The 144,179-nt window shown below is 36.4% G+C and overlaps 1 pseudogene; it reads right to left on the bottom strand.

The window, feature by feature from the left end:
- Positions 1-31,247: 31,247 nt before the first annotated feature.
- Positions 31,248-121,364, bottom strand: LOC131402504 (small ribosomal subunit protein uS19-like; annotated as a pseudogene).
- Positions 121,365-144,179: the final 22,815 nt, after the last annotated feature.

The raw sequence follows: 144,179 nt of genomic DNA, 5'->3' as shown, positions 1-144,179 counted from the left end.
TGCTCACCACCAATAGTCTAATTTGTATCCCTCACCGTACATGTGCCCCTTACTCCTTTCATCCTCCCCTCCTCTTTCCCTCTGGTAACCACTGATCTGTTCTCCTTATCTGTGTGTTTGTTTATCTTCCACATGAGGGAAATCATACGGTGTCGTGCCCTGTCTAGCTTATTTCACTTAGCATAATACCTTTAAGGTCCACCTGCGTTGTTGCAAATGGCACAATTTTCTCTTTTTTATGGCTGAGTAGTATTCCTGTGTGTGTGTGTGTGTGTGTGTGTGTGTGTGTGTGTGTATATAGCAAATCTTCTTTATCCACTCATTCATGGATGGGCACTTGAGTTGCTTCCATGTCTTGGCTATTATGAATAATGCTGCAATGAACATAGGGATGTACACACAGATCTCTTTGAATTGTTTGTTTCATGTTCTTTGGATAAATACCCAGAAGTGAGCTAGCAGGATTCCACTAGTATTTCTATTTTTAATTTTTTGATAAATCTCCATACTGTTTTCCACAGCGGCTACACCAGTTTGCATTCCCACCAGCAGGGTATGAGGGTTCCCATTTCTCCACATCCTCTCCAACACTTGTTATTTCTTGTCTTGGTAATTATAGCCATTCTGACAGGTGTGAGGTAGTATCTCATTGGAGTTTTGATTTACATTTCCTTAATAATCGGTGATGTTGAACATCTTTTCATGTGTCTGTTGGCCAACCATATATCTTCTTTGGAAAAATGTCTGTTCATATTCTTTGCCCATTTTTTGATTGGACTGTTTTTTTGTTGTTGAGTTGTGTAAGTTCTTTATATATTTTGGAAATTAACCCTTTGTTGGATATATGATTGGCAGACATTTTCTCCCAGTTGGTGGGTTGTCTTTCATTTTTTTCATGGTTTCCTTTGCCTTGCAAAAGATTTTTAGTCTGATGTAGTCCGATTTGTTTATTTTTTCTTTTGTTTCCCTTGCCTGAGTAGACATGGTATTTGAAAAAATACCACTAAGGCCAATATCAAAGAGTGGACTGCCTATATTTTCTTCTAGGAGTTTTATTGTTTCAGGTCTTACATTCAAGTCTTTAATCCATTTTCAGTTAATTTTTGTGTATGGTGTAAGATAATGGTCTACCTTCTTTCTTTTGCTTTTCTACATACTTTCTCTCTAGAGAAAACCTCATGCAAGGTCATATTGCAACAGTGTTCATAGCCACATTATTCATAAAAAGAAAAAATAGTAAACAATATAAATTTCTATCAATGTGTATGTTGAGGAATATTCTTGCAACTCAGTATGTTATGGAAATTAAAAATGAATGAAACGGGGCTGGCTCCGTTCATTAACCATTAAGCCGTAGTGGTTAAGTGCCCACGCTCCGCTGCTGGCAGCCCAGGTTCGATCCCGGGTGTGCACTGATGCACCATTTGTCAGGCCATGCTGTGGCAGCGTCCCATATAAAGTAGAGGAAGATGAGCACAGATGTTAGCCCAGGGCCAATCTTCCTCAGCAAAAAAGAGGAGGATTGGCATGGATGTTAGCTCAGGGCTGATCTTCCTCACCAAAAAAAAAAAAAAAAATGAATGACGTAAGGCTACATTTATCCTCTTAAAAATATATATATATTATTAAATGAAAAGAAAAACCAAGTTAGGATGTTATTTATGAAATGTTCATATATATAATGTTTGAAAATCCATAAATATGTAATAAAGTATTAGAAAAAAGTTAAGCAATAATAAAAAATGAAGTCGTGTGATATCTTTTGATACTCAGAACACTTAAATTTTAATGAAGTCAATGCATCAGTTGGTTCCTTTATGGATTGAGCTTTTTTGTCGTCTTGAAATTATCCTTGCCAACCACCAGATCGTAGATATGACGCCAATATTTTCTTCTGAAAGTTTTTAAAGGTTTGCTTTTTGCGTTAAAGTTTTTTTATCCTAGCTAGAATTGATCTTTGTTCCTGGTGTAATTAAAATCTAAATTGATTTGTTTCTATAAGGTTAGTCAATTGTCCCAGAACCATTTGCTGTATTCTTTCTCCACTGATGTGCATGCTCCATCTGTCATGGATCAGGGCTCCATATACTCACAGCCTGTTTTGGAGCTCTCTATTTTGTTACATGGCTCTATTTTTATTTATCTCTACCCTAATACTACTCTGTCTTTATTCTCCTAGATTTATAGTAAGTTTATATAGGATAAGGAAAGTTTCTCCAACTTTTTCAAAAATATCTTGGCCCTTCTTGGCACTTAGATCTTATGTATAAATATCAAGATTAGTTTCTGAAAGTTTGTGAATCTTATGATCCCTAAAATGGCATATCCTTCGTTTATTCAGATTTTCTTTTATATCTTTAAATATCTTTCTATAATTTTCTCCATATACACATTGCCATTTTTTGTTAAGTTTATTCCTAGATGCTTATTCATACCTTACTTGGGAATATGTAAATCTTTTTATCAAAGTACCAGGCAAACAGTACATACTCAAAAACTGTTAACTGCTATTATTAATGTGTTTTTTATTATATTCTCTATTAGTTTTTCTTGTTGTATAGGGATGCTTTTGAGCCTTTGCATGTTGATTTTTTATGTAAGAAAACTTGCTTCACTTTCTTATTAGTTCCAATGCTCTTTCTGGGGATTTTCTTGGATTTGCTTCTGGTTTAACATATTTTATCACTTTATGGATATACTCTTCAATTTCTAGTTTCCTAAGAGATATATCTTCAGTAAATGTTAAATCATTCAAATGTTTTTCCTGTATATTTTTCTTTAATGTACAGTCACAAGTCACCTAACAATGGGATGCATTCCGAGAAATGTGTCCTCAGGCAATTTCATCGTTGTGTGAACATCATAGAGTGTCCTCACACAAACCTAGATGGTACAACCTACTACACACCTAGACCATATGGTACTATTATAATGGGACTACCATTGTATATGTGGTCCATCATGGACCGAAACGTCATTATGCCACACGTGACTGTACTAGTATTATTCCATCTCTAGTTGGGTTTCCCACGATGCAGATTCTGAGATGGAAATTAACATGTAGGAAGATGATCAGGAATCAAGCCTTGGGATCATCATCTACGGAAGGAAAGGGAAAGAGGCAGGATGGGGCAGAGCGAGAAGTTAGTCTGTAATGAAATCTCAAGGGAAACATCAGCCAACACTACAAGAGGCTCCACAGCTGAGGTGGGATGGTATGTCAGACTTTTCTTAAATTGGCGAGAGGGGGCCATGGCCTTAACTTCCTTCGTGGACCAGTCATTTAATGCAAATTGTTTAGGAAAAGGAGCTTAACCTCGGACAAGGTGACTCTCTTCATCCACTCATTTCTTGGAAATGACCAGTAGCTGAGGGCTATCTGCTAGGAAATAGCATTCCCAGGCATAGGAAAATAGTCCTCAAGTCCAAAAAGAGTATCTAGTGGTACATCACACTATCAACTAAATATACACTGCGATAATAGATTTTGTGGTGTTGAACTTCCTTGGATTACTGGGATAAACCATATTTGATCATAATATGATTTTTTAAACGTATACACTGATAAATTCAGTTTGCCAATATTTTATACTTTTTTATAAGCACTGCTGAGTTTTATTTGCTAATATTTTATTTCATATCTTTAGTCTTATGTTCATTAGTGATATTGGTCTATTTTTTTATTAATTTATTCATGGACTATTTATTGAGGGATTACTATGTGACATATACTGTTGGAGTGTTTAGGATATAATTTTTGGAGCATAATTTTTTATTCTCTTTTCACAGAAGCTAGGTATTAATTCGATTTGTTGAACAGCCACAACATACTTAAAGTCTCTATCAAAATATTATAGAAAATTGTTTTTATCCAGGGAAAATTATTTTTTCTTTTTTTTTTTTGTGAGGAAGATCAGCCCTGAGCTAACATCTGCTGCCAATCTTCCTCTTTTTGCTGAGGAATATTAGCCCTGAGCTAACACCCATGCCCATTTTCTTCTATTTTGTATGTGGGACGCTGCCACACCATGGCTTGAGGAGCAGTGCATAGGTCCGCACTCCGGATCCAAATCAGTGAACCCCAACCCGCTGAAGGGGAGCACATAAACTTACCCACTACACCACTGGGCAGGCCCCTTGTTTTGTCTTCTTAGCATGATATTAAATGCACTTTAAAATTTTATTCTCAGGTTCACATTTGGTGGAAGATTTCTGTTGTTATTACTAATACCGCACATGCTCTCCCTCTCCCTCTTCCCCACTCTCTTTCTCCCTGTGCATCACCCCACTTTGGCTCTTTTAAAGATGCCTGTAGCTGGCCCTATCTGTCAAGAATATGGGTCTACTCCCAGTGTGTTAAGGGACATGGCAGAGTCAGTCAAGGTACTTTGACTGGGCTCTCGGAAATCAATTTACAAACTTGGAGGCAGTTTTCTCCGGCCACATCTTGTGAGCAGGTGCCACATCTTAATCTCTATTTTCAACCAATGAAATATTTTATTTGAAAATCATTTCTAATGCACTTTACTGATAGGAGCTAAACTTCCAGCTTCCACTGCGCATCTACTAACCCAGAGGCCAGCAGGCCCACAAAATCAGCTCTGTTCACCATGGTGCACATTCTGCTCCGTGGAGATACGTGCCTTATATTTGAGCATAGCTATAACTCTGTATTTGTTTTTATTATGTTATCTTCCATTAACATTTACATTTAAGCACTAACTCACTTTACCACCTTGTCCTAAAATATCTGGGAGGCATGTTAAAAGATAAATAGGGGCCGGCCTGGTTGCATAGTGGTTAAGTTCATGCGCTCCACTTCTGCAGCCTGGGGTTTGCCAGTTTGGATCCCGGGTTTGTTGTGTTTGGACCTACACAACACTCGCCATGCTGTGGTGGCATCCCACATACAAAATTTGGGGAAGATTGGCACAGATGTTAGCTCAGGGCCAATCTTCCTCACCAAAAAGTAAAAACGATAAATAATGTAGTACTGCCTTGATCTTCAGTGAAACAAATAATAGTATCTATATTATTTATACAGATTATTATCTGTATTATTATCTAATATATTATCTATATACTTATATAGATTATATATATTCTATATTATATATCTATAATAGTATCTATATAATAGTATCTATAAGCAGACATAAAATTATTTAGATAGAGAAAGGAAGAATACATAGGAATCTAATAAATCAAATAGTAGGTGGATCTAACAGCTATTTCTCTCTCTCTGCAGTTTGGGAATGCAACTCCTTTTCATAAACACATGGAACAATTAGATAAATGTTTTAGGCACTGTTAAATAGTACCTTATTTAAGCCTCAAAACAACCCTATGATGTACATGCCATTATTCTATCATTTTAGAGATAAAGAAACCAAAACACAGAGAAGTTAAGTAATATCTTTAAAAGACACACAATTGGTAAGTGGTAAAGCAAGGATTCAAACCTAGGTATCTAACTTCAGAACCAAACTCTTCATCATGAGACACCTGAGGAAAAGCAGCTGGAGATGCCCAATCAGCAAATCACCATGTTCTACAAATGAAGACATAAGAGTTATATTACTGATGATAATTACACTGTTGGAACAAATGAGGTTACTCAAGGTGGCGGATAGCAAGAGAAGGAACTGAAGTCAGGATTTGGAGAACAGCAGGTTTAAGTAGAGGTTAGAGACCAAGAAGCCAGCGCAGGAGATAAAGAATCAACCCAGAAGTAGGAGGAGACCAAGAGATGTGTCTTCCAATAATCCAAGGTATTCTGCATATAATACAAAATTTTTTTTAAATTTTTTGTTTATTGCAGTAACATTGGTTTATAACATTGTATAAATTTCAGGTGTACATCTTTATACTTCTATTTCTGCATAGATTACATCATGTTCACCACCCAAATACTAATTACAACCCATCACCACACACTTGTGCTGAATTATCCCTTTCGCCCTCCTCCCTCCCCCCTTCCCCTCTGGTAACCACCAATTCAATCTCTGTCTCTGTGTGTTTGTTTATTGTTGTTATTATCTACTACTTAATGAAGGAAATCATACGGTATTTGACCTTCTCCCTCTGACTTATTTCACTTTGCATTATACCCTCAATGTCCATCCATGTTGTCACAAATGGCTGGATTTCATCGTTTCTTATGGCTGAGTAGTATTCCATTGTGTTTGTTTTGGGTTAGGGTTATATGTTGTGTCTAAAATTCTCTGTTAGACTAAACAGAGATAATTTCCATAATAAAATTCTACAAAAATAAAGTGCAAATCGAATAGACCAGATGATTCTAGCAAAGTTTAGAAAGTAGTATTTTTCAAGTATCATTTAGAATTAATTAAATTGGCTCAGATTTCACTTCACAAAAAAATTCAAATGAGTTAAATATCTTGAGATGAAAAGTACATTCATAGAAAAAAGACCTTATCCTAATTTTCCTGGTATGTCATGACCCATACATTCAGCTTTTAGTAAATTATAATATATTAGAACAAGATTTAATCACAACCTTTACTGATCTGGATCAGCATTTAGTTTAGATTCTTAGAGTGATACTGTTTATATTATTTGAAAAAACATATTTGAATTAGATTCTCAAACACTATTTGTGCTAATTCTTTTTAATACACTGATTGTAGACAGAGATACAGAGCTTTCTCAGCCTCACCCTCACATAGCACAGTATGACTTTCCTGCAGAGCACTCATCAGTATTTATGATTAAACCACTACATTTGGTGATGAATTGATAGATCCTTGGCTTCCACATTAATCAGTCAACTCCAGGAGAGCAAAGTCTGCCTCCGTTTTCACTCACCTTTGTAATCCTAGGCATATCACAATGTCTGCATCATAGGAAGAACTCAATCACTATTTTTGAATAAATAAATCATTATGGATAGAGAACTTTCAATGTTGTATTTCAAAGCTGCTTGGGGAAAAATGCGGCTGCTGTTGAACGATGCATCTTTTTCTCCCTCTTGCCATAGTTAACTTAGATGACGCCCAAAATAAAATTCAAAAAAACCAATATCAGACATACTTTTATGAAGGAAAATTCCTAAGATGTCTACAGAATGCTAAAACAACTAAGTGAAAATCAAAAAGTGCATTTATCTGGTTACTCGAATAATCAATCTAATTTTTAGCAATTGACTTGAGTAAATCATTCAAACAGCTGAACTAATCATTTTGACATATCATCTCCACCTTGAAAAGGAATCTTCAATAGAACTTCTGAACTTACTGCTGATTCCCAAGTAAAGTTAGTGATTTATACACAGAAATAAATTAAACATCTTCTTTGATTCCCTCGCAAACCTGCTGGTTCTCCTCTTCCCCGGCTCAGTTAAAAACTTCCTCCTCTTTCCAGTCATTCAAGCTGGAATCCAAAAATATTCTCCTTCATTCCCCACATATAATTAGTTACCAAATCCTCTCAGTCACACCTTTCCAAAGTCTCTCTCCTGTGTCAATTTATTCTTATTCCCACTACCCTAGTTCACACCATCATCTCTTCTCACCTAGACAATTCAATAGCTTGCCCCTATTCCTAATTCTAGAGAAAAGATTACTTGGGTTAAAAATTCAGAAATCTGGGTTCTATCATTTCCTGTGCTATCAACTGATAATGAGCCTCTTTTATCATGTATTAAATACGGGGATTGTGTTCTCTGAAAATTCCCCTAAAGTCATGTAATTTTTCCCCAGCTAAATCCTCCCTTCACATTTCCTCCAATTACATTCTCAGAACATAGATCAAACATCAACTTCCTACTCAAATCCTTCCACAGGAACTCAATGTTGATAGAAAAAGGTTCAAATTACTTAGAATGGAATTCAACTCTACCCAGCATCTGAACCCAACTCACCTTCCCGTCGTTTTCTGCCACATTTACCTTCTAAATTGATGCAGTCCAGAAATTCCTGATTTGTTGGTTTCCCAAATTTGCCCTATACATTCCTACTTCCATATGTTAACCCCTCTGAGAAACCCTCCTGGATAATACCATCTGTCAGTATCTTTCCCATCCTTCAAGAGCCATGCCAAATGCCATTTCCTCCAGCATTCCTGATTCCTGGCCACACTTAGACTCTCCCTCCCCTTTGTATCCATCAAGATTTGTTTAGACATTTATTTACTTCTCTTCTCATTTTGTTTAGTCTTATTAACCAAATTTTTAGTTTAGACAAGATCTAATTATTTCCTATTTCTCACAACACTTACTGCTTTACAATGAAAATAATCAATGGAAAAATACTTATAAATATTTCAACTCCTAATCTATTTCCCTCCTCCTCCTTTTTCTCTATTTTTTCATTCCCTATTACCTCTAATTTTAAATTAAAAAATACTTTATCTTTTTAAAATGAAAGTTATTTCTGTAGTGCTTGCTTAAATATATTATTTCCTCGGTATACTGTGCATGCAAAAAAAGTGCTAAAATCACATAGGCTAAGATCATTGATGAATTTTCAATGAATTAGTGAGATTCTTTTGTGTTATTGTAAATTATAATAATAGCTCAATAGTTTTCACAGATATATATTTGCCAAAATCTACTCTTTGATTTTTTTTGGCGAGGAAGTTTTGCCCTGAGCTAACATCCATGCCAATACTCCTCTATTTTGGATGTGGGTCACCACCATGGCATGGCTGATGAGTGGAGCAGGTCCACGACCGGGATCCAAACCCATGAACTCATGAACCTGGACCACTTAAGCAGAGCATGCGGAACTTGAACCACTCGGCCACAGGGCAGGCCCCGCCAAAATCTTCTCTTGATGAATATTTGGATAGTTTCTAGTTGAGAGACATTATGAACAACGCTGTTATGTGCCTTCTTGTATGTATATTTTGCAGCATTCATTTCTCTTTGGGAAATATCTAGGAGTAGAACTGCTGGATGATAAGGCAAGTTGGTGCTAAACTTTAGTAAATACCGTCAGATAGTTTTACAAAGTGGTTATACCAATTTATAGTCCTTCAAGTAGTAATCAAGACTCCCACTTGCTTTACACTCCTGCCAAAACTATGCAGTGTCAATATTTTAGATTTTAGCTATTCACGTGCCAGGTTTTGCATTTGACACCCAAGAGATGGCCCCTAGATTGCCTGACACTGATAGCCAATGGGGCTTGCACTCATGAGTTATAAAAGACTGTAGCTAACAAAGAAGCAGTTCTTAACTAGTGCTCACATGAGCACTCACCTAAATCATCTGGCCAGGGCTCAGCACAGAGGGAGTAGGCAAAAACACCCATCTCTCAGTCCTTGCCTGAAAGGGATTTGACTGGATACTTTACAAACTGCTGCCTGAGCTTGCAGCTTCTAATTAACGTGTTGGTACTTCCACTGCCTTCTCCCTCCGGCTCACTCCAAGGATAAAATCAGGTCACCAACATCTCTCTGGAAGGAGCTTGTACACATGCCTGGAGCCCTAGCTTTTGTGGCTGCCACCACATAAAACATTTTTGCACCAATGTCCTGCTGTACTACCTTTGTCATTCTGGTTCTGGATTCTCCACTTTGTTCCGTTAGGCTGTATTTAGATGAATCCCATACCGTCTTCATGAAAGTGTCTTTACTAAATGTTTTGATATGTTCTTATTTTCAAGATTTTCTTGGTTATACCTGGTCCAAGAATTCTTGATCCACATAAAATTAAAAATCAGCTTGAAATTTTCACACACAAAACATCGTGGTTCAATGTTAATTAAGATTGCACTGAATCTATAGATTCACCAGAGAATAATGGACATCTTTACAATATTGAGTCTTTATAAAACTAGCTATAATTTTTAAATCTCTAGATCAAAGGAAATGAAATAAATTAGCTGAGCAGAAAGAAGTAACAAGGAAGGATGAATTTGAGACAAGAAAAAAGAGAAATAAACAGTGTTAAACATTTCAAGATGAAAAAGTTATTATCAAAAGAGCAAGAAGTTGTATCCTCTATATCACCTGAATCAACTGATATAATATCGGGTTAGATAATTTAGCTAAGTCAGCAATTAGTTTGTCCTTCATTATCGTAAAGAGATGAATTAACTAGAAGAAATCTGGAGATAAAAAATTGGTAAAATGCAACAAAATTACTCATAAAAAGAAAGGAAGTACATTAAGTGTATACAAACTCATTTAAAATGATATCAATTTGAAGGACAAAGCACCTAAAATGCTTACATATTGAAATGTATTAGAGATTAAGGAAAAGAGCTTTTATTTCAGGCTAGTTCACTGATTGGCTAAGAAGATCATTTGAAATTGAATAAATACGTGGTCAATGTGTTTTAAACTTGCTGATAAAGAATCATTTTGATCTAAGTGATCTTCCCAAGCAAAATGGCAGAAAACCAATACCTAAATCAGTTAAAATTAAAAATGTTTAATGCAACAAGGATTTTATGGGTATAATCTTATTCTCAGTATCAATACTTTCTCTGCATCTTTTTCTCATGCAAAGCCTTCCAACTGAAACGATTGTGATAAAAGCTTGAATTTAATGATATCTATAATAGCTCCATTTTTAGTGAAGCATATGGCATAATTAAAATATATCTAAACTCAAAGCTCTAAGAAGTGAATTGTCTCATTAATGAAATGCCTAAGTGGCCAGGAAGAGAACAAAACAGTCCATCAGAGCACAAGTATAAAATAAATATTACTGAGGATACACTTTCTCCTAATGAAGTAGCTTTTCGGTATCTTCGATGTGTCAACGGAAGATGACTTTCTGGTTTCAACAGACAATTAGTCATAATATTTTGCAGATATCCCATATGTTAGAGAGAGCAATGTTTATAAAAGTTATAAAGCTAAAAATGTTCCAAAAATGAGAGGAAAGTTATATTTTCTACTTATACAAATATATTTTTTTAAGAATATATATGACAAGAACAAATAAAAATAAATATGGTAATAGAACCCAAGGATTTTCAGTAGTCTTTCTAGAAGGGTGCTTTTAAAAATCTATCATGGAACTTATGAAAGTAATGATAAAAATTTCCATGTGGAAACCTGAGGAAAGAAAAAAAACTCCCTCAATCTGAATGTTGATTCAATACAAAGCATTATATGGAACAAAAGACCCCAAATAGTCAAAGCAATCCTGAGAAAAAAGAACAAAGCTGGAGGCATCACACTCCTTGATTTCAAAGCATACTACAAAGCTATAGCAATCAAAACAGCATGACACTGGCACAGAAACAGACACACAGATCAATGGAACAGAATGGAGATCCCGGAAATAAACCCACACATCTATGGACAGCTAATTTTTGACAAGGGAGCCAAGAACATACAATGGAGAAAGGAAAGTCTCTCCAATAAATGGTGTTGGGAAAACTGGACAGCCACATGCAAAAGAATGAAAGTAGACCATTATCTTACTCCCTACGCAAAAATTAACTCAAAATGGTTTAAAGGCTTGAATGTAAGATCTGAAACCATAAAACTCCTATAAGGAAACACACGCAGTACGCTCTTCGCCATCGGTCTTAGCAGGATCTTTTTGAATACCATGTGTCATCAGGCAAGGGAAACAAAAGAAAAAATAAACAAATGGGACTACATCAGACTAGAGAGCTTCTGCTACACAAAGGAAACCAGGAACAAAATGGAAAGATAACCCAACAACTGGGAGAAAATATTTGAAAATCATATATCCAACAAGAGATTAATCTACAAAATATATAAAGAACTCATATAACTCAACAATAACAAAAAACTCAATTAAAAAAATGGACAGAGGATCTGAACAGATATTTTTCCAAAGAAGATAGACAGATGGCCAACAGGTATGTGAAAAGATGTTCAACATCTCTAATTATTAGAGAAATTCAAATCAAAATCACAATAAGATATCACCTCACGCCCATCATAACGGCTATTACTAAAAAGACAAGAAATAACAAGTGTTGGAGAGGATATGGAGAAAAGGGAACCCTCATACACTGTTGGTGGGAGTGCAAACTGGTGCAACCTCTATGGAAAACAGTATGGAGATTCCTCAAAAAATTAAAAATGGAAATACCAGTGGGATCTAGCTATTCCCCTTTGGATATTTATCCAAAGAACATGAAAACACTGATTCAAAATGATATAAGCACCCGTATGTTCATTGCATCATTATTCACAATAGCCAAGACTTGGAAACAACCTAAGTGCCCATTGACAGATGAACGGAAAAGAAAATGTGGTATATATATATGACTGAAAACTACTAGCCATAAAAAAAAGATAAAATCTTGCCATTTACAACAATATGGATGGACCTTGAGGGTATTATGCTAAGTGAAATTAAGTCATATGGAGAAAGCCAAATACCATATGAGTTCCTTCATATGTGAAAGATAAAACAACAACAACAAACATACAAATAGACACAGAGAATAGGTTGGTGGTTACCAGAGGGGAAGGGGGTGAGGGGGAGGGCGAAAGGGGTAAAAACCCACATAGGTATGGTGATGTATGGCAACTAGATTTTTGGTGATGAACACAATGTAGTCCATCCAGAAGTCAAAATATAATGATGCACACCTGAAATTTATATAACGTTATCAATCAATGTTACTCAATAAAAAAATAATTAAAAAATATATTAAATACAATTTTTATGTGAATGATTTCTAGACGCTCAAAGGACCAAAATCTTTGTCACAGCCTCCAATAATTATTGTTCCAATATCATCTCATGTCCCTCTCACACTTTCTCACTACAGTGTGAAAACACTGGTCCCTTTTCCATTTCTTAACTCCTCAAGTTATAGTCTGGCCTCAGAGTCTCTCGACCCACCTAATATGTTTTGGCCTCAGGATTTTTGCACATGCTTTTCCTTTACTTAGAAGGTAATTCCTCTGCACTCTCAATCCAGCTAAGTCCTGTCTATTTGGCTGGTCTCAGAAAATACCACTTAAATACCACTTGCTCAGTGATATCCCCAAATCTGTATTCAATCCCCAGTTGATCTCCTTTAAAATTCCCTTCTTTTTTTATCTTAACAAATACTATAATATACAATGATGTATTTATTTTTATTGTTTCTCTCAGTAGTCAAGCAAAAAAAATATTCAAAAAAAGGCAACTAGAATTACCAAGAGATGGAGAAAATAGAAAAAAATATGCAGATTTTCACTTGGGATGATAACCATTGAGAGGAAACAGGAGGCAATAAAATTGAGATTGGTGGGAAAAGATGAACAGAAATTTCTCTGCAAAATTCTATAAATGGATAAAGTGAGTTTACCTGTTTCTACAGCACCATAAGCCCATGTACTTCTCTTGTAGAATCACAACTACTCAAGATATGGATAACTGGAAAACATTTAAATGTTTAAAAAGTAACTTCATGGCTAATTTCAGATATATTTTAACTTTAACATTAGTTTCAAAATGTTCTGTGCCTTTCATGAGACTCCAAATACCTTTTTTAAAGACAAGATATGGGATTGAATCAATCACTAATCTCACACAGTGTAGAAATAGGAATGGTTTTGACCTCTTTGTTTAGAGAAATAAAATTCTAGCAGAGATTTGCTTCTTTTTGCTTTCATATATTTACTTTATATTCTAATTACCAGAAACTTACAGCATATATAGGGATAAAGAACAAAATGCTCCTGGTTTGCAAAATACAAAATACCAAAACTTAGAAAAAGAATAAAATGTAAAAAATTCTACTTGTGTGTAATGATCATTGTTTTCTTGAAGTACAAAGAAATCAAAACAGATAAATATTCCACTGAAACACAAAATAAAGCATGCATTTTAAATATGAAAGACATGAGATAGAATAATCATAAAACATTCAGTATAATGAGTCAAGATGTTTTAATATGCATAAACGTTAGGAAAAAAATCCCGCATCTTCAAAATTATTGGATGCTAAACAATTGCATTGTCTTTTAAACAACCAAGAAATTGTGATAAGGGAGACATTTTGGAGAAATCTGCTCTATTTCCCTAAAATGTACATGTGGCATTTCCTATATAGCTAAACTTTCTTGGACCAGTTTTAATAGGTGTAGTGGATTTACCATTCTGATTTTCAGAAACACTAAGTCATGATTAGAATAAGAGGGAGGAAGCTAAAATAGAAACGCCAGAGAATGAAGAAAGTCCCCATCTTCAGTCCAAGCACAATAGATTCTTAATATATGCTTATAATAATAATTTCTGAGATCTTTATACCATAAAATATTGCTGTTCAGTGCAGTAGGGTGTAAGATAATAAGGACCGTACAGGTAAGGATGGGTAGAGAAGAGAGAAATGTCATATTGATAGGCAGATGCTGGGCACCAAACAGGGACATTCACGGGCTAGGTGGCAGTTCTCACAGTGCAAATGATTTAATTTTTTGCCTAAACAAAATTTCAGAGGTCTTCATCAACTGTAAAAACTACCAAATTAGTGAAACAAGGCAACACAATTGACTTAAATGCATATCTAAAATCCTAAAAAGTTTTTGGTTCTTGTACTTCCCACAGTTACCCATAATTGCAATGACACTGCATATTGAGGACTCCAAATTTCCTTGTCCTGCATTACCAAACTTCCTTGTCCTGCACTAACAGAAAGGGCCCCCACCCTCTGATTATTAGTCGAGTGCTCACTAAGTTATCATGAACCAAGTCCAACGTGTGTGAATTCCTTCTGGCCACTGCCTTGGCTGATAGTCTTCCACTGACCTATTCGAAAAGAAATAGAGATGATTTAAGAACCACAGAGAAGGAACTGATTATCCCAAATTAATTCTTTAGCATTCCTGATTTTCTGTCTGAAATTTAGCAGTTAAAACTTAGTCTATATTAACTACATTGTAAATTTTTCAAGGAAGAAATAACACTTTGTCAATCGTGTATACATTCATGTGAATAGAAGATCAAATAAATGGCTTGTTAACAAGTAGAGGGAAAAAATTAAGTTCATGGATTCCTAGGAATGGACAAAGGAGGGGTTTTTGAAGGCTGGGAAGTTATGGAAGTTAATCTTCAGCTACCTCACAAATTTGTGAATCCATTATCAAATATTCAGCAAAGAAAACCAGAAGGAAAAAAATTGACTCTGCATTTGAGATTTATTTTTTGTTTGTGTTTGTAGTGGGGCTGGTTGAGAGACATTTTCCCGATAGGCTAGAAAGTTCGCCCTTCCTCTTCAGGTAGCTGAGAGATCAAAGAAACTTCAAAGAAAAGAGGGAAAAATGAAGGGGCTGTTGAAATCTCACAGCAACATTAGAACTGGAGGTGCTGCTTCCAGGGGTCTGTGGCACCCAAGGCTATCCTGTGCTGAGCCAAGATTAAGAATTCGTCACAACTCAAGATTCCATTTTCAGGTAACCGAGACTGAAAAAGACCTGTGACTTCACATTCTGCGATGTGAGCAGCCATTTCCAGCGACACGGCCAGTGCTCAGGATCTGAATGAAATCAAACTAGCTAAGAAAACTGAGTTCAGTAATTTAATACCAAAAGCTCCACAGCTTTCTTTTTCCTCTGGATTGCTAAAAGATTCGCTGGGGAATTTAAATCATCGCATTCATCTCTTCTCTTCCAAAGTTCACATTTTCAATCTAGAGCCTTGCTGCTCAGTGTGTTCCACAGACCAGCAGCTCCGCTATCTCCTGGAACTTGTTAGAAAAGCACGATGCTGGGTCCCACGCCAGACCTGCCACATCTGACTACAGTGCGTTAGGTTTGCATGAATTCAAGTTTGAAACATTAATCTAAAATCTGCTTCTTTGAGAAGTAAACCAAGTCTATGGGCGCTTCCCTAGGAGAACATAAACCACTGATTATTTGTGCACGGTACGCTGGCATAATCGAATTCGATCTTAATGACGTGTTTACTGAGCCTTCAAAATTTTGTTTCTATTGATTCTTATTTTAAGTGAAAGGAGAAAAAGTAATCCAACATTCTCTTTGGATAGTACTGAATGCTAATTATCCTCCTTCTCTGTCTTTCTTCTCTTTCTTGAACTCCCTTCTAACAATTACCGAAATTTGAGCACTCAAACACAATCTAGCCAATGACTAGGGAAGTATTTACATATTAAATTCCTTACCAATATATGAAATATTTTGTAATTATAAATATCATTATAAAATGTACAGCTAATGTCACTAATATTCAAAATATTAAGGTATGTATAAGGAAGAATTTTGAATGTGAGATTTGTCTTAACTCGAACATACTATCGTCAGCTTGCGTTTCCACATAAACTCTTCCCACAAGACAAATTAAACACAACCAAAGCTAAAAGTAAGCAAGGAGGAGTTTTCGTTACACGAAAAATTCCTTTTTTACCTATGTTCTCTTTTTTGATTAATGGCATCTGCACCCGCACAAATTATTCTGGATAATAACGAACTCATGTCAAGTTCTTTCTGTCATCCACATCTAATCTGTCAGTTCTTCTTCCTTTCCATTCCTTCTTCCAGTACCCAAATCAGATCCATATCACATCTCAAATGAATCATGGTAATAGCTTACTAACTGGGTCTTTATATCTTTACTCTCTACCTTCTCCCAAATTAATTCCATGATATCAACCATTAAAGTAAAGTTCAAATTAGATCTTGGTCCTCAAAAACTTTTACCATATTCTATTGCTTATAGGATAAAGTTTAAACTCCTTACCCTAGTGTTTAAGGCTTTCGCAATTACACATTTGCAAACTCATCTAGCACCACTGTTTCCACGTACCCTGGAAAATAGCAGCCACTTCGAACTTCTTAACACCTTTCAATGTTCAAGTATATTTTCACTCCTGCACTTCTGTGACTTTAATTATCCCGTTCTCTCAAACTGTACTTTCTTTTTCCCTTCACTCTTTATCTATCTTTTAGCATTTGCCCATTGTATCAACGTTGAGCTTCATGGCAATGCCCTTAGCCCTTATTTATTTTCTTCTGTTTTTCATTGATTTTTTCTTTCCCCTATATTCCCCATTTATGTTAAAGGTCATTATTTTTGGACAATCTTATCCAGTCAACTGTAAGGTCCTTGAGAAAAGTGTTTTTAGATAAATCTCTTTGCTAAATAAGATGTAACACAATCACAGCCATTCAAAATATTTGTTGAATTGAATATTCATTTTGTTATAACAGAAAAAATTAAATAATTATACTATAATTAGTATATGAAAATTAAAGAATTATAACATACTATAATTAGTATATTAAAAAGTCTTGGAGATACAGATTTATGGTTGAATCTACTAAGTTTAATTTGACATAGGTTTTGCACTTTTTAAAATTATTCTCTGTTGCATAGGGACAGTTCTACGTGATTAGAATTATGAGAAAGATATTTAAAATATCCAAATGTGATTTCTACTGGCAAAGTAATATTGATTTCTTTTGATGTGAGACATCAAATCTTTTGATGTGAGATTGTCAGATAATTTATTTTTCTAACCCATGTAAGTCCCAGAAATCATACAACTGCAATAGAAGGAAATTGCCACTAGAATATAAGCCGCAGAAAGTCATTTCTGTTCGCTAATGTATTCCAATCATCTACAGTGCCTGACATAAGAGTAGGTACTCTGTAGATATTTGTTATGTGAATCAATGACTGAATAGATGAATGAATTAGAGGGACTGAATTAGAGGGAATGAATTTTGGGACTATTGAATCAAGAAGAATAAAATCAATTTCAGATACTAACAACATATCCATAAAGTAACATATATATGATATTAAAGGAAAATGACAGAGAAAATGGTAGAAAGATTTGTACTGGACTTCTTTCTGATATGCTTTTATATTCTTTACTTGTATGAAATCACAACAGGAAATTGATTTGTATTTGAAAGAGGTATTCACATTCTCCTAGCCTCAGAGGATCAATGGAATGAATTAGGAGGTCCCAGAGACTGTAGGCAATTCCTTAATTCTTCAGCAGTTGTTAGTGATGACCCAGTACAAATGCACTTAGCACAACCATCCAAAGTCAATTAGTCACCCCAACTCTCCACAAATTTGTAGACATTAATTCAAAGTTTGTGGGCAAAAAAATAAGTCATCATTTTAGTAAAGTAAGTCTTTCAAGTCAAAGTGTTTTTTTTGCTACTATTCTGTTTTCTCTTATTTCATTTTCCTACATGTGTTAAGATAGAATTTATGGGATTGCTTTTCCGATGATATGATTGTATTTTTATGTTTTCATAAATAAAACAAAAGAAGTCAAATTTGATGTTTTTGGTTTTTTTAAAAATTTCAAATGGGACATTACTGGTATATAAGGAATCTACTGATTCTTTTATATTTACTTTATATTTAACTGTTATTCTATGTATCCTAACAACAACAATAATAATAATGAACAACATCACCAGCACTCACACTGTGCCAGCCTCATGCTAAGTGTTTGAGGTCTGTAATCCCATTTTACTCTTTCAAAATAGGGGACAGGCACAAGTAGCACCTCTATTTTAACCTATATAAAATAAGACAGTGAAGTTGAACTACTGTCCAATGCTAAACAATTGCCCAAGGAGCAAACGGCCCAGCTGGATGTCAGACCTCAAAGACACAGCCATCACTATACACGCTACATGTCTTCTTTTAGTTTTCCTGATGATTCTGTTGCCCCAAAATACACAGATAATTTGTCTGTAAATAATGAAAATGTTGCCTCTGTTTTAGAATATCTGTAGCTTTTAATTTGTGCTAAATGAACCAGCCAATTAAACAAATTAAGATTAACATGAATCATGATGCAGATTTTGAATCTGAGATATATATTGTATACAGTTCTATTGGGTCAAGGCAAAAATTCTAGTCTTTTATTTTGAGCTAGAAATGATAATTATATTCAAGCAAATTTCACTAGGGATAGTTAAATATATTTTGATGTAGATCTGATTTGATTTTGATTTGATTTTGATTTAGATATGAAGGATCTGATTAATAGATTTCCTGGTAATGATCCATTCTTGCATTCATGAAATAAACCCCACTGGCCATGATGGATTAAGTTCTTTAAATACAGCTGGATATCATTTGCTGGTAATTTACCTGCCATTTTTGCATCTATATTCATTATTGAGATTGATAATTTCTTTCTACGCTCTTTGTTAGGTTTGGTTATCAGCATTACAGGGTAGCTTTTCTTCTTTTTCGGTGTTCTAGAAACATTGAAATAGGCTGAAAATTATCTGTTCCTTGAGGATTTGAAAAAAGTATCTTATAAAATAACCCAGATCCACTCTTTTAGGGGATAGGGCAACATTCCCACTTATTTCATACTTCTCAGGTTTTCTATAATGACTTTAGTCAACTTTGATAATTTCCTGATGATTCATCTATTTCACAGAAAGACCCTTGAAATTAATTAATAAGATTTTTACAGAATATACTTATTTTAATATTTCTTCTCTATCTACTTTTATACACTTTTTCTGGGGCTGCCCAAAAATATTTTGAACATCCGTCCCACAGTCTGATAGTTCTCCACAAGTGAATCTCACCTTCCAAAAAACAAACAAATAAATACAACCTCTCCCTTGCTTCATATCCGTGTCAGTACAGTGCCGATGCTAGATTTCAGCTCTGCCAGTCAAGGTACCGACAGGATTCTTGTGTTTAGAAGTTAGTTGCATGATAATCCAGGCTAGGCATGGAAACCCCATCTTACTAGATGCTGCAGATTGAATCTTTGCGTCCTCTCCCCACCCAAATTGTGCTCTAACTCCCCGGTGTGGTTGTATTTGGAGACAAAGCCTCTAAGGAAATAATCAGGGTTAAATGAGGTTATAATGGTGAGACCCCAATCTGATAGGATTAGTGTCCTTATAAGAAGAGACATCAGAGTGCTCCCTAGCCCCCTCCCAGCACAAAAAAGAGGAGGCCATTTGAACACACAGGGAGAAAGCATCCATCTCTGCAAGCAAGGAAGAGATCTTCACCAGAAACTGAACATGCTTACACCCCGATCTTGGACTTCCCCAGCCCCCCAAAACTGTGAGAAATCAATTTCTGTTGTTTAATCCATGCAGTCTGTGGTATTTTATTAGGACCGCCCAAGCAGACTGATATACTAGAGTAAAAAGAAGCAAAATAGAACGATCTGGAGACAGCAGTACCTGTAGGCAGCTTCTACTCCAGAAAGATAAAGCAGCATCTTTGGGCTAATTCTGTGTTTGGTTGTATTGTTGCAGCCTCCTAAAGGTTCTGTGGGCAAGATATACCCCTTACCAGATTCCTTTCTACTTAAACAGCTAGAGTGTCTTCTACTAAGAACCTATCCATACAACACAAACTCACTTTTAATTACTTTATTTAGATATTTTCATTTCTAATTTCTACACTTTTTTTCCTCATCAAAATTGCCTGTTTTATATTCAAAGAGGCAGTACGTGGAAGATTAACATTTTAAGCATGCTTATTGTGGCAGGCCCCTCAAAGATGTCCATATCCTAATCTCCAGACCCTGTGAATACAGTATGTAATCTGACAAGAGGAAATTAAAGTTCCAGATAGAATTCATTGACTTTAAAATATGGAAATTATACTGAATTATCTGGATGGGCCGAACGTAATCAGAAGGATCCTTATGAGAGGAGCAGGGAGGCAGAGCAGCATCCGAGTAAGGCTATGTTCGAAAGACTCAGCAGACCATTGCTGGCTTTGGAGCTGGAAGGGGCCATGTGCCAAGGAATGTGGTAGCCTCTAGAAGCTGAAAAAAGGAAGAAAATGAATTGTGCCCTAAAGCTTCCCGAAGAAACACAGCTCTGCCAACACCTTGATTTTAGCCCAATGAGACCCATTTTGGACTTCTGACCTCCCAAGCAATAAGACAGTAAATTTGTGTTGTTGATGTCACCGGGTTTGTGGCAATTTGCTACAGCAGCAATAGAAAACTAACACACTGGTTAAGAAATGAACCTTGGAATCAGAAAGAACAATGATCAAATTACAACCTCACCACCTGTGAACTATGGATGCTTACAAAAGAAATTTTTTTTTTATAGCTTTATACTTTATTTATTTAATTTTTTGTTTATTGCAGTAACATTGGTTTATAACATTGTAAAAATTTCAGGTGTACATCATTTTACTTCTATTTCTGCATAGATTACATCATGTTCACCACCAAAATACTAATTACAACCCATCACCACACACATGTACCAAATTATCCCTTTCACCCTCCTCCCTCCCCCCTTCCCCTCTGTATAGAAGAAGAAAGGAACAGAGAAGGACTACTAAAACACTGAGGAAAAAAAAAAAAGTTAAAAAATGGCAGTAAGTACATACTTATCAATAGCTACTTTAAACATCAATGGACTAAATGCTCCAATTAAAAGAAATTTAACTTCTATAACGCTTTAACTCCTCATCTATAAAATGGTATAATAATAATATAATAATATTCTATAAAACCATGTAAGAACTGCCCCAGAGGGCAGTTGTGAGGATTCATCTATATGGTCTATGATATGTAGTTGGCAAATATTTGACATATAATACTCATTGGAAAAAAATTTACAAGAATTAATTTTCCATTTATATAATTTATAGTCATAATTTTCTTTGTAATTATTCTCTTTTTCTGGCTTTGCCTAGTTTTATTTTTAATTTAGTCTAATTTCTTGAACTATTGATTAGCTAATTTACTTTCTTTCTTATTTTCCAACAAAAGCTTTTAGTGTTATTGCTTTTCTTCTAAGTATAGCCTTGACTGCATCATGTAAGTGTTAGTGAGTAGTGTTCTCATCATATTATTTGTTTACTAATGGTTTTAATTTCTACTTTGACTCAAAAATTGTTTGGTAAAGTTTTGTATTGTCTTAAATTTAAAAATGGTTGTAGTTTGTTGATGTTGTTATTGATAATGTTTAAACCTTTGACAATAACTTTCATCTATATTGCACACAAAGGGCCGGCCCCGTGGCTTAGTGGTTAAGTGCGCGTGCTCCGCTGCTGGCGGCCCGGGTTCAGATCCCGGGTGCGCACAGACGCACCGCTTCTCCGGCGATGCTGAGGCCGCGTCCCACATACAGCAACTAGAAGGATGTGCAACTATGACATACAACTATCTACTGGGGCTTTGGGGAGAAAAATAAAAATAAATATATTGCACACAAATCAGAAAATGTGTCTTATATAATACAACCTTTGTATTTATAGGATTTGCTTGAGATCTTGTCAAATAGACACTCAATCTTCTCTGTTTCCACAAAAATTAAACTTTTTAATAGATTATGTATAATTCTGCAAACATACTTAAAATTTATGTCTGCTTATTCTGGTAAAGGCTGGAATTTTTAATGTATTGAAATTATCTTCTTGATTATTTTTCCTCAGATTCCTTAAAGTTATTTTTCTATATATTGCTGTTCTCTACTATTCACTACATAAAGCATGTCATCTCATTATTAAGGTCTGTATTTTTTTTCTATTTAAAATTTACCTTTTTTCCCTTCTAGGACTTTTTACTTTGATGACAACTTTGCCTTAAGTGATTATTGAATTATTATTTTGCATTTGCCATTTCAACATTTGCCCCTTAGTTTTTTATGTTTGTTTTTTGTATATTTCAGGTAAACAGCATATATTGAAATTTTATTACCTTTACTCAAGCTGAAACTTTTTTCTTGTCAATACAATGGTTTAAGCATTTACATTTTTAACAGAATTTTTAATGTTTTGACAGATATAGTTTTGTTATGCATGCACACATACATATTTATCTGCTGTAATTATACATTCCACATTATGGTGGTGTTAATTTTATTACTGGTTACTTTTAAGAAGTTTTAAAAACATCATTGAGGCCATGTGTATTAACACAACTTAGATAAACCTGAAGACCACCTATGTCAACGTGATTTAGTCATTTGTTCCAAAAAAACGTGGTCTATGAATGATAAGGCTGAAACCACTATACAACTTCACTATTTCATTCAGGAAATTCTCATGATCAATTTATCAGACATAATCTGCTCCCTTGGGTAACATTTTGGTTATCAGTCAAGACTCAGTTCAAGACCCCCATTTTGTTGTGTCCACCAAACTTAAACTAATCCATCATGAATTCAGCCCTGTCTCCATCAGATACCCACTTGGAAAGACCTGCCTTAAATCATTTGATCCTAGGTTCAAAGTCTATAAAACCCCACTTTAGTTTTCCCTTTTTGAGACAGTAAGAAGACTTTGTGGTAGTCTCCCTTACTAGAGGGAAATAATAAATTTCTAAATTTATTAGAAAGTTCTAATAAATTTAGAAATTTATTAGAAAGTTCTAATAAATTTAACTTCATAACAAGTCTAGAGATAGTTTGGAACATTGAATAGCATTAGACTCAAAATAAAGTGCCTCTTTTTTATAATAAGCAGTTTAACACCCCTTAATTCTCCCCTGCCCATTCCCACATTACAACATTTACTAAAGTAACATGATTTACACCAAGGTTATTGCGATTAATTTTACGTCTCATAAATTCTCTTGAACAATGATTTAGGCTTAATTTGTACTAGTTGTCACATTTTTATACCTGACTTCTCCAATTATGAGCAATTAATTTGGAATTATTTTATAATTAGTTGGAATATTACTAAAATATATACTGAAAACTTTTAAACACTTTTCAAAGTAATCTGTAAGTGCATCTTTTGTATATTTGAATACTTGTTCTATTTCTAAGGAAATTTATTTGGATAAAAATTATCTCAAGTCTCCATAAGCATCCTCCCATAACATCTCATATTTAGAGTTACAGAGAATTTGGAGGCTAGACTACTTCTTTTACAGATAATCTGTTTTCCTTTTTCTTTGTTTCCTCTGTGTTGTAGATTTTCTTTTTCCTCATGTGCCTAGTGGACTTTTTTCTAAAATAGAGGTTTCTTTTTTAAACAGTTTTACCTGAAGTGGTAGTTTTCCTGGAGGCTGTTTCATTTGGTATATGTTGGTAATTATTTTTCTGAAGAAACATGTCTCCAACAATAATTTAATGTCTCCAACAATAATTTAATCTAATTATCTTGGTTTTTTCTCCTGCTGAAACACCTATAATTCCATTGTCTGTCATTCCTTTTTATTTTTCTTTCCCTGCTATGAATCAAAGTGTCTAAAGTCGATCTTCCATATCATTAAATTGATTCTCTTCTTCCAGAATCCTGTTCGTTAATTTTTCTGATGAAAATTTAATTCAGACATTGCATATTTTGTTTCCTTGATTACTTCTTTATGTTTTCCTTCTCTGTTTTAATCTTATCCCATTCAGTCTTGATGGTTTTCTATATCAAGGATGTCAAAGTGTTTTCTGAAGTAATTTTATGGTTTCTGTAATAATCGCTCATTTTCAGAGGTACGGTCTTTTTCTGAGTCTTCATTTGATATTTTCGCTCCTTTGATCTGCAGCGCTTTTACCCTTCTCATCATTAAACTTTGTAGGAGTTATCCAGAGTTGGTGCTTACCAAGGGATTTGGTGTTGGGTTGCTTTGGCACAGCTTAGTGTTTGGGTGCTAGCTAAATCCTCATTGTGGAGTCAGGGCTGGAGAGCAGGTTGATATACACAAGTCCCAGTCTATTACACAATTTCCAGCAAATGTTCTGCTTAAAGCAGGGCTTCTTTATGTTTTTGTGCCATGGAAAGATTTGCCAGAACACTGAACCATAGAGAAACCTTAAAAAGGCAAACAGAATTCCAAGAAAATAAATTATGCTGAAACACAGATAGCAATCTACTTTAAAATAAAATATACATTATATACCAATATATATGTGCTTCTTTATTAATCATTAATATCAAGATCTAGTGAAAGGTCTCATAACTACCATAAATCCAAAGTATCAATGAGCATAAAAGATATTTTGAGACACCTAAAGTTACTTAAATATGTTATCAAACTATTAATGATCTCTCTTGGGGAGAAAGTCACGAATCCTGCTAGTATAACTGTGGTTTATTGCCTACATTTGTACTTGAAAGGAATGCTACATTTCAGTTACAGACTAATGAAAATAAAGATTTCTTTTTTCCCATCCAATTTCATGGAGCCCCTGAATTTGGACCCCAGGTTTGGACACTTGCTCTAGTGTTATTCTATTGGATGTAAGTGGAATAACCTATTTCCTTGCCTGACATCTTAAAACTCTAAATTAAAGAATTCCATGAATAAATATGAGACATAGAAATACAGTTTTCAAGACATCTCCAGTTTTGCCCTTATCCATCATAGCTTAGTTGGGGGGATTTGGGGTCCTAGAAGTCATAAGAGGAAAAGGATTGCAGTCTGCTGTTTTCAAAAAGCCACACCTTCAAAGAAGATGAATAGCGCTCGGTTTTCTGCTTGATACTGATCCTGTGTCTCCAAGAACAGTTAGAAGATAATGGTTAAAGAACAGAATACACTTCTACTGTGCATCAGGTGATGGGGCTGCTGCCGGATTTCTTGAAGTGTATCATATTTTAGTTACCTATCAAAGAATTCTACCATCAGATCCCTCAGTCTTTTTTCTGCGTAACAATCTTGAAGTTTTTGGAGGTAATAACTACATGACAGTTGCTATCCAGATGCCAAATTAAAATAAAGGTATATAACACTATTTTAATTTTACACAGATAGCATAAACACAACTAAAACATAATTTTCAAGATATAGCTTGGTCTTTTGGAACACCATTGCAAATCTATGTTATAATATTGCTTCACAGGATAAATTAAATAATTTCCATGAATAAAATGGATCAGAACTATCCTTGAGTATAGAATCCCGGGAACAACTTTTCTCCTAAGAGGTTCAACTTTGTGTTTGTTGGGTTTACCTTAGGTCAAAATACACATTTGTGAACTTGAATTTTCTTTTAAGACATACACATGCACACACACACACACACAAACCTATAAGTATTGTACTAAACTAATCCACACATTTAAAAATTCTACTTTATGAATAAGTTCTTTTAGTTATACATATTGGATAGATAGATGGATGGATGGATGGATGGATGGATGGATGGATAGATAGATAGATAGATAGATAGACAGGCAGATAGAAAATCAATATAGTTATACTTTTGAGTCTTTCTTTTCTTCTCATTCTTGTTCCTATGACATTACTGAATAAGCAGTTAGCGTTGTGGAGGGAAGCCCCTAAAGTATTTTTTTTTTAATTGTGACCTTAAAATTGTGTGTTCTAAACTGCTGCATGGTCATCAACTAAAGCATTCTTCTCAGTTTCTGCCTCACTATAACGACACTCTAGGCTTGCTGATCTCTGGCCCAGCTTCACACAGAACCACAGAGAGCAAAGGGCTAGTAACAAGTAACCATGGCAACCAAACTCCATACATGTTTGCACAAAAAGGAGGAGGTTATATCGCTGTGGACTTTCATCTAAATGAAATTTTCTGATTGTTTTATGAATTCAGATTCTCTGGAGAAACAAAGCATTTCTCAAGTCAAGAGGTTATCCGTCAAATGCAGGAACTGTGCTCTCAGGGAAAATGATGGAATTCCATAAGACAAATATTTTCAAGATTTTACAAAAACGAAATACAGGAAGCTATCCCAGTTGAAAATACTACTTGGCAAGGAGCAAAGAAAGGGATCTGTATTTGCTATTGAGCTGGAGAAGACAATCTTTAGAAAAGGACAGCCATCCGAGAATGAAGGAAACTTTAAACTCCATTAACAGATGGACTCATTAATATGACTTTGCTGCTCCTTTTCAAAAGGAACTAGTGACTAAACAAAACCCACAGAATTTATGGAATTTATAAATTTATAAATTTGTGGAATTTATAAATAAAATATTGCCTTGATCTTTGTGTACACAATAAATGTATCAAAACAGTATCCGCAAAATTTAACCAAATATATTTAGCTGAATATAAAAAAAACATTTTGGGATGCAAAGATATTTCCTCCAAATTATTTTCTTAGAAGAGTTATGAAAGATAGTCAAAGCTAAGAAGGGTAGTTATTTTGAAATATTATTGGTAATTTGTAGATTCTCACATATTTCTATATCTAGACTTTCTTGTTAATTCAATTTTTTTAAACACCTAAAGAAAAATAAGGTGCTATATCTCTTTCCTCTCAAAATTTTTGCACAAAATTTCCATCTCCTTTTGATTCTTTTGGGCATGTTTGGTCTATGATAAATTCCCCCATTGACACCTTTTGGTTGTTATAATCATCTTTGACAAAGAAAGTGCTATAGTAAAATTGCCTCTCAGTCCTCATACTGAAAAATATCTCAGATTAAAAATTTGAGACATGTAATTGACAATAGTGCAACAGCCAGGAGTAGAAATAAAGGGATCCATGCAAGGCCTGCAAGAATGCCTCAATTATGATAACACCAAAAACCAACCACCACACAGCTTATAAACTTACAACTTTCCCAAGTAAATTCTCTTAGAAATTATAAGTAAATTCTCTTAGACAGGTTTGGCTGTGAGATAAGGCTAACTGGCTCTGATTATTACATTTGATCCCTTGGTATGTACTTTGAAAACCATATAATTTTTACCAATAATGCAGGTACCAGGAGATTCTTTTGTTATGCAAAGCCAACTGTGAGTAAATCGGCAGAGCACGTCAAACTTAACCAACAGGCCACCGGGGCTGGCCCTCATCCTTAAGGATGTTAAAGTGTAGTTGGCTTATCCCCATACAAAGGTGAAGAGTACATGAGACTATGCAAGTGGGACAGAGGAAATATCACGTAGGAATTCAGAACAAGAGATCAGTGTAGGACAGAAAAAAACAGAGAACACTTGAAGAAGGAGGTGAGACTTGAAATGTGTTTTAATGGATAGGAAAGATTTCAAGAGGAAAAACATATTTCTCATCTTAATATTCAAATTAAGATGGGATTTTAAAGTGTGGTTACTAAATAGTAATGTATTTAAAAGAGCACATAAATTCAAAATGAGCAGTAGTGAATTTGAATTATCTCTATGCTTGTGATATTTTACAGATGATCTAGGAGACTTGAGATTTCATTGAAAAGGAAACAGATGTTAAAACAATTATTTTTGTTAAGTTAGATGTTTTAAAAAATGCTAGCATAACAGTTGAATATTTTAATATTTGGTGCCCAGATTTCTTTTCTAAAGCAAGACAATGAGAAAAAGAATGTAAACATGCTAGGAAAAGTGTAATTATACGTTGCACTTTTTTGCTAATGCTGTGAATCTTAAATTAAAAGGCCAGTTACACTATTAATGCTGCTTTTAGTTTTAACCACCAAAAGTGCAGAGCTGTTAATTTAACCATCTTTGTTACCTTACAATTCTTTCAACAAATCAAAGAAATCTAAATTAGACACCATTGTCTTTGCAAAATAACATGGTAGCAATAGATTTCACAGCAATTTTCACTGAATTCTTATTGAATTTCAGAATACTTTATCCCATTTTAGCTAATTCTTAAGAAGACTTTAGGAAATAATCACTTCCTTTAGTATACATAATGCTTTCTGAAATTTTCTTCATAGGAAAATAGATTAAAAATTAGTAATTAATAAGTCACAATTGCCCCTTAAGGTTAGTCATCATTATTTTTATTCATTCCTGCAAAGTTGTAAACTCTATTTGACTGAATTAACAGTTCCCAATATCACATTTATCAGCTCCAGGAATTAACAGAATATTGGCACTGAGGATGAAGAACTGGTGTAATTGTTTTGGTAACCCACCATCTTTACAATCTGGATGTAGATGAAAACATAGTTTTGGATTTGGATATGGGTAGGAATACTTATTGACACCTGCATCATTTTCAGATGTATTTTTGAATTTAGTTTCAGAACAATGTATATGACATAACTTATAACTTGGGACAATCACTGGTGTCTCTGAGCCTCCTTTTCTTCATCTGCAACATGTGCTCTACTGCTAAGAACAGGTGTGGGGCAAACAGGATAACACATGCAGAAGGGCTCTGAGGTAGGAGCTTCACTGTAGAAATTGTGAAAATTAATAAAGGAAAACCTCACTTAAAACGGAGTCAGGAAGCCCCTTAGGGGAGGTCTACAGGACACAACTTCCCTGAAGCTTACTTTACAATTTGGACAGGAAGTGCAACTACTACTCCAGCAGGAGGAAGAAAGATTTTCTCCTTGCCCAGCAACAGCCCAGCCAATGAGAAGCTTCACAGCTCAGCCAACGAGAAGCCATCTCCACCCCAAACTCTTACTTTCCTCCAATGAATTTTTGTTCAAAACAGCCCCTCCCAACCCCCCCTTCTTCTCTATAAAAGCAAGCTCCCCTCCCTTATTCTCTGGATTTGCCTGTGGTCCGCCATAGCTTGCATTTAACAAATTGCAATTCCTCTGTCTACTCTCGAATAAACTCATTTTGCTGGTAGGATAACTGGCTATTTTATTTTAAAGTTCACAAAATAACATACCTGCCATTTCTTGTTTCCTCCATTTCCATTATACTCTCTTATATCTGACAAATTCCTCCACCCTTGCTTAATTGGTGAAGAACCTTAAATTTACAGTTTCCGTAATTCTAAACTGGTTCCCACACCTCACACACATTATTCCTGTTCTTTGGGTATCATGCTGCTAGGGGCTGGAAGAGTGGTACAAATACCACCAGGTAACCCTTTTTTGAACCACATGCACTTTGTGTTCTGAGTTATGTGCATATAGAAATGTACATGTACATACTTATATTAAAATATGGCAATAAACTAAACCATTAAATATTGAATCAATATTTAAATTAAAATATGGCAAATAAGGATGGGCAACTGATCCGCATGCTAAAAAAATCTTTCTGAAATGCTTCTATTCACAATGTTGGTTTATATTCATTGATAAGCTGTCCTTATGCTTAAATTAATCTGAATTTGCCTACTTATATTATGTTGATTTACAAATCATCTCAAGTTTAGGAGCTCAAATTTCAATAACTATAAGTAACCCAAGATTATGGTAATAAATAAAATAATCTAAAGAAATCACAAGAATCTTTTAAAGATGCTCTACTACCATCATGCAAGAAATTATCTTAATTATGAAAACTTTAAAAAAAAATTATTTCTACTTCTAACCATGACAGAACGTGCCTTGGTCCTTGACTTGCCGTCTCACCATAAAAAGCAAGAATACTGGAAAGCATGAAACAACTCTTTTCAGATATCGGGAAAACACACAATGCAGGGCTATGATCCTCAGGAAGAAAACAAAAGAAGAAAACACTAAAACCTCTCCCTTTTACTGACGGCATTTGCTCTCCAAACCCAGAGCAGGGACGGAGAAATAAGCAAAGCAACGGCAGTCTTGCTGGACTGTGGATGCAAAGACGGGAGTTCAAGGAGACTGAGGCGTCTGAATTTTAGCACTTGTACTGAGAAGCTTGGAAACAGTCAATGTCTCAAGGGAAAAACTGGAATATTTGATTCACTTCTCGTGCCTCCCTTCTTTCTGGGATCTTGATGTTCCTCAAATCCAGGTGCTTTGGCAGAACCAAATTCTAATTTTTGTCTCTCCAGATCTGAAAAATTGTTTAAAGCTCTCCTGACTCCCCTGCCTTTTAGGAGCTTCTCAACCTGCTTTGTCTCTCCTCTCCCACCAAGAATGAGCAAATGTCCTATGGGGCATATGGGGTAAAATGAGAAAGCAACCTGCAGAATGTCGAGGCCCGACTCAATTGGTTTCCCTACACATTGGAAATTTGGCTTCTCACTATTGCCTTAATTTTCATTTTCCTACTAATATATAATAATTCTAAGCAATGAAGTTTGTCTCCCAAATACATTAGTAAAACTTGGCAAGAAAAACAAGGAGATGGCAGAATATTCTCAAATTTTAAAACCTGAAGGTCTGGACCAAAAAAGAGGAATATCAGGTTGGGGTCGAGATAACAGATACGGGCAAGAGTAATGACTAACTCCAAAGCTAGCTTCACTGAAGAGAAGGCATTTTAAAGATTGAAGAAAAATCTTGTCAGAAGATCCCAGAAAAGTTCTAATTTTCATTACCAGTTAATAAAGTTATTGATACAGAAGTGTACAGAACAGAACATGGCTCTTGTTTATTTTCCTTGCACTTTTTGGCCTGGGATATGGGTTTTAAATAGACATTGTCTGTACCACCTTCATTAAAATAAACAAAATATTTGTAAAAACCATGAAAGAAGAAAGGAAGGAAGGGAAGGGGAGGGGAGGGGAGGGGAGGGAAGGAGGGAGGGAGGGAGGGAGGGAGGAAGGAAGGAAGGAAGGAAGGAAGGAAGGAAGGAAGGAAGGAAGGAACTCTGTGCCTTTATTGGCCAAGCAGGCCACCTGAGTGAGATGAAGTGGGAGGTGTGGGTGGCCCCGGTGCCTGGCCGGCCATGGTTCCCGGGCCTGTAGGTGATGAGAACGCACCTAGGTAGTGGCCAGTCATCTCTCGCTAGGTTTCTACCTGGCTGAAGGTCTTGCCATTGTAGACGCCCACCATCTCCAGCAGGACGACCATGTCTCCAGGTGCATCTTCAGCACCTCAGGCCTCTCCCCGGCAGCGCCTCCTTCCTGGGCTCGCGCAGGCGCGTCAGCGGAAGAGCCGCCTCCACGGCAGGGCGGGTTTAGTGGCTGCGGCTGCACCCGCTGCTCCAGCTGCTCCTAGAATGTGACCCCGGCTGGGCGAGAGCCGCCCCGCGGTAGGTGCATTTGCAGAAGGTCCGCTTCTTCTTCGGCTCTACTTCCACCATCTTGTCGGTTCTACTTTTCAGAATGTTGGTTTTCCTGTACATAAAGGAAAAGGTACGAACATATTCTCTCTCTAAATATTTTTAATTTTAACAAAGAAATTTTTATTGTTTTTAGTTTCGAAAAGACAGCTACAATCAAAGAAACTCTAAACTGGTCCTGTCCAATAGAAATATAACAAGCCACATATGTGATTTTCACCTTTTCGTAGCCAAATTTTAAACCGTAGAAATGAAACAGATGAAATTAGTTTCAATAATATATTTTTACTTAACCCAATGTATCCAAAATATTATCATTTACACGTTTAATCAATATAAAAATTATTAATGATATACCTGTCATATTCACTACAACACAATAATGTTGATGCAATGGTTAAGGTGAAATGTACTCCCACTAAAGCAATCAAGATTTATGAAAGAAAAAATGTTTTAGGTGCTTCAGTTTTTAAGTTAAAATTAAATAAAATTTAGAATTCACTTCCTCCATAGCTCTACCCATATTTTAGTGCTCAACAGCTTCGTGTGCTTAGTGGCTGCCATCCTAGACAGCACAGTTCTAACCTCACTTGTTGATGGAAATTAGTGATTTTCAACGGAGGCTGCAGATCGCTGCCAGAGATGTGTTGGTCAAAGAAATATCTCCCTCAAAAGAGAGGCAGTGTTGAGAACGACAAGATGAATTAGTCAGTTATAGCTCTGACTTTAATTTTCAAAAGAATAAGTAAGCTAATTAAAATAATTATGAACAATGCTGTTGATCTTAAAATCAATTCTCTTGTCATCCTGCCAAATAACAGTATTTCAAAATCTTTCAATCTAAAATCCTATTTTCTTACTGAAAAACATTTACCCTTTAGCATTTTTACTTTCATATTCTCACTGTACAAATTATTGCATTTCATCAAGACCTCAGAGCATGAGCCATTTCGTATACTGTGTCATCAGCCTCCTAGTGACTGCACTTTTGTCCCTTGTTGAACCTGTGGTCCATCACTTTCAAATACTCTCCACCCGCAACCCACAACTGCTTTGTTTTCTTGTCCTCCCACTACACTGGATCTGTACATCACTATCAGGAAATCACTCCAAACATTTGCTCTCCTGCTTTTATATGCAGACCATTAAGCACTGCTGGGAAAAATCATACCTCTGTACCAAATAAGTTTTCTCTGTTCAAGTTCACTCAACAATCCTTCTATTTGTTCTCGTCTGTCAACTCCATCAGCCCTTCTACATGGCAGAGTCTCCAACTCTTACACATTTTTCTCTATTTCTCCATTTTGTCCCCATGCTCATGCGCACCTCCATGCCCGTCTTTGATAGAGAAAATGTATCTTTTTAAGTTACAGCAAAGACAAAAGCCAAGTAGCAGAAATTCACTCAACCTCTACCTCCACCCACAAATGAACTGATCTTCATATACCACTTTCCCTCCTTCTTTCATATCTCACTGAAAGAAGGGCCAAGTTATCTGTTCAGTTTACTTTGAACTTAATAGAACTTTGAACCTCCTCAGAGACCTTTTTCCTCAGTATCTTTCTTTCTTTTATTTTTTTACCTTCAGTGTATAATTATCTCTTCTGTGTTAAAAAGAAAACCTCCCAGCATTTTTTTTATTTTCCCATGTATATTATCCTATCTTTCTCCTTTCTTCACATTTGTCCCCGAGAAAAACATTGTCTTCTCACATTGTGTGACTTTCTTTATCTCCCGTTGATTCCTAATTACATTTACTCCTGGCTTCTTTCCCCACAGTCCACAGAATCTGGTCTCAATGAGGTCAAGGTTATTGTCTCTAGTGCCAGATTCAGTAGACGTGTCTAAGTACTTTCTTCACCTGATCTCCCTCTGTGCCATCTGATTAATTCCCCTTTCTTCTCTTGGCCTTCTTAATGCTGCTCTTTGCTAGATTTTTCCCAAATATTCTGGTCACTTCTTTTCAGTCTTTGTTATCACAGCTTTTTCTGATTGCATGTTAAGAAGTTACGAATTTTAGTAATATAAATTTCTAAATAACATTCTCAATATTATAATATGAAAAGTGAAAGTGGTGGTTTTCTTCTGAAAATCATTCAGCCTATTGACTTGATGAAAAGACAATTCACCAAGCCAGGTGAACTGATTTGCTTTACGCGGGAGCTTATACTCTTGAAAATAAAGCCTCTATTCTTCAAATGTGTCCTGAGAGAAAGTTATGTAAAAACCTTAATAGCAATATAATCAGACTGTTACCACACAATTGCACCATAAAGAATACCAGTCATGGATATAATCATGGAAAATTGCCAGACAATTGCAACATTAAAATGCATCAATCATAGACATAATCACACAAATGACTACAATCAGTAGTAAAATTTAAAGCAATTACAACTTTTAACGGAATTATTATGTGGGAAAATTATTTAAATAACAATACTGTGTTTCTAACTTTTACATAAATTCAAGAGAATGTCTTTGATACATGAATGCCTCCCCAGTAGAAGGGCACTTCTGCGCTAACCTCCAATTTCTTTCAAATGTCCTGGCCGCTTAATTGTTAATGTATCTGAATGTCAAGTCTCAATTCCAAAGAAAGAGAGCTCCTAAAATGTAAGAAATAAGGTACACTCATATTAGAAAATTGTAATTGTGTCCTACAGGAGAAAAAACTGATTTCTAAATATTATAAGGAGATGACATCAAAATGGTAAGCTGTTTAAATAATTTTTCAAATGTGACTTTCTAGCTGTTGCCAAGACATGAGAAATTAGTAACACTGTGTATATAAAGCAAAAATGTAACTTAAGAGAAAAGCAAATGCCCAGAAGCTCATAAAACAAAAGCATGCAGTCACCCTATCTACTCATGTTTAAGATGATGTCTTAAATCATTTTCTTTTTAAATTTTTTTTTTGTTTTTTGCTTTTTATCTTCTTTATTCCTATTCACAGAGGTCATAACAAACTTAGATATATTTAATTCAAGCCTCCCTATTTTTGACTAAAATGAAAATTCTGTTCAGTTGAAATTAACCAGTGCAAAATTGCCACAGGCACGTTCCAGCCAGAGAGTGCCTGGGTGTCAGAGCCCTCTGCCTGTCTAAAAGTCCCACATCACACTCCAGTGTTTTCTCCAGGCAGGCAGCCCATCCTTTGATGAGTTGATTCATCCTTCCGATCTTCCTGCCTCTGGCCTTGACCTGAGTACTGTGGCTAAATACACTAACAATACTTAAATCTTCAAAACTAGAGAAAGTTAAGAAGGCATGAAGGGCGGTATCAACTTAGAGACAATAGACCCCACAGAACACTATTGCAGAACACAAGTTGGCCCAAACTTGTCAAAAACTCTCTCTCAAACACAAAGCCTAGAAAATAGCCAATTATTTATTTAATTATCACATATATTATTTAAAATGTAAATATCTATGAACGTTTTAAATAAATTTTTTTCATCAAGACATCTAGCAAAGAATCCAAAATGCCTTACTGATGCAGTAACTTTCCCTAAAAATATCTGAGTTCTTCACCCAAGAAGAAAGGAAAGGTGTATGTGAATATGGCAGGGCAGGAAAAGCTATAACAAAACTGTTATGTTGTTATAAGCTCAAGACCCCTGGGACAGAGGATCGCCAGAAAGTAGAATAAATGACCAGAAGGAATGGTTCCAAAGACAAGACACAGCTTAGGTCAAGATAATTCACATCAATCTTGCATCAAGCAATAAGCTAAAAATGTGTATTTTTGCCTCTTTCGCATGCATCCTTCTCCAATTGAACCCATATTCCCACAGCCCAAATCAAAGCTATTACTCTTATTGTCAATTCAGCTACATGATTGCTAAATGGACTTTCTTGATCTACCTTGAGAAAGTACTGTTATGTAAGAAATAAGCAGGTAGGTAATATATAGCATATAAACAAATTAGTTGCAAATGACCAAATTACTAGGAAACTCTTGTTTTAAATTCTACACTGTCAGAAAGAAATTCCTTTAGCTATGATTTTTATTTCAAAAAAAATTAAAATAAACTGAGATATTTTGCTTTGAAAAATTAAATATAAAGCCTTGTACACTGAAAACTGACACATTAAAAAAACCTAATGTCTGAAAGTTGGAAACATGAATGCTTCAGAGGCCTTCAAATGAAAAAGGCAATTTAACTCACTTTCCTCTTTGCCTGAATATTGGTGCAATATTATTTAATGCCACTAAACCAGCTTGTCAGTTTTTTCATGTTACTTTCCATTGGCAAATGTATAATGTGTCCAGTCTTTTATGGAGCTCTGCTTATATGCCAGGCACTTTACCAAATGCTTTGCATATGTTATCTCATTTAATCCCTCCAACAACCCCTTTAAAATGCAACTTTTTCCCTATTTTACAGATTAGGAAATTGAAGCTCGGAAAGATGAGTACAACTAATTGCAGGAAAGGTAGAATAAAATCTAAATCTGTCTGACTCCAAAGCCAGAATGCTCAACCTGTGCAATAAATGTCCTCCCTAAATGACTAAGGTAGATCAACTTGCATCTAGAGAAAAAATAATTCAACTTCCAAAAGTACATTGCAATGTAATTCAATACAGGAATTTCTAGTAATTTGAAAGAGTTAATAAGCTAAGGTAACCCAAATTGAGCAATATTTTACTAAGTTACTAGCCAGTTCTCTTCAAAAACCCCAAGGTTCTAAAGTACAAAGAAATTCTGAGGAACAATTACACATTAAATAAAACTAAAGAAATATGACAACTAAATATAAGGAGTTATCCTGGAGTGGACTCTGGACTGGGGAGGGGGGCGGTGTAAAAAGTAGCTACAAATAACATTATTAGGACAGAAATTTAAGTGTGGAGTATGGATTAGACAGTAGTATTATATCAATGTTAAGATTTCTGATTTTTATAACTGTACTGTAGTATATAGGAGGTTTTTGTGCTAATGTTGCAGCTCTAAGTTTGAAATTATCTCAAATCGCAGCAAAATAAAAAGTGGCTGATAGATAAAAGCAAACAATTAAAATAAGTCAAATAGGAAGAAAACAATCAGATTGATAACACTTCATAATTTTTATATTCTGACAAATATATATACTAGGGTGAATAAGGAAGAAAATGAGTAAATACATTGTTTTAAATTTTTCATTATTTGAGGGAATAATACTACGTATTCCCTGTAGAATTCCTCCAGGGGCATTATAGTTGATTAGTATTACTTTTTTTTTTTAATTGGAAAGAGTCTTTCAGAGTCTTGCGTAAGAAGATTTGGCTACTACTTTAAGAGTTTATTATGCTCATGCTCAAGTAATCTTGAATTACAATATAAATCCCTTGAAAGAATATTGATAGTCACATAACTACTATATAAATTCATTGCCACAATATTTTAAATATTCTCCCTTGATAGTCTTAGTCTCCATATAATATAGAACAATGCTGATATTTTAACAAGAATGGAAAGAATACTGATTGCTACTACCTTTGAATGATACGTCACTTCCAGCAAAGGCTCAAGATGAGAAAAGGAAAGAAAGCTGAAACTAAAGACTATTTTCCAAAACTATACAAACATAAAAATGTAAAGATATACCTCAATTTGTTGCTAGTAAAGTACAGCTAAGTGCATTCACTATCATTTTTTTTAAGGTTTGAGGTAAATATAAATTTTTTTTCAGTAAAAAAAAGTCATATGAATGTTGGTAATATATTTTAAACATCTCTATTTAGGAAACTCAGAAAACAATTAGACTGTATAATCATATCTGAGTTTAGTAAAGGGTCTGAGTGTAGTAGAGGGTACTCTGTAAAAGTACACATACTAGACTATGTGCTCTAAAATTATCTTTTAAAACAAAGTTTTGACTGGATTTTGACTATTTTATATCTTTCAAAAAGAGATATAGGAAGCAAATATGTCAAAATGTCTGATAGATCTGGGTACAGGGAATAGATATCTCACTATTTTCGGTAAGTTGGTTTTCCTTCAAAATTAATTTTTTTTAAACTTAATAGTTTGTTAGAAGAGTTTTATTGGAAAATGAGGTGGTATTAGGAGAAAATGACTTTTTATTCCCAAATCTTTGTTTTAATTTTCTACAAAACACTGGTGTTTGTAAAATCAGGAATCCTAGGTTTAGTCAGGATCTTCAGTCATCTGTGTAATATTTTTAACCTCTCTAGGCTTCCTCATCTATAAAATTATGATATCTTAGAATCCTTTAAACTCTGAAATTGATTCTCAGACATACTATAGAAACAATAGCAAGAGAATATTGTTAAAGCCAGGATTGTTGGGTTTAGAAATCTTCCAAAACTAACTTAAGTAAAAATAAAATGGAGACAGGAGAGGCAAGAAGTTTCGGCAACTCTAAGTGAACTGTAACCAGGACCTGAAAAGCAAAGACGGCTAAGCCCTTGCCTCTCTCAGGAGCTCTCTCGCTCTCGTTTAGACTACATACTTTCCTCTCTTCTTCTCTGTGCATGTCTCCTTCATTTTTGTCTTTCTCTGAAGACTGGCTTGCTCTTCTTTTCCATACACGTGACCACATATGATGAGGTCACCAAAACCTCACTGTTATATGACTTCATTGACTGAATAGCCAACTAGGGATTTTGGATCTCAAATTCAAATTCCCAGGAGAGAGACATTTTGTCTGACTATCTGTTGCCATGCAACTGTGATCTCTTGGGTCACGGCCCAGTCCTCAGGGCTGTGGAGGCACATTTGTTCTAGCACAGATCCAACAATCAGTGAGATTTTGGGAATCAGAAAGTTTCTGCAAGGTAGGAACAAAAAGAGTGTGATAAGGTATGACAGTTAATAATGAGGATTATGAAGAAAAATAAAAGGCCAACCTGAGAGTGAAAATCACCCTAATAACAAAAGCCATTGTAAGAAGAACTTTAAGAAAGGTGGTTTGATATGTCGACTATGTAAGAGGTTCGATCCATAAGGCAATAACCTATATAACAGCAGTGAGTTCTTCTGATTTCATAGGGTTTTACCACCACCTAAGAATTCCACTGTGTGCATTAGAGAAGAAAGCATTGAAATACCTATCAGGACAAATAATAGCCCAAATACTTCAATCCAACAATCCTTCATTTTCAGCCTTCCAAAGATCTGTGGGATGCTTTCTAGGTTAAGATGCCAAGCATTAACCCATTCTTGAAATTCTTCACTTTATGTAAAGAGATCCACAAGAAGGAGTATAAAGATACGAGTTACAAATGGAGGTCATATGCTTTCATGATGTAGAAGAATAGATAAAAGAGTTCTCCCAATAGGATGATGAAGAGAAAAGTATGGGGGTAAAGGGGCAGATATGTATGGTGACGGATGGCAAGTAGACTTTTGGTGGTGAACACGATGCAGTCTATACAGAAGTAGAAATATAATGATGTATATCTGAAATTTATATAATGCTATAAACCAATATGACCTTAATTTTTTAAAAAAGAGAAAAGTATGAAGGGAATAACAAATTGTTCAGTGAGAAAGGGTATAAAAAATGTACAGGACTGGTCCAGAATCTTGGGAAAGCTGTCTACTCAGCTGTCGTCTCCTTCAATTCCTGGAAATCTTACTTTCAGGTCACCAGCTGGTGTGCAGGTCCAGTCAGGGTTTAGTGGTGTCTTTAGATGTAACTTTTGAATCCAAGGGTCTATACCTTGGAGTCTAGTGACACAAGGGCTGGTTAACAGTAGCTGATAAGTTTCCTTCCAGTGAGGTTGGAGGGAGTCTTTCTAAAGGTGTCTTTTCCAGTGTCTACAGGAAAGTTCTGGGCTGCAGATTATGATGTCTGGTGTTTTAGTCTCCCGGGAGTGCACTGTGGAAAGACTGTTCTACCAAAGTGTGATTATTCTCTATGGATTTGATTAGGACTTTGCCAAATTGACGTATATCCCCTTTTATCAGCTGTGGATCAAAGGAAGTAGGGGCTAGGTGCATTGAGCATCCCATTATAAGGAGAACAGATTCTTATTGAACTTATGCAAATACGTATATTGTCATGAAACTAAGAATATTTAATAAGAATTTCAGAATTCTAGAGGGATCAGGTATGGAGAAAAAGATAAACGCTTCAACCTTCGCTGCAAAGATACACTTTACCAAATTGCTGTAAGTTATAGATTGCTTAAAAGAGAGGAGAAAAGAGGGTCCTTTAAATCTGGAAAACAAAATATCAAAGCAATCAGTTTCCCATTAGAATTTTAGAAATTCCCACCCAGTTCAGTGTTATGATTTGATAACCCAAAGTTATCAAAGACCTGTACTCTAAAGTACTTGTCAAAGTCTTTTCTATGAATCTCTTTGAAGATGAAGCACTTTTGCAGCCACAGTTCTTTGGCAAAGCCCATCAGAGTAAAGCAAAAACTGTCTATAAATGACAAAAGACTCTAAAATGCCCATTATTAAAGATCTGATGAGCAGTCATTATAATGCAATTGACAAAGGAATTTGGTTATTTTGGGGACATGCAATATTTTAAGATAATAGTTGGAGTTTGATGATGTTATATTAGGACACATCCGATTTCCAGGAATTTCGTGTCATTTCTGGAGCACTAACAATATGTACCTACATAGATATGATGTAAAGAAGACTTAGTATTACTTCTTATTTGATACTTCCCATGTAATTTAACATATCCAATAAACCTAATTAGGTTAATATCTCTCAGGTCAAAAAGACTGTATTTAGAATTTGATTCAGGGATGTTGGTTAAAAATATCAAAAGGTTTTAAAACATTTAATCCAAAAGATTCACAGATTTTTATGAAACAATATTTAATTATCCATTTAACCAAAGCAACAAAAAGATTTTAAGGGAAAATGCAGAAGGTTACATAGTTTTAAGCAAAACCCAGTTCTTTTTTTTTTTTTGTGAGGAGATCAGCTCTATGCTAACATCTGCCAATCCTCCTCTTTTTTGCTAAGGAAGACTGGCCCTGGGCTAACATCCGTGCCCATCTTCCTCCACTTTATATGGGCCGCCTCCGCAGCATCGTTTGCCAAGCAGTGTGTCAGTGCGCGCGGGGGATCCGAACCGGTGAACCTCGGGGCCCCACAGCGGAGCGTGTGCACTTAACCGCTTGCGCCACCAGGCCGGACCCAAAACCCAGTTCTTTTAATATTGAGAAAATTCAGCTTTTCTAAGTAATCGAAGACCTAATAAAGACAAAACAGAGAATCTTTGTTTTCTAGGCAAATTACATTAAAGATAAAGAAACTTTCTTTAGAATTTCTATTTTTTTTTTTTTGTGAGGAGGAGCAGCCCAGAGCTAACATCTGATGCCAATCCTCCCCTTTTTTCTCGAGGAAGATTGGCCCTGAGCTAACATCCATGGCCATCTTCCTCTACGTTATATGGGACGCCGCCACAGCATGGCTTGACAAGCGGTGCGTCAGTGCCCGCCCGGGATCCAAACCGGCGAACCCCAGGCCGCCACAGCGGAGCGCCCGCACTTAATCGCTTGTGCCACCGGGCCGGCCCATTCTTTGTAATTTCTTATTAAGAGCAGATCAATAATCTGAGAAGACTTTGTCCTTTTAATAAAGGACTTTGTTCTTTGTACTTTTAATTAACGTCCGAATTTTAATTTTACACCAGTGTACTTTTGATATTAAAATTTATTTTTCAATAAATTCACTTTAATCTTAGCCAGCTTGACCACACATTAAAATTTCTTTTTAAAGATTCCTTTTTCACAGTCTTCTACAATTTTTTATGTCTTGTTTTGTCCTTTTTTTTTTTATTTTGGAACAATCATTTTATTTTAGAACAAAATTACTTTCTTTTTCCTTCAACAAAATTCCCTCTTCATTCTTCATATCTTCTTTCACTGAAAATACATAGCCTACTTTTCTTGCTTACTTTTCATTTACAGTCATTCTCTCAATTTCAAAAACTTATAAAGTTTATCTAGAAAAGAAATGAAGCAAAGCAGTTGTTACAGAATAATTACAGATTTTACCTTGGAGGGTGGCGTAATTGTCTATGCATTACATTAAATGAATATAAACTCCTTCCACATAGTACAAAGTAAGCCATATGCTTTTTGGATATTATAGAACGAGATTCACTTGGGTCTATAGGTTCATCCTGACATTGCTCTGCTACACTGTTCATGATAGAATAGGCGGATAGAACAAGATCCCCACATTGTTGCTGAAGACGGCTGCTGTAAGTTGAGTAGGCAGAATAAAGATTTGAAAGATGGAACAACAGCGTCTAAACTGATGGCAGGGCTATAAATATCTGGGAAGCCGTCACCAGAATTCCCAGCATTGTAAGTAGTTATAAGAACTGGGGGAAGTTCTTTTGAACAAAGATTGTTGCCTGGCTGTAAATCTGAAAAAACAGGCAACAGAGTATGAGCCTGTCAGAGAATGAGTACAGCCTGGCCTTGAGGAGTTATCCTTGTGTGCCTACAGGACAGCAAGGGTGGTGGTTCTTGTATTGGCCTCTCCATCTGGCTGCACAGACCTTTCTGTTGCTCAATTTACTGTAGTATAAGAGCAATGGTTTTCAAACATGTTGAATCATTCCACAGCAAGAAATCTAGTGTATATCATGGTCCAGCATTTGCCTATACATATAAAACCATATAAGTATCTGAAATAAAAGTTTAACAAACTGATATGTATTTCCTATGCTTAATATATGCCATATGTGCCTTCTATGTTGCATTTTATGAAATTATTTTCTTTTATTTATATATAATAAATAAATTTATAATAAATTTATCTATGAATTATAAATAAAGTTGAAGATATGTATTATCCATTTATCTATATTGATAAATGTAGATACCATGTACATGTTCTGTTTAAATAAACATTAATCATAATTTCTCAATGGTCTGTGACAACAGTTTGAAAAATAAAAAGTTACAGTGAATCCTTCCATAGTAGGAAAAAGCTCTCAAGAGAATCCCATTGCTTCTCATCTTTCAGAGGCTCCTGCTGCTTTGCCTGCACTCTCTCAGCGTCAATGCACACAGTTTGCACAGAGTTAATTTATGTTTATCACTCTAAGTGTTCTGACATTTTCTCTTTGGTTCACCTTATATTCTCAGCTCTTCTTCCAACTTTTTTAACTCTTTGCTTTCCAGTGAAAACTAGGAAGCATGAAATTGTGAGCTCTCAGATATTATAAGCTCATCTATTAGTATCCTGTAGTAGATTAGCAAACCCATAAACAAATTTCATAATTTCTAGAAGCATATTTCTCTTTACAGCAAACTTTTCAATGTGGCACAAAACATGTCTATTGGTGGACCCAAATATTGTTTGTTTCCCTGTATGTTTAGCACTCAATGTCTCAGTGACTATCCTATCTGGAAATGATTTAGATATTTAATTGATATCCATTATTCAGTTTAGCTTAGTGTAAACTTTTATCTTATTTACGTTTATTTAAACACTTGTTTTTAACAATTATGTTTGGATTAGACATTAAAGAGTTAACCATCATCTTAAGTTATTTTTCTTGTTGACAAATTCTGTAACAGAATTATTTGACTAGTAAACAATTATTTGATTAGTAAACCCAGATAGAAAAACTTGTATGCTTGTATTTCATTCAGTATTGATAACTCTAAAGACATGCCTGATCTCAGACAATGTGAACTTGAAAGACATTTGGGTTAGTTTCTATATTTCTGAGAATTTTAGGAATACTTAATATATATAAATGTTTAATTTTGGCAATACCATCCAGAGGTAGAAAAATACCATACATATATACGTGTGTATATACATATGTGTGTGTATATATATATATACATACGTATATATGTATATATACACACACATATGTATATACATACAGAGAGACACAAAGATCTTTAAAATTTTTAGCCATGTCTCAGGTACAAAACCCAAAAGAATAGTTGAATCTAAATTGTGTTTCTGGCAGATGGACTAAGTAAAGTTTACCTGCTCAGAAGGCCAAAGACTTTTACTAAAGATTTTTTTTATTTGCGTGCTGTGAGGACCATTTTATAGCTGTTTTTGAAGTCATTTTTTCTTTTAGAAGCTTCTGCATAGGAATCAAAGAATGCATTCCATTGTCTCTGAGAGGTTTGGAATCCTCTCTTTTAAGGGTGCCCCTTAAGGTGGACTTATCCAAAAGAAAGTTTCTCCAGAATGGCTGTTACAATCCCAAATTATCCAAAAGTTCACCCATTTCCAGAAAGGCACAAGATCCTGGTCCATAGACCAGGTGGAACCTATCTTGCCTTTGGATTCCCTAAAACTTCTTTACTACGATAGGCCTTCTTGTTCAACAGTGCCTAAAACACTGGAATCACGTTTCCCCGCCTTTTGAACAGGATGGGGCACTTCCCAGGACACTTCAACATACCAATCAAAATAAGCTTCCCGTTCCACTTGCTTGGTTTTAGATCTCTTATTTTCTAACTGTGCATGCAAATAAACTAATTTATATATTTCAAAAGAGCCCCATTGGGGCCAAGCAAGTTTTAAATCATCCTTGGTATACCAATGCCATTTCTCTAAAAATTGATATGCAGAGGGCCCATAATTTTTTAACATAAATCCAGCAGGCATCCCCAAAGAGAGCTGAATCCCTGTAGCAATAGACTGCATACTTCCTGCTACAAGTATGGACTCACCAAAAGAGGAAGTAAATTCTCTTAAACTAGTTCCAAAAGACACCCAGATAAAAGCCAGAACCTCAACCAAGGTGGAGGTTCAGAACTGAGAGGACTCACCTGGCCTGAGGCTGTCAGGGAGATGACAGAGCACAGGAGGCTCACACAGGGGTCTTGCTCCAAACCAACAGCAGCCCCAGAAATCGGTGGAAAGTCGCTTCACATCCCATAGCTCTAACACCAAATATGCCAACTTATTAAAAAAAAGACAACTGTAAAATAGAAGAGTAGCATTTATTTGGGGTCTTAGAATTGCAATTCAAGGAACACAGTTCCAGCAGCAGCTGGAAAGTCCAGACTTTTTATTAGCAAGAAAGAGAGCCCAGAACAGTTCCCTCCATTGTTTGTTAAGGAGGGTAAATTTCTGCTACAGTTTATTGGCTTACTCAAGGGCATATGGTTGCTACCAGAAAAAGTATGTTTTTGGACAGTCCTTCAGAAAGTTCTGTCTCAGCAAATAACTCCCTTTTGGCAAGTCAGCATGGTCAGCACAGTTTCATATTTTTAACAAGGTGAAGTCCAGGGTACAAAATGGAGTCACCACTGACAATTCATTTCATAGGTGCAAGGCTAAAGAAACTTCTCTCGAGTCTGATCATAGAAGGCCGTATAGACAATTCATTATAATCAGTCTGTTATCTCCTTAGGCAAGTCCTAAATATGGCATGAAGTTTGGGCCTATCTATCGAAGACGTGGTATACCCCTTTCTGTTCTGTTCTCTACCTAAAGAATACTGTGGTAACAAGTTCTATAGATAGTTACATTTAAATGAATAAGGTTGCTTGCTCTGACTAAGACAATTTGTTAAGCATACAAGACCATTACATGGGTTCAGAACCCATCTATACCATTCACTAACTGTGTTATAGTGGTGAAGTTATTTAAACTGCATAAGCCACAGTTTCCTCACCTGTACAAAGTATTAATACTAGCAGTTATTTAATAGGGGCTATGCAGAGCAATTTAGCACAGTGCCTGACACATAGTATGTATTCAAAAGTTGATTTCTTGAAAAATAATTTGTATAATGGCCAAAATAGTGTTTACGTAAATAAGGTTCAGTATAATAGATCACCAATACTTCTAAAATAATTTAGATTAGAATGTGTAAATCATTGTATAATTTGATATTTCCCACAATAAATTTATCATGGAAATAGTGGTCATATTTAGCTTTCTGCATTTTTTTACATAAACGAGGAAATAAGTTCATTTTCCTTTCTTCTTAATGGAATGTTGTACCTTACATTTTCTTATGTTGTTTTGTGTTATTGTGTTCTTTTTTTTTAATTGAGGTATAATTGACATATAAAATTATATTAGTTTCAGGTGTACAACACAGTGGTTTGATATTTGTATATATTGCAAAATGATCACCACAATAAGTCTAGTTAACAACCATTATTATACATAGTTACAAATTTTTTTTCTTGTAGTGCGGACTTGTAAGTTCTTTATTAGCAACTTTCAAATATGCAATACAGTATTATTAAGTACAGTCAACATGCTGCATATTACCCCGTCTGGCCCAGTCATCAAGGCTAAGGAGGCACAATTTCTAATGGACAAGTTCTCCCAAAAGAGGAAGAGAAGTGGGGAGAAAATAATGCTCAATTCCTTTGCCTCTTCATGTGATCCCTAATAAGAATACAGTTAAATAATTTTTAATACTTTCTTGGGCACTATGTTTCGTAAGGGGAGAATTTGGTACCAGCTTTGTAAGTCTGTAGAACCAGAAGGATCAGCATTAACTGGTAATTGATATTGCCTGTCCACAAATGTAAGATCTCAAATTTTAGGAGTTGAATCTTTAGAAATAATTAGAGAGCTAAGTTCTCTGTGCTGTGACTTTCTTCCCAAAGACGTCCTACAGTTACTCTAATCTAGAGAGAAAAATCATTAAGAACTCTACTGAATGTTCTAAGATTATTATCTTTCAGATACTTGTTCTAAGATGATCCTATAATTTTTATCTTATTCTAAGATATTTTCAAGATTATTATCCTTCATATTCTTAGGATATTCTTATTATTTTATCTCCCATTAAATACACTTATATTTTAGTGGAATTTGTTATGTTTATTATCTGTGTCAGACACAATTGGTGGTTTAATCAACAATCGTCTCATACCCCTTTTGTGTTTTTTAAAAGAACACAGAGTTTAAATACCTGGTGGTCCGGGACAAGAAAATATTTATTTATCTAAAAATAAATCTTGGTAAACTTATATATAATTTTATGAAATCTGGACAAGGAGACATGAAGGAAAAATACCAGGTTTGTGGCAGTGGGGGAAGTTAAGGTCCTGAGAAAGTTTACCTTACTCCCTCAAGAAAACGACATTCTTCTGGCCTTTGGTATTTCTTACAGAAGAACATTCTTGTCCAAATGATTTAGACCATAAGACGGCAAATGTGAAAACAAAATTCAATATGACAACGTGAAGGGTAAAGTAACCTGTGCCTTTGAGAACAATAAGTCACGGAATTAACCCAACTTGGCCTTTTTGTAATGAGAGATAATAAATCCAACCTATATTTAAGCCAGTGTTAAGTTGTGTCCTCTGTTATTTGAAACTCATCATTCTATCAATTTTATCCAAGTAGCGTATTCTCTTAAGTATTTTAAACAGTTTTTGCTTATCTTTTTCTTTCCTTGTATAATTTTTATTTTACTCCTTTCATTTTGTATCACTACTTCTGAGGGAGAAGAGCACATAGGGAAGCAGGAGGCACACATTTGAGACTTCATGGTGAAGGGCAAGATGTAAAAGAAAAAGAAAATTTATTTTTCCAAAGGAAGAAAAAAAGACATGATAAAAAGAGAAGACAAATCAAAGCCTCTTTCCCTGAAAAGAGTAGTATCCATTAAATAAACTGCACTTCAAAATATTAACAGAAGAGAGAACTCTTGAACAGAGAAACCTAATTAGCCATCTGAAAGTCTTGTATGTAGACATTTGTTATTGCCAATCCAGAATAATTTTTTTCAAATACTGAATCAACTGAAAATTGCAGAGTACTTCCATATGGACCTAATATAAAAAGAAAACAAGAAAAGGAGAATCAAAACATCTCAACTGATAAAAATTCTCTCTAATAAAAGAGCTAACAAGGAAATTAATTAATTAACTAAATAATTAAAGTAAAACCTTTAACACAACACTCCAAACTGAATTAAACAAGCTTAAGTAAAAACTTGCATTAAAAAACTTTGAATTATAAATTCCAAAATTTAGAACAGAAATGGACATCTAAGTTCATTCACTCTGAAAATAAGTTTTCAATATTAAGATAAATATTAACATGTGTTAATATTAGCTACATTACAGAGTGTCCAAGAGAGAAAAGCTTAAACTTCAAAGTTAATAAGGAAGATTTAGGAAAGGCATTCTAACAACTAAGACAAACCAAAATTGAAATAATGAAAGAAACAAAACGTTCAGAGAGAAATTGATCAATATAGGCAAAGAAGATAAAAGACAGGCATAGTTGGAGATGTTAAAGACTAAAATAAAATAATTGAAAATATTTTAAACCATAATTCAAAAAAATTCAGAAACAAAGAAGTCCCGAAGCTATGTAATTGAAGAGATCACCATATACTGAAAAAAATATGCCCTTTAATGTTTAGCTTCAATATCTTTCTTTAAGCGTAAAGAAAATTATCCTTGGAATATTCGTGCAAAAAGACAAAGTCACGTATCAATGAAAGAAAATCTGATGACATCAAAATTCTAGACAAGGACGTTGAAACCAAGACAAAGGTGGGACCTTTGTTCCAATAACTCAAGGAAAGAAAGTGTGAGCTACGGGTGTTAAATCAGCAAAACTGTTTTTCAAGTGTCAAGTCTATAGAAACTGTTTAATCCTGTAAGAACTCCAGGAGTACTGTATGAGCCCTTCCTGCAAAATCAATCACAGGACAAGCTTACTCCACTCAAGACGTGATTGAAGAAACTTGAGCAAAAGGACTGATTTTCAGCCCTGAATATATTTAACTGTAGGTCTAAGATTAAAACAGAGGTGGTAACAATGGTTGAAGAACAAGGGTGAGAACAAGGATAAAACAGCAATTGAAACAGAAGGATTTAAAATATTATGAGAAGACTGTGCAAAACTTTATGCAAATAAATGCCAAAACTTAGATGAAATAGATAATATCTCAGAAAAATATAATTTATCAAATTTGATTATAATAGAGACAAAAAGTTTAAACAGATGATTTGCATATGACAAAGAGAGAAAGAGAGAGAATGGAAAGGCAGAAAGACAGAAAGAGACACAGAAAGAGTGAGAGAGTTATTAAAGAACTACCCAATAAAAAAGCATCACATCCAGATGATTCCATAGAGAATTCTATCAAAACTTCAAAGATTAGATAATTCCAATGCTGTATAAATTGTTACAGAACGTAGAAAATTAAGGAACACTTTAAAATATTTTTAGAAAGCAAGAATAGCATTGATTCCTAAACTGAAAAAATTTAGCACATACCAATTTTGTTTCTTAACATCAATCTAAAAATCTTAAATAAAACATTAGCAAACAAAATCTAATACTACATTAAGAAAAGATATAGCATCATTAATTGAAGTTTATTTAATAAATCTAAAGATAGAAATTCATTTGTAAAACTCACTATATTGATAGATATAAAAGAAAAATACATAATTATCTCCATAGATGCTAAAAAGCCCGTGATAAAATCCAACACCCGTTTCTGTTTAAAATTTATTCAATAATATAGAAATATACACACATACATATAACATTATATACTCAGCCCTAAAGCCAGCATCTTAATGTGGAAGAAAAAGAGATATACCCATCAAGTTCAAGAATAAAGCATGAATACTTTCTATCTCCACTATTATTTAACAATAAATTAGAGGTATTGCCCATGAAATTAGATTAGAAGAAACAATTAGAGGCACGAGAATTGGAAAAGAAAAAGAAACCCCAAATGAATCAGTGATCTAAATACACAAATTAAATCTATGCAATTACCAGGGAAAAATACATGGTATTCCTTGATAAACTGGGTGAAAAAAAATTCTACCTATAACTCAAAATCCTGATGCAATGAAAGGAAATATTGAAAAAAAATTCTGTATGACATCCCCCCAAAAAAACATGGAAATAAAATTGATACATAGAAAGGAAATTATTTGTATATATCACAGGTAAAAAGTGATCATTCTAAGTATTTAAAGAACATTTTAAATTACAGGGGAAAATACCAAAACCAAATAAAAATAAAGGCAAAAGATATAAATGGCTTGCAAAAAGAGACACAAGAGACATACAAATGACCTTTAAACATATGAAAAGACATTTAACTTCACTCATGATAAGAAAATTTCATATTTATCTCACCTATACTAAGATTCCATATATTCTTTATCAGATTTATAAAACACAAAAGTTTGAGAACACTTTGTTTGAAGGCTTTGGAAACAAGTACTTTCATATATTGCTGATATAAATACAACATAGATTCAGCTCTCTGGGAAGAATTTGGCAGTATCTAACAAAACTTCAAATTTAGGAATTTACTGTTAAGATACACTTACAAAAATACAATTAAAAAATGTAGCCCATATAGAGGAGATTGACTGAATAAATGACTGTTCACCACAAAATGAAGTTCTATGCAGTTTTAAACCAAAATATGAAGAAAATTTCTATGAACTCATATGCAGTGATTTTCAGGACAAGCTCTTTAGTGAAAAAAAAAATTAAGTTCAATAAAGTACCTATAATGCACTCCTTTTTTGGATAAGAAAGAATGAGAAGGAATATTTAGTATATATTGCTTTAATTTTGAAAAAATAAGTACAGGAAGTGAAAACCTGAAGCCAATGAAATGACTACCTGCAGGGGGGTGAGTGGCAATGGCTTGGAAATGGATAGAAAAAAACGCGGGTCCCTTGGAGAAATATTGATTCCGGGGCTAAGGCAAGGAAAGTACAAGGTAAGACTAGAAAGTCTTCTTGTTACAGAAAGTAAGGAATTTCTTTTAAAAATTATAGGTACATATCAAAAGGATCCTGGAGCATGCATGAATAGGCTCCCACTGGCCAAATGGGGAATGGCTTGGCTATCAATCTGAATAAGAACATAACACACTGCAATAAGAAAGGAACCTAATATGTATATTGCTATTAAATAATAGTAATTACAAAGTGAGGAAAAGGAAAAGCTCTACTTTATGGACAAATATCAACTAACATGTTGAAAAAATTATAGAAATTAAAATTTATTCTTTTTCACCTATCATAGTAATGACAGAAAGAATCAATGGAAGCTAATAATTAGTGGATTTATGAACACAATATTATGTCCTCATAAACTTTCCCCCACAGATTACTTACTAAAAAGAACTTGTGCAGTGAGTAAATCTGAGAGATGACACCTTGGAGAAATGATCAAGCCATATTTCACCAATAATGGAAGAAACTGACATCATGTTCTGTACAGAGGACGCAAAAATCACCTGTGTAGTATGCCTGGCAAAAATGTTTAACTCCAGTCAAATCATGAGAAAAACCTTAAATGAATCCAATTGAGGTGCATTCTTCCAATTTGGAACCATATGAACTTTTTCTATTTTGAGAATCTTACTCTGTCAAGATGATTCTCCCTTGCTTCAATTAGTTGTAATAAATTTAGCTTTGATTTACTAACAATTAACAAAGCTTTGCTTTATTAGTCAACTAAAGAGAATAACAACTGAATGCAATGCGTTATTCTTCATGTACTCTGGATCAAAAAACATCTGTTAAGAATTCTGTTTGGACGATTGGAGGAATTTAAATATGGACTATATATTAAATAATTGTATTTTTAAATGTTATATTTTCTGATTGTGATAATTTTATTACAGTAATGTAGAAGAGTATCCTTGTTTTTAGAAGGTACATGCTGAAGTATTTGAGAAAGAAAAAGCAAATGTGGTAAAATGATGTCCTTTGATGAATTCTTACAACTCATATAGATTTTAATTTTTCAAAATAAAAAAATTGGAAAAAATAATGCAGAAAACTAGATAGTGATACTAATAGAATTGTACGTTAAAATTTTAGTTTTTAAAGTTCTTCAAAAATTAGAAGATTTCTAACATTTGAGTTTCTTTTGTTCTTTGGTTTTTACACTTTATTTCTATATTAATTGATAAATTTATATAGATTTCTTATTTTCCAAAACTGATTTTAAAAGTTTGGCATCTCAACTGAAAAGTGATTTTTAAGTAGTCTTGGAAAAAGCTCCATGGTTATTTTTGAGTTCTTTAAAAAAAAAAATCATGTTAAAAATATTGAGATTTTGCTAGCTCACTAACAATTCAACCAAAATACTTTCAGTTTAGCATATGTTAAAACATTTATGAGAAATGGTCATTGACCAAAATGTAAAAATATCACTTTTAACCATCAGCATGTCTCCTTCTTTTGCTTACTTCATATGACTCACTTAATGGATAAATTGCTCATGCCCTTTGTTTCCTGCTGATTAGAAGTTGCTACTAGCACGACGTATATGAGAAAAATAGCAAATGTTTCTCAGAAACCCACAGAGCAATGTTTTTCCAACTTTGCAGAACATTGCCAAAAATATCTATCTGAACCACAGGCACCTGGAATGGGTATCAGAACATATCACAAAGTTTTAAATCAACATAATCTCATTTTTCACTTCATTATAGAAACTGCACACTTGCAAGGTGGTCAGTTGAGGAGCATAGCTACCAAGACCATCTAAGCAAAAAGAATATCCAGTCAGATTTGTGAATTTTTGTGCTAAGAAAGTTTATGTAAAAATATAGAGATTGGCTTCTATTCTGCAGAGGCAATGATCGAGGCAGTGTGAAGACAAAAAAGTTTTGGAGCTTTCTTTATGATCAAAAAAAGAATTCACAGTTACTGCTTGGCATACAGGAAACTTGACCTGGGATACTGTAAAAAGCCAGCTGAAAAGAGAAGCAACCAACGGAAATACCAGAGTCATTATTGAAAAGTAGATTGTAAGAGGCGTAAGGACAGAAGAGTTAACAAACCAAATTGAAAAATTGTGCCTATTTCCTTTGAGTATTTCAAAATTAATACTTTATGAACTTTATGACCTATTTAGATAAACCCAAAGAAGGATTCAGTAGATGATGGCATGTAGTTTGCCAAAATATTCTGCAAATTTAGTTTTGTCTCATGTCTGTGTGCTTCACAATTACTCTTGTCTCTGTCATGAAAACATGCTTCCTCTAACATCTACTCCTCCTTTAACACCCAGGTTATGACCCTGGTATAGAAGTCTTCTCTGAGTAGTCTTGACTGCCCATCTAAATAATCCTATATCACATAGCGCATTCCTCTTTCACAGTGTCCTGGAAGTATTGATCTATTTGTTTGTTTTGTCCAACACTGCCTTCAATAAAGGGGTTTGTGTTACTCAGTTAAATCCTTAGCACGTTATCTAAGGCCCCAGTAAATCTCGGTTGAAGGAACGTGTAAATGAATGAGTGGACAAATGCCTCTCTATGCTGCCATACACCTGTGCCAAAAGGGCCTCTAGTGCCGATGTCACCAGTAAACACTCTAGGATCTAAGACATGTAAAAGGTGGCTTCACTCTGCTCAAGGTCCTCTGCACAAGTAAGGAACGTCATTCTCTCTTTCTTTCTTCACATTTCTCTTGTGTGGATCCCAGAATATTGGTGAGTTACGGTACCAACGCCTAACAGACTTCTTAAGGAAGTAGCTATTTGAAATATATGTTTTAGTTTCCACTCCTCTGTACTCTGGCACAAGAACCTGGGATAAAGAGAAGGGGGAAAGAAAACCATTAGGGCTAAAGGTTAATATGATCAACACAGGCCCCAGATGGCCAATCTTCTTTAACCTCAGCCTATTCTCAGATTTATTTTTCTGACTCTTTTTTTCTTAAAATGAACTTTTCTTTAGAAGGCTCCTTGTATCTCATGCAAATAGGCTCCTCCAATCATGACCACACATAAATGACCTTGTGTGACTATTGTTTAGGTTCATATTCATATTCTACTACCAGAAGTGGTATTATTAAATACTGTGTTTACGTTCACAATTGACAAAGCACTATCATTATAAGATTTACGTTTATATTTCTCCTTTCATAATGAAAGAATCTCTAAAAAATGGGTTAGAAAGGTTTTACCAATAGAGAACATGATATTTACAAAGCTTTAAATGACATTCATACATTCACTTATTCATTCAACTATTCATTCAACAAATGAGTATTGACCATCAACTTTTGACCCTGTTAGGTTTTTAGAAGAGACTCACACTTTGACCAGTGAAGTGGCTTAGAATAGCGGAGCCATGTATTGACCAGCAAATAGTACCCTAGGGAAAGTCACACTGTATAGCAAAAGCTTACTAACTGTGAAGTAGCTAAAGGTCCCCTGCCAAGGGCCCACCTTGGTCCCACTTCGTTCTTGGAAATCAACAATTCTTTTGTGACTATGGTCCCTACTCCATTAGTATAGATGTCACCTCTAATCCAGCCAGAAAAGGATTGAGTTAAACCATTTTTTTGTGTGTGATTCTTACAGTAGATTCAACTTCAGTAAAAATTCTTATGATGTATGGAAAATGGCATGGCTTCTTCTGTGTTCAAAACAGGATGTAACTGTATGAATCATTTACTACAGGAATAATTTTCAAACTTAGCATAAAATCCTTTCTCCAAATGAAACATTATTCATGAAGCCCAGATTCCAGACTTGGTTCAACACTTCCAACCCCTAAAATTCTACACCCCATGGAAGTCAGACTCTCCTCACGGATTTATACAAACTCCTGTGGTGACATTTTCATGGATTCCTCTACCTCAGTGCCCCTTTCCAAGAGAACTGCTTCTAAATACATTGTCAAACATCTCTCAGCCATCTTAGCAATTTAAATTATAAGGAAAATTCATCAATAAGCTCTACTTACTGTATGGGAGAGAGCCAGATGACGGTCTTACATCAGAGAAACACCATAATTTCCAATGGAAGAGTAGGCATCGCCATTTGGTCACTCCACCACAAGGAAGATTTATTGACCCTCCTTCACTCAATCTCAGCTTCTCTTCTGCCTCTCTCTCTCCTTCCTTATCTTCTCATCCACTCTTACCAGATTTCCTTATAGCCCCAAAGTATTTTGTTCTTTATTTTATAGAACAATTAAGCATACCCCTTCTCTTACTGCTGAATGTGCCTAAACAAATTTACTAAAATGTTCTTTTAATTACTAATTTGATTCTAATTAAAAGTAGCTGTGATTAAAAATAGCAATTTGCCCCTGTCTCCTATCGTGTACGAAAGCTCAGTGTATAAGCAGAAAAATAAAGGAGTTATTCTAGTTGAACTGGGAGTGAGCCCTGAGAACTCCACCTTCTCATCTCCAACCTCTCCCCACCCAGTGTCAAAATGATTTTCACAGAACTTCTGGGAACACGTATTTGAAAATAACTTCCTAAGAGGCTATTCCATCAGGAATAAACAAACAAAAAATAATCAAAAGTTAGAAAAGAGAGTACCAAATTAAAGATGCCTTTTTCTATGCATTATATTAAATGTTTATAAATTCTAATTACATATATTTCAAGTTGAGCATATTGTATTTTTTTAATGATTCCTAGGAATCCATTCTCAGTACCACAAGGTATTTCTATTTTTTGTTTGTTTGTTTGCTTATTCATTGACTCGGGCACTTATTTTTCTTTGTAAAGTGAACTTGGACGTTTAAACCATTTTATGATATTCATCTCTACCTCTACTAAACAGTAAAAAACTAATATTTGTTGAATGCTTGTAATGTGCTAACCATATTATCTCCATTTTAGCAAGGAAAAAAAAAGTTATTGTACTAATTTATTTTCCTATCAACAGCGTAATAGTTCTAGTTGCTTCACATTATTTTCAACTCTTGGTATATGTATTTTTTTCTTTATCCTAAAAGATAGCTGAGCTGCCTAGATTTACAGTGATATTCTCCCAGCATTTTGAACATACTATCATATTCTGGCTTCTTTTAATGCTGCCAGTTTAATTGTTGTCCTTTTGTAAACACTGCATTTTTCGTCTGGCCACCTTTCAGATCTTCTGTCTCTATTTTATATTCTGCTGTTTCACTTCTACTTGAATTCGTAGGTGTGGTTTTTCTGCCTCCAATGTTTCCTAAATCAGAGGATTCATGTCTTTCATTGACTCTGTGAAATTCTCAGATGTTATCTTTTGAGCAGCCACTTTCGTTTTCTATATTCAGCTAAGGAACCCCTATCGACTAAACGTTGAATTTCTCAGTCTATCTGACCGATGTCTTAGGTTTTCAGCATCTTTATCTTTGAATTTCTCCTTCTGTGTAATATCTTCAATATATAATACCAGTTAATCTTCTTCTTCTAAAATTACTATGTGTAATTTTAAAGAAAATATGTTTATTAATTGCTCAAGATCTGTTCTTTTTTAAGACTATCTTTTAGTCATAATATCCTGCTCACTTCCTATTTTTTATAAATTATTTTCTTATGATTTTTTTAATCTTAAAAATATTTATTTAATAGCTTTTCTCCAACATTTCTATTATGCAACAAGTTCAGGAGACTTGTACTACTCTTTTGGTATCCACTGATTCTTGCTCATATTGGATTGTTTCTTTATGTTGTTTCTTGTAATTTTGGACTGAAGTAATGTTCAGTGGGGCTTTATCTTCCGGACTTAGCAACAGCTTGGGTTGGAAACAAATCTTCAGTAACGTTTTGTTTATTTTAAAAGCCTCCCCAGGAGTATTATGGGACTTGGAATACTTTTATGTTAATTCCTTGTATATGAACGCTCTCAGATTATGTAAGTAGAGTAAATTCAGATCCCAAACATATGTTTGTGAATTATCACTGGAAAAAATCCTACCTATAGAACAAGTCAAAAAGTCAATCTTTCAAGTCATCTCTCTTTCGAAGGGATGGATTTTATTCTAGTCCACCACTTCACTACAGGTGGCTAGTTGAGAGTTCTTGGATTATTAGGTAAACTAAACTGGGTCTCAGTTACAACTCTCTTTTCTGTTCCTTTATGGGCATTAATACTCAATCTCCTAGTTACCCAGACTAGCAAGCACTCTCAGAATGGCAAGTACTGACAAGCCTCAGCATTAGCTCGCATATTTTCTTCTCAAGGTTCGTTTTTTGTTTTTGTTTTTTTTTTTTTTTGATCCTTAGAGCTGTCCTTTCCATCCTAGTAAACTCAGCCATGTGTTTTATTTAAATATTTGTGTTTTGTGCTTTATTTTATTTTATATGTATTACTTATTGTATTTTATCTGTCATCTTTTTTTCCCATTAAAATTTTCAGGAAATCTAATTTGCCATATTGCTGGAAATAGAAATCTCTTCTATATCCCAACTTTACATATTATCAATATTAATATTGCATATTTACTTTTTATATTAAAAAATTTTGTCATTTTAAACAAAACTAGGACACTGGAGCTAACATTTATGGCTTATTGTTTGTTATAAACTTTAAAGAGTAACTCTCATGCTAACGTTCAGAAAAAAATTTTAAACTTCTATTTTTACAATATATTTACAACTCTATCTGTATCTGTATAGGTATTCTAAAGTGAGCAGGTAGGCAGAAAACTGCCTAGCTCACGTCACTATCCCACCAAGAAAATATCAACCAAAAGAAGGTAGTCTAGGTATGAGCTCTATTTTACCGACCATCAAGGTACTGCATTGTGCTTTCAAACAGGTTTATGCAGCCAAGTGAAAAATATGTGTGAAATAACAAATGCAGCTGAGTAGGTATAAATGTGAGTAAGCGAAAGAAATAAGCTGTATACGTGAGGAAACAGAATCTCCTATAGATTTTCATTCTGAAGATTTCCTTTGACTACTTACTCTAACCAAATCCCACCTTCTAAAAATAGCTTCATATGAATCCCAATGATTTATTCAGTATTTACTGAATATATATTTTTTTCTGGTCACTGACAATACAAAGATGAATAAGGCCACATTGCCTGGCCTTGGTGTTCATATTCTCGGAAGAAGAACAGACATGGAGCCAGAAAAATATATTACACTATGAAACATACAATATTGGGGGCATTAATCAAAGTGCGGTATGGAAGATGGGTTGATTGTTGGGAGGGAGGTGAGCAAGAGAAAGTTTTGTGAAGGAGACGGCACTGTGCTCAGTCTTCAAGGACAATTATACATTTGAGTGGTTGGGAAGGGCACTTCGGATAGAAGCAACAAGAAGCAAACAAGAAGTTTGAAGAACTCTTCAAAACTAGGGACTATGCCTCTAGAATGTTCTTCGTACTTTGTTCTTGATGATACTGAATGAATTTAAACTTTCCAGAATGCATACTTAGTTGACAGTAATTAATGTTCCTAGGCATTCTGGGAAGAGATTAGAGAATTTCTGTTAATTTTTGTGAATGTGTAAAATAAATAGATGATATTCATGCCTTCACGATGTGTCTATTCAAATCAGAGATAAAAACATATACCATAAGTATGAAGAATCACAAATTATTTATCAACAACCTCAATGTCAAATAGAATCCCATCCCATTATGATAAAAGTGTAGGGATATTAGAGATGAATGTGGATGAGACATAATAGGCTAAATACTTACTAAAGTACAAAAACCTTAGCAAGGTTTATGAACACGAGATGAGTAAGGGACCAAACAACGCAAAAAAAGAAGAAAATGAGAAGCTGAATAAAGACAATAGAAACAACAGAAAGAGCATTGCACAGCACAATCATAAAAGAGATATTCAAACAGGAAACGCATTCATTTGTTTTGTTATAAATTACTTTTATGATCACAAAAAGAAGTTCTTAAAACAGAGTTGCTGAGAACAAATGAGATGGAACAAATGGTGATGAGTACAGAAGGAAGGTAAAGGAAATTGTACAAAGGTCAAACCAGAGCAAGTGGCAAGATGGACATTTTTTAATGGGAACTGTATTTAGTAGGAATGCAACCACTATGCAAATAATATCTCTCTGTGTAAACTGTGAAAATCAGTCTTAATGTGACTGATTAAAAAATATTTCATCAAAATTATTAAAATTGAATCTTACCTTCCATAATAAATAATGATTCAAATAGGTGATACAGACCAATAGTGTAAAAGTAAGATCACAATCTGGTGATCTAGTGGTTACGATCCCATGCTCTCACTGCCACAGCCCGGGTTCGTTTCCCAGTCAGGGAACCACACCACGCGTCTCTCAGTTGTCATACTGTGGCAGCTGCCTGTTACTGTGATGCTGAAAGCTGTGCCATCAGGATTTCAAATACCAACAGTGTCAACCATGGTGGACGGGTTTCAGCGGAGCTTTTTGACTAAGACAGATTGGAAAGAAGGACCTGGCCACCCACTTCTGAAAAAATTGGCCATGAAATCTCTGTGAATAGCGGTAGAGCAGTGTCTCATATAGCACCAGAAGGTGAGAGGATAGCGCAAAAAGACCGGGCAGGGTCCACTCTGCTGTATACAGGGTCGCTCAGAGTCAGAATGGACTCCACAGCACTAACAACAACAAAACATCACAAAGGACTAGTATTAATCAGTGAATTCTTCCTGGAGAAAGTGAGATTAAAAATAGATTTTGTAGAGTTACATAACATGGATTGATGACTAGAAGCAGGGAGAACTTTGCAAGTATGTGAAAAACAAAATCCCGAACCAGAGCATGGTACAGAGAGCAGGACACTGTAAGTAATAAATGTCAACACATTCACTTGAATAAATTAAAAATAGAATGCCAGAAAGGAGGGTGAGTAAAGGGGGAGGAAATTTCACTGGGTTCTTTAATGCTAACCTAGGTGAGAGAGAGTATGAAAAGCAGAGAAACTAACGTAGACTTCAAAACTTCAAGCAAAAGGGGAAAACTAAAAGGGGAAAATTAGGAGAGGAAGAGGTGCCCCCAAAGAAGATAGAACAACTAATTTGAATTACATAATAAAGAATATCGTCTTCAGAGACATGAGTTGCACAGGAAAATGAGTCCATACACATTTACCATTATAGCTTGAGTCAATTATGCATTTTATCACATTTTCAAAATAGAATACCTCACAACTCAACCGCGTTCAAAAAAAACCTCAAAGATTGTATGATATCAAGAGTTAATGAGAAAAACATTAATGTGCTTTCTCTTTTACTTCTCTGTGTACTTGACTTTCACTTTGTTAGCATGAGGCATCTTCTGTCCAGAAGGAGAACAGAATTTCTTACAGGAGGAATGAAAAGAGAAAAAATATATTAATATTCATTTCTGGGAGGCAGATGGAATTACTCTGAAACTATAATAGCTGTACAATGAGCCTACTGTATTAAGGTTTTTTTCCTCCAGTGTCCTGGTGGCCACCTTGCCTTCTGTCACGTAGGGAAGCCCAAGACTGGTGTTTCCAGCTCTTAGTGTTGAGAGATCTCCTTTAGAAGGGCTGTTAGCTCTTCCACCTAGGACCTAGAAGACAGAGGCCTTGCTGCTTGATAGTAGAAGGCGGAGAATGTAAAGAAAGTAAAAGGAGAGACTGTGCTGTCTCTACCCTGCGGGTTGGTAAGAAGAATGGAGGAAAGCAAGAAAGTGATATGTGTGTCCCTAATTTCTGCTCCCCAGACTTTGGCCCCAACAGGTCCCTAGCAGCCAGCAGACAAGGGAGATGACCACTTACCAAAGGACACCACAAGGACACCACATGGCTCCTGGATTGGCAGTTCCCTCTGATGTCACAATCATACAAGCCGCTTCTATTGGTTCATGTACCTGTGTGCTATTGGAGGAAGAGAGGAGGAGGCAAGCGGATGGCTTGTTCACTGCATGACGAGGCTGATTATCGTATTGCATTGGAAAAGGTTAAAACTGGTTGGGCGTTTATTTATCCTTCCTCCCATGAAGAAATCCAAATTAGCTTAAAAACAAAATAAATAAATTAAATTTTTCTCAGCACATTTGAGTACAGTGTGAGCTAAATTTTATGACCCAGCTTCAATTGTATTGAAAACTACAAGAGAAGATCGCCATGTCTAAGATGTTTGATTTAAAAAAATTACCAGCGAGTATCATTAGTCAAGTCAATAACTAAGGATCAGTTTACAGCAAGACACTTAGTGATATTAAAATATTAATGATTATTCTTATCATGATTATATTGACATTGCACTTCTGAGAACTCCGAGAAGTTTGCACACTTTAACTCACTATTGCCTTGATGTTAAATGGAAAAAAATTGAAGCCCATTTAGTCAGAAACATAATTTAGTTGTACTGCCAATTAGTAGTTTAATTATATGAAGAAATACTTCAGATCTGCTAGGCAGTGTTTGATACTTTTATCAGTTCCTGTTTTTCTTTGTATTCTTGAACATAATTCTTTGTAAAAAATTTGCAAATGGGAGGGTTCATTTAAATAAAATATAAAATATTTAGTTTGAGTTTTGCTGCACATTAATGGAAACTCACAACTGATTTTTTTTTAATTTTCATATTGATGGGACCTACTTTATTCTTTCTAAGTCTTATAAGAATGTCAAATTGAAAGTAGGTGCTAAATTTATTCATACACCTGAGTGTACATAGGAGTCTTTGTCATGTGTGGTCCAGTGCTCATTTCATCTGCAAGATCCTCCTGGCCATTCTAAAGTTGATACTTTATTATAGATACTGTTTGTATAAATGGTAATGACTCTACTTCAGTTTTACCTTAATTTACATTTAACGGTAAAGAAAAATAAAACATCACCTATTCAGTTTCTCAACTAATGGGCCCACTTTTTCCACTCATTGCTTTGAAAGGTCTCTGTGTTCACACAGTGTGATGAAGGGGCACGAGTGGGAGGGTGTTCACTGGAGAGCCTTCTGTCCTCCAGATGTGGCTTATGGACTGCCATAAAGAAGGACAGTTATCCACGCCAGTTCTTAATTTCTTTGTTATTTCGACATTCGATTTGAGTGGTGGGAGAAGCTATTAACTGTATTTTACCCAATCTTTTCTCTTATATAGTTCTTTTGAAGGTAATTACTGAAAGAGCTAATATATACATCTGTACAGGGGAAATTTTCTAATTGCATTCATGGGCTTCTTTAGAATTTTTTGTACATATATTTGAACTTTTTCATGACTTTTAGTACACACACCAATTTAAAACACACACACACACACAAATCTGTTCTAGTCCCAGCCATGCCGTGAGGAAAAGTCCAGTCAGCGCCAGCCAACTCAGGCACGTGGGTCATTGCGAGCCTTGCCGGAACTTGAGCAGCTGGCCCGTGCTCTGAGGCGCATGCGACTTTCCTAGTGCTCAATCAACAAAATCTTGTTTTACTTTTTCCCTGAATTTCTGGCTACCCGGCATCAGCAGGGCTTTTAGTCCTTTCCCGGCATGAAGCATAGTTTAGGAAAGAGAGATGTCCTCCTAAAACAATTTAAGCCAAGAGTGAAATGGAGTTGGGCGCAGGCATTCAGAATAGTTTCGTCCTTCAGAAAGGGCAGAGGGCTTCACCATTTGTGAGCTAATAGAAAGAAAACGTCACACATGCAGCTGTACCACGTGCTGCCCAGCCTGAGAGATGGGGCAGGATTTCCGGTCTCTGCTTTTCCCCTAATTCACTTTTGACCGTCCACTTGAAGTCCTACAAACTCTCCACCACACTGTAAGCTATAGAAGGGCAAAGACTTCCTCATTCGTCTTTAAATCCTCGGCTCCAGGCTTAAGGCTGGCACCTGTCACTCAGTGAATATTTTATGAATTGATTATTCCATATGTTTTATAATCACCTCTTCATTTTTGGGAGCCCACAGTAAAGCGAAGAACTGTCCCACCAGGGAGCACTCCTAAGCACTTCTGGTTTGACACTACCTGATTTGAATCGATTTTTACTCAAGTGAACTCTTAATGTTTTAATATGCCTCAGATTATCTTTGAACAGTTTTGGTGTCAGAAGAGGAAAGCAAAGGAGACTCCCGGTGGCCCCTAGGCACGCTGAGCAACAAGGTGTGGGACCCTGTTAAGCCCCTTGAGGTCACTGCTTTCTTGCTGCCCCTGGAGGGCACGGGCAAGTCCCGCTCGGATCCTGGATCCTACCTCCACTGCTTTTTTGTTATAAGCTTTCAGACTTCATTTGAGCTTTTTTTTTTTTCCTGGACTGGGTCTAGAAACTGGCTGGAGTCAGAGTGGATCCGAGTTAAAAACTGGACTGGGTCCGGAGTCAGACTGGGTCCTATTTAGAAACCAGACTGGATTTGGGGTGGGACTGGGTCCAACTTGAACTAGACTGGGGCCAGTGTGAGGCCTCAGGTGAATAAAATTTTGTTTTAATACTGAATGAGTAAGTTATCCTCACCAAAGATCTTCTTGAATTACAGTGGCCACAGTGGAGAACTTTTAACCATCTTAGGTAAGCTTATCCATTTACAAGTGCCCTGGAGGGGGTACAGGGAAAATTATTTTCCCTCTTCTACAGTTTCTGGTGACCTGGATGAGACCCACTGGGACACCCTACTCGCTCCTAAGCCTGCAGGTGGCATCCTGGGAAAACTGGCAGAAACTGGCAAAGGGTAAGAATTCATACCAGTCAGCTCTCCTGATCTTTGTCTGTGGTGACTGGTCGAGAGAGGAAGGTAAAATTTTATGCTGTCCCTTCCTTTCCAAATTCAGATTGGCAGGAAAAACATTGGTTATCAGTCCTTTCTTTCCCAGGGACAGCTATTTCCTTCTTGTTTGTCTCATTTTGTGTCCTGAGAACTTGGCTTGGCAACCATCAGGTTGGGGGCCCCCAAAATATGAACAGAGATGTAAGTGGCACCCCATTTGTGGCTAGATATGGCTGTACATAAGTGTAAGTTGCACTCCATTTGCTGCAATGGTCCTGCTGACTGTTGCCAGCTCTCAGGGGAATCATCTAAGTCTTTCTTTTGGTTGTCTTTGGGAGTGGCTCTGGGTCTTGGGAGGACAGTATCTTTTACACTCTCTTTAGAGATGCCTCTTGTCCCCATGGTATTGTTCAATACTGTCAAGAACATTTACTGTTTCTCCTGGCTGAAACTTGATAAGATATTTAAAAGGATTTTTTTTTTAAGCAGCTCTATGGTCAGAAGTTGGCCATATTGGAAGCTGATATTCAGAACCTGATAGGCAGAATAAAAGTATTTAATGCTGTTAACTCTAAAGACATGCCTGTTTTAATTAAACCAACAAACTTAAACTAGCTCTTATTTAGTGAAGATTATCCTAGATCACATGAACTTGAAAAACTTTTGGGTTAGTTTCTATATTTCTGAGACTATACTTGATTTATATACATGATTGTCTTTGAGCCAATTAAATAGAGATCTTTACAAATTAATTTTGGCAATATATCATCCAGAGATAGAAAAATATCACACATCTATAACTTACATATATAGACATACATAAACATATAGACAGGTGCAGAGATCTTCTAGCTTTTGTTTTTAAAATTTTAGCCATGATACAGGTATGATAATGCAAAACTCACTAGTTTATCAAAGAATAGTTGGATCCAAATTGTATTTCCAGCTGTTATAATAAGTTAAGCTTACCTGCTCAGATGGCTAAAAGTTTTACTAATATTTTTAGAAAAGGCTCCTGTAAGTCACCAAAGACAGAAAATCCTTGATTTGTCAACATTGCCAAGATCATCATGATATCTATTTAAATTTTAAAAATAAATAGCTGCCCACAATGACAAAGACCTACAGTAACAATTGTACTTATAAAGATAAAAGTTAATGTAGAGAAAGATGTTAATTAGGCTCATAACATTCTAATAATCAATCATAATGCAAGTTGAAAATAAATATGATATGAGAGTATTTTTATGTTTTTCTTTCAGGCATATAATTTTTTAATTATGTGACACTTTCTTTCAAAACAGAAAATCTGGTGGTTTTCTTAAAATTAGGGTGAAGGTAGGGAGAAATTACTTAATGGGAAGTAAAAGAAAGAGTCACATTATAAGTAGGTTACATTCATAACATAATAAATGTACCACAGGTCAGACTTTTAAATAATTGCCTGCCTTATTACTCTAGAAATGCTGCCGCATAAACTGGGCTAAAGAAATTGAGCAATTTTGTCACAGAAATTTGAAAATGATAGCACAGAGATTTTCGGTCCTACTGATGATTTGCCTGTCTATATAACTTTACTACATATGGGGGAGGAAATAAACCATTATTCCTATTATTCTGTTTAATAATTTACTGGTAAATATCCAGTAGTTTCATTTAAACACATGATTTAAAATTATACATATCTTCAAAATTATGCCATGTATTTAGGTTTTTTGAACACATACAGCAATATTTATAAGGAAATTATGGGTAAGATTAGAACGTAAATAATAGAAATAAAGTGACTCACTTTTACCAAATAACTAAAATTTATCATATTTTATAAATATTTTGCTTTATTTATTTTATGGCACATGCAGAAAATACATAATAGAACATGTAATAAGAAAATGTTGAAGAAATAAACCAAAAATGGGTTTGATTGGTTATGATATTTAGAAAAATGTAGTGAATCTCCCTTTTAGTTGTGAATGTTGATTTTGGTATGAATTTGATGGTATTGAAATTTTTCCACCCAATGCTTCTGCATTGATTATAACTAATATTTATATGTTATCAATCATGTTGCAATGATTGAAATTTATTTAATTTTGTATATTTCAATACTTCAAGTGATTGAATTTTTATGTTTTCAATCATAATGCCATGTTCCTACTAGCATATTAATCACTTGAGGACAGAGGTATCGTGTATCTTGTTTAGTGCTTTCTTCCCAACTCTTAGAGCAGGACCTGTGTATAGTAGAAGCTCAATAAATATTTGTTGAACGAAAGACTATTTGAGACCTTTATCTCTTGTGGAAAGATCTGTGAAATGATTCCTTTTCTGGAGACATCAATGCCAATAGAGTTAAGACCAAATGTTAGATCATTTGATCATTAGAGTCATTTGACCTAATAGATTTTTAAACCAAGACCAAATGAGATTTCTGAAATTAGAGTGTTAACAATATCAACATTGTCATCATCATCATGAACAATTACTATGAGAAGCATTTATAGAGTTTAATATACATTCCACTCATTTTGTTAGCCATTTGCAAAGACCATCGCATTCTAGCCTTGCAAAAAAATATTATATTTATTTTATATAAGGGAAAATTGTAACTCTGACCTTACCCAAAGTCACTTGGTAGGCAAAGATAAAAGGAAGCAATCACATCCAGGTCTGTTTCCATCTAAAGTTTTGCTCTTTCTTTTCTAGCATACTCTTCCAATTTTGATATATTTGTCATCAACAACATTTACCTTATTGCCGTACATATATTGATGGATGATTATGCAACCTAACATTGCTGAAGAGCTTTATTTTAACTTTATTTTTTTAATTTCAATGTAAAATTTTTCAAACATAGAAAAAATATAACAAAGTCAACATTAAGCTTCAACACCAATCAACATTTTTTATAACGGTTTCGTTTATTCTCCCGTTTTTCTTTTATATTTGTCTGTTGGTATGTTTTAAAACAAATCCCAAACATTATGTCATTTCCTCTCTAAATGTTTCAGATAACATCTAAAAATGTTAAAGTTCTTGACAACTCCAATTGACTTTGCTTTGTGGATCGTAATATTATTTTATTATTTTTTATTGAGATACAATTGACATATAACATTATATTAGTTTCAAGTGTACAACATAATGATTAGATATTTGTATGTATTGCGAAATGAGCACCACAGTAACTCTAGTTAACGCTCATTAGGACACACAGTTACAAAATTTTTTCTTCTTCTGTTGAGGACTTTTAAGATCTACTCTCTTAGCAGCTTTTAAATATACAATACAATATTATTAACTATAGTCACCATGCTGTACATTACACCCCAGGACTTATTTATTTTATATATAGCTGGAAGTTTGTACCTTTTGACTCCCTTCACCCATTTCACCCACCCCCACCCCCCAAATTGATTATTATTATTATTCAGTGACAAAGGTCCAAACATTAATTTCTTTTCACTTACTTTTCTCACATAAGAAACTATCATGATTCTCTTATTTTATTTATATTTGTTCTTAATCACATTCGTGTTGGGAATGTGGGGGACCAGAATTTGCCACCCCAAAGTGTGTCTCTTTGGCTTGATTATTTTTAAGAACAAAAGACTCGGAAAGAAATTTGACCTTCCCCCTAACTGCTAAAAGAATTTAAGATGGAATGTCTGTTCTGGGAAGGAACTAGTACCATAAGGAACTATAGTATAGTATGAACTAGGTGTGATGGACAGGGAGGAACCTAGCAAGGTGCGTTGAATCAAAGTCCTCTCCATGTTCCGTTGTCTCTGCAAGGTATGGCAAACATTTGTTTACCAAACTTTTGCTTTTTCACCTCATATGGATTGCCTTCCTCCCCTTTGATGTCCCAAACCACTACCCCCAAGATCCTCCATTGTCTTTAACTAAAGATGGTATTTAAGGTGGTGGCTTCAGCCATTTTGGTGAGTTACTCAGTTTTCCTGGGTTTCTCCCATGTATACATGTTACTAAACTTTGTTTGATTTTCCACTGTTATTCTGTCTTTTGTCGATTTAATTCTTTAACTCTTAGATCAGCCAGAAGAAGTTAGAGGGTAGAGGAATAGTTCTTCCTTCTCTACAGGATAATTATTAAAATATTTAAATTATCGGAATTTACTGATATGTTATTAATAGCGGATAAATCATCTAAAATTAGAGAGAAAAATACAAGTATCAAAAGTCAATACAGAGCCAGCCCTGATAGCCTAGTGGTTAAAGTTCTGTGCTCTCTGCCTCAACGGCCCAGATTCGTGTCCCAGCTGCAGAACCACACCACCCATCTGTCAGTTGCCATGGTGTGGGAGTGGCTCACACAGAAGAATGAAAAGAACCTACAAATAGAATATACAATTATGTACTAGGGCTTTCAGGAGTTAAAAAAAAAGGAAGACTGGCAACAGATGTTAGCTCAGGGCAAATCTTTCCCTGAAAAAAAAAAAAGTCAACACAAAATACAGAGAAAGAATTGTAATAGTGCATGCGAGTTTTATTTTCATTTATTTTTCTCTGATGAACTTCATGCTAACAGAATAATTATAAATTATTCAGCTAAGTGGTCTTCCTGCACTAGAAATATGCATTTACAGAGAGAGGAACATAGAGGAAATCTCCCTTCCCATTTGCCATTCTCTCCTTCTTTGTCACTTCCCAGATTCTCTACTATGAAGAATTCATTCTATAACCCTAGTCCTTGTAATTCATTGCTTTGAAAGTTAAATAACACACAGAGGAACTCTATATTTTCAGAAAATGCAGGTCCTACATGGTCAGCAAAAATGCATAACATTTTGCAGAACCTGTGTCTTTAGCATTTTTTTTTTTTTACATTTTTATTGATATTTTAATGGTTTCTAACATTGTGAGATTTTGGGTTGTACATTTTTGTTTGTCCTTCACCCCATATATGACTCCCTTCACCCCTTGTGCCCACCCCCCACCCCCCACCCCCCACCCCCACTTCCCGGGTAACCACAGTCCAGTTTTCTCTGTCCATGTGTTGGTTTATATTCCACATATGAGTGAGATCATACAGTGTTTGTCTTTCTCTTTCTGGCTTATTTCACTTAACATAATACGCTCCAGGCCCATCCATGTTGTTGCAAATGGGACGATTTTGTCTTTTTTTATGGCTGAGTAGTATTCCATTGTATATATATACCACATTTTCTTAATCCAATCGTCAGTCGAGGGACACTTAGGTTGCTTCCACTTCTTGGCTATGGTGAATAATGCTGCAATGAACATAGGGGTGCATAAGCCTCTTTGGATTGTTGATTTCAGGTGCGTTGGATAGATTCCCAGTAGTGGGATGGCTGGATCATAGGGCATCTCTATTTTTAATTCTTTGAGGAATCTCCATACCGTTTTCCATAGAGGCTGCACCAATTTGCATTCCCACCAGCTGTGTATGAGGGTTCCTGTTTCTCCACATCCTCTCCAACATTTGTTGTTTTTTGTCTTGGTGATTATAGCCATTCTAACGGGCGTGAGGTGGTATCTTAGTGTTGTTTTGATTTGCATTTCCCTGATGATTAGTGATGTTGAGCATCTTTTCATGTGCCTATTGGCCATCTGTATATCTTCCTTGGAGAAGTGTCTGTTCATTTCCTCTGCCCATTTTTTGATCGGGTTGTTTGTTTTTTTGTTGTTCAATTGTGTGAGTTCTTTATATATTATGGAGATCAACCCCTTGTCAGATGTATGTTTTGCAAATATTCTCTCCCAGCTGGTTGGTTGTTTGTTCATCTTGATTCTGATTTCATTTGTCTTATAAAAGCTCTTTAGTCTGATAAAGTCCCACTTGTTTATTTTTTCTTTAGTTTCCCTAGTCTGGGTAGGCATGTCATCCGAAAAGATTCCTTTAACCCCAATGTCAAATAGTGTGTTGCCTATATTTTCTTCTATGAGTTTTATAGTTTCAGGTCTCACCTTCAGGTCTTTGATCCATTTTGAGTTAATTTTTGTGTATGGCGATAGCACATGGTCCACTTTCATTCTTTTGCATGTGGATGTCCAGTTTTCCCAACACCATTTATTGAAGAGACTTTCCTTTCTCCATTGCATGTCCTTAGCACCTTTGTCGAAAATTAGCTGTCCGTATATGTGTGGTTTTATTCCTGGACTTTCAATTCTGTTCCATTGATCTGTGTGTCTGTTTTTGTACCAGTACCATGCTGTTTTGATTACTATTGCTTTGTAGTATGTTTTGAAGTCAGGAATTGTGATGCCTCCTGCTTTGTTCTTTTTCTTTAGGATTTCTTTAGCTATTCGGGGTCTTTTGTTGCCCCATATAAATTTTAGTATTCTTTTTTCTATTTCTGTGAAGAATGTCATTGGGATTCTGATTGGGATTGCATTGAATCTGTAGATTGCTTTAGGTAATATAGACATTTTAACTATGTTTATTCTTCCAATCCACGTGCATGGGATATCTTTCCATTTCTTTATGTCATCGTAGATTTCCCTCAATAATGTCTTGTAGTTCTCATTGTATAGGTCCTTCACCTCCTTGGTAAGATTTATTCCTAGGTATTTTATTCTTTTTGGTGCAATTGTAAATGGTATTATCTTTTTGAGCTCTCTTTCTGTTAGTTCATTATTAGCATATAGAAATGCAACTGATTTTTGTAGATTGATTTTGTACCCTGCAACTTTGCTGTAGTTGTTGATTGTTTCTAACAGTTTTCCAACAGATTCTTTAGGGTTTTCTATATATACAATCATGTCATCTGCAAATAGTGAGAGTTTCACTTCTTCGTTACCTATTTGGATTCCTTTTATTCCTTTTTCTTGCCTAATTGCTCTGGCCAAAACCTCCAGTACTATGTTGAACAGGAGTGGTGAGAGTGGGCAGCCCTGCCTCGTTCCTGTTCTCAGAGGAATGGCTTTCAGTCTTTCCCCGTTGAGTATGATGTTAGCTGTGGGTTTGTCATATATGGCCTTTATTATGTTGAGGTACTTTCCTTCTATTCCCAATTTATTGAGAGTTTTTATCATAAATGGATGTTGTATCTTGTCAAATGCCTTCTCTGCGTCTATTGAGATGATCATGTGGTTTTTATTCTTTGTTTTGTTGATGTGATGTATCACGTTGATTGATTTGCGGATGTTGAACCATCCCTGCGTCTCTGGTATAAATCCCACTTGATCATGGTGTATGATCTTTTTAATATATTGTTGTATTCGGTTTGCCAATATTTTGTTGAGGATTTTTGCATCAATGTTCATCAGCGATATTGGCCTGTAATTTTCTTTCTTTGTATTGTCTTTGTCTGGTTTCGGTATCAGGGTGATGTTGGCCTCGTAGAATGATTCAGGAAGTGTTCCATCTTCCTCTATTTTTTGGAATAGTTTGAGGAGGATGGGTATTAAATCTTCTTTGAATGTTTGGTAAAATTCACTGGAGAAGCCATCTGGTCCTGGACTTTTATTTTTTGGGAGGTTTTTGATTACTATTTCAATCTCTTTACTTGTGATTGGTCTATTCAGATTCTCTATTTCTTCTTGGTTCAATTTTGGGAGGTTGTATAAGTCTAAGAATTTATCCATTTCTTCTAGATTGTCCAATTTGTTGGCATATAATTTCTCATAGTATTCTCTTATAATCCTCTGTATTTCCATGGTATCCATTGTAATTTCTCCTCTTTCATTTCTAATTTTATTTACTTGAGCCTTTTCTCTTTTTTTCTTAGTTAGCCTGGCTAAGGGTTTGTCTATTTTGTTTATCTTCTCGAAGAACCAACTCTTTGTTTCATTAATCCTTTCTACTGTTTTTTTGGTCTCAATATCATTTATTTCTGCTCTGATTTTTATTATTTCTCTCCTTCTGCTGGCTTTGGGCTTTGTTTGTTCTTCTTTTTCTAGTTCTGTTAGGTGTAATTTAAGGTTGCCTATTAGGGCTTTTTCTTGTTTGTTAAGGTGGGCTTGTATTGCTATGAGTTTCCCTCTCAGGACCGCTTTTGCTGCGTCCCATATGGTTTGATATGGCATGTTATCATTTTCGTTTGTTTCCAGATAGTTTTTGATTTCTCCTTTAATTTCATCAATGATCCATTGGTTGTTCAGTAGCATGTTGTTTAATCTCCACATTTTTGTCACTTTCCCAGTTTTTTTTTCCTGGTTCATTTCCAGTTTCATAGCCTTATGGTCTGAAAAGATGCTTGTTATGATTTCAATCCTCTTAAATTTATTGAGGCTTGCTTTGTTTCCCAACATATGGTCTATCCTAGAGAATGTTCCATGCGCGCTTGAGAAGAATGTGTAGTCAGCTGTTTTTGGGTGGAGTGCTCTGTATATGTCTACTAGGTCCATCTCGTCCAGTTTTTCATTTAAGTCTAATATTTCTTTATTAACTTTTTGTCTGGATGATCTATCCATTGCTGTAAGTGGGGTGTTAAGATCCCCTACTATTATTGTGTTGTTGTTGATTTCTCCTTTTAGGTTTGTTAATAGTTGTTTTATGTACATTGGTGCTCCTATGTTGGGTGCATATATATTTATAAGTGATATGTCTTCTTGATGGAGTGTCCCTTTTATCATTATATATTTCCCTTCTTTGTCTTTCTTAACCTGTTTTATCTTGAAGTCTACTTTGTCTGATATGAGTATGGCAACACCTGCTTTCTTTTGTTTGCCATTAGCTTGGAGTATTGTCTTCCATCCTTTCACTCTGAGCCTGTGCTTGTCTTTAGTGCTAAGATGTGTTTCCTGAAGGCAGCATATTGTTGGGTCTTGCTTTTTAATCCATCCTGCCACTCTGTATCTTTTGATTGGAGAGTTCAATCCATTTACATTTAGGGTAATTATTGAAATATGAGGGTTGAATGTTGCTGTTTTGTCACTTATTTTCTGGTTCTTTTGCATTTCCTTTGTTTCTTGTCCCATTTGTTTTGGACTGCCAATTCAGTTTGGTTATTCTGTCTTATGATTCTTCTAGTTTTCTCTTTGTTTATCATATGTGGTTTTAATTTGATTATTTGTTTAGTGGTTACCTTGAGGTTTGGGCGAAAAATCTTCTGTATGAGATAGTCCATTATCTGATAGCCTCCTATTTCCTTATACTAAGTCAATTCAGTCACTTTCCTCTTCCCCTTCTAAGTTGCTCTTGTTATACCTTATTCTATCTTGTGTTGTGGCTGTGTGTTTACAGTGATGAGGTTAAATTTATTTTTGGTGAATTTCTTCCTTTGATCTTTGAGTTTAGTATTTAAGTGGTTGCTAACCTATTCCGGTAAAGATCTACTATTTCTCTGATTTTGTCTACCTACTTTTCTCCTTACTCCAAGCTTTGTGTTCCCTTTCTCTTCTTGTTTTCAGGCCTGAGGGCCTTCTTGAGTATTTCTTGTAGTGGCGGTCTCGTGGCCATGAACTCCCTTAGCTTTTGTTTATCTGGGAGAGTTACTATTTCTCCATCATATTTGAAGGATATTTTTGCTGGATAGAGTATTCTTGGCTGAAAGTTTTTGTCTTTTAGTATTTTGAATATATCATTCCAGTCTCTTCTAGCCTGAAAAGTTTCTGTTGAGAAATCCGCTGAGAGCCTGATGGGAGTTCCTTTGTACGTTATTTTTTGTTTTTGTCTAGCTGCCCTTAATATTGTTTCTTTGTCGTTGACCCTGGCTAGCCTTACCACTAGGTGTCGTGGTGAAGGCCTTTGTCTGTTAATATATATAGGCGTCCTGTTGGCTTCGCTTACTGGTATTTCTTGCTCCTTCCCCAGATTTGGGAAATTTTCAGCTATTATTTCCTTGAATAGGCTCTCTGTTCCTCTTTCCCTCTCCTCTCCCTCGGGAATACCTATAATTCTTATGTTACATTTTCTAATAGAGTCCGATATTTCTCGGAGTCTTTCTTCATTTCTTTTTAGTCTTAGTTCTCTCTCTTCTTCCATCTGGAGTATATCTGTATTCCTATCCTCTAAAGTACTAATTCTTTCCTCCATATTGTCAGCTCTGTTCTTTAAAGATTCCAGATTCTCCTTTATCTCCTCCATTGTGTTCTTCATCTCCATCAGCCCTGATAGGTTTTTCTTTATGATTTCAATCTCTTTTGTGAAGAAACTCCTAATCTCATTTAATTGTTTGTCTGTGTTGTCTCGTATTTCGTTGAGTGTTTTTATGATAGCTATTTTGAAATCTCTGTCATTTAGTTTATGGATTTCTGTGTCTTCGGGGTTGATTTCTGGTTGCTTGTCATTTTGTTTCTGGTCTGGTGATTTCATATATTTTTGCATTGTGGTTCCTGTGTTGGTTTTGATTTTCCTCATCCTGGAAGTCTCTGGTTGCACTTTCCACCTGCCGCCACTGTGTGGTGGTGAAGGGCTGTGTAGTCTAAGCCCCCTGCGCTCTGCCCCAGTTTTTCTGCTGCGATCCGCAGTTTTGTTTTGTTTTGTTTTGTTTCTTTTCCCCACTGCGATCCACGGGTCCAGTCCAATTTATTCTGGTCTGCCTCGGACCGCTAGATCTGGTCGAGCTGCAGACTCCGGGTTGTGGGGAGGGGGGAGCTCTCTCTTTTGCCCTCTGGGTCCCTGACGTGGGAGGCTTCTCGTTTGCCCCTCTTTATCCGCTCTCTGGGTTGCTCAGATGTTGATGGTAGCCCTGTGGCTCCTCTGAGGCCTCTGTGCGGGAGTTTCCCACTGGTTGAGAGCGCCCAAAGAGCTGCAGTTTCCCGCCGAGGGCCGCCCCTCCCCCCTCTCTGGGAGCCGCGCGGACCGGATTGCTGGTCTGATGGGGAGGGAGCGGAGTTCTCCTTACCTCTCCCCACTTCCTCCGGGGGCCCAGCACGTTCCGCTCTCAGATGTGCGGCAGTGTGGATCCCTCCGCTCCAGCTTTTGACTGTCTGGGATTCCGTTGTTTGTCTGTGGCTGTTACTTTTGTTGTATTTTGTGGGGGAAGAATTCACGGGAAAGCTCACTCCGCCATGATACTGACGTCACCTCTCTTTAGCATTTTTTGTGATTACATGTCTGATGTATTCATTGAATATGCTTGTTATACATTAGGCTTTCTATCTTATCCCAAATCCTATTTACAGGAATAGATTTGTGGCATTTAAAGTAGAAACTAGAGGGGCCGGCCCAGTGGCGCAAGCAGTTAAGTGCGCGCGACCCACTTCGGTGGCCCGGGGTTTGCAGGTTTGGATCCCGGGCTCACACCAACGCACCACTTGTCAAGCCATGCTGTGCCGGCGTCCCATATAAAGTAGAGGAAGATGGGCATGAATGTTAGCCCAGGGCCAATCTTCCTCAAGAAAAAAGGGGAGAATTGGCACCGGATGTTACCTCAGGGCTAGTCTTCCTCACAAAAAAAAAAAAAGTAGAAACTAGAAATTTAGCCCAACATATTTTACCACGTTATTTACTCTGATACATTGTCATATCACATTAATCAAAATAAATATCCCAAGATAGATTCTGTTTAAGAAATTCATTTTGATTATTGGTACACATACACACATTCACGCACGCAAACACACACACACAGAGGGAAAGAGAGATTTCAAATGCTATGTCTATTTGAAATCATTTACATAAATAGTTAAAACTGCATACTCTTCTATTCTCATTTGCATGTATGCTTATATTTAACCAAATTTTAGAGCCATTTGGGATCATTTGAAACCATTAGCTCTGACCAGAATTAAGCAGAATAAGCAAAACTTAGGCAAAATTAAAATACATTCACTGACTTTTCCATCTTCTAAAATCAAGAAAATAAAGTTCTCCAAGCTTGGACACTTTATCCTTATCTTCTAATACTTTTGTGACTGCTTATTCTTCTAAGCTCAAGTCTGTGGTAACTTTACACTCATTTCTCTCTCGCATCCAGGTCATTTGAGGAGGGAATGTGAAGAAGGTGAAGGAAAGAATTTCATTTTCTTGAAGAACTGTGTTGGGTCGTCACTCTACATACGATGCCTCATTTCACCATTAGAAAGTCTGTCAACACTGAACTTGTTTTTGAAAGATACAATTAATGTTGCATTTGGACCAAGTAGTATATTGGGGAAGGAAAGAGACTACGAAGGAGACAAAGAGGGAATATGCCATCAAGAACTTGAAAGAATCTCTAACCTTTTCTGATATAATTTTGTCCTTATTCCCCTTGCCCATTTCTTTCATACTCTAATGAAATTACTCTCTGCCTTGAAACCTTCCCCCTTCCATTCCATTTTCCATGCATGTAATGAAGACACCTTTCAAATCTCTAGATCTATATCATTGCTTTCTTAAAAAAAGGTAACCATTCCTTTCCACCACATGGACAAGATAAAATGTGTTAACATGACCCTCCATTATATGTGGCACTTGTCAATCTGCCACTTTTTCTTCACTTATTCATTTACTCAATAAATAAATCTTTTAAACGTCTGCACTGAGAGAAAATTTAGCATGGTGATTTAGGACATAGGCTCGGGAAACAGACCACCTAAATTTTAAAGTTAATCAGACCTAATAGGTGTATGAACTTGGGCAAATGACCTAAACCTTCCAAACCCCAGTTTTTACATTTATAAAATGAAATGGGAATAGACGCTACTATATGTAACTACGTGGGGACTAAATAAGACTATCAATGCAATTTATGTAGAACAATGCCTAGTACTTTGTGAGCACCAAATAAATGCAAGTCATTTTGCTGGTAATGGGCCTGGTTTCTAATGTATCACTGTGTATAACAGACTGAACAGAGGAAAAAATGGATGGCAAGAGTAGAGATGAGTTAGGTCCCTATTGTGATAGATCTAGCAATGGATGATGTTAGTTTGGAGCTGAGTGGTAGAGTGGAAATAGAGAAAAATGAACATATTCAAGAAAACTTTGAATTTAACATATGTAAGATTTAGTGATAGATTAGTTTTGTGGAATTAGGGAAGGGAGATGTCAAGGATCATTTCCAATGTTTTAAAATTTATTTTTATTGAGGTATAATTGACATAACATTATTAGTTTCAAGTATACAACGTAATGATTCAATATTGCAAAATGATCACCACAATAAGCCCAGTTAACGTCCATCACCATACATAGTTACAAAATTTCTTTTCTCGTGATAACTTTCAAGATCCACTCTCCTAGCTACTTTCAAATACACAATACAGTATTATTAACTATAGTCACCACCCTGTACATTACATCCCCATGGCTTATTCATTTTATAACTGGAAATTGTACATTTGGACCCCCTTCACTCATTTAGCCCACCTCCTACCCCCTATCTCAGGCAACCATCAGTCTATCCCAATTTTTTATTTCTGTGATAGGATGAGGGAGGAGAAGGTTTGAAGGGGGCCAGGGCAAAGACCAAGAAGTGGAGTAGAAGATCCTGGAGTTGGTTTAGTACAGGTTGAATTTGATAAGCCTTTGAGTCATCAGAGGATAAATGTCATGTAGGCAACTGGATATACATGGAAAGTGTAACAGGAAAAAACATCAGCAGTGGAGCTTCATCTCTCATTAATCAGGACCTGCAATTTATACTCCAACAACACTGGTCTTTAAAATGTCCCTTAAGTTTTTTACATCTATGTCTTTTATCACGTTTTTCCCTCCTTCTGGAATGTTCTTACCCAATCTTCTTCATCTGAATGCCAGATTCACATCTTTAAAGTTCAGTTGAGATGAAATCCTCTCCCATAAGCTGTCATAAGCAATTAGTCAACAAACTTGTTTTTATTCCTCCTAATTCACAGCTTCCCTTGAGGTTAGATGCAGCCATGTGACTAAGCTGTGGTCAATAGACTATGTCCCACTTCCAGGCCTAGCCTATAAAAAAAAAAAAAAAGACCTACAGGCCTTCTTGTCCCCTGTTTCCTGCCTGATGCACAGGATCCAGCAGTGGACTCTGAGGCCCTAGGAGATGCCAGAGCCATAGGATGGGAGCATTTAAAACACCAATTGAGAGGGGCCCCACCAAGTATATCAAATATATAGAAATACATGAGCTAGAGAAAGTCCTACTGTGTTAAACCACAATAGTTTAGAATTATTATGGTAATTAGCCCACCCTTATGTCTTCCTAATTTTCCATGACCATATTGTAGCCCCCTATGTTCACAAAGCCCCATGGCACATTTGTATTATTATACATTCCATATAGGGTTCCACATTGACTTATATGCCTGTGTCTCAGCAACTAGAAGTTTTATGAGGGGAAAGTCCATGTCTTTCTCTTCTTTTTATCCCTAGAGCCTAACATCTTTCCTGAAATAGTTGGCTTGTGGTGAACATTTTTAGAATGAGAAAATGAATGAATTATTCATTTCATTTCGTTCATCCAAAATTTTCATGATGTTTCCCCCAAGACCAAGTTGGTGCCATAACACAAATTAACACCTATGCATTACTAGGGTTTCAATTCCTTAATCATATATTTTCTTATTTGTATTTGTCTTCCTTGATTCTGTCTCCTAATATCCAACTCCTCTTGAGTTGTTGGAAAAAAAATTTGAATTCTCTCCCAGTATATATTATTAAATGGATTTTGATATGTTAAAATTTTCTAAGACCATAACTCTTCCTTATGAAATATCTGCATTTCGTTGTTGTCTTTTTTCTTTCCACATTAACATTCTTGCTTTGTTTCTATTTCAGCCAAAATAATGAGCTTTTGATTCTATCCTTTGGATAAAATTTATCCTCTGCTTTTAGATTTCTAAAAACATTCCAATCAATTTTAAAAAATGAACAACAAATACTTCCGTCATAAGTACCGGAAACAAAAATTACACTCTATTTTTCCTTAGCCCTAATGCCTTGCTGTTTTCTAAATTCAGCTTGGCATCTTAAAGTGCCATGAAATAATTAGAGAGATCACAGAAGGCTACTCCTCTCCTTGGCTAGGGAACAAAACATGTCAGATCACCATATGCTACCCCTACACGTCAATGCAACCTTCTGAAAACTCATAAATTTCCCACTTCAGCGTTTCTAAGCAACCACTTTAATATTTTCAGCCACGAATTGGATGAAAGCCTCAGTGACAGCACACAAAGGAGAATTCACGGAAAGAACCCTAGGAAATGCCATGTGCACGCTCAAAGGGGAAGGGAAAGTGCCTCCTCAAAGGATGTCTACGTGTTGCAGGTGCGTTCTAGGCATCACAATTAACGAGCGTTTTACTGTAACAGCAAATGCTGTAAACATCAATAGTTTTAAAGGAAGCTTAACGCTTAACACTGAGTTTTTCTCATGTCCTCTTGGCATATTTATCGTTTTAGTACATTTAAGAGTATGAGTGACTTAAACATTTGTGTATAAAAGAATAACGTGGCCCCTAGAAGTAATATTTTTCAGAGATTCAATTTTTATAAGCATTTAAGTTTTGTTTATTTGTTTACTCATGGTGTCAGTATGGTGTAAAAATGTTTGAATTTCATGAAGCAGAAATTTACAATATAATAAGAAAGAACAGACATAGAATATCCAACTTTCAATTTTGTCACAAAGATTTATCAAACATAGAGTCATGCATTTCTCTGAAAGATGTTCAGTAAACCAAGGAAAATTTTGACATGAAGAAACACTGATCAAGGATTGGTGTTTGGGAATCAGAGATGCAGGCAAAGAACATGACATCTAGAATTAGAATCATCTAGATCTGAATTCTAATCCACCACCTACACGCTGTGCAACCCTGGTCTAGGTATTTAAACTCTCTCAGCTCTAAAATGAAGATTATGATACCTATATGGATTGTTGTAATGATTAAATAAGAATAAACATGAAGTCCTGAGCTACTATTAATTAATGGCTATCATTAGTATTTATATATGATTGACCTGTATCATCCCTCCTAATTATCTAACTGTTCTGTGGAGAAAACTGTGTGAAAATATTTTATTCCTCCAGGAAATGAACTCTCTGCCTTTCTGAAAAGGCCACTGTGAAATTCATCAAGCAGCCGCAGAGCTTGTCAGGGTGTGTGCTAACCACTTCTTATCCCAGCCCCCTCAGATAGCTGTTTACTTTCTGCTGTCATTTATTGTACTCTAATATATCAAAGGTCTTTGGCCCATCTATTTCCTTTTTCTTTCCCAGACTATCTGGCCACAGCAGTAATCAAACCTACCCAGTGAGTGAGTAATGAACAGAAATGTCACATATGCAGCAGGACTCTATACACAAGCAATCTCATTATTCTCTGTCAAAATCCTGTGCCACTGTGGACTGCATGTGTTCCCAGAGGGACAGAGCAATGCCTCTGGTCCTAAGTACTGTGCCTCTGGCTCCTGTATCATGCCTGCAATTGTTTTATTAGAAGTGTCCTCCAATTGATGTTCGCCTTACTCTATTTATTATCACCCAGAAGCCAAGAGTTTATCCATTCAAGAATGAGGGAATACTTTTCTGGGTCTCTAATACAGTTTATATCTAGTTTGTAGCTTTTCTCTGAAAATTTCGTAACTCAACTGAATATAGTCTGTGACTAACACCTATGACTTGCATAATGCTTTTGACTTTTCAATATCTTTTCACGTGAATTTCATTTGATCCTCAGAACCATCCTGCAAATTAGACTGGACAGGTACTATAATACGACCAGAGAATGTGATTGAAACTTAAATTGACTTACTCAAGGCCACAAAGTGAGTTAAAGTCTGACTTGGGTCTCCTCTGCCAGTGACTGTCTTTTCTAACACATTATTATAAATTTTCTTAATAAAATAGTATCTGATCAATAATGGACTGAGATATTTCATAACGTGCCTCGAACATTTGGTATGTTGTGAGTTTTGTTGTATAGATAGTTTCTAATAATTTGACTTTCTTTGTAATCTCAAATTGTATGTAAAGGTGGTAACAAATGGGTTGCAGCAGACAAATGTTAATTTTGATTGTTGTTATGAGAACTATATATCGTTGAAAACAATTGTAATGAATCACATAACCTTACGTCATGTGATATTGTGATTTTTTAATAGAGATATGTATTTAGTCTTCATCCCCATTTCTGGTACAGAGCTCCTAAAACCCTCGGAATTTCCTAAGTGATAAAAGCAATAAAAGTGTCTTGATATTTATAATAAGCCCCTTTCAACCACACCTGAGTTTGGTCTGTCAAATGTTAATGAGGTGACTTTTGGACTGCACCTAAGGATGGAGGCTGGTTGCTAGGGGAACTAACCATGTGATTAGAGGGTTGGAACTGTCAGTCCCACCCCCAGACTTCCGGAGAGGGGAGAGGGGCTAGAGATTGAGTTCAATCACTAATGGCCAGTGATTTAATCAACCATGCCTATGTAATAAAGCCTCCATAAAAGCCAAAAGGAGGGGGTTCTGAGAGCTTCCAGGTTGGTGACCACGTGACTGTTTGGCAAGAGTGAAGAGTGTGGAAGCTCCACGTCCTTTCCCCATACCATGGTCTATGCACCTCTGCCATCTGGTTGTTATAAACTAATAGTCTAATAAGTAAATGTTTCTCTGAGTTCTGTGAGCATTCTAGTGAATTAATCAAACCCAAGGAGCGGTCACTGGAACCTCCGATCTATAGCCAGTCCGTCAGAAGCACAGGTGACACCTGGACTTGCAGTTAGCATCTGAAAGGGGCGGGGTGCAGTCTTGTATCACTGAACCCTTAACCTGTGGAATCTGACACCATCTCCAGGTAGATAGTGTCAGAATTGAGTTGAAGTATATGACACCCAGCTGGTGTCCAAGAATTGCTTAGTGGTGTGGAAACCCTCCACACACATTGTAATTGGAGTCAGAATTTTATATCTACACATTTTAATAGCTGTAAAAAAAAACAAAAAAAATCTTTCACAATCATTATTGTTTCATTTGGAAAATCGTCATAATATTATGAGGAAGGGAAAGCAAGTATTGTTCCCATGATGTGTGTTCAGTAAATCTATGTTGAATGAATGATTGTGAATGAGTGAACTCTTACCTCATGTTTGATGAGGGGGCTGACTGTTATGTAATAGACCTATTTCATCTTGAGACCAATTTTTTTGACTTGGTATGAAAGATTCTTTTTACTACCCCATGCTTAAACACAGTCAAAATCTAACTCAGGCATTTAACACTGATTTTATTTTAATGACACTGTGCAAGGCTTTGCACAGAGAGTAAGATGTAGGTCTGGTTTTTGTCACCTAAGAACTTATATTCTAACTAGAGTGCATTGAGGCAGGCATATGAGTTCAAAAAACACAGAGGCATAACAAATATTTAAAACAATGAATTTTTGAGATATATGGATGCCCAGTGGTTCTCTTTAGGGCTAGAAGTAAATATTTTCATATGGAATTCTGAAAAGTTAGAAGACTGATTGTCTATGAATATCCATCAATAGTTAACACAGAAAAGAAGTTGTGGGAAAACTATGGTCTGACCTGGCAGAGGGCAGCTGGCAGATCTCTATGTAATTTGGGAAGAGTCTGAAAGAGGTAAAAACTTGGAGCTACTCAAATAAAACTAGAGAAGTTAGAAGGGAAAAAGTGGAAGAAGCCAGAGTAGGAATAAACTGCTGTGATACTTCTAAAAGAATGGGGTAAGGAGCTTGGTTGACCTTCTCCCCAGAAAAATATCAATTCCACTGGTGAAAATTATAAAAAACAATCACTTAAAGTCTCTGGAAATTGTCACAAGAGTATATAGAAAATGCATAAAAATTCATTCAACAAAAGCTACTCAATATTGGTAAGAACACTGAGAGTCTGTGGAATTTGAGCCAACCTCATTTCATTACCTACCTCCACTCTCCAGCTCCACATTATAAAAGCTCTACCCTAGGGATGGGCAGCCAAGAAGACAGGGCTCCCTCTCCCCCAGATCCTAGGGTCTATGATATCATCCCAGGAGCGGCAACTGCTGGCATTTCTCATCCCTCCCTGAACTCCTCCCTCCCCCAGCCCCCACAGAACCTCTATTCCAAGCAGGTGTGGTAAAGGAGACCCTGGTCCCTCTTCCCCCATCTCATCCCCACTCTGCCCCAGGCGGAGGAGGTGGTGGATACTGGGTCCCATCACCTCTGCCCCAGCACCTGTTAAGGTGGAGATTCAATGCCCAGAAAGGCAAGCCAAGAAGACCAAGAGCTACCACACACACACACTCCGGTGCCTATAGTGGATTACAGATGTCACTTTGGGAAAAGCAGATTTCTGCCCCCAGCTCCGGTATGGTAGCACAGGGATTCTGTCCAGGGAGAAAGGCAGGTCATAAGGGTGAAGAGGTTCTCAGCCCTGCCTGAGGAGAATAACGTTATTTGTAACAGGAAATAGAGAACTCTAAGTGTCAGAAAGACTTTCTGCGTGCACCAGGCTGCACCCACTCAGGGGCAAACACAGGAGGATGTGGGGCAAGCTTGACAGCATTCCCAAATGATACACAGACCCATCAACACAGGGCGAAAGTCTGAATGGCAACAGAGGCTGACAAGTTTGAATTTTACTGGAACCCTCTCATCCTGGAAAACCGTCATGGTTAAAGAAATCCCCCACTCCTTGTGTTCTGGAAATAAGTTACTGCAAAGGAACACCCTTTCCCATATGACTTAGATAAGACTCACATATGTCCCCCTCATTGACCTATGACAAGACCAGACACAGACATTCCAAATTCCCATTCTTTGCCTCTTAAATATTTGCTGAACTGCTTGTCCCCACTGATCAATCTGAACAAAGTACTTGTTAACCAAACTTTGGTTAAGTTTCTCTCCTTCCTGCAGACCCCTGAACTTTGACCTACCCTCATTCTGAGCCAGCATACAACTTCTCCTAAACAGCCCCTCCTGAAAATAGGCTGACATCAAGATAAAATATTCGTTGATCCGCTATCCCATCACTCCACCCTTTCATTCCCCTTACCCACATCAAGTTCTTTCTAGCCTTGTTTACTCCTCCCTGTAAAAGAAAAACTCCTTTTGCCTAATGCTTGTTGCTAAAGTTGTTGCATCCTCCCTGTTACAATAGTCCCTTTCCTCCACTTTGCAATAATCTCTTCAATAAATTCTCTCCTTACCTAAATCTGGATACCTTTATGGCGGTGCTTAAACACAACTTCTGACTAAACACGGAGTGAACAATACTCTCATCCAGGGTTGACACCTAAGAAGCCAGGATTTAAAATAATATCACAGTCATCCTGGAAGTCTGGAAGATTGTGTGACGCCCAGGCTGTGCTTTCCTGTGAGAAATCAGAGACTAAAGCTCAGAGAAATCAGAGAATAGTACCAGGCTGAAGAGGGGACAGAAAAGACATAGAAACTCCCTGAACTGATATAGCAGCCTTCAAGCACACATGTATACCAACAGTAAAGGATAAAAATCTAACTAAATAAGGAAGCTTAAGCAAAACTTTAATCAATTAATTGTTATGCCAAACCAGAGGGTTCTCCTAGGTAGCTCGGATAAGAGAAAAACAAAAAGCAAAAGAATAGTCTTAGCAGGGGTGTCAGAGGTTGCACATGGCAAGGGAAAAAGACATTACAGAATTTAGGTCAAGTCACTCAGCATATAAACAAATGACCAAGCAACAGCAATAACTCCTTGGGAAGGTCAGTATCCAGAATTACTGCAATATACTATCTGAAATGTCTAGTTTTCAATGAAATCTAACAAGATATGCAAGGAAACAGGAAAGTGTGACCCATACTCAGGGGGAAAAAAGCAGGCAATAGAAATTGCCTTTGAAGAAGTCCAGATGGTAGACTTAGCAGACAAAGATTTTAAATGACCTATTATAAATATATAGAGAGAGTTTAGGGAAACCATGCTTAAAGAATGAAAAAGATATATAATGATAATGTATCATCATATAGAGAATATCAATGAAGAGACAAAAATTATTTTAAAAAACAAAAGAAAATTCTGGAGTTGAAAAGTACAGTAACTGAAATGAAAACTTTATTAGAGGGGCTCAAAAGCAGATTTGAACTAGTGGAAGAAACAACAAACTTGAAGAGAGATCAATAGAGATTATACAATCTGAAGAACAGAGAGTAAAAACAATGAAGAAAAATTAACACAGCTTCAGAGACATGTGGGATACAATTAAATACACTAACATATATCTAATGGGAATACCAAAAAAAAAAAGAGGAGAGAAAGAAAGGGACAGAAATAATATTTGAAGAAATAATGGCTGAAAACTTCCCTAATTTGATGGAAAACGTTGCTTTACACATTCAAAAAAACGAAATTAATTCCAACTGGATAAATTCAAAGAGATCCATGGTTGAAGTGTTGAAAGATAAAGAGAAAATCTGGAAAGCAACAAGAGGAAAATGACTCATCTCGTACAAGGGAATCCCAATAAGGTTAATATCTGGCTTCTCATCAGAAACAGTGGAGAACCGAAGGCAATGGGATCACATTTTCAAAGTGCAGGAAGTGTCAACCAAGAATCTTATATCCAGTAAAATTATCATTAAAAAATGAGGGCGAAATAAAGGTATTCCCAAGTAAACAAAAACTGAGAGAATTTGTTTCTAGGACATCTTCTTTACAAGAAATACTAAATGAAGTTCTTCAAGCTGAAAGAAATTGGCACAAGACAGTAATTTGAATCAACACACATTAAAAAAAATGTGTCAGTAAAGGTAATTATGTAGGTAATTACAAAAGACAATGTAATTGTATATTTCTTCACCTTTGTCCTTTAGACTAATTTAAGAAGTCTCATAAATCAATGCATATAAAATTGAATAGACTTTTAAACATGTCGTTAGAAGAATAACGTCCCCTTTCCCAAGATGTCCACATCATGATCCCTAAAACCTGTGAATATGTTACCTGACCTGGAGAAAGGGATTTTGCAAGTGTGATTAAGATGAAGGATTTGGAGACAGGAAGATTATCCTGGATTATCCAATGGGCCCAGCCTAATTATATGAGCCCTTAAAAGTAGAGACCCTTTCCCAGTTGAGGTCCATTAGAGGGAATGTGGAAAGAAAGTCTAAGGAATGTGATGTAAAAAAAAAAAAAAAAAATGCGAACGTCTGAGAAGAAAATATTTACTTCTACCCCTAAAGAGAACCACTGGGCATCCATATATCTCAAAAATTCATTGTTTTAAATATTTTTTATGCCTCTGTATGCTAAGGCTGCTTTCAAAGATGGAGGAAGGGAACCATGAGAAAATGTGGGCATTCTCTAGGATCTGGAAAAAGCAAGGCAACTTATTCTGACCTAAAGCCTACAGAAAGGAACACTGCCCTGCCTATGGCTTGATTTTAGATCAATGAGACGTGTCTCAAACATCTTACGTAAAGAACTGTGAGATAAAAATTTATTTTGTTTTAAGCCACTAAGTTCATGGTAATAAGTTATGACAGCAACAGATAACCATTACAAGTGGTGAAATCTAGCTAGTAATTTTTAAACTACCCGAAAAGACTCAGGTAGAACTCAGTTAGACTGAGTGAAACTAGACTCAGCTTCATTCTTGTATTCTTTCAAACATCCAAAGAAAATTCATATCAGTCCTTCTCAAACTCTTCCAAAAAATCAAGTAAAGGCAACACTTCTCAATTCATTCTATGAGCCAGTATTACCCTGATACCAAAATCAGACAAAAATATCACAAGAAAATGTAACTACAGACCAATATCTCTTATGAATACAGATGGAAAAGTCCTCAAGAAAATACTGGCAAACCAAATTCTGCAACATATAAAAATTATATTATACACTATGACCAAGTGCGACTTGTCAGGAATGCAAGGGTGGTTCAACATAAAATCATTCACATTAATAGGAAAAAGGGAAAAGCCACATGATCATCTCAATTGAAGTAGAAAGAACATTTGACAAAATCCAACACCTTTTCATGATAAACACACTCAACAAACTAAGAATAGAAGAGAACTTCTTCAATCTAAAAAAGGGCATCTATATGAAACTCACAGTTAACATCATACTTAATGGTGAAAGACTCAATACTTTTTCCCTAAGATCAGGAACAAAACCAAGTTGTCTGCTCTTGCTACTTCTATTAAAAATTGTCCTGTAAGTTTTAGAAAGAGAAATTAAGCAAGAAAAATAAATAAAGCACATCCATATTGGACTGGAAAAATTACAGCTACCTCTATTTTCAAATTATATATATATTCTAAAGAGTCTATTAAAAAACTACTAGAGAGGACGTCAGGAACATGGTGGAGTGAGCTGTTCCCTGTGTCTCTCCCCTCTGAACTACAACTAAAAGGACATTCATCAACCAGTGGAGGATACCCACACAGCACACCAGGATGCCTGAGAGACCCAAGCAGCTGTACATCTGAAGGTGGATGGACTATCCCCCCAGGAGGTGATGAAGATAGGTGAGCACCCTCTGGACTCCAGGCAGCCTAGTGCACGTGTGTGACTACTTTCCTGGCTGGAGCAATCATAGCACTGCTGTGGCCCCAAGGGTGGGAGCATGCCTCAGCATGACTGTGGAAACAGGTGATGGCAGCCCTGGGCCCCCCATGTGATCACTTCCTCATCTAGTGGGGGAGCCCTCAGGGCCATGCAGTCCACAGAGAGCAGCACAGGCTTGCACTCAGTGGGGAAGCCCCACCCACCAAGCACAAAGGCCAGTGCTACCAGGAGCAGAGGGCGGCTGAGCTGCTACTGAGGAGAACAAGCTCCCAGTTGCCATGAACACCCCTAGTATTGCTGCAGTTCCAAAGGGGGGAAAAGTGTCTCAGCAGGATTGTGAGAATAAGCGGCAATGGCCCTGAGCCCAGTGTGATCACTCGTTCATCTAGTGAGAAAAACCACAACCCCACCATGGTCCCAGGGAGGGGCTTCGGCTCGGTCCCAGAGGGGAGGTCCCACCCACGAAGCACAATGGTTGGTGCAACCTAGGTGTAGAGGGTGGCTGAGATCCCAGTCCGGGTGAACAAACTCCCAGCTGCTGTGAACACCCATGGTACTGCTGCAGCCCCAAAGGGGGAAGCGTGTCTCGATGTCACTGTTGGAGCTGGCGGCAGTAGCCCTGAGCCCCCGTGTGATCACTCTCTCATCTGGTGGAAGAATCTACAATCCCACCTGGTCCCAGGGAGTGGCCTTGGCTCAGTCGTGGAGGGGAAGTCTCGCCCACCAAGCACAATGGCTGGTGTGACCTAGGAGCAGAGGGCGAGGGAGACTGAGATCCCAATCTGGGCAAACAAGCTCCCAGCTGCTGTGAACACCCATAGTACCGCTGTGGCCCTGAAGCAGGGAGCACAGCTCTGTGAGTCTATGGGAGCAAGCGGCAGAAGCCCTGAGCCCCCCATGTGACTACTTCTCCATTTGGTGGGAGATCCCACAGGGCCACTGTGATCCCAAGGAGTGACCCAGGCTCAGACAGCCACACCTGACAGGGATCGCAGCAGTGGGCTCAGACTACACAGCTCCTGCACCCCCTCAAGTGGCAGCAGGTGGAACCTGCATCCAGAAACTATCACTATGCATCAGCACAAATCCACTCCATCAAATGGTTTAAAGAAATATATCAATACTCCTGACCAGAAGGAAAAAGACAAACACCCAGAAATCCACCCTGAGGGCATGGAAATCTATGATCTAAATGACAAAGAATTCAAGACAGCCATCCTAAGATAACTCAACAAGCTACAAGACAATTCTGAAAGACAGTTCAATGAAATCAGGAACCAAATTACTGAACAGAGGGAATTCTTCACAAAAGAGATAAAAACTATAAAGAAAAACCAAACAGAACTGTTAGAGATGAAAAACAAAATGGATGAGATAAAGAAAAGTTTGGAGTCCTTAAACAATGGGGCTGATAATATGGAGGACAGAATTAGCAATCTGGAGGCTAGGAAGACAGAAATGCTTCAGATGGAGGAGGAGAGAACATAGACTAAAAAGAAATGAAGACATTCTCCAAGAAATATTTGACTCAATTAGGAAATGCAACATAAGGATTATAGGTATTCGAGAGGGAGAAGAGAGGGAAAAAGGAGCAGAGAGCTTGTTCAAAGAAATAACAACTGAGAACTTCCCAAACCTGGAGACGGAGCTGGAATTACACGTAAAAGAAGCCAACAGGACTCCTAAGTACACCAATGTAAAAAGACCTTCTCCAAGACATATGTTAGTAAAGCTGGCAAAAGTCAACGATAAAGAAAAAATATTAAGGGCAGCAAGGCAGAAGAGAACAACCTATAAAGGAAGCCCTATGAGGCTTTCAGCAGATTTTTCAACAGAAAGCTTGCAGGCGAGGAGAGAGTGGAATGATATATTCAAAATTTTGAAAGACAAAAACTTTCAGCCAAGAATACTATATCCAGTGAAAATATCCTTCAGATATGATGGAGAAATAAAAACTTTGCCAGATAAACAAAAGCTGAGGGAGTTCATTGCCACAAGACCCGCACCCCCCCCACACAAGTTTGATCAAGAAAGCCCTCGTACCTGAAAAGAAAAGAAGAAAGGGTTTACAAAGCCTTGAGCAAGCAGATAAATAGGCAGACAAAATCCAAAATTGCGGCTCTCTATCAGAACAGATCAGCAAACACTTAATTATAACTCTAAAGATAAAGGAAAACAAAACATCAAAAATCAATATTATCACTTCATTTTAACCACAAATTCACAACACATAATGGGATAACTTGTGACAACAACAACTTAGAAAGGGAAGAGGAAAGGGACGAAACCTACTTAGACTAAGGAAACAAGAGGCTATCAGGGAATGGACTATCTCATCTACGAGATCTTTTACACAAACTATATGGTAACCACTAAACAAAACATCAGAACAAAGACACAAATGATAAATAAAGAGAAAACCATCATAGACAGCCACCAAACTGAATTAGCAGTCCAAAATTCATGGGATGGGAAACAAGGAAAATACATAACAACTGAAAAACAAGAGATAAAATGGCAGCATTAAGCCCTCATATATCAATAATCACTCTAAATGTAAATGGATTGAATTCCCCTATCAAAAGACACAGTGGCTGGATGGATTGAAAAACCAGACCCAACAATTTGCTGCCTCCAGGAAACACATCTCAGCTCTAAAGACAAATACAGGCTCAGAGTAAAGGAATGGAAGATGATACTCCAAGCTAATGGCAAACAAAAGAAAGCAGGTGTGGCCATACTTATAACAGACAAAGTAGACTTCAAGATAAAAAAGGTAATGAGAGACAAAGAAGGGAAGTATATAATGATAAAAGGGACACTCCACCAAGAAGACATAACACTTATAAATATATATGCACCCACCACAGGAGCACCAAAGTACATAAAGCAGCTATTAACAAACCTAAAAGTAAATATCAACAACAACACAATAATAGTAGCGGACCTTAACACCCACATACATCAATGTATAGATCATCCAGATGGAAAGTCAATAAGGAAATAGTGGACTTAAATGAAAAACTAAACCAGATGGACTTAACAGATATATATAGAGCACTCCATCCAAAAAGAACAGATTACATATTCTTCTCAAGCGCATGGAACATTGTCAAGGATAGACCATATCTTGGGAAACAAGTCAAACCTCTATAAATTTAAGAAGATTGAAATCATAACAGGCATCTTTCCTGACCATAATGCTATGAAACTATAAATCAACTATAAGAAAAAAGCTGGGAAAGTGACAGAGATGTGGAGACTAAACAACATGCTACTGAACAACCAATGGATCATTGAAGAAATTAAAGGAGAAATCAAAGAATATCTGGTGACAGATGAAAATGAAAATACACCATACCAATTCATATGGAATGCAGCAAAAGTGGTCCTGAGAGGAAAATTCATAGCAATACAGGCCCACCTTAGCAAACAAGAAAAATCCCAAAAAAGCAATCCCCAACTACACCTAACAGAATTAGGAAAAGAAGAACAAACAAAGCCCATAGTCAGCAGAAGGAGGGAAATAATAAAAATTAGAGCAGAAATAAACAAAATTGAAACCAAAAAAAACAGGAGAAAGGATCAATGAAACTAAGAGCTGGTTCTTTGAGAAGATAAACAAAATTGACAAACTCTTAGCTAGACTCACCAAGAAAAAAAGAGAGAAGGCTCAAATAAATAAAATTAGAAACGAAAGAGAAGAAATCACAATCACCACAGAAATACAAAGGATTATAAGAGAATACTATGAAAAACTATAGAAAAACTATATTCCAACAAAGTGGACAATCTAGAAGAAATGGATAAATTCTTAGACTCATATAGCCTCCCAAAACTGAATCAAGAAGAGATAGAGAACCTGAATAGACCAATCATAAGTAAAGAGATTGAAACAGTAATCAAAAATCTCCCAAAAAATAAAAGTCCAGGACCAGATGGCTTCTTTGGAGAATTTTACCAAGTATTCAAAGAAGATTTAATACCTATCCTTCTCAAACTATTCCAAAAAATAGAGGAAGATGGAACATTTCCTAACACATTCTACAAGGCCAACATCACCCTGATACCAAAGCCAGACAAGGACAATACACAGAAGGCAAATTACAGGCCAATACCACTGATGAACATAGATGCAAAAATACTCCACAAAATATTGGCAAACCGAATACAGCAATACATTAGAAAGATCATACACCACGATCAAGAGGGATTTGTACCAGGGACACAGGGATGGTTCAACATCTGCAAATCAATCAATGTGATATACCACATTAACAAAATGAGGAATAAAAACCACATGATCATCTCAATAGATGCAAAGAAAGCATTTGAAAAGATCCAACATCCATTTATGATACAAACTCTCAACAAAATGGGTATCGAAAGAAAGTACCTCAACATGATAAAGGCCATATGTGACAAACCCACAGCCAACATCATACACAATGGGGAAAAACTGAAAGCCATCCCTCTGAGAACAGGAAAAAGATAAGAGTGCCCACTCTCGCCACTGTTATTCAACATAGTGTTGGAAGTTCTGGCCAGAGCAATTAGGCAAGAAAAAGGAATAAAAGGAATCCAAATAGGCAATGAAGAAGTGAAACTCTCACTGTTTGCAGATGACATGATTTTATATAGAGAAAACCCTAAAGAATCCATTAGAAAACTATTAGAAATAATCAACAACTACAGCAAAGTCACAGGGTACAAAATCAACTTACAAAAATCAGTTGCATTTCTATACTCTAATGACGAACTAACAGAAAGAGAACTCAAGAATACAATCCCATTTATAATTGCAACAAAAAGGATAAAATATCTAGGAATAAATTTAACCAAGGAGGTGAAAGACCTATACAATGAAAACTTTATAGTTTTATAAATAATTTTATAAAACTATTATATAAAATTATAAAATAGTTTTATAAATAATGTCTATAAAACTTTATAGTCATTATTGAAAGAAATCAATGGTGACATAAAGAAATGGAAAGATATCCCATGCACATGGATTGGAAGAATAAACATAGTTAAAATGTCCATACTACCTAAAGCAATCTACAGATTCAATGCAATCCTAATCAGAATCCCAATGACATTCTTCACAGAAATAGTACAAAGAATCCTAAAATTCGTATGGGGCAAGAAAAGACCCCGAATAGCTAAAGCAAATCTGAGAAAAAAGAACAAAGCTGGAGGCATCACAATCCCTGACTTCAAAACATACTACAAAGCGATAGTAATCAAAACAGCATGGTACTGGTACAAAAACAGACACACATATCAATGGAACAGAATTGAAACCCCAGAAATAAAATTCACATCTATGGCAGCTAATCTTTGACAAAATAGCAAAGAACGTACAATGGAGAAAAGAAATTCTCTTCAATAAATGATGCTGGGAAAACTGGACAGCCACTTGTAAAAGAATGAAAGTAGACCGTCTGCTTTCGCCATACACAAAAATTAACTCAAAATGGATCAAAGACCTGAAAGTGAGACCTGAAACTATAAAACTCTTGGAGGAAAATGTAGGCAGTACACTATTCATCATTGGTCATAAAGGGATCTTCTTGAATTCCGCGTCTACTCGGACAAGGGAAACAAAAGAAAAAATAAAACAAGTGGGACTTCATCAGACTAAAGAGCATCTGCAAGGCAAACAAAACCAGAATCAAAATGAAAAGATAACATACCAACTGGGAGAAAATATATCTCCGACAAGGGGTTAATCCCCATAATATGTAAAGAACTCACACATCTGAACAACAAAAAAACAAATAACCTGATCAAAAAATAGGCAGAGGATATGAACAGACATTTTTCCTAGGAAGATATACAGATGGCCAATAGGCATATGAAAAGATGTTCAACATCACTAATCATCAGGAAAATGCAAACTACGCTAAGACATCACCTTACACCCATGAGAATGGCTATAATCACCAAGACAAAAAATAACAAATGTTGGAGAGCATGTGGAAAAAAGGGAACCCTCATTCACTGCTGGTGGGAATGCAAAGTGGTGCGGCCTCTATGGAAAACAGTATGGAGATTCATCAAAAAATTAAAAAGAGAAATACCTTATGATCCAGCTATCCCACGTCTGGGTATTTATCCAAAAAACTTGAAATCAACAATCCAAAAAGACTTATGCACCCCTATGTTCATTGCAGCATTATTCACTACAGCCAAGACGTGGAAGCAACCCAAGTGTCCCTTGAGTAATGACTGAATAAAGAAGATGTGGTATATATATACCATGGAATACTACTCAGCCATAAAAAAAGACAAAATCATCCCATTTGCAACAACATGGATGGACCTAGAGGGTATTATGTTAAGTGAAATAAGCCAGACAGAGAAAGACAAACACTGTATGACCTGTCACATATGTGGAATATGATAACACACAGACAGAGAGAACAGTTTGGTGGTTACCAGGGGGAAAGGAGTTGGCGGGTGGGCACAAAGGGCGAAGGGGTGCATTTATATGGTGACTGACAAATAATAATGTGCAACTGGAATCTCACAATGTTATAAACTATTATGAAATCAACAAAAAATTAAAAAAAAAATAAAGTAGGCTTTAAAAAAAAAGTCACAACAACAAAAAAACTACTAGAACTATTGAACAAATTCATCAAGATTGCAGGATACAAGATCAATATACAAAATTTAATTGTATTTCTCTACACTAACAAAGAGCATTCCTAAAATAAAATTTAAGAAAACAATTCATTTAAAATAGCAACAAAAAAGAATAAAATATTTAGGTATAAATCTAACAAAATAAGTACAAAACCCATATACAGAAAACTACAAAACATTGTTGAGAAAAATTAAGAATATCTAAATAAATGGAAAGACATCCCATGTTTATGGATGAGAAAACTTGTTATTGTTATGATGGCCATACTCCCCAAATTAATCTACTGATTCAAAGCAATCCCTATTAAAATCCCAGCTGATGTCTTTGCAAATTTATTTGGAAAAGAAAAGGACCCAGTACAGACACAACAATACAGAAAAATAATCATAAAGTTGAAAGACTTAGACTTTCCAATATCAGAACTTATGGCAAAGCTACATTAATCAATACAGTGTGGTCTGGGCATAAAGACAGATGTATAGATCTGGAATAGAATTGAGTCCAGAAATAAACCCTTGAATTTATCATCAATTAATTTTTGAAACGGGTATGAAGACAATTCAATGGGGAAAGAATAGTCTTTTCAACAAATGGTACTGGAACAACATGATAGTCACATGCAAAAGAGTGAAATTGAACCTATTAAAATTAATAAAGGGAAACTTCATTTAAAATGGAATCAGGAAGCCCTGTAAGGGGAGTTCTCACACACACACCTTCCATTGCAGCTTACTTTACAATTTGGGGCAGAAAGTGCAACCACTTTACTACTCCAGAAGGAAGAGGGAAGATTTTCTCCCTGCCCAGGAACAGCCCAGCCAATGAGAAGCCATCACCACCCTGAACTCTTACCTTCCTTCAATGAACTTTTATTTAGAACAGCCCCTCCCACCTCCCACCTTTAATCTATAAAGGCAAGCTCTCCTGCTTTGTTCTCTGGACTTGCTTATGGTTCACCATAGTTTGCATTTCCTGAACTGCAATTCCTCTGCTATTCCTGAATAAACTCTTTTTGCTGGTAAAATAACTTGCTAACTTATTTTAAAGTTGACAGACCTCTACCTCACACCATATACAAAGTTACTCCAACTGGATCATAGACCTCAATGCAAAAGAAAGCAAAATCTAAAAACTCTCAGAAGAAGACACTAGAGTAAATCTTCATGAGCTTGGGTCAAGCAAGCTTTCTTAGATATAACACCTGAAGCACAGATGGCAAAAATAGATAAATAAAACCACATCAAAATTAAAATCTAAACTTCTTTGCTGCAAATGATACCATCAAGAAATAAAAAGATATCCCACAGAATGGGAGAAAATATTTGCAAATCATATATCTGATAAGAGACTTACATACAGAATATATAAAGTTTATACAATTCAATAATAAAAAGACAAATAATACAATTAAAAATGGGTAAAGAATTTGAATAGACATCTAAAAAAAGTATACAAATGGCTAACACACATATGAAAAGATCATAAATGTTATTAATGGTCAGAGAAATACAAATCAAAACCACAATGAGATATTACTTCATGCTGACTAGGATGGATGTAATATAAAAGACTGACAATAACAAATGTTGATGAGGAAGTGGAGAAATTGAAACCCTCATGCATTGTTGGGTGAGAATGTAAAATGGTACCCCTACTGCGGAAAACAGTTGGTGGTTTCTTAAAAAGTTAACCATAGAGTTACCAAATGACCCAGCTATTCCACTCCTAGATGTATACCCAAGAGAAATGAAGACATATGTCCACCCAAAAACCTGTTCATGAATTTTCACAATAGCGTTATTCATAACAGCCAAAGTCTGAAAACAACCCAAATGTCCATCATGATGAATAGATTAAAAAAAGATGTTATATACACGTAATGGAATATTATTCAATGATAAGAAGCAATGAAAGACTGACACATGTTACAACATGGATGAACCTTGAAAACATTAGGCTAAGTGAAAGAAGTCAATCACAAAAGACCAAACATTGTATGACTCCACATATATGAAATGTTCAGAATATGCAAATCTGAGGAGACAAAAGAGTAGTGGTTGCTTAGGGCTTGAGGTATGGGCAGCATAAAAAATTAACTACTAAGGGAGTTTCTTTTAGGGGAGACAAAAATATTTTAAAATTAGTTGTGGTTTAGTCAGAATCCTGTGATTAAAAAACAGTGAGGGGGCCGGCCTGGTGGTGTCGTGGTTAAGTTCGCGCACTCCGCTGTGACGGCCTGGGGTGTGCGGGTTCAGATCCCGGGCATGCACTTACACACTGCTCAGCAAGCCATGCTGCAGCGGCGTCCCACATACAAAATAGAGGAAGATGGGCACAGATGCTAGCTCAGGACAAATCTTCCTCAATAAAAAGAGGAAGATTGGCAACAGATGTTAGCTCAGGGCTAATCTTCCTCACCAAAAAGAAAAGAAAAAAAAAACACATTTAATTACACACTTTACACGGGTGAATTGGATAGTATACAAATTACATCTCAAAGCTATTTTTAAACGGAATAAGCTGCTGCTTCCAGAACTGGTTAAGGATCTTTGAGTAAAAGAGAGAGAGATCAACTCTGTCTAAACTAAGCAAAAAAAAATGTTGGAAAAAATTGGGGCATTTTACTGAAACGAAGAATAGAATGCATAACCAAGGCTTCACTGAGCAACCACAGCATCCCTGAACTCGTTTATGGACTCCACCTACGTTCATGCACAGCATAACGACGTTTCAGTCAATGAGGGACATATACGATGGCGGTCCCATAAGATGAGTACCACATAGCCTAGGTGTGTAGTAGGCTACACCATCTAGGGTTGTGTAAGTACACTCTACGATGTTTGCACAACAACGAAATCGCCTAATGACGCACTTCTCAGAACATATCCCAGTTGTTAATTAGCACATGACTGTATTTAAAAGAGAAAACAACTTGTCTAGGACAGCGTTGTCTTGAGTTTGCTGTCATATGTAGCTGAACCTAGCTCTAAGTAAACATGCATTTTATTAAATGAAGAAAACTCACTTCTCTTTTTAGCTTGCTAAGGGTTTTATCAGGAATAATTGTTAAATTTTACAAAATGCTTCTTACATATGGTTTTCTTTATTACCTTAACTTAGTGAATTTCTTAACGACTGTATTCTTGTCAAATCTGAATCCGTTGTTTATTTCTTCTTACTCTTCCTCATTGCGAAGCTTCCTCCTATTATTTCTATGATACCCTTGTTATGAGTTTATTTTTCTGGAACTTTATCTACCGGAATTTTTTGAGTCCTGCAATAAGGTCCGATCTTCCAGAGAGGATTTTCATTCGCCTCTGTCAACTAAAAAGCCAGGGCTACTTTACAATAAATTCTGAAGTTTGGGGTATTCAGCCATCCACTTTTTTTGAAATCCAGATCTATAGGCACCTTAGGGACAGCTTACATTTAGATCTGCTTAGGGAAAAATATTCCCCCCTCCACCTACAACCAATGGTTGTAAATGGCATGTTTCACTGACGGTGTTAAAAAACAAAATTTAACCGAGTAAATTTGAAGCTCTAATTGGCTTTACTAAATGATTCATGGAACAAGCACTGTCCCATCTAGCAAGTAAAAGTGTGCTGCAAGGAGTTGTACAAAATGGAAGGTTTTTATAGGCAAAGGGAGGGTGAGGTAAGGAAGTTATTAGCAAAAGAAAAGAAAGGATTGTTTCAGGCCAGGACATCTTTTGAGAGGAAGGGAACAGTGGGAGTTTTATCACACAGATTACCTCACTAGTGCTGATCAGAAAATTTCAGATTGACTACTTAAAATCACATTCTTGGGAGATGTTTAAAACTGAAATTATATCTTGGTTTGCTGTCCTGGAGGCAAATTACTCCATTTGGGGCCTGTTATTTCTTTTCTAACAACAGCGTGAAATTTTTTATTTGTTTATTTATATATGAATATTTGTTTAGCTTTTCTATTTCATTAAGTTGACTTTATGCAGAAGTTTCCAATCTAATGGCTTATTGTGTTTGAGCCCTAGGCTTTGTCTTCTGTTCCTCGCAGAATAAAGACCCATTTGAAATGAAGCTCTGGGCGAACAGATATCGAGAGGCTTCTGTGTTCACTTACCCATCAGGATTTGTTCTGATCTCTTTTTGGTCTTCAGAATTTTCCACATTTTTTTGCCTTCTCCTCTGCTATGTTTGTAAAACGTGCTTTTAATGTTTATCCAACACCTTAAGAGATTTGTTCTTGCCCACTTTCTATTCATTTCCTAGACAATATAAATATTTTTCACTGGTTTTTGAACTTTATATAAAGCTCAACATTGTGATTGTAAGAATTCTGTTGCTGGTGGAGGTGTAGTTCATCCAGTTTCGTGGCTGTATAATAGTCCAATGTACAATTATATAAAAACATTTATTTTTTATATTGCACATGAATATTTTGATGTGGAGAGTTGTAGAGTATTTCAAAAAAAAGGTTGCTATGAAAAATTTTTTACACATATATCCTCCAGCATATGTGCATGCATTTCCTAAGTGGATATTCATAGGAGTTGAATTTTTAGATGTGTGTACATCTTCTGTGTTGGCAGATTGCTTACTGACGTGGATGTACCAATTTCTATTCCCACCAGCAGTGAATGAGAGTTTCTGTTGCTCCACATTTTCACCAGCATTTGATTGTGTCACAGATTTTTTAACGTTGCTAATTTGGGGGGTGTGTAACAATATCTCGTTATCACTCTAACTGGCGTTCCCTGATTGGTAATGTGGTTGAGTATCTTTTCTTCCATTGTCTCCTCTGCTTTTTTTTCTTCTGTTAATTGCATGTTTCAGTATCTTGCCCATTTTTCTATTGGATTATCTGAGGTTTTTTTTTTCAACACAGGTTTTCTTTATCTCTTAAAACTCACTAGGAAGGACACAAACTAGGCTGGGTTGGAAAGTTTTCTTTTCCTCTAGATATGTATTAGCTGACACTTCTAGGAAATATGCACAAAGGGAAAAATAAGGAGCTATCTGAGGAGCACAAACAGGAAAATTCTCAAGGAAAAAGAAAATATTAAAATTACGATGTAAAGAAGATAGATGAAGAAGTGTTATCACATATCTGGCAGCTCACATGGAAAGAAAAAAATAAAAGAAGAGGAGAGGAAATCATGATTAAGACTCCCCTAGAATTAAAAAAGGAAAAAGATGATGTAAGCCTACGGAATGAAAGTTTTCCTCACAAAACAAATAGGATAGATAAGGGGAAAAAATTACAGTTTTTTAAGATCAGAAGCAAAGAGACAGCAAAAGAAATCAAAAGAAACAAATTATCTATAAAGGAACACAAATTGACTCTGGATACAAGATGACAATGGGGCGATATTCTCAAAGTGCTGAAGGAAAAAATATTTGAACCTAAAATTCTAACGTCCATTTAAACTTTCTTTAGATGCAAAAACAAGATAAAGTGGGTCTTCAGACACACTAGACCCAATTTAAAAATGGTTTTCAAGAAAAAAGTCAAAAGAATCCAGGAGGAAATACTATGGAATCTCTTATCATGGTGATATAGTTATTCATATTAAGTAAATTTAAGAGGCATTCATCAATAAGGAGAACAAAAATATAGATCTTTAAAGCATAGATGCATATCTCTGACTATATGTTAAATACATTAGACTGGCTGCCCATGGTGGAGGGAGGGGTCGGTGTAAGAATGGGAATGCAGAATGAAGAGGAAAAAAATACACAAAAATAAATAAAACAAGAACCAAGTTGCGTACACTGTTGAGGCTGATGTGCCATGATTTGTGTACCTGCAGTCCCCCCCCCACCAAAAAACTGAAGCAAAAATGTTACAATAGAACCACAAACAGCAAACAAGGAGACTTTGAATTACACAGTTATCGTTAGAGAATTTGTCACATTATTTTCAGAAACAGATGAAGCTGAACCCAAAATAGGGAAAGACAGAAAAGACTTAACTAAATCAAGAATTATGAGTTAATAGATATAAACATGCATATAAACAATGCATGTTTTCCAAGCATTCAAAACCACCACAAAAATTTTGACTATATTGAAATTAACATTTCAGTTCAATAAAGAACGCCATATACAAAGTTAACCGTTCCAGACAGGAAATGGCATTTCGAATGTCTATGCCCAACAATTAATTAATATCAGGAACATAAAAGGTTCTGCTGATAATATACAACAAACCGAAAATCTAACAGAAAAATGAGCAAAGGCCATAAATAGCCAACAAACAATAAAAGGAAATTCAAATGACTTAAAAATAGGAAAAGATGTACTCGGCCTCACAGATAATTAGAGAATAATTGAAACAATGGCATAGCACTTTCACCCTTAAGTTTGGCGAGAATATTATTAAGTAATTCCAAAGATTATCAGATGTGGGAAAGCAGAATCCTTCATGCTCTGTTGAGAGGAGGCCAAACTGGTGAGCCATCTGAAGAGCACTGTGAAGCATTTCAGGGAAATTATGTAGGCATGTACACAATGAGTCAATAAGCCCCCCCTGAGTATATGAGTCAGAGAAACTATAAACAGATTCATTAGGGTACAGGTATGAGGCTGTTCCTCTCTGCACTGTTTGAGGTAAACGGGAGCTGAAGCAACTAAGGTGAACTTCACTTGGGAAACGGGAAAGTCAAAGATGATAGATGTATAAAGTAGAAAATCATACAGGAGTCAAAAGCAATGTAATACACACACACACGCGCACACACACAGACAGACACCATTAGGGATATAATTCAAAATGCAGAACAGTAGCCTGCTCTCACCTGCTTCTGGTCTATCTCTCTCAATCCCCTCCTCTCAAAACTACTAGATCGGTTGGTCTAGAATTTCAGTTCTTGATTATTATGGGTTTTTTTTTTTTCTTTTTTTTAGAGTGGGGTTAATCACGAAAAAATTGTTCATCTTTTTTACTTACCTTTATTTTCCATATTTCCTTTGGATCTTGTGGCAAAAAGAGGTTGTGTAGATCAAAGTTACAAATGATGAGATTCTGGACTAAGAAAGTGGTATTGTAAGGACTAAAACCCCTCTCTGGCTGGTCATGGAATTTCAGGGTCGCTGGAGTATCAGAAATGAAACATTTCAAAGGATTATCAGTTCAGCATTATTTGACGCCTGTTCTGCCCAAACTAGCACATCATGAGGAGCAGCACAGATTGCTACCCTACACAGAAAATGAACAGAGCCATTCTCATGACCACCCCCATTCTTAGGTAAAACTAATCTTGCCCCACCCAGTATTGCCATAAAATACCAGGACCAGCTGCTTCTCATAACCAATGCTTCTTAGCATAGAACTTTTTTTTTTTTTATTAATGTTTTAATGGTTTCTAACATTGTGAAATTTTGGGTTGTACATTTTTGTTTGTCCATCACCACATATATGACTCCCTTCACCCCTTGTGCCCACCCCCCACCCCCACTGCCCTCGTAACCACAGTCCAGTTTTCTCTGTCCATGTGTTGGTTTATATTCCACATATGAGTGAGATCATGCAGTGTTTGTCTTTCTCTTTCTGCCTTATTTCACTTAACATAATACGCTCCAGGCCCATCCATGTTGTTGCAAATGGGACGATTTTGTCTTTTTTTATGGCTGAGTAGTATTCCATTGTATATATATATACCACATTTTCTTAATCCAATAGTCAGTCGAGGGACACTTAGGTTGCTTCCACTTCTTGGCTATGGTGAATAATGCTGCAATGAACATAGGGGTGCATAAGCCTCTTTGGATTGTTGATTTCAGGTGCGTTGGATAGATTCCCAGTAGTGGGATGGCTGGATCATAGGGCATCTCTATTTTTAATTCTTTGAGGAATCTCCATACCGTTTTCCATAGAGGCTGCACCAATTTGCATTCCCACCAGCTGTGTATGAGGGTTCCTGTTTCTCCACATCCTCTCCAACATTTGTTGTTTTTTGTCTTGGTGATGATAGCCATTCTAACGGGCGTGAGGTGGTATCTTAGTGTTGTTTTGATTTGCATTTCCCTGATGATTAGTGATGTTGAGCATCTTTTCATGTTCCTGTTGGCCATCTGTATATCTTCCTTGGAGAAGTGTCTGTTCATTTCCTCTGCCCATTTTTTGATCGGGTTGTTTGTTTTTTTGTTGTTCAATTGTGTGAGTTCTTTATATATAGCATAGAACTTTTTAATGTGTGTCATTATGTAGTAGTAATCCTTTCAGAGCAGAAGATGAAGACTGTGAATGCAAGAGTCTGAGCATCTGCGTTAGTTTTGCCACGGTGAATCCAGCACCGAAGTCAGTAGTGCAGCTTTAACTAAACCAAAAATATTAACCAATTCAGTTGTTGCTGCTTTTAAAATTAGTTATTTGGTCACTTGTTCAGTCTGTATACTCTTCACGTGGGAATAGATGTTTTTGCCACACCCACCTGATTTAGCCACCTTTATCTCTTTTATTCTAGTACACATTATTAATCCCATCAACCAATCATCAACTGGAGGAGATAGAAATGGATAAGGCAAGTAAATATTGTTTTGATAGAGAAAGAAACATTTAATCTTGGTATTTACCAATTTAGGCATGGTAAATTTTAGCACGGTAAAAATAATTAAAAAATAAATTAGTGTACTATATGAGCATGCTAAGTGACAATTGTATGTGAACAGTTTTGCAGGCTGAGCTCTTTTATGGATCGCTATGTGGTTAAACCAGAAGCATCTTTGTACTTCAAGAGGGCTCCCCATCTTATCCCTGTTAATTCAAGAGTTCTGTCTTTGAGACTAGCATTCACACATTTTTTTAAAGGAAATTTACATATTCTGAAGCTGTAACACCTCCCAGCTTTTGTCCCACAACCACACACAGGCAATACTCTCAAAAACACCAAAATTCTGTTCCTTTGTGGAACATGTTGGACTGTATCCCTTGTCCAGTGTCACATTTCCCTTGTAATAGATTTAAAGCACAAACCCAGCTCATTCCAGGCAGTTCCCGGTATCATCACTGTCTAGGCATACAAGATTTGTGTCTGATCTCCCAGTTTTCTGGACGTGCAGTAACTTCCCTCCTTTCCCAAAACTGTTCTGGAAGAAACTTCCCTAAGTGAAGTAAATCACTTTCTTCTCAGTCTAAACTTCACACTCATCAAGTCTTAGAAGCCATCAGAAAACGTCACTGGAAATGTCCCAGTTGAAAACAATCACATTTTCTGACCCTGACTTCTCAGTATCTGGGTTGCCTTATCATCACTTCTCACATTCTAGGAATCCACAAATCACAATGAATCTGCTGCCTGCCTGGCTGACTCTTTACCAGCACATAGGTCACCAGCTTGGTCTCAGCAATGGTTACCACGTGTCAGTGGTGGTATAATGGCTCCCCTCAGCATCCACCAATTTGCCTATATCTCTCAAACAGTTGGAGTTTCCTTTTTTAATTAAAATGCCATAAATTCTCTCTATTCAACATTTTATGTCCAACCCTTTCTATCACACACGCACAGACACATAATCTAGAGAAATACGTGTGTACATACAAGTAAGTACGTAATCATGAGTGCATTTACATATTTATAGTCAAAAAAATCCTAAATCATTTAATTCAACTCTACTTATATTGTGTGTATATAACTTCCTCTATCACATTTCAGGCAAGAGATCATTAAATCTCTTCTTAAATATCCTCAAAGATATAGAATTGGTTATCATTCAAAATTCTGACAACTGCAACCCTATAGAGTTAATTCCCATAATAAATTACTCTTTCTCTATATAACATGTACCCATTGGTTCTAGTTTTCCCTTCCGGAACCACACAATGTATTTAATCCACCATATGATTAATGACATGCAGTTTTTCATGGCTACTTTTTATGCGCATTTTTGTTTCCAAGACAAACTAAGGACAAATTAAAAGAAAACATATTTGAACAAAAACTGGCCGGCCACCAAGCCAAGGTTCCTTGCTTTATGATTATTTGACTAATAATGATATGGGAATAAATTTGTGAAAAACTTATGATGGCACCAGTGGAACTATTTCTAGTACCAAAACAGCAGGAAGCCATTGAAAAGAGGATAAACATTCTAGCAGCTTCCTGAAAAATGTCTGAAAAAATGAAATCTAATAAGACAAATCCTTAAAAAGAAGAAAAACTTGAAAATAAAAGTTACTAACAGTAGGAAGCAACATGTAAAGACAGATGTGACTTCAGTTTTGCTTCAAAAGAGCATGTAAAAGTTACATAACTCCTTAGCTAACAAGAGGTCTAAGAAAGCTGGATTGAAAGCCGTGACAGAGGTTCTCACAAAATAAATTGCTAGATTATTCTTTTTCCCAAGAGAATGAGTAGTAGAAAGAAGAATATCATGTTTCCTTATATCACCTGGGGATACATATCTTAGTGACATTTTTAAAAAAGGTTTTGGTATAACATTTAAAAGAGGAACATTGTATCAAGGGTAGCAGCAGGGAATAGGGAGGTGAATTATAACTGCGACTCCATGACTTTTTCCCACTGGGGCTACTTTTACCTCAACTCTTAGTTATTCAAATAGACCTAATTGTGCTCTCAACTTTGAATTTTAGTGTACTAAAAAATGAACGAATAAAAGATGATTGGCGATGTCTTATGAAAAGAACAAAACTTAAAGGCTCAGAATAAAAATATATTTGGTCTGGCAACAACACAGTTGATAGAAAAAACCCCAAAGTATTATATAAATATTATTCCAACATCTCAGTGCTAGTTCTGTGGATGGATTGTTTTATTTTCTCTTTTCCTTCAATTCTTTACGGTTCCCTCCACCATCATCCTGGGCCAGGAAAGCTGATTTTGTCCCATAGAATAACCAAATCTACTCTGTCTATCAAGAGTCCCAGACATATATCCAACAATTCCAAGAACAATACTGTTTACCAATATTCAGATCTTTTAACTCATTTTAACTAACATTATTTGAGCAGCTATGTGCCAGACAATTTAATTGTTGCTGGAGATATGAAAATCAATAAATATGACCACTACCCAACAACAGGCAAATATTTATTCAAATAATTATCAAGACATTTAAAATTCATCAGACAATTTTACAATATTCTGCCTCATTTTAGTTCTGCAAACATACTGTGTGTGTATGTATGCGTGTGGGTACATGATCTCAAGACATATATGATCCTCAGCGCCACCATTTATGACTTGAGACTTGTTATGTCTCCTTGAAACGCATTTCATTCTCTCTAAAACAGAATAGTCATGATTCGCCGTGAGTTGTTGGGGAAGCACGTGAGATAATCAATATACACATTGCCTAGGCCATAAGAAATACTCAATAAACATTAGTTATTATATTTTGACTATTATTAAATAGAGTTATTTAAATGAATAAAATGTTCTGGAATCATATAATTTTAGAGTTCACATATTTCAACAGTTTCTTCATAGTGTTCAGATAAACTGGTTACTCTAGGTAACGAATCATTGACAACTCCAAAAACATAACCCAGGATTCTTTATCTCAAGATCTTTTTATTTATATTTTTATTTAGTCCTTTTACTTAAACCTTACATCCTTACCTCTTCCTTCTCTAGGGTACTTGTATATTTTAAAGTAGATTATCTACAACTTAGGCTACATAGATAAATTGTTCAACTTTTTATAAACATTTTTAGCAGAAGCAGGACAAGAATTCAGATCGTGACTCCTCATTAACTGCTTTTTTGTAGATACTACAGGCTCTAAGTAACCACCTACCTACCGAAGTAAGTACATATATATATACACACTACCATAGCAATGAGAACTGTGTTGCGGTGTGAATAGAATTTATGTTAAGATTTCTAAAAACATACACACTTTTGTTTTCCAGTTATTGTGGCAAAGACAAGGACATAAAACGTCATTGCCTATTAGTGACTTTTACTTAATACATGAAGGAAATGTCTCTTCTCCAGGGTGAGTATTTCACTATCATTACCAATATGGGTAAAATTATCACACTTTCCCTTAGGTGTGACCATTCCGAGGTAATATTCTAACGGCGCCATATATTCTTGTAAGATATACGCTTTCAGGAAAAAAGTACTGTGGCAACCTGGAGAAAGATTGCCTGGGAACGTTAGGTCAAGAGAAGATCGTGACGCTCGAGCAGCAAGAAGCCAGCACTGGCGGGGCCTTCCTGAAACCCTCAGTCGCCTTCACCACACACGTGAAATGGGTTTTTGCTCTTAAGCAAGCCCCCTACTTCCCCCTCCTCTCGATCACATCGCCAGAGCTTTGCTTCAGACGCTCGTCACATCCTGGTTAGCGTATTACAGGCATCAACCTACTTCGGTCTCTCCACCCGGCAGGCCAGCCTTCATCATTTTGTCTCCGCAACACGATGTTTAAAACCCCCAAATCAAGTCACTCTGCTCCCCACTGGCCTCTCCTTTATTCTCCAGCCGCTCAGCTCTGCTTTCTCAAACAAATATCTATTCTTTTACTTTGTGTGTGTTTTAAAGATCACTGTCTATGATCTTCTCAAGAAGAAAAAAATATCATCCTCTTTCCCTACTCCTTTAATCCAGTTGCATTGTACCTGTCTTCTCCACCAAAGTTCCTCGAGGACTGTAGGTCAACCTTGTATCCTCCTCTACATCCCAAACTGTGGCATAGTACCTGACACGCAATGTGCACTCAGGGAATGCTTGTTGAATGAATGATCGAATTGAATAATATGCTATATTTTGTATACTACAGAATAAAACTGTTATAACGTGCGCTAAGTATATGAGTATTAAATATGAGGTTTTTTCTGGATGAGTTGGTGTATTATCTTCTCTCTTCAAACTGTGATATGACTGTGGAACTATGTGCATAATGACTCAGAAATAATGGAAAGTAGCAAGAGAGGACAATTGCTCCTGCCTTGGGTTAGACTGAAGCATAGATGACTGTCTAGATTCTTTTATCTAAGGATCATTTGAAAGGAAAGTAATATGTAATTTTTAAATTAATTCTATATTTTTTTAATATTCAGAGGAGAAACTAGCCTCTTAAAAAATAAAAAGCATTACCTATCAGAAACCAAACAATAACAACAAAAAATGGGAAATATAAAACTTCAGTAAAGCATGGCTTTCACCCCTGAATGCTACTTAATAAATGCTGCCTAAGATCTTAGTTATCAATTATCTTTGCTTCAGTCTCCATTGGTTCATTCCTTTATTCAATAAACATCTATTAAAAGATAAGAGTGGAAATTTGGTAAGAGCTTAAGTTCAAGCTTGTAGTTTGCATCTCACTTCCCACCCTCTCACTTAAGGCGAGACTCAAGGTGTCATAATTCCAACACATGAAGTATTTCTCAAAAAGAGTGGGTCAGGGGCAGGAGGGAGAGAGGAGCTAGTCACTTGACCTAAGATCTTAAAGTAAGGATGTCAGTAACAGAAAAAAACAGACCAGGAAGGGAAGATGGCAGAATGCTAGAAATAACTAACCCACTTCATAAATACTTGCAAAATGTATGAATTAACTCTGAACTTGAAGCTTCCACACACATAACCTCAGGGGGGGAAAAAGTCATGAGAATGGTACCAAGGAAAATACGACATTTTTCACTATCATAGGCAAGAACTGACTTCTCAGCCACTAGAACTGTCCAAAGAATAGAGAAGATCCTGGATGAAAAATGTGAGAGAGGACTCCACTTAGAAAACCCAAGTCAGCCCACCAAAGACCCTATCCTCTTCAAAGATAAATCTGCACATTTCAACTTTTCATTCATGCAACATTTTTAAAAATAATTTTATTATGTACCAATCACTATATTCACCAGAAGGGATACAAATATTCACAACAGACATAACTTTTGCCCTCATGATGCTTACAGTAGAGTAATGGAAAAATATAAATTCATCAGTTAGCCAAAAACAAATATAAGATTACATTCTATTGTTGTTAATTGAACACATATTTAGTGAAGATACAATCAGCAGTTTGATGGATCAAACATAGAAAGTGGACTGAGTTAAATAGAGAAAACTTTTCATTTATTTAAAAGGATTAGTTAAATGTCTACTATATGTCAGGCACATCAATGGATCTGGTGGAAAGAGAAAAAGAGTATGTGTAAAACATAGTCCCTAGTCCTTCAAGAAGCATATGGCTTAATGGGGGAAACAAGTATGTAATCAAATAGATACCAACACACACATATACAATATGATGTAGCAGTAGAAATACATAATAATCATTTGTACATATATCTATTATATGCACATATAATCAGAACACAGAGAAGGAAATGATTATTACTTTAAGATACTATTATTTTGACATGTTTAAATTCACTATGAGAGAAAGCTGATACTAGCTCCGACCCTGCCAAACCTTCTGGGCTGCGTGCATTTCTTATTCTTACCTTCGTCCCTCACTGTAACCTCAGTCCTTCCCACTAATCCAGTTTTGACAAAAGTATATAATCTCACCTCAAACCAGATAATTCTCCATCTGAGACCAAACCCTAATCCTTAGCCCTGCCAAAAAATTAATCCGATTTAACCTCCACTAATTTGGCCATCCCTTTTACATCAGTCCCACCAGTACCCAGTGCTACCACTTCTGTATACTAAACCAAAGTCCTATAAACCTGTCCTCTCCTGCTGTAGTTAGCTTTTGGAAATGTACGTTGAGTCCATTCATTACACAAATACTCATGGAGTACCTACAATCAATTGAGCTTGGAAAGTAGTACAAAGGTGAGCGAAATAAAACTCCTATCCTCAATAATTTTCCATTCTAGTGAAACAGACTCTCAAAAAGGGTTAATTTCAGTAGCGCGTTAAAAGCATATAACATTGATAAGATACAAGGACAGAAAGGAGTACCTAACTCAAATTAGGAGAGATGAGGAGACAGGAAGACCTTCATCAATGGGGTGACCATGAGTCCCATATTCCCCTGAGCAGTGCTGGTTTACACTTGTCTTGACATAGCTTTTTAATAGTGTCTCATTTCACTTTAAAACGTTTCCTGCCTCAGATGAAAATCAATATTCATAAAGTGGTTATACCTTAGTTAATGTTATAAAGAAAAATGGGGTGAAACCAAGTGAAGTCAGAGAAGGATTCCAAAGATGTGTAAATGTGTACCATGTGTAAATCATGGAGGTAGGGAAGTGTGAAACGAGTAGTTGCAAGAAAATCAATGTGACTAGAATGTGGCATTCAAAGATTGGCAGCATGTGAAGCCAGCAGGTAAAAAGGAACTACCTAAAAGGGAACTGAGCCTGATCCTTCAAGTAATGGGGAGGCTTGAAGGGTTTCAAACAGACAAATGATGAGGTGAGATGCGACACCATTTGCACTTCGAAAACTCAGTCTGTTGGACAAACAGAGGAGGATTGAAGTGGTGATTTTGAAGCAACGTGATGCAGAATAACCATTAACATATAGGTTTTGGAATCAGATCAATCCAAGTTTAAATTACCCTCTGATTTAAATCCTGATATTGCCACTTAGTAGCTTTGTTAACAAGCACAGACTCCAGCATCAGACAGTCGGGTCTGAAATTTAGTTCAGATACTTAGCAACTCTATGACCTTTAGGAAGCTACTTAACCTTACTGTGCCTCAGTTTCATTACCTACATAATAAGGAAAATAACGCTTCTTACCTCACAGTATTTTAATTAAGGTTAAATATGTTAATACAGATACTTTCCTTAGAACAGCGCCTGAAACAGGGTAACCAACTTCTGTTCACATATATTTTGCTCAAGACTTATTCACAATGAAATACGTATTTGTTGAAAAATTTTATGACTATTGTAAGTTAAAAGTTTGATGACATAATATTTATAGAGGATCTAAGACATAGCTTAGTAGCAAAAAGAAAAGAAAAATTAGTTACTGTTCCAATGCCCAAGAGGAGCTCTGCTCTACCTACAACAAAAGGATGGATGGCAAAGATACTCTTTTAGATGTCAGAAGCATTTTTCCATTTTGTTAGCATGATCCCCTCAAAGAAAAACGTCTTGAAGAATTACAAGAAGAGATCTTCACTGAAATGATGTCTTCAGAATTACATAGAGCAAATTATCTCCAGCCTGTTAGTTAATAGCAACAACAAGATGTTAGAATGTACTTACCACATATGTGTCATGAGTGGCACATTATGACTTTTCCAAATTTGTTTCAAATTTTGCAAATTTTTAAGTACTGGGTTATTTTTGATCTCAGAGCAATTAAATTACAGAAATATACATCCTTATATTTAAAGTAGCTGCTTGAGAAATTATAAATTTAAGTGCAAATGCACATATACATTGGATACTGTTGGTGCCCCACACCACACGCTGCAGGACCAGCTCTACCTTCAGCTATAGCTGTGATGGACAGTTCTTGCACATACTGCAGGCTCCCCTCCTCAAGCTCCCAAAGTGTCCTACTCTAAAGGCACAGTCCATAAGTGCGGTAAACATACATCTCCAGGAGCAACCTTCAGTCAGTGAAAGATGGGTGTCAGTAGGGGGATGTCCCAGCCTCATATTCATTGGAGGGACTGTTCTGAGATTCATTCTACATAGTTCCCCAAAGGGTCCCCAGTAAGACTGAGCCCAGTTGCCTAGAGTTATAACCAGTTCAAGAACCCACTTTTGATTGGGTTTCCCTCCATCCCTGTCTCACTCCCCCCACTGTTTCACTCCAGCATTCTGAGATCACCACCCAAATAAATACTCTGTGCCTAAATCAAAATCTAAGAATCTTCTTTTGGGAGAACTCAATCTATGACAAGGATCCTATTACTTTAAATGTTCAATCTGATCATCTTTGTAATTCTTGATAAGTTGAGGGGATAATCACATCAGTTGGTCTCCATGTTAATAATTCTAAACTGTTTTCAATGTTATGGCTTCCTTCTGTTATCCCCTGAATCATACTGCTAATATGAAGATAATTGCCTGTATCTTACTATTTCTATCACCATACCTGACTCATCATTATTAGAAAGAGAAGAATCTTTTGTAACATCTATTTAAATGTTCTATTGTAGAAAAGGGGTTACTATTAATGACACTGGAATAATTTTCAAATTTCAAAGGAAATGTATCTCAACAACAAAAAAATATTTCATGTTGGAAATATGAACTCTTCACTTTGCACGGCCCTTACTCCATATCCATACAGTTCACACAATATTTTGCTCAAGATTTATTCAGCAAAATAGATATTTCTTGAAAAATATTGTTCACTTTCTTTCCCTGCCAGATTGTCTGTTGACATGCCAGTGAACTGTTTATAAAATGAATGCTGTGTCTTCCTTTCAGCTGACAGGTCTCTGTGGTTTGCTGTTTATTAGTTTTGTTTGTTGTGATCTAAAATGCACGAGCTATTTTTCCCCAGTGTTGTTGTCATTTTTTTTCCTTAGTGAACTAGAAGAAGATAAACAGAATGTTCTTATTTACAAGTAACTACTATGTCCTTCAAACCCACTTTGAATTTCCATTAATCCCTCCCTCCATGCCTCAAATCTTAAAAATATAAAAGAATCTAGTGCACAACTTGAGAAGTTTTTGTAAGCTCTTTGTGTTGGAGTTGTAAAATATAGAAATTTATTTCTAGGGTCAGACAAGTCATGTCATTGAAATCTCTTGAAACTGTTGGCATTGAAATGAGAGCAAGACTAATGATATATTCAAAGCAATTATTTTTGGAAAAAGGCAAATTTTTGTCATTCATCTCTCCATCCATCCATCTAACCATTCATCAAACTTGTAATAAATATCTAATAGGCCGGGCTTTGTGCTCAATGCCAGAAATAGCAGAAATGAATATCTCAGTCCCTGACTTGAATAAGCTCAATCTAGTTGAATAAACAAACATGTAAAAGATGATTGAATTTTAATGTGACAGGTGCTATAATAGAGGTATTTTCTAGAAGCTGAGGGCATGTGGGAGCATAGAGAAGAATCGAATTCTCTCAGGGAAGCCTCATTGAAGATGTTATGCTTGAGATGAGTCTTGAAGGCTGAGGTAGGCATACAAGAGTAGGTGGGCATTTCAGGTACATGCAAAGAACAATGTATAACATACAGTTTTTATTTTTATTTTGTGTTGTTTTGTTCACATTTTGTTGGAGAATACAAATCTTTGTCCTAGTACAAAAAAAGAGTAGGAAAGAATCCATGCTGGCACAGAAGGCAGAGGTCTGCCTTAAAGGAATTTGGATTTCACATCATAAGTAATTGGAGTCCTTAAATAAATTTGAGCACTTTAGCAATATTTGTGTTTAAAGACCTGTGTTAGAAAAAAAATAATCTGAAGTCACTGTGGAGAATGAATGATAGGAAGTAGCGTTGGAAGGGGGAGGAGATGTGAGAATAGTTTGGCTTCTGATCATCTTCCCATTATCATTGGCATAAATGTCACCATGTGAGAGGGCTTCCTTGACTACTATCTGAAGTAAGTCCCTGGCACAGTGACTAGCTCATAATAGATTCTCTGTAATGATTTTAAGAATATATAAATAGGTAAAAAGAAACACAATAAAGGATGCAAAAAGTAATAAAGACTTGAAAAGTGGAGGTCAGAATGGAATGGAATAAGAAGACATTTAAAAAATATCTTCAATACAAAATAATATGGTTTGGTCATAAATCTGAAGAAAGTAAGTTGTGATCATTTTTGAATTTTTTTTAAAAAAGTAAAAGTTGAAGTCAAAAAAAAAAAGAAAATTGAGACATTGACAAGACCCTGAATTTACTAGTTGAGAAACTGGTTTGATGATATTGCTAATAACCTGTCAGAAGTAGCAGATTCAGAGATTGTTGTTGGATGCAGTGGACATGTTGTACGGAGTAAACGGGGAACGTTTTTGAATAGAGAATGCTATAAATAAGCCTTCTCTTGGTTTGTAACCTGGTGAGTTTTAGATACCTCCCAGGACATTCAGGCAGACATCTCCAGTAAAATAGCTGTAAAAAAGCTGGGAATAGACAGGTAGGTAGGCAGGTAGATAGAAAGATAGACGATAGATGATAGGAGACAGAGAATTACAGTTTAGAAAATAGACTGGGCAGGATTCACAGGCGTGATAAATGTTAGTGTTTTGTGATGGTAGCTGAATGATTGTTGTGGATAAGTTTTCCTCAAAAAAAGGATATAGAGTAAGAAGATAATCAAAGGTATGAGAAGATCTAGCAATACAGACAATAAAAAAGTGGGAAAAGAAGCAAAATTGAGAGTTCAAAAAGAAGTTCTAAACAAAATGTTGTCAAATGTGACAAATGCTAAAGAGATCGTGTAAGGTATGAATAATGGAAGATTTCCAGTTCGTAAATTCATATATTTTCTGTAGCAATAGATAAATTATGTAACAATATTCATGCTTTCCAGATGAAAACTAAAAATTCTAAAATTCAGTAGCATGAAAGACAAAATGTTTTCAGTGCTACCATAGACCTGGTAATATGTTGTAGTAAGTCACAGCTCCCATAAGCTAAGATAATAACCTAGCATGTTTTGAATAGCAAAAATGAAATTCCAAGGGTGAACTGGCCACTGTTTGTATACTTACACATCCTTTTTTTCCTAATGTATTCCTAAACAGAACACATCTAGTTTGTATTTCTGATCTTTTTATTTAGTGTACAAAGTCTCAGAATTATTCCCAAGCACATAGTGATAAATGACTTAGAACTTCAAAGTGAAGCAATATTCTTCTACTCTCAAAGCTAATAATCATCCAGCATCCCATTAACTAGAATTAATTTTTGTCTGACCAAGGGAGCAGAGATATAGTGAATAACATGGCCCTTTGCCTAGGATATACGTATTTATTATTACATATAAAAATATAATACTTATTAGACTATATTTATATATATTAGAATTATTTTATTATATATACTAAAATAATTATGTAAGTTGTAAGCTACTTTCATATTTCAGATATATATTATATTCAACAGTGTTTCCTTTAAAAAATTATATAAATAAGAAATATATTTGTTTACCCATCGAAAAGAAACACAGAACCTAATTGAAATAATTTCTGTTAATGAAATATTTTACTATACATAAGCATTATAAAATTGGAACTATTTCCTCAAAGGAAGATCTTATACCATTATAAAAATAATACATAAGTATTACACACAACAACTATTTTTAATTATCTTTAGAGAAAAACAATTTTTTACCATTATATCTTTGTGTTCTCATTGCTTATGACATCATAGGTTTCAATCAATATTTGATAATGATAATGATCATACCAATGGTATAAACCAAATAACCCATATTACTTTGATCACACAGTTATTTCTCTGTCATTATCTTGCTATTATAGTAATTACTATTCATTGAGCACTTAACACGGGATAGACTCTGTTCTAAATGTCAATCCTGTGTTATCTCAACTAATAGTTTCAACCATTGTACTCTTGAGGTAACTGTGGTTAAATATTCAGTTAAATGGGGTACAGCTAGCAAGTGGTACAGCTGGTTTTAAACTGAAGTCTTTTTAAATTTGTGGTCTTAATCACTATGCTAAAATGAGCTAATTCAGAATATACTTAACCAATCCATCTATTTGTTAAAAAAAGTCATACTTTCACATCCAATCTAAGATGGAAGGCTGGAAACATGTATTTGCCTTTTATCTACCCCTACAACTACTCTTGGAAGATTTTGAAATACAAAATAAATAATTTCCTACCAAAGAAAAGAATGAGAGGTGCATCAGAGAATACAAGAGATTAGAACAAACATTTCAAAGATGAAGGTATATGTGAGCAGATTGACAGATGAAACAGAGGGGAAAAAACTACAGGCCAGAATATACCATAAAAATACTGCTGAGTAGTTGTGAAAATATTCACTTGAAAGCAACCTGGGGAGGATTTGGGCTCAAAGTCAACTGATGCAACAAAGAACCAAAGTGAGAAATAACATTGAAAACAGGAAAATTCATTAAAAATATTATATAAAATAAATTTACCAGTCAGCAACCTAATTTCTCTTCCAGAGCCTCTGCATAGACAGCCAGGCTTTCCCCCAGGCATGACACTTGATAACATACTCCAAAAAAAATTGAAATCATCTGTTTAGAGAAAGTCGAAGTATGACTCTGAAGTAAGTACCCTCCAAAAATTCTTATTCTTACACTTTGGCCCACAGTTGATCAGATAGCTCTCTACCTGTGCTCCTCAAGGTCTATCAGTAAAATGCCCCATCTAGTCCCATACCTTGCCCCAAGGTGAAATTCTCAACCACCTAAAGAAACAGACCTATTTAAAAAGAGTCAAAGGAAACCCACTACACTCTCTCAATAACACTGTCTTCAATATGAACATAACGAAGAATCACTATATATAATTCCAGAAACATAAAAGCTAAAATTCAAAATAAACATAGTAAAAGTGACCACCAGAGAAAACAGGTAATTCAGAACACAGAAACCAACTTTTAAAAATCTTTAATTATGTAATAGTGAGTTCAAGAATATATTACACCATAAAACAATATCAGAATACCATTGCTTAAAAAATAAACAAGAAAAACCTCTTAGAAAAAAAATTAAATTTCTCCAAAAGAGAAGGAAATTGAAAAGAAAACAAAATCTCCTAAAATATAGAAGAAAAAGACAAAAAGATGGGAAATATGAAAGAAAACATAAACAATACCGAAGAGCATTCTACGAAATCCAACATGCGACAGTGGAAGGGAACAGAGAAAAATGAAGGGAGAGTGGACATGGTAGCCCCAGAATCCCAAATTTGACCCCGAAAATGGTAAATATGACAAGATATAATGAGATGTCACACCTGTGACTATGTTACGTTCCATGGCAAAAGGGATTTTACAGACGTAAGTAAGGTTGTCAATCAGGAGAGTTTAAGTTAATCTGGGTGGGCTTAATCTAACCATATGAGCCTTCTAAAAGCATAGGATTTTCTCTGGCTGGTAGCAGAAGAAAAAGTCGAGATTTGAAGCATAAAGGGAATTCAACATGTCATTGCTGGCTTTTAAGATGGAGTGGGGCCATGTGCCAAGGAATACAGGCAACTTTTAGGAGCTGAGAGTGGTGCCCGGATGAGAGTCAGCACGGTAACAGGAGACTCAGTTCTACAGTCACACGACAATGAATTCTGCCGTCAACCAGAATGAGCAAGGAAACAGATTCTCCCCTCCAGCCTAAAAGGAACATAGCCCTACTAACGCCTTGATTTCAGCTTTGTGAGACCCTAATCCAAGAACCCAGCTGAACCCACCTGAACTTCTGACGTAAAGAACTGAGAAATTGTAAATAGCCATTAGTCTGTCGTAATTTGTTACATAGCAACAGAAAACTAATGAGGAGGGAATGATGATAATGATGAGTGCTGATGAGGACTATGAAAGGGAATTCCACAGATTTGAACCGGCCATAGTTTTTAGATTGAAATGGCCTTTCTGGTGTTCAACAAAAAAGAACCACAACTGGATAAAATAGTGCAAAACTTCAGAATGCCAATTACAAAGAGAAGATACTAAAGTCTTCCAGTGGGAGAAGTAAAAGCTACTTAACAGAAATATTAAAAATGAACTGGTATCAGAGGCAGTCGATCCATGCCTCTGGTTTTTAATCTAGACATTCTAATTTGAATCCTGACATGGCCACTTACTAGCTCTGTGATCTTGAGAATGTTACTTGTCAGTCCCCAAGTTTGCTACCTGTAGAATGGGTATAATAATATTATCTCACAGGGCTGTTGTAAGGATTCAATGAATATATCCGTGTAGATATGCTATATAGCTATAGATAGACATAGGCACAGATAGAGCTAGGGTGCTAAGAATAGTTTCTGCACAAATAAAACACTTTTTCCGTCTTTCCTGGATCATTTCCGTTGACTTACAAACATGTAAGCTCTCTAGTCCCAATGAAACAAATGAAAACAAAAACCTTTCTTGACTGCACATCTCTGTCCAACTATAGACCCATTTTCCAATCCCCTTTAGAGCAAAACTCCACAGAATTGACAATTTTTGTTGTCTCTGACTCCTTTATGCCCGTTCTGTCTCAACCGATCTAATTTTTGCCCCAATCTCAAATTTATACTCTCAAAATAATGTCTGAAAAATGACAGGTAAAATGAAAACGACTCTTTATAGTAAACAATCAATAGATATTTTATTAAGTTGGTAAAGCAGAAAATAGAGGCATGATCACATTATCTAGTTAAGAAGATCATAAACAGAACAACAATTTTAAAAGACTTCCTCTGGGCCGTGGGTCAGGGGGTAGGAGAGAAGAGGGTAGTGATTTTTACTTTGCATCACAAGCCCTTCTGATCTGCTTGATTGGTTACTACGTATATATATGATTTGAGAAAATAATTTAAATTTATAACAGCATAAGTCACTCATTTTCTGCTATTTATTAGCTACAGAACTTTCCACACGGGAACCTATGAGCTATCTTTTAAAAAACAATCATTGGTCTTTTTCATTTCTAAAAGTATAGACTTCTGTTATAGTTGAATACTTTTATTCAGGAAAACACTATTTCTGAATATTTGGGGATCTGATTTTTGCCATAGAGGCCCTACACAAAATGACAACCACGGCATTCTAAATGTAAGCAATTCTCAGTGACATAATCAGTACATTTCACTATCCTAATAATACAAAAACACATGATAACTTTGTAATAACAATAACAACCAATATTAGCCAATGAATGTCATATGGTAGGACCTGGATCAGAAAATGGCCTGAATGAGATATTGCACAGGCTCTCTGCTGGGGGTGGAGAGCAAGTGAGGGCCCACACCCCCAGATACATCAGCTGAAGCACAAGGAAGGATCGCTTAACTCACACACATGACCTAGGAACAGAGACAGTCCCTTTAGCCTGAATCAAATGCACGCTTGTGTGCTCACACACACACACACACACCCCTCCTATAGACTTCTGACCTGGGAAGATCTCATGTCTTTTCAAGATGAATCATAATCAAAAGGGATCCAGCATAGGACCTATGTCAAAAACCACTAGTACATAGAAGGAAAGGAACAGAAATAAAAAAGCAAATGACAAAAGTTTTGCTATAGAGCAGGTGAAAATGGAGACAAAGGATTTTCCCAATCACTCAAAAAAAATAAATTTGTAAGTGTCTTTATTTAAAAAGAGCTCTAAGCAGAAGGGGCCCAGCAAGGAATATGATGACAAAAAAAATAGACGAAATATGAGCTGGAGGAAAGAGTGAGCCTGGACACTACAGTTAAAATTGAGCGTGTATAGAATTTTTTTTTCTACCCTCATCCTGGACATTGAGGACTCTACGGAGCAAGGCTCCTGCCCCATGGAACAGAGTCCACAAAATGGCTTTCACTCCCTCATTTTCCTTGCTGTAAAATATATAAGAAATAAAATCAGAGTTCTCCTTTTGTAATCATATCCCAGAAGGGTTGAGCCAGCAATTTATGCAAACCTGTGTTTTTCTTGTCTGCAAAACTGCGCATGAGAACATTTCACCGTGTCTAGACAGCATTAGATGATATGACGATCAGCACCGGGTTATTTTAACCTTGACTCCAATTTGGGAGACAGGAATCCATGGGGAGGGAGATAAGTTTCCAATGCTCTTTCCAACCAATTATGTTACTTTTGAGTTGTGTGTGCTCTGAGAGCAAGCGGGACGATAAACAAATAAAAATGAAAATAAAAATAATTTTCAAAAAAGAAATAACTCACGATGTGACATAACTTTCACCTACTGGTTTTCTCTTGTCTGTCTGCTGGAGCGCTCACTTTGAGAAGGGGGGAGCCCCAAGTTGTCGTCGACACCAAGAGAAAAAGCAGAAGACCCTGCTTCTAGATTTTGTGGTCTAGAAAGAGAGAAGGAAATAAGCATTCATCCATTACTTTCACCCCGCTGCCTCAGTCTCCTCACTCGGACAGTGCTCAAGTGGATCCGTAATATTTTGAGATTTAAGTTTCTGGCGTACAGAATTTCTGAATCCTAAGGGAAATTGAAAATGGACGGCAGCAATTTCCTTCTGCTTTTTACGCGGAAAAGGTGCTAAAACCAAAACATGAATATTGAAAAGGAAAGAACTCTTAAATGTAGACACATTAACCTAAATATGTAAAGGAAAAGACTCCTAAGTAAAACACTAGTTTTAAGCAACTTTAAAGGTAGAAATTATCTTCTCTCCATAGCAGTGTTTCTATATCCTCCCAAAATTCTAGAAAATATTCACATGGAAATGTGACTCGTCAATGGCTGATGTAATAGCGGTGGCCCTAACCCGGAATTCCACTACACTCATAATGCCCCATCATCATCTGTCCCTGTGCTGCTCCGGTCAGCAACAAATAGGAAAAAAGACATATAAAATTAAGTGCAAAGTATAGAAAATTGTTTAGATAGTAATAGCAAAAACAAGATGTACATCAAGATACATGAATTCCACTGGAGATAAGCACATACTGACGCCAATAAAAACATTAGGCTTTTGGGGTCCGCCTGGTGGCACAAGCTGTTAAGTGCGTGCGCTCTGCTGCGGCGGCCTGGGGTTCGCAGGTTCGGATCCCCGGCGTGCACCGACGTATTGCTCGTTAAGCCATGCTGTGGCGGAGTCCCATATAAAGTGGAGGAAGATGGCCACGGTTGTTAGCTCAGGACCCATATTCCTCAAGAAAAAAGGGGAGGATTGGCATCAGATGTTAGCTCAGGGTTAGTCCTCCTCACAAAAAAAAATAAAATAAAATACTAGGCTTTTTTTCTTTTATGTTCTTTCTTATTTGTGTTAAACAGTGAAATAATAATTATGGTACATTTTAATGAAGATGAGAAATAAATAAAAATATTTTCAAAATATAATACAGATAATGATATCTTAAGGAAGTTTAAATTTTAAAGGATCAAGATGGATATGATAGATATTTGTCCAATGTCCAAATCATTATGTTACTTTTTCCAAATGAATACCCATTTTTTGGTCATCTCTACATAAGGAATAAAAATTAACTAAACGAGTAATCAGAGATATCATGGTATAGCGCAAAGAGCATGGCCTTTGGAATGAGACAGTGTAAGTTTCCGCCCCTTACTTAGCCATGTAAACTTAGGCAAGGTATTTAACTCCTCTGAACCATAATTTCCTAGTATGTACCAGAGATTATGATCCCATTTTTTTAGGATCAAAGGAAAGATTCAGATTAGGAAAAAAGCTCCTAGCACAGAGCCTAGCACACAGTGAGTGACGGCTGCCTAGCTATTTATAAATGTGTATGTGTGCATATATGTAACAAGCAATAAAAAGATTCTCTCTACCTTCCTTTCTCTTTCTCCTCCTCACTTCATCTCTTCCTCACTTCCTTTTTTTCTGCAACAAGTGAAACTATCTGACGCATAAAGAGAAAGTATCGTGGGAAAGTACCTCCTTTTTCTCTTAAACTATACACGAGCTGTGGTTTGAAAAGCAACAGCCTCCCCAACTCTCTTTTTATCCTCTAGGAATGTAAACATATTTTTTGTTGCTAACATCTGGTCTTTCTCAATGTCTCACTAAGTCCTGTTGTGGAAAAAATAGGAGAAATTGAGCTTTGGCTCAGATGGGGTTAAGAAAGGGAAGTTAAAAGGATACCAGGATTCAAACCCCTGGAGTGTCACTCCCAAAACAGTTTCCAGAGTATAATCTTTGGAAAATTTCGCGGTGAAAGATTCTGGAGGAAGACTTTTTTAAGAGACACATTCAAATGCCTCGGACCCATAGGGGTGCCAGGGAACTGACGCAGCTGGTCATTTCATGAACCATTTAAGTGAGAACACTTGGTAGCTACATACAGATATTTCTGCCAACTCAATTCACCAACAGAAATATTTTCCTGACTTTATGCAGAAGCCTCTTCTGCCCATTAACCATAGGACGGATATGAGACTTCCCCTTCTATATCATTCAGCTGCTCAGTGCGACATCTCCCAGCAACACTCGAGACTTTTTAACACCAACAGAGATCACAAGACTGCCAACTGAATTCAGAGGAGAAACTCCTGAATCTGTATTTTGGGATAGGATTGGGGACACTAGGCTACTCTAGAGTGGACAACCATTTTTAATATATATTTTATATAATAGCTAACATCTATTTAGCACCATGTGCCAGGCACTGAGCTAAGTACTTTACAGGTACTGATTTTTCACAGTAACTCCATGGGGTAGGCACTACAATCTTCTCCATTTAACAGATGGCAAAATAGAAGCCTAAGAAGTTCAGTAAACTGCAAGAACCTCTCATGTATCAGTAAGCAATAGAGTCAAAATTCTACTCCAGGTGTGTCCAACCCCAACATCCATTCTGTTAACCATTAGAAATGGATTAAGAGAGACCATTACTCCAGAAAGCCAAGAGTGAAGAAAGGATTGAGGTGGCGCGGTAGAGAGGTGGGGTAGTGATGCTTCCTTATCCTGAACTCAAACCAGTTATATAGTTGCTCATTGGGAAGCTAAATCTTTTATATTAAATGTATATGGTACAGATGAATGTAACCCCATCTTGTTGAAAGAGTACGACTGGACATATACACCTTTGACAGTAACTGGTGTGAGTGTACTTACTTCCGAAATGCATCCTTCTTTTTATTTAGTTGTTTGGTAGGCAGCTCCTGCCTCAGCTTCTGTATTATCCAAATCACAGATACACATAGATGGGTCTCCATGAGGTTTTCATGCAGTGCCTCTAAATAGATTTGAGATGAGAAGAAAACAATCCACCACCCCAACACACGCACACACTTCTCTACCTTGGGGAGGGAGAAGAACACTGAGCATACCAATTCTGAAGAAATCTTCAATCTCATACTGCTTAGCCTCTCTGACTGTAATCACTTTATTGCTTTGGATGGGTGAGGGAATAAGTTTCGAGCACCAGATTCAGGCCATCTCCTTTGTAAGTCATGTCTCAGTTGTCTTTCCTACCTTGTTGTGTGTGTGGGAGTAAATAGGATCTGTCTTCTTGGAGATTTGGCCAAACCTGAGATCACAAGAGTTCTATGTGAACATCAGTTGCTCCCCAAAAAAGAAAAGAAAACTTGAACTCTTTTATTCAACAATAAATCCATCTTCTTATCTCTACCATTTCATAAACTTCACTTTTTCCTTGCTGGTTATACAACAGTAGATCTGTGATGGGAGTAATGACTTCCATTGTAAACCTATGCAAATGAATTCCAAGTGTGCTGTCAGATGATGAAAGGAAAAATGATGACAATTTTATTCTACTTGTTCTAGAGTAAACAGTGGTAAACTAATTACACGATACACCTCAACTGAATATCTATGAATGGAGGAAAAGTCTCTGATTACTGGTTTTGTCTTTATTTCTATTTGATAAATTACATTTAATTATGGTGTAATTAGACAACACCTTTAGCATTAAAAATATAAGCCATGTAATAAGGTATAATTTCTGAGAACAGCATAAATTCTAATGACTGTAAATAAAGAGACCACATGATAACTCCGTGAATTCATCAGAACAGTTCGGTTTATATATTTTTTAAAAAGATTGCTTTGCATAATATGGAACTTTATTCAAAGTGTCAATTCTAGAATTCTTTATGAAAAAGCAATTGAAGAAATCAGTCTTACATGCAAATGCATTTTATAATAGATAGAATCTACCCACTAAATGAAGCCTTGGAAATTAAAAAAATTACCCACCAAATTCTCCTCTAATTGAAGCAACTAGTAATTAAATCAAGTGCTTAACTAGTTAATTACAATTAAACAGTAAATTTCAAAGCCTCTCGAAGTTGACATTGAGCCAGGAATTGCCTATGTCTCTTCAGTCCCCTCACAACCCCCCACTGCTTTCCTGCATTTCACGTCCAAGTCAGCAGGGTGAGATATCTGGAAACCACTTCCAGCAAGGTCCATTAGTCCAAGGATATTTCTATAAATCTTTTTGATCAAAATACAAGAAAATGACACTGACTGCTATTCATAACTCACTTTCATATTCTGTTATGTAAATATGTGCAGACTTGGCTGTTGGCAGTAACAATGGTGACTCCAAATCTTGCTACCTTACCAGATTAGAGGCAAAGGGGCAGAGGAGAGAAGGGCACCTTGGTACCTTTCATCCAACTGCTCATCTATACTTTTCCTACCTCTTATCTATTTGGAAGTGAAGAAAACATTTACTCCATGCCATGTAACATTTGGGGACCAAAGACAAAACTTCCAGAATACATCAGAAATTATATCTTCTTTTGCAAGTCTTGGCATGAAAGTTCTAACATTGCTCTCTTTGGTCACTTTATAGTTATAAATTTCCTGTTGAATGCTAGCTCTAAAAAGCCTCTATACTATACTCTCTCCTTTCAATTTATTATTCTACGGTGATCAGAAAGTCTCTACTGAAAATGATATTTAAAATTCATGCCACTGCCATCTGGAATGCATGCCTCATTAACTGAAGATTCTGGATCATGGTCTCAATCTCCATTCCAACTCTTACGTTTGTCTTAGATGATTCTAAGGCAATGTTGCTGACCCAAATTACACAGCAGTCTTGCATCACCACCTTGTTGTCTCCAAGATCTCCACTTTACCTCATCTGTTGACTCCTCTGGGCACCCTCTGGACACTGTCATCTACAAAACTTTCCCAGCTTTGCAATACTAAATTCAAATATCATCCTCCCTGAACACATCTGCCTCTCCTTCTGTCTTGTTTCCTGAACCATTTCTGCTACATCTGTTCTCCTAACACACTGGGACTATTAATCCACCAACCCCTCTCTTTCTTCCTGTATATCAGTTCCCTGTTTCATAATATTGTTCCTGAATAAAGAAGGTAATGTGATATGGCAATAGTTCCTATTCAGACAAGACACTGAGGTAAGCATCTCCAGCTATTGAGAGAAGTAACCAAGGAGAGAGAGAGAATGAGAATAAAGACAAAAGGTGGATTTAACTGTCCTTTTCCCCCAACCAATTGGTATTGAACTCCTCTATCAACAAGCCATCTGAGAAAGATGAAGACAAGACTCCTTGAGATGAAGAGAAACATTCACAAAAAGAATTTTGAACTTTGAATTCATGGGATATGTGTTCCCAAAGAGACTATTTTAAAATACAAGATTCAGTTATCTTTAATCAGCAAATTTACTTTACTATCCTTAGTGGAAATGGGAGGTCCAGCTCAAGATGAGTTCAGGACTGAAAAATTCAGATACACTTTTTTACTTTGAAGTCATTGTGTGTAATTCCAGCCTACCAATTACAGTCTGTTGTTATTAGTTTAGTCATTCTTTTACTAATACTCTGAACACAATTTTCCTGTTGTCCTTTAGTTACACCTCTCCCAACACCCTAATCCAGGACGTAGCCAACCATCTGTCTCTCCTGTGCAAGCTGTGAGGCTGATGGGAAAGTTCACACATCTGAGATTAAAACCATTGCAAACTGACTGGGACTTCAATCCTGCCCAGGAATCCTGCTAGGTTTCTCTTGTCGACTCTCTCTCACCTCCTGTCATTTCTCTCTCTCCCAAGAGATTATCTCACTGCCTACATTTATCTATATATTTCACAGAGACTATAGAAGCCTTCAGAAGATAACCCAACTTTGCACCACCATACCCATAAGCCTACCTGAAATTGCTCTCTTCTTTTCCACTTTCTCTCCCATTACAAGAGATGAGGTATCGTGGGAGGAGGTCATCAAGCGGATGTGAACAACTGGTTGACCCATCAGCTGGACCAGCAATCGGAGGCTCCTTACCCCCTCCTCTGCCCTTGGGATGTGTGTTCTGCCCACCGTTCCCACACTAGGAGTCATTTCAAGGACACAGCCTTGAGAGAGTAATATGTTGCTGAGACCATCTGGACGGTATACATGACTGAACCCTGTGAAGGCCTCTATATAAACTTTTAAGATTCTGGTGGGCAGTTGCAGGTATCTACTTGTCTTGGGGCCTCCCAAGACAAGCCTCACATGTAAGATTCCTTGCTTATTAAAACTGCCACCTACCAATCTGGAGTAGTCTGCCTCTTTCTTCAGGCTCTCCCTGCCCTCTGCATATGGGGGCCAGTTTTGAGTTGCATCTGGGGATCTCCTGAGGTTGTGGACCAACAGGTATCTCCATTCTCCAAGAAAAGAAATATTTCGATTTCAAAGAAAACTCCCGAATACTAACCTAGCTTCTCCTTCTCTTCGTAGGCAATCCCCTTTAAGGAGTTTTTTATTCTTAATAGTCTTCAGTGCTCTCCTTTCCTTTCTCTCCTATCTTCTCTAATCTGAAAATCTGTCCCATCACACAACTGACAACCTCCCTGTGCTCTAGAACTTCAGGGACCAGGTATAAGGCAACTGAGAAAAGTATCAACTTCTGTTTTGTTCTCATACAGCTGCCATAACCATCCACGGGAAACCTTACAAGTTGAAGAGCACAGCAAGAATGCCGAGTGTACACACATCTTGTACAATGACAGCTGCTTCTCTCCCCACACCTCCCCTCTCCATGCCTCCAACTTCTCCTCATTCCCCAACTCCTGCAAAATTTCCTTTGTGCTGATACAAGAACTTTCTTACTTGACTGTTGTCTTCATTGTGTTGTGGTTCTTCTCATCCACATATCCTTACCGTGATGGAAGAATACGTCTTCACACTTGGCAGAGTTCCAACACCAGACTTTGTGGGCCAAGCTATAATTTTGACTAGGTCTTTAACTATCCAAAAATGGGAATATTACCTGAAAAACATGTTAACTTGTGAATTTTACCTAGTCATAGATTAAATACAATTCGTTTAAGTCACACGTTTACAACGCTTACACATTGCACCACAGAGATCACCTCTCACTAGGGTCACCACCAACAAGCGTGTTCTAAATCCAGAAGGAACTTTTATTATTATTACTTGACTTGACTTTACAGAGGTATTTGACACAGTCCATTACGCGTTCTTATGTACTCGTCATTTTACAAGCAAACAAAACACCTCAATTCTGTGACCATGTGACCACACCCTCCCCTGACATTCTCCTCTGTCCTAAGCCACTCTTTTCAGGCTCCTTTCTCAGCTCTTCCTCCTCAATTTGACTATTAATATTTGATTTGTACACGGCTCTAAAGTAAACCTCGTTTTCTTCTCACTCTGTGTTCTGTGCCCAGATTGTCTCACTCCGTCCACAGGCTTTAATTTTTATCTATGCATTGATTATTCCCAAATGTTTTATCTATAGCCCAAATTATTTTTCTGAGCTCAGATCCACACACAGACATCTAAAATTCACGATATGCAAAATCAAACTCATCATTCCCCCCTTCCCCCTCCAAAAACAGACTTCTCCATTATTCTTTATTTCAGTTATAGCACTAGCCTTTACCTAACTGTTAAGCCAGAAATCTGAGGTACTGTTTTATGAATACATGTGTGTATCTGAGAACATAAAATAGATTTCTTAACTTGAGTTGCATTCAGAAAAATGTTTGAAGGCCAAATTTACCATATAAAGTGCTTAGGAAAGTGTCTGACACACAGTAACTATTGTAAAATGTTAGTAATTATTTTAACTATTGTCATTAAACCCTCATTCTTCTTCACTGTCCCTTCACAGCCAATGCATCACCAAATCTTCTTGTTTTATTTCATAAACATACCTTTATCTCATCTACTTTCCTCCAAGGCTTCTGCACTGGCCTACTCTAAACTGCTATGTCTCTCACCCAGCCCACTATAACAGCCCCCTAACTGCTCTTCTGATGCCCACTCTTGCCCCTCCTCAGATTCTTCCCCATCCGGCCTCCAGGTTGACCTGTTCGTGAAACCAATGTGATCCAGTCCACACCTCTCCCTCCTCCATTAGCATCTTTCAAAAAATTCATTATTAATATGGTCTATATAGCTTTGGTTTATATGCATATCGATTCACTCATCACTCTCCCACTCTGCCAATATATTCCAGCTATACCGTCCCTTCTCTCGGTTTCCTGATCTCACCAAATTCCTTTCCAATTCTGGGCTTCTGCACCTCTGTTTTCTCTGCCTAGAATACAACCGTACACTGCCACCCATCCCCTACTTTTTGCCTAACTACGTTCTACTTATTTTCTTAGTCTAAGTTTATAGTTTAAAGTTTACATTCTCCAGGAAGCTTTACCTGATATCTTTCAATTAGTAAATTCCAAACCATACATCATGGCCCACAGTGTGTTATGGAATCAACTCAGTGTATCTATAACCAGTATTTTTCAAAAAGTGTTATGTTATGGTGTGAATTGGGAGGGGTGGGATGGATAGGATGGATACATAACGCATTACATGCAGTTAAGGTAAAGTACTATTTTAGAAATTTGTGTGTGTGTGTTGGTGATGAAAGAGAGTACATTTTTCTCACTGATTCACATTCAAAAATAAGTTTAAAAGCACAAGTTTGAAAACCACTCTTCTAAGTGATATTCATCATTTATTTCTTTTTATAACACCAGCGTTTGCCTTTTAGTAAAATGAACACACTCAGGCTGTTATCTGTACATATCTGCAGCAGAAGTGTTTGTCTTACATAAAATTTAGGAAGTAAAGTATGCTAAGACTTAACCTCCATTAAATAATGTGTCAAAACATAACCTCCATTAAATAATAGATTATTTTCTAAAGTTGGGCCCTCATCACTGAGGGTTTCTTTTTTCAGCACCTATCATAAAGCCATAAAATGAGGAACATAAGGATGGATCTTTTGCTACAGGTGCTGCTACCCCTGCTAATTTCAGGTTCAGCAACCACATAAACCCGGGCCGGCAGGCAGACATGCCAGAGTTCCAATGCCTTCTCTGTTGGCTGCCAGTTTAAAACTTTTTGCAAGTTACATAACTCTTTGAAGTTTTTTGTTTCCTCATCTATTTTTTGGAGATGACACTCTGCCTTATTGAGTTATAAATGTTAAATGGGACAACATGCACTTAGAATAGTGTCTTTCAAGTGTCAGGCCTTTAATAAATGTTGGTTCCATTCCTCTTCTCTATTTCTTTTCCTTCTCCAATCCCTAGATGTTGTTCCTTTTCTAAGTACAGTCAGCATCCTGAGACTACTGGCTTGGTCTCCTAACAATGGCTTTTCTAACATATAATATGTGATCCTATTTCACACTTATTTGCTAATGTAATTGTAATGTAATCAAATTAATTTCAATTACAATATAAGCCAAACTAATGACATCATGAAGTTTTTAATTTTTTTCGTCTTATTCATATTCTCTTCTATTCTCCTATTTATAGCTGAGCAGGCCACCCGTTTGGACAATCTCTCTCAGTGATTCTACGATTCACATTCAAATATTCCAAGTCAGGTGTGGAAATGTGGAATCTCTTCTGTATAAATCGGACTGTTTGCTATACAATGTAGGTGTGCTGTCACTTTCTAGCAGATTATGCCCATGGGTTGAGGGAAAATAAAGTGTGTCTCAAAAGGAAGATCTTATTATGGCTCCACCAAAATGTGCTGTATGAAATAACTGAAATGGACATCATGATTTGATTGACCTAACAAAAGTTACTATTTTACTCATCCTCAGTTCAGGACTAAAGAATCTATCATCATTTCTTAGAGTGTCCATGAAATTCTATACAGATAACCTATTAAAGAAATAAGATGAGGAAAAAAAGATAGATATTTAACAACTCAATGGAAGTTGTAAGACAAGAAGCATTTCAAATACTAATAAAAGTCTCATTAAAATAACGATAACTGTAGTTAGTAATTTAAGGAAAGTGGGATTGAAAAAGCTTGATTCTCTTCTGTACACCTGGTTGCATTGATTTCACATGTCCCTCAACGTGGAAGACATACAGAAGAAATGAACAAAAGTGAATTAACCACAACGAATTCCCAAAATATCCCCAGAAATTCATATTAAAGCCTCAAGCATCAATACTAATTCTTTAAAGTTTGTTTCTTGCCTTTTAAATAAAACTCTTTTCATCCAGACATGCCTCTGTGTCTGGATGTCAAAAAGAAAAAGAAAATTGAACATAATAGTTTTAAGAGACATAACTTTGAAAGCAGCATCATCTTTTGAGCAATCTACTCCTCAATTTGTAACAACTCGGATTTTCTAAATGTGCTTATTTCATAAGATGTTGAAACATTTCTAAAGCCTGGTAACAATATTTATTCAAGTCTACATAGTCTTTATTTTAGAAAGTGTTAGGCAGTTTGCTCTTGAACAAGGTCATGCATTTTAAAAGCTGCTGTATAGAGAATAGGTAATAAGCATAACCACAATTTCTCTTTATGTTAGACATATTCATAAATAAAATAATGCTTCATAATTTAAAGTATCTCCATTTTATTATTATTATTTGTTATATGTTATCAGCAACAAATTCATGTGGGGTCCGGAATCCTCACTTTTTATAAGAAAAATATAAAGAGATATTCCTTGAGTGATTTTCCTAAGAGAGAAAACAAATCCTGGTCTCAATTTTTTAAGTCTGTAGTAACTAAGTAGGTGTCTGCTCTGTGAACTGAATACAGAATTCAGGTTTCTATAAACAAAAAGTTCTGTTAGAATTAGAAAAAAAAATTATGGTATTATTTCTAAGTTGACTTGCTAAATCGTTGTCATTATACACCTCCATCTGACTCATCTATCTTACGTACTTTATTTCAGTTTTCTCCTAGGTTCTGTTATCTAACTCCAGAAATCAGAAAGAGGCACCAGAATCATAATTCTAGATAGAAATTTGACAAAATTCTCTTTTGTAAAAATATTGAATTTGAATATATATATATATTCTATGTCTTTTATCTAATCCCAGGAACTGGAAAATCTCTTAATTTGTGAAAGACTGCATCCAGTTACACAAAACGAAAACATCGGTTTTGCTAAGTTTTGAATTAAATTTTCCCAGTGAAAAACTAAACAAATCAAGAGTGAATTTTTTAAATGATTTTTGCCACAATTCCTCATTTGGGGAATAAAAATCAGGTCTCTGAAATTTATACTTTAAAAACTATAATATGTCTGGGGCCAGCCCGGTGGCGCAAGCAGTTAAGTGCATGCACTCCGCTGTGGCGACCCGGGGTTCGCTGGTTTGGATCATGGGCGCTCACCAACGCACAGCTTGGCAGGCCATGCTGTGGTGGCGTCCCATATAAAGTGGAGGAAGATGGGCATAGATGTTAGCCCAGGGTCAGTCTTCCTCAGCAGGAAAAAAAAGGGGAGGATTGGCAGATGTTAGCATAGGGCTGATCTGCCTCACACACACACACACACACAAAAATATATATATATAATGTTTGAAAATTAATGATCAAACAATGTTTTTGTTTCCCAGATGGCTAACAGATAATTTTGGTTATTTTCTCTTGGGTCTGAACTGAACCATCTTTAACCACTATCAAAATTCTCACCTACTCCTTATACATCAATTATTAATATGGAAAGTAAAAAGGGGGAGAGAAAAACTAACATCATTGAAGTTTATAACTAGGAAGTTGTCATTATGCTGAACATTTTATATTTCTTATTATATTTATTATATATTACAGAAAATAAAAATTAATCAAGTAATATGTAATAATAGTAGTTTTAAGTCATTTGCAAAGAATTAGAGTTTCACCTTAGATTTCTAAAACGTGATCTCTCTCTCAACATCACTTCCATCACCAGTGAAATATTTTGACGTTGTACTAGAATCATGTAACATAAGTCATTTTCACTTCTTGTTCTCAGTAGCATTGAAATATGTATATTTTAAATTAATTATATTTCAATTAATTTTGACTTGCAGCTTCTTTTCTATCATAATGAATTCAGAAAGTTAATTAACTTGATGACAAGATATAAAAACAGCATTAGGCAAAAGGCCCTTATCTAAAACCATAAAAGAAATAAAATGTCATCCGTCATTTCAATTCATTGTACCTTATCACTTAACTATCAAATGATATAGTTCTGACATTTAGAAGAAAGATGATGTGCATAATAAATGTCAGGGCTTTTTTCCCCTCCAAATACAACTTTATTTTCAAAAAGCATAACAACAAAATGCAGGTGTCATGTAATTTGTTCTTCTTTTCACATGGTAAGCTTTGCCTAGAAACAAGCATCAGCCAAACCTGATATCTGTTGCCTAGCAACCATCTGACAATTGTATGACTTAGATGACCTGGATATATTTCTGACTGTTAACGCTTACACAACTGAGTTACTTAAACACTTAAAAACTCTTAGGGTTCCCTGGTCAAGAATATTGAAATGAAATTTAATTTTAACCTGCAATTATTTAATTAGGTTGATTTTTCTTATTGAAGGAATTAAAGAATTAGAATAAACACGGTAAAGAGTTCTAAAAACAGCAATAAATTATTTAAAAAAACATTGAATAATGGCTTGAATTTTCTCATCTAGTAGGCTTAAGAATAAAAAGTACACTGAGTATCTCTTGTAATTAAAGCCTCGGTTTCTACCTTTATCATCTAATTTATATGCATATATGTTTTCCCAAAATTTAAATGTCACAAAAAATTCTGAAAAATAAGATCATTGACATTAGTTCAGCTTTGTCAATAACAAACTTCTCCAGTGCTTAAAGCAAAAATTATAAAGCTAAACAAAGAGAAGTTAATCTGCCTGGCATTCAGGCAAACATATTAATCTCTAATATAAATATGAAGCAATAAAATTAAGGATTGCATCTGTTAAAAATAGTTAGACTTCCAAAAAATACATTTACTGCATATATTGTGTAAGCACTAGCAAATGAGGGATAAAGAGACAAAGAAGAAAAAGACTCAAAGTTTTTGCAAAACAGTGACATTTAAATAAGTACAATTTTCCCACTTCTTGAGGCTAAAAAGTACTCAAATGCTTTGCTGAACTCTCTGACAACACTGTGTCTTTAAAATGTTAATTTCCACTTGTAGGAACCAAGTGTTTAAAGTTCTTCCAACAAATTGAAGTAATTATAAACAAAATAATTTTTATCACATTAGTCAAACTACTATTAAATTTTATATGGATTGCAGTAGGCAAAAAAAAGTGTGTGTCTGTCTATATACAGTAATTAAGAACAAAACTAACTGGGTACTTGTATATTTAAATTTTAAAATTATTAATGCATAGGATATCTTCCTATTATAATTGAATAAATTCACTATAAAAATCAATTTATTAAACCCTGAAATAAAAAGCAGACTCATTTGTAAATGGGCCAAATGTTTGCAATATTGGAAGATGGCCCCTACTCATTGCAGAGAAACACTGATTCTCCAGGGATAATTTATAATACAGTTGATTGGAAATGCTTCTATGAATATATGAAGTATCACTTTAAAAACAATGAAATCAATTTGTATCATTCAGGCAATTTATAAAGTCGTAAATGTAATTCAATTGATGGTTTTTAACTCAATGATATATTTAACTCAATGAAATAGCTTAAATTGTAGAACTTGGAAGGTAATGGGAGAAAAATTAAGATAACCATATGTCCCAAGAGTTTTGCATCAAATGGAAAAAGAAAGGATGGTAATTAAAAGAAAAATCAGAATCAAATCAGGATATTTGTTGTTATTTTTATAGAGAGAAAAAAGAATATTCTCAAAGATAGAGATGAAGAATAAGGGCAATAATAACAATGAAGAAAAAGGCACCATTTATAGAATGAGAGGATGATTTTTGTGGAAGTAAATCTGAGAAAAGTAAGGAAAGGAAAGGTTCCCTAGAGACGGAAGAACATCACCTGGTGTTGGGATTAAGGAGTGAAAGTTAGGGACTCCATTTATATACCGAGGTGAACATTGGGAAGGGAGGAGTATAGAGATGTAAGGTAAGTTTCATCTTTGCATTTCTCTTTACCCGGACATAGCGAGCTGGGTCTTTTCTGACCTTCTTAAAGATGAAGGAAAGACAAACAACCCTCCCATTACAAATGCTCCAGTGCCGTCTGACCAGTCTGTCCAGGAAAGACCTCTTCTGCAGCAGTCATGGCCGTGTTCCAGCTCTGCCCTGGGTATGAAAGCCCACCTGTGGGAGGGCAAGGAGGCCAATGCAACTGGGAAGGAGCCAAGAGCAGTTGGAGTGTCTTCACACAATCTGGTGGAAATGCCATTAAATTGTCCCTGCCTTGTTGCCGCAAACATCATACACTCTGTGCTTGTGCAAATCCAAAGGACATAGAACAGGAGGACGCTGATCCTGTAGGACAAGAAGGGAAAAGAAATTAACTTTAATGGATACAGACTTTATTCCAGCTGTTTGAAAATTGAACAGTTATGACCATTGAATTTTGGTATCAGATAAACCCAGATGCCAGTGTAGGCTTTGCAACCTGTGTGAACTTGGGCAAGTTATGGAATCTTTATGAGACAAGATATTCATTGCCAATTAAAAAGACCAATACCTTATTAAAATAAAATGAAATGATGTATGTAAAGCACTTAGGATACTGCCTGGCACATATTAAGTGCTTGAAAATAAAGGGGAAAAAATGTGTAATTGGGGGCTACAGGATCGAACAGATATTTTGCACATATAAACACGTTCACAGATATTCCCATGATATGTAAATAAGAAATACAAGACTTTCATTTCACATCCACTCTGTACTCAATTTGAGTATATTAACTCATTTATAGTCTCAAAACTCTTTGTGAAGTAAACACAATTACTGTCACTTACTAAATGAGAAGCCTGTGATTAAAATATTTTTTGTAACTTATCAAAGTTGGCTCATCTAGCAATTTTTAGAATCTGTTTTGTGCCAAGTACTTCTCTAGATGTTCAGTATACAGAAGTCAATAACTAAGGCAAAATGAAGGCTGCCAGCACTAGTCTTCTAACCTGGGTCTTGTTATTCCAAATCCTCTGTTCCTTTCATACGCTGCTTTCTAATTTGAAACAGCTAAATTGAATGCCCTTTTCCCTGGTGGTGAGCAACCAAGAGAATTCTAAGGTAGCCACAGTTTTAATCAGCATGAAATATCTAAACCACAGATCAAGTGGGTTTAGTGTATAAATCCCAGAGGAAAGTTAATGAAACCAGAATGTTGAATATTGTTACACATATATAGTCAGCCATAATTGGCCAACAGTAAATGTTGGTTTTATATAAGCAATCAAGCTAAAATAAGTATATAGTTTTAATGTTAGTAAGGATTCAGCTTAAAGGTTAATAGAATAGCTCATGCATTCAACGAATATTTATTGAACCAAAGTGTAATTCCTAACTCCTAAATTAGGAATTACAGAGGTAAAGATGAGCAAGACTTAGAGTCCTGTATGGGATGTAAGCAAGCAGGGAATGACCATGTAGTGTGGTATGGGCTACGATGGAGGAAAGCAGGGTGTTATGGAAGCAGATAAGAGAGTAAGAATGCAATCTCATCAGGACTTGGGGGCCACGGAAATTTTTCTTGAGAAAAGAGTATCCAGAATGAGACTAGAAGGGTGTGACAGCTAATTTTGTTTGTCGACTTGACTGTGCCACAGCGTGCCCAGATTTTTGGTTAGACATTATTCTGGGTGTGTCTATGAGGGTATTTGTGGATGAGATTAATGTTTGAATTGGTCGACTGAATAAAGCAGCTTGCTCTTCCCAGTGTCAGTGGGCCTCATCCAGTCCATTGAAGGCCTGAATAGAACAAAAGGGCAGAGTACAGGAGAATTCACTCTCTCTGTCTGTCTTTGGTCTAGGACATTGGACTTCTGCCTTTGGACCCTGACTCCAGCTAGAACTTACATCATCAGCTCTCCTGGGTCTCCAGCTTACTGACTACAGATCTTGGAACTTCTCAGCATCCAAAATCATGTGAGCAAATTCCTTATAACAAATCGTGTGTGTGTGTGCGTGTGTGTGTGTGCGCGCGCGCACGTCTGTGTGTGTCTGTGTGTGTATCCTATTCGTTCTCTTTCTCTGGAGAACCCTAACTAAGATAAAAAGTGAATCATAAAGATGGAGTAGAGAGAGAAGTGTCTCAGGGAAAGAAAACGGTAGGGCAGAATCGCTGAAGCAGGATAGTGAATGAGCTACTCCAGGAACCCGAAGAGGTTCAGTGGAGCTGTAGCAGGGAATGCTGGGAGGAAGAACACAGAGATGAGGCTGGAGAAGACAGCTGGAACAGGATCATAAAGGAAACTGTAACCCACGTTAAGGAGTTTTAACCTTAATTTTAGGGCAGGGAAATCCATCCACGTGTTTTAGGCATGGGAGTGAGGTGATATAAATAATTCTGTGCCTGCATTTTTATCTACACAAGAAACAGGCTAACCAAATAGCATGCTGTTGCAGTAAAATGGGTAAATGATGCTGATGGCCCAAAAAGTGGCAGGACTGTGGGGATGGAGAGAAGGAAATAGATTAAGGAGGCAGAATTCAGAAAATGCAGTGATTGACTGGACATGGAGGTTGTTTATGGAGAAGGAGGCATTTGGATGACACTGTTTTCTCAAAAAATAAGCAACTATATGAGTGGTGGTAACTTTCTTTAAGATTTGTGAAGGAAACAGTGAGTTCAGCTCTTCATAACTGTAGTTTAAATGCCTGTAGCAATGAACAGTAGGCAGTTGAGAATGCAGGCATGGAGTTCAGGAGAAAGTCTTGGGTTGACTGCATAGACCCAGAAGTCTTTGGGACATTGCAATTGAAGCCCTTGGGGGAATGAGATCCTCCCAGAGAAAGCACCCCCATAGCATTCTTGTGTTGTAAATTGACTGACTATTAAAAATATGTAGAAGAGTCAATAACTTCATATATGTGCTTTCCATTATTAACACAGCATTGCTAGTAAGGAGAGGATTTTACAGTAGACTGGAATCAAATGCTAAAAGTCATTGTGTGACAACAGCTCATATAGAAAGAAACAATTAGAGAAGGGAAGAGCCAGCATTGATAAGAAGATATAAGAAATTATTATAACTAGTGTTACTTAGAGCAGGAGAATGTTGATATCAAATAAGATATATTTTCAAAGAAAGCGCCAACCTGTTAACCTCATATAATTTAATGAACACACAAGCGGCCATGGTTTGTTTCATTTTCTTCATAATGCGTTTGAACAAGGTATCTAGCCACCTGTATCGAAACATGACTACAAATTTTATCTCAAGGTGAAATCTGAAATTCCCATTTCAAAAAACTTCATATCATTCATGAAACAAAATTGCATCTTGATGGTAATCACACAGCAGATTTCATGCATCATGTTACATTCAATTACTGTTAAATTGGTCAAACACCAGTATGCACTATTAATACAATGAATCACTCAAAGGCCAAGTAGTGAATCTAAAAATATCAATATCATAACAATTCATTTCTGAATGCACTTTGCTCTTCAAAAATTTTCTTTCTTAAATACTATCCAAATAAGACAAATATAGTTTCTTTTTTTTTTCCTTTCCAACTTTTCCTTATTATTTAATGATGTAGTTTTTCTTCCACTTTACCCTTTTTTCACTTTTCACCTTTAGGAACTCATCCTCCTGAGAAGGACATCAAAAAAAGCCAGTTCCTAGATAAGAGCATTCTCAGCATACATTTAGAGGAGAACAATATATATATGAGCAATTGGAAGCATAAAGAACTTTATTGGAGGGGCCGGCCCGGTGGTGCAAGAGGTTAAGTGCGTGCGCTCTGCTGCGGTGGCCCGGGGTTCGCCAGTTCGGATCCCGGGCGTGCACCCACGCACTGCTTGGCAAGCCATGCTGTGGCGGCGTCCCATATAAAGTGGAGGAAGATGTGCACGGATGTTAACCCAGGGCCAGTCTTCCTCGGCGAAAAAAGAGGAGGATTGGCAGATGTTAGCTCAGGGCTGATCTCCTCACAAAAAAAAAAAAAGAACTTTATTGGAAATGGAGGCAGGAAATGTTGGGGTGGAAATATAAGGGTAATAACTTTAATAATGAATAATATTTGTTGAGTGATGTTATATGACAGACACTCTGCCAAATACTTTAAAATGCTACAAATGCTAATTAAAACCAAAAATGTAAATAATAAAGCACGTGGTACAAAAGAAATGGTGGCCAGAAATAAAGAGAAAGGATATAATGTTTGTTGAACACCAACACTGTGCCAGAATCTTTGCACATATTACTAAATTTACTCTTCTCAGCAACCTTATTGGATGAAACTGAGATTCAAGATGGATCTGTTTGGCCACCGAATCCTCATGCTTTCCTCTGACTACGCTGCCTCTACCTGTGTCCTGTAGCCTCATGGAGGAGGGAGAGACCCTGGTCCTAGGGTCGCTCAAATTCATGTTGCTGGGGAAATTATCAAGAGAAAAAAAAAAGGCTATGGAATTAAAAAGGAAGTTTGACTTTAAAAAATACAACAAACATGTCAGAACTGATGGTGTTTCTAAATAAAGGAAAACAAAAGAGGGCCTTGTCAATGGTACAGTCATTGGACACGCAAACTAAGAGCCAATGAGGCGTTTTCAGTAGTGAGAAATGAGGGGCTGCTGTTTTGAACAGAAAAGTAAATCTATTCACATAACTTGGGACATGGAAGTTCATCTTTTTTGACAAACAAGGGTCTTCAGAAGGAAAGCACCTAGAAGACACATTCTTAGTTAGCTACTTTCTAAAAGAGTAAAATTGTTAATGTTATGAAATACTGGACCTTTCAACACAATCTTTTTAAATGATATATTTTTTAAATGATCTGGGGGTAGTTTGAAATATGATATGTAACCATGGTTATTTTTAGTTGCATTTAAAGAGTAAATTATTGGAGAACTTGTCCTAAAATAAGAAAAAAATATCAGAGAAAGGCCAGATTTTACCTTGCATACATGCAGAAATAAACCACATAGCTATAATTCCAGGATTCCAGGGAAACAGGCCAAATCAGAGGGTCACAAACAGCCAATTTCTATTCCACAGATCAAGAAAAACTCAATCCTGAGATCTACTAAGTTGTGGAAGAATCTTTTAAGAGAAGACATGATTCTAACTCTATTTATTGTCACTGGATTTTTTAAAGATGCCCCATGGAATAAAAGTAGAGGCCAAGAACTCTCCTACAATAGATGTATACAGAAAAATGGCATTGAACATCGGGGCTAGGAAAAGAGATAATCAGTATTTCCTGTTAACGTCAGATATACAAGTCTGGAATTTTTGTCCGGGTATATTATTGAAAGGATATCTGGGAAAATACAGGCACTTTAATGAGTCATTATTCTTTCATTTGGGGGGGAAATAAAATTGTAACCCTAAACAGCATGTCTCTCATTCTAGTTAAAACAAGGTTGCCACTGGGACTTCATTTTAAACGACTATAAATTGACAAGTCAGAGGAGGAGATGAGAAACTGCTTGACTCTGATAGTGCAATGAGCTGGAGCACAATGTGACAGAAGCCCCGAAAGACAGGAGCGTTTGGAGTTGGTTCTCTCCGTTGACTTGTTAGCAAACATAAAAATCACGTCTGCACCACTGTCTGCTACCCCAGATACATCTGGTTGAAGAGAAGGAGGTCATTAATGGAGATACCATTAAATTGCAACATACTCTTTCATTATTCTATTAATTTCCCTTAAATTTGCAGGAATGTAATTCAGCTATCTTTAAACTTACAATCTCAATAAATATTAAAGACTTTTCAAAATGCAAACATAAAACTTGCCGTTTTTGTCAAAGTTGCCCTAGTTTGTTTTTCTTTAAATAAACACAAAGGAGAAAGTTACTTAAAATAGAGAACAGAATTTAAATAGCCATACCTCTCTACATCTGCAAATATCTAGACCTGCATATATTTTATATAATGAATTGATATTCACCCTAGCTTTTCCTTGTTTGAATATATTCCATGTTCCTTCCCCAGCAGTTAATTCAAATGTCTAGAGTTTTACCGTTTTTGTAGAAAAGATCTCTTGACATTGTGCCTCTGACAGAATAACATGCAGAGCACACGTCCACGCACTCACACACAATGGATGTCAAAGAACAGGACGTGACAAAACCAAACAAAGCTTAATATCCTTCCGATAATTGCAAAATTTCAAACTCCATGGAATTTGCTGTGCTTCTGAGAGTTTAACCTTGTGAACTACAGCATGTTCTTTTTCTAATTATGTAAATTTTCAAATATATACGAATGTGAGAAAATAGTATAATGAATACACATTTTATCTACTATTTATCTTAACAAGTATTAACATTTACCAATCTCAGCATCTTTTAAAGTTATATGCTCTTATAAAAGAAAATAAACTTTGAACGACAAAGCAATAAAACTACTACTATATTTTACATTATTCATTATAATTTGGGTTTAACTGGATCCCATAAACCCAAGAGTTTAATATACTTCCCTTTCATTAAACTATTGGGTTTATAAGATCCAGTTTAAATCTAAATTTTATATGTATATAAAATTTATATATATATATATCTCCTCTACCCTCTTTCTTAAGAAAGAAACACCTAGTGGATGCTAACTTCAACTGGAAAACATAGTATCAGAATTCTAGTTCTGGGTCTGTCGCAACAGATAAGATAAACATGTGCAGTCAGTTAGGTATTACATTTTCTGGTATCAGTTTCCTCCTTTTCAGACATAAGAGGTTAAAATCACTTCTAGCTCTAAGATCTTGTGATTTCAAGAGAGTACACTTCAGTTGCATGCATACTGAAATTATCATTATCATTTCAGGTCTTGCTCTAATTTACATGGCTTTACTACAAAATGTTGATTTTTCTTTTGTTAAAAGATGCCGATTTAAATCATTCAAGTGTGCAGGATGTATGTTCGACTAAAGGCAAACTTAAGTGATAAGCAGGAAATATGTTGTATACCCCATTAGAAATTAAATATTTTTTATTATTCTTATTTTTTCAGTATGTTATAAGGAGAATTTCACAAATGTCATAATTTTTGCAAATTCTTCCATCAGTAGTATGAGACTGCAAAAGAATATGTAAAAGAGTAAGATTGAAATTCATGACATGAAACAAACATGGAGTAAATGTTCACAAATCTAAGGACAGTAAAGAGCATTCTCCCCAGATTAAAAGGAAAGACTTTAACTCTGAAGACCCCATTGCAGCTCAGAACTGGATAGGAGTTTGTAGTAGTTTTCTATATTGCGGTAACCACAAATTTAGTGGCTTAAAACAACATGTATTTATTATCTTATAGTTCTCTAGGTCAAAAGACTGACATGGATCTCACAGTGCTAAAATCAAGGTGTCCACAGGCCTGCCTTCCTTTCTGTAGGCTCTAGGGGAGAATCCATTTCCTGCTCATTTTGGTGTTGGCAGAATTCAGTTCCATGCGGTTGTAGGACTGAAGACTTCAAGTCCTTCTGGCTGTCGACATCTGGGGCCATCATTAGCCCCTGGAGGCCTCTCTCCAGTATTTGCATATAAGCCACTACATCTCAGAACCAGCAATGGGGTGTCAAGTCCTTCTCACACAGCCATCTCTTTCTTAATCAACCACAGAAGGTTCTCTGATTTTTAAGAACTCATATGCTAAGATTGGGCACACCTGGATAATCTCGCTATCTCAAGGTCCATAACCTTGATCTGCAATGTAAAATAATACATTCAGAGTTTACGGGGATTACGGCATGGACATGTCTGAGGAGCCATTATTCCACATACCACAGAATTACATCTTCAAAAACAACAGTAATTGGCCTGCTCTGCAAATTCCAAACTCAGGAAGAGCACCCTGCATTGCACACAAAACTTAAAATAGCCTCCCATAATGCTGAGCCTCCAAAGATTATAAAGAACAAATTAGGAAAAATTCTCTTTTCATGGAGAGATTTCCATTCATTCATTTGTCTGTTTATTTGTTCATTTATTCATCCATCTAGTAAATGTTTATTATGTGCCAGGCACTATACCAGGTGGTAAGGAAATACCTATAAATGAAACAGACATCATTCATCTGCCTTGGAACTTAAGTCTAGTGGTTGGTACACGCATGGGACAAATAACCATATAAATTCAAGTCCTGCGAGTAGGTGCTGTGAAGAAAACCACACTGTGGTTTCATTAGGGCCTGCTGCAGAGAGCTGACATAGCACGTGCTGGCGAGGAGAGCATCCCTGGGGAGGCAACCTTACGCTAAGAAATGAAAGATAAGTAGGAGTTTGCATGAAAGGTTGCTGGCCAGAGGAGTAGAGAAGCCGAGGATAAGAAGGCATGCAAGACAGAGAGAACAGCGTGTGAACAGGCTCTGAGGGGTGAAGAAGCATTGCCTATTTCAGGAATAAGTAAAGGACAAGAGAGAGAATACAAAGACCAGGCCTCCCTTAATATCTGCAGAGTCCAGGGAAGAGCAGCAGTGCAGGCTCCTGACTATCACCTCCCTCCACCCCGGACCCATCATGCCCTTTGCAGGCTTCACACACATATATATGGACAGCCCAGGCTACATGTCCAAATTTTTTCCACTGTCCTCCAAACAGCTACCTCTTGACCGATTATTGGGCAGAGGGGTGCACACACTGGTGACTTGACCAGTCATTGAAAAAACATACTTGGGAAAGAAGCCCCTAAAGACCTTAGAAGTGAGCTGGGTCCATTAGCTCAGAGAATTCTGGGGTCCTGGGAGGAGTGCAGCGTTCGACGTGGGAGCGTCTCTTGACCCTGCAGATTCCTCGCCCCATGAGGAGGGGAAAGGCTGAAGCAAAGCCATCATATATAATGAACATCAAAACTCTTGCAAATGCCAAGGTTAAATTTGGAACGCTATTAGCATTTTTCTGTTTTCATAAAGGGTAACTTCAATAAGGAAAACTTTCACTGTCAATACTGAACGTGAAATGCTAATTTGCTAAATCGAAGTTTTACTTTATCAGTTAATGATAAGGATTTTTTCTTTTCTGGAGTAGATGCTTATTAAATGGCTATTGATTGATTTGTTGATTAATGAAAATAAAAGAGACATGTGAGGCTGCATGAAGATAGTAGACTAAGCACTATGCACTGCTAAGGGGTATGTATCATGACCCGGTAACCTCTGTATTGCCATAGTAGCTATTCGAGTCCCCAGCAGGTAATACACAAGTAATAAATGTATGTCAAATACAATTGACTTAAACTATCCAACCAAAGGCAATTTTTCCCATTTCAATGCACTGTATTCAGAGGAAATTGCCTAGATACTAAGTATAGAATCATATAATCTTAAGTTTAGAGTCATCTACTTTCAGCATAGGAATCTCTTCTGCAGCTTCCTCTGGTTCTAAGGTCTTGCCTGTATCATCCCTTCACTTTGTCCCCCAAAGCTTCATTGTCTCCAGCTGATTTTAGCCTCCAAATCCCATAACTTTTTCTGTTTAAATGAATTCACACTAATTTCATATTGATAATTCTAAAAATTATTTAACCTTATAGAAAACAGAAAGATATATGTGAACACTGTCAAATTAGAGATCCTGATTTAATTACTCACACAATTCTCTACTATCATTCACCTTGTGTGCTCTCTCCCATAGTTTGAATATATACCCCAGAGTCGTCTTCATACCATTGTCAGGACAGTTAAGAATTATAAAAATCTTAATGTATTAACGAGGATTCTACACTTCTTTAATCATGTTAAGTGTCGTTTTTCTTATTTCAATCATTTCTCATGGAAATCAATCTATGATACATATCTTTATACTTCAATTATAAAGAATAATATATGCTTTTTGAAAAAAATTGTAAAATGGATAATTGCAAATAGTGAATACTTCTCATAATCACATCATCAAAGGAAAAATAAAACAACCTTTGTTTAAACTTTTATTAAATATTCTTTCAGAACTTTTCTATGTGTTTAGAAATAAAGGGTTTTATTTTGTTTGAATCAAAATAAGATTACATTAAACATATTCTCGAGGAAGAAGTCAAGATGGCAGCGTAGGCGGACTCTGAACCCACCTCCTCCCCCTGACACGGCCAATTTACAACTACTGGTGGAAAAATTACCCCTGAGACGGAACTGCAAACTGGATAAGAGGAACTCCTGCAACAAATGACAATCCTAATTGAGGTGGAAGAGGCAGAAACTCCCTTCTGGAGAGAGAAAACGCCGCCTTCACAAGCCGCAGCACCTCACGGCTGCGGGGAGCAGCCCACAGGTACACAGGCTCCCTGGAGGCGTGGGGCCCCCAGCCGGGGAGCGCCCCTGCCATGGGCATTTTGTCGACCCAGCACAATCAAGACGAGTGGCAGAATATCTGACTTTGCCTGCTACTAAAACATTGCGGAGAACCCCCAGAAAAGCTGGTTCACAAAGATATTAAAACCGGCTCTTAAAGGGCCCACACACAAACTCACCCATTTCAAAGAGCAACCTAAAATCACTAGAAAGAAAGGTGCACAACCCTTTGGGGAAAAGAGACTCATATGATAGGTCCTGAGCGCATCTGGGTGAGAGGTGAGACCTCTCCAGGGACTGGGACATTGGTGGCAGTCATTATTGTGATCTGGTGGGGGCATGCTGACATAGACACCAGCATATGCCATTGGAGTTCTCCCTGGGGCCTGTTAGCCCAGGGTCTGCCCCACTCACTAGAGCACCGATTTAATCCAGCTCAACCAGGGCAGGCAGCCCACCCTAGAGACTGGCCCCACCCAACAACAAGCCCTCAGGGAACTTGTGGGCCTGCATAGATTAGTGACTGGATTCTTTGCAGCCTGGTGACTGGGTCCACCTCTGTAGGGCAGGGTGTGTGCAAGGAGGGGGTGGAGAGTGTGGGGCAGTGGTAGAGAGTGTGGGGCTCCTGTCTTGGAGAGACAAGGTCCACCTCAAGAGGTCAGGGTGCACGCACGGGGCAGGACTGTGTTGACTGTATGTGTGGGCCTGTGGGCGGCAGGGCTTGTCAGCTGCAGAAGACTTGTGCTTCTCAAAGACCCACGTAGGAGGTTGGCCCCACCTTCCAAAGCCTGAAACAATTGGGAGCTCCCATGCCTGAGGCCAGCCCCACCCAGCTGCAATCCTCAGAGAGCTGACAAGAGACCTGAAGGATAGAGGCTTATAGCAATTGTAAGCTGCTGAGCCTAACAACCTGCCATGCTGGGGGCCTACTCACTTAATAGAAATACAGCAACAGGATTGTGCTATTAGACCTTGCAGCCAACTCTGCTGGGACACCCCACACTCGATAAAGAGACTGAAGGGCCCACAACAACTACACGCAGCTGAGTATTACAACAGCTGGCCAGGGGCATAGCTCAGCCTCCCTGGGCACCTATGGGAAGAACAACCCTGCCACAACAGAAGGACACACGTAGCCCACACAGGGGTCACTCCTGGAACATTTGCAACTGGAGAGGAGAGGGAAGCACACTGCCACTCCTCCTAAGGCATCACTTATATAGGGTCACCTCTTCGAGAGCAGGAGATGTGGCCAACCTACCTAATACATAGACACAAGCACAGGAAAAGAGGCAAAATGAGGAGGGAAAGTAATACATTCCAAGCAAGGGAACAGGACAAAACCCCAGAAAAGGAACTAAGCACAACAGAAATGAGCAAGCTACCCGACAGAAAGTTCAAACAAAGAGTGTTAAGGATGCTCACTGATCTGGGGAGAAGAATAGATGAACTCAGTGAGAATGTCAACAAAGAAAGGGAAGATATAAAAAAGAACCAACCAGAAATGAAGAATACAATACTGGAAATGAAAAATTCACTAGAAGAACTCAAAAGCAGAGTAGAGGATACAGAAGAATGGATCTGCAAGCTGGATGAAAGACTAGAAGAAATCACCCAAACTGAGCAGATAAAAGAAAAAAGAATTAAAAAGACTGAAGACAGTCTGAGACCTCCGGGACAACATCAAGTGCACTAACATCCATGTTATAGGTGTCCCAGAAAGAGAAGAGCGAGACAAAGGGGCAGAAAATATGTTTGAAGAAATAATAACTCAAAACTTCCCTAACCTAAGGAAGGAAACAGCCATCCAGGTACCGGAAGCACAGAGAGCACCAAACAAGATAAACCCAAAGAGGCCCACACCAAGACACATCATAATTAAAATGTCCATAATTAAAGATAAAGAGAGAACCTTAAAAGCCACAAGAGAAAGACAAGTTACATACAAAGGAAACTCCATAAGGCTATCAGCTGACTTCTCAGCAGAAACCTTACAGGCTAGAAGAGAGTTGCATGATATATTTAAAGTGCTAAAAGGAAAAAACCTACAGCCAAGAATACTCTACCTAGCAAGATTATCAGTCAAAATGGAAAGAGAGATAAAAAATTTCCCAGACAAGCAAAAATTAAAGGAGT

Source organism: Diceros bicornis, unplaced genomic scaffold, assembly GCF_020826845.1.
Source record: "Diceros bicornis minor isolate mBicDic1 unplaced genomic scaffold, mDicBic1.mat.cur scaffold_117_ctg1, whole genome shotgun sequence".
NCBI classification, from domain to species: Eukaryota; Metazoa; Chordata; class Mammalia; order Perissodactyla; family Rhinocerotidae; genus Diceros; species Diceros bicornis.
Note: the sequence above shows the minus strand (reverse complement) of the source record. Positions and strands in the feature narration are given on the sequence as shown.